Consider the following 136,728-nt stretch of genomic DNA (forward strand, 5'->3'; position numbering starts at 1 on the left):
ACCAGGGCCCTATTCCCTATATATAGTCCACTACCTTACCAGGGCCCTATTCCCTATATAGTCCACTACCTTACCAGGGCCCTATTCCCTATAGTCCACTACCTTACCAGGGCCCTATTCCCTATATATAGTCCACTACCTTACCAGGGCCCTATTCCCCACTATATATAGTCCACTACCTTACCAGGGCCCTATTCCCTATAGTCCACTACCTTACCAGGGCCCTATATAGTCCACTACCTTACCAGGGCCCTATAGTATAGTCCACTACCTTACCAGGGCCCTATTCCTACCTATATATAGTCCACTACCTTACCAGGGCCCTATTCCCTATATATAGTCCACTACCTTACCAGGGCCCTATTCCCTATATAGTCCACTACCTTACCAGGGCCCTATTCCCTATATATAGTCCACTACCTTACCAGGGCCCTATTCCCTATATATAGTCCACTAGGGCCCTATATATAGTCCTACCTACCAGGGCCCTATTCCCTATATATAGTCCACTACCTTACCAGGGCCCTATTCCCTATATATAGTCCACTACCTTACCAGGGCCCTATTCCCTATATAGTCCACTACCTTACCAGGGCCCTATTCCCTATATATAGTGCACTACCTTACCAGGGCCCTATTCCCTATATATAGTCCACTACCTTACCAGGGCCCTATGTAGTCCACCACCTTTCCAGGGCCCTATATAGTCCACTACCTTACCAGGGCCCTATTCCCTATATATAGTCCACTACCTTACCAGGGCCCTATTCCCTATATATAGTCCACTACCTTACCAGGGCCCTATTCCACTACCTTACCAGGGCCCTATTCCCTATATAGTCCACTACCTTACCAGGGCCCTATTCCCTATATATAGTCCACTACCTTACCAGGGCCCTATATATAGTCCACTACCTTACCAGGGCCCTATATAGTCCACTAGGGCCCTATTCCCTATATATAGTCCACTACCTTACCAGGGCCCTATTCCCTATATATAGTCCACTACCTTACCAGGGCCCTATTCCCTATATATAGTCCACTACCTTACCAGGGCCCTATTCCCTATATATAGTCCACTACCTTACCAGGGCCCTATTCCCTATATATAGTCCTACCTTACCAGGGCCCTATATATAGTCCACTACCTTACCAGGGCCCTATTCCCTATATTCCACTATATATATAGTCCACTACCTTACCAGGGCCCTATTCCCTATATATAGTCCACTACCTTACCAGGGCCCTATTCCCTATATATAGTCCACTACCTTACCAGGGCCCTATATAGTCCACTACCTTACCAGGGCCCTATTCCCTATATATAGTCCACTACCTTACCAGGGCCCTATATAGTCCACTACCTTACCAGGGCCCTATATAGTCCACTACCTTACCAGGGCCCTATATAGTCCACTACCTTACCAGGGCCCTATTCCCTATATATAGTCCACTACCTATAGTCCACAGGGCCCTATTCCCTATATATAGTCCACTACCTTACCAGGGCCCTATTCCCTATATAGTGCACTACCTTACCAGGGCCCTATTCCATACCTTACCAGGGCCCTATTCCCTATATAGTCCACTACCTTACCAGGGCCCTATTCCCTATATATAGTCCACTACCTTATTCCAGGGGCCCTATTCCCTATATATAGTCCACTACCTTACCAGGGCCCTATTCCCTATATATAGTCCACTACCTTACCAGGGCCCTATTCCCTATATATAGTCCACTACCTTACCAGGGCCCTATTCCCTATATATAGTCCACTACCTTACCAGGGCCCTATTCCCTATATATAGTCCACTACCTTACCAGGGCCCCCTATATATAGTCCACTACCTTACCAGGGCCCTATATATAGTCCACTACCTTACCAGGGCCCTATTCCCTATATATAGTCCACTACCTTACCAGGGCCCTATTCCCTATATATAGTCCACTACCTTACCAGGGCCCTATTCCCTATATATAGTCCACTACCTTACCAGGGCCCTATTCCCTATATATAGTCCACTACCTTACCAGGGCCCTATATAGTCCACTACCTATAGTCCACTACCTTACCAGGGCCCTATTCCCTATATATAGTCCACTACCTTACCAGGGCCCTATTCCCTATATATAGTCCACTACCTTACCAGGGCCCCCTATATATAGTCCACTACCTTACCATATATATAGTCCACTACCTTACCAGGGCCCTATTCCCTATATATAGTCCACTACCTTACCAGGGCCCTATTCCCTATATATAGTCCACTACCTTACCAGGGCCCTATTCCCTATATAGTCCACTACCTTACCAGGGCCCTATTCCTATATAGTCCACTACCTTACCAGGGCCCTATTCCCTATATATAGTCCACTACCTTACCAGGGCCCTATTCCCTATATATAGTCCACTACCTTACCAGGGCCCTTCCCTATATAGTCCACTACCTTACCAGGGCCCTATTCCACTACCTATATAGTCCACTACCTTACCAGGGCCCTATTCCCTATATACTACCTTACCAGTCCACTACCTTACCAGGGCCCTATTCCTATATATAGTCCACTACCTTACCAGGGCCCTATTCCCTATATAGTCCACTACCTTACCAGGGCCCTATTCCCTATATATAGTCCACTACCTTACCAGGGCCCTATATAGTCCACTACCTTACCAGGGCCCTATTCCCTATATATAGTCCACTACCTTACCAGGGCCCTATTCCACTATATATAGGCCACTACCTTACCAGGGCCCCCTATTCACTACCTTACCAGGGCCCTATATAGTCCACTACCTTACCAGGGCCCTATTCCCTATATATAGTCCACTACCTTACCAGGGCCCTATTCCCCCTATATATAGTCCACTACCTTACCAGGGCCCTATTCCCTATATATAGTCCACTACCTTACCAGGGCCCTATTCCCTATATATAGTCCACTACCTTACCAGGGCCCCCTATATTCCTATAGTCCACTACCTTACCAGGGCCCTATTCCCTATATATAGTCCACTACCTTACCAGGGCCCTATTCCCTATATAGTCCACTACCTTACCAGGGCCCTATTCCCTATATATAGTCCACTACCTTACCAGGGCCCTATTCCCTATATATAGTCCACTACCTTACCAGGGCCCTATATAGTCCACTACCTTACCAGGGCCCTATTCCCTATATATAGTCCACTACCTTACCAGGGCCCTATTCCCTATATATAGTCCACTACCTTACCAGGGCCCTATTCCCTATATATAGTCCACTACCTTACCAGGGCCCTATTCCCTATATATAGTCCACTACCTTACCAGGGCCCTATTCCCTTACCATATATAGTCCACTACCTTAGTCCAGGGCCCTATTCCCTATATATAGTCCACTACCTTACCAGGGCCCTATTCCCTATATATAGTCCACTACCTTACCAGGGCCCTATTCCCTATATAGTCCACTACCTTACCAGGGCCCTATTCCCTATATATAGTCCACTACCTTACCAGGGCCCTATTCCCTATATATAGTCCACTACCTTACCAGGGCCCTATATAGTCCACTACCTTACCAGGGCCCTATATAGTCCACTACCTTACCAGGGCCCTATTCCCTATATATAGTCCACTACCTTACCAGGGCCCTATATAGTCCACTACCTTACCAGGGCCCTATTCCCTATATATAGTCCACTACCTTACCAGGGCCCTATATAGTCCACTACCTTACCAGGGCCCTATATAGTCCACTACCTTACCAGGGCCCTATTCCCTATATATAGTCCACTACCTTACCAGGGCCCTATTCCCTATATATAGTCCACTACCTTACCAGGGCCCTATTCCCTATATATAGTCCACTACCTTACCAGGGCCCTATATAGTCCACTACCTTACCAGGGCCCTATATAGTCCACTACCTTACCAGGGCCCTATATAGTCCACTACCTTACCAGGGCCCTATTCCCTATATATAGTCCACTACCTTACCAGGGCCCTATTCCCTATATATAGTCCACTACCTTACCAGGGCCCTATTCCCTATATATAGTCCACTACCTTACCAGGGCCCTATTCCCTATATATAGTCCACTACCTTACCAGGGCCCTATTCCCTATATATAGTCCACTACCTTACCAGGGCCCTATTCCCTATATATAGTTCACTACCTTACCAGGGCCCTATTCCCTATATATAGTCCACTACCTTACCAGGGCCCTATTCCCTATATATAGTCCACTACCTTACCAGGGCCCTATTCCCTTCCCTACCTTATATATAGTCCACTACCTTACCAGGGCCCTATTCCCTATATATAGTCCACTACCTTACCAGGGCCCTATTCCCCTATATATAGTCCACTACCTTACCAGGGCCCTATTCCCTATATATAGTCCACTACCTTACCAGGGACCCTATTCCCTATATATAGTCCACTACCTTACCAGGGCCCTATTCCCTATATATAGTCCACTACCTTACCAGGGCCCTATTCCCTATATATAGTCCACTACCTTACCAGGGCCCTATTCCCTATATATAGTCCACTACCTTACCAGGGCCCTATTCTATATATAGTCCACTACCTATTCCCTATATATAGTCCACTACCTTACCAGGGCCCTATATATAGTCCACTACCTTACCAGGGCCCTATTCCCTATATATAGTCCACTACCTTACCAGGGCCCTATTCCCTATATATAGTCCACTACCTTACCAGGGCCCCACTACCTTACCAGGCCATTCCTATATATAGTCCACTACCTTACCAGGGCCCTATTCCTATATATAGTCCACTACCTTACCAGGGCCCTATTCCCTATATATAGTCCACTACCTTACCAGGGCCCTATTCCCTATATATAGTCCACTACCTTACCAGGGCCCCCTATATATAGTCCACTACCTTACCAGGGCCCTATTCCCTATATATAGTCCACTACCTTACCAGGGCCCTATTCCCCTTATATATAGTCCACTACCTTACCAGGGCCCTATTAGTCCACTACCTTACCAGGGCCCCTATATAGTCCACTACCTTACCAGGGCCCTATTCCCTATATATAGTCCACTACCTTACCCACTACCTACCAGGGCCCTATTCCCTATATATAGTCCACTACCTTACCAGGGCCCTATTCCCCTATATATAGTCCACTACCTTACCAGGGCCCTATTCCCTATATATAGTCCACTACCTTACCAGGGCCCTATTCCCTATATATAGTCCACTACCTTACCAGGGCCCTATTCCCTATATATAGTCCACTACCTTACCAGGGCCCTATTCCCTATATATAGTCCACTACCTTACCAGGGCCCTATTCCCTATATATAGTCCACTACCTTACCAGGGCCCTATTCCCTATATATAGTCCACTACCTTACCAGGGCCCTATATAGTCCACTACCTTACCAGGGCCCTATTCCCTATATATAGTCCACTACCTTACCAGGGCCCTATTCCCTATATATAGTCCATTACCTTTCCAGGGCCCTAATCCCTATATATAGTCCATTACCTTTCCAGGGCCCTAATCCCTATATATAGTCCACTACCTTACCAGGGCCCTATATAGTCCACTACCTTACCAGGGCCCTATTCCTATAGTCCACTACCTTACCAGGGCCCTATTCCCTATATATAGTCCACTACCTTACCAGGGCCCTATTCCTATATAGTCCACTACCTATAGGCCCTCCACCACCTTACCAGGGCCCTATTCCCTAGTCCACTACCTTACCAGGGCCCTATATAGTCCACTACCTTACCAGGGCCCTATTCCCTATATATAGTCCACTACCTTACCAGGGCCCTATTCCCTATATATAGTCCACTACCTTACCAGGGCCCTATTCCCTATATATAGTCCACTACCTTACCAGGGCCCTATTCCCTATATATAGTCCACTACCTTACCAGGGCCTATTCCCTATATAGTCCACTACCTTACCAGGGCCTATATTCCTATATATAGTCCACTACCTTACCAGGGCCCTATTCCCTATATATAGTCCACTACCTTACCAGGGCCCTATTCCCTATATATAGTCCACTACCTTACCAGGGCCCTATATAGTCCACTACCTTACCAGGGCCCTATTCCCTATATATAGTCCACTACCTTACCAGGGCCCTATTCCCTATATATAGTCCACTACCTTACCAGGGCCCTATTCCCTATATATAGTCCACTACCTTACCAGGGCCCTATTCCCTATCAAAATGATCAAACGTAACAAAATAAAATAAATTTATCGTCAAATGTGATTTTATTTGTTTTTTTTTCCTGCAGAAAATTAGTTTCATTCGAGTCCATTTTGTAGAAGACAACAGGTTTCAAATCAAATAATGTTAAACAACCTCAGCATATTCAAATGGTGTGTGTGTGTGTGGGGCAGTTCAAGTGTGTGTGTGCGTGTGTGTGGCAGTTCAAGTGTGTGTGTGGCAGTTCAAGTGTGTGTGTGTGTGTGTGTGTGTGGCAGTTCAAGTGTGTGTGTGTGTGTGTGTGTGTGTGGCAGTTCAAGTGTGTGTGTGTGTGTGTCAGTTCAAGTGTGTGTGTGTGTGTGTGTGTGGCAGTTCAAGTGTGTGTGTGTGTGTGTGTGGCAGTTCAAGTGTGTGTGTGTGTGTGTGGCAGTTCAAGTGTGTGTGTGTGTGTGTGGCAGTTCAAGTGTGTGTGTGTGTGGGGCAGTTCAAGTGTGTGTGTGTGTGTGGGGCAGTTCATGTAATAGTGTGTGTGTCCAGGTGATCAGTCAGTGCTGTATACCGTGTTAGTGTACAGGCCCCTCCTGATCACGCCTGGTCGATACAGGCCCTTCCTGATCACGCCTGGTCGATACAGGCCCCTCCTGATCACGCCTGGTCGATACAGGCCCCTCCTGATCACGCCTGGTCGATACAGGCCCCTCCTGATCACGCCTGGTCGATACAGGCCCCTCCTGATCACGCCTGGTCGATACAGGCCCCTCCTGATCACGCCTGGTCGATACAGGCCCCTCCTGATCACGCCTGGTCGATACAGGCCCCTCCTGATCACGCCTGGCCGATACAGGCCCCTCTTGATCACGCCTGGCCGATTCAGGCCCCTCCTGATCATGCCTGGCCGATACAGGACTGGCCGATACAGATGACCCAGTGCTAGAAGGTAAGCGGGGGTTTTCTACCGATATAGAGCCAGCTATGGGTGATGATAAAGGACTGTTAGAATGGTGGACAATGGGTGATACTGCACTAGAGTTGTGATGTACAGGACTGGCAGAGTGACCTATAGGATCAGCAAAGTGACCTATAAGAACAGCAGAGTGACCTATACGAACAGCAGAGTGACCTACAGGACCAGCAGAGTGACCTATAGGACCAGCAGAGTAACCTATAGGAGATATAGGACTGTCAGAGTGACCGAGAGGAGATCTAGGACTAGCAGGGTGACTTACAGGAGATATAGGACTAGCAGGGTGACCTACAGGAGATATAGGACTAGCAGAGTGACTTACAGGAGATATAGGACTAGTAGGGTGACCTACAGGAGATATAGAACTAGCAGGGTGACCTATAGGAGATATAGGACTAGCAGGGTGACCTACAGGAGATATAGGACTAGCAGAGTGACTTACAGGAGATATAGGACTAGTAGGGTGACCTACAGGAGATATAGGACTAGCAGGGTGACCTATAGAAGATATAGGACTAGCAGGGTGACCTACAGGAGATATAGGACTAGCAGAGTGACTTACAGGAGATATAGGACTAGCAGGGTGACCTATAGGAGATATAGGACTAGTAGGGTGAACTACAGGAGATATAGGACTAGCAGAGTAACTTAGAGGAGATATAGGACTAGCAGAGTGACTTACAGGAGATATAGGACTAGCAGGGTGACCTACAGGAGATATAGGACTAGTAGGGTGACCTACAGGAGATATAGGACTAGCAGGGTGACCTACAGGAGATATAGGACTAGCAGGGTGACCTACAGGAGATATAGGACTAGCAGAGTGACTTACAGGAGATATAGGACTAGCAGGGTGACCTACAGGAGATATAGGACTAGCAGGGTAACCTACAGGAGATATAGGACTAGCAGGGTGACCTACAGGAGATATAGGACTAGCAGGTTGACCTACAGGAGATAAAGGACTAGCAGAGTGGTTGTCTGTGAATGATTCAGAACTCGGAGAGTGATTGGCTGAAGGTGAAACAGGGCTGTTGAAGTTAGTCTCTCCCTCAGAGGACCAGGGAGTCGGTGCGTTCTCCCTGGCGTTCTCTCTGGCGTTCTCCCTGGCCGGCCAGGCGTTCTCTCTGGCCGTCCAGGCGTTCTCCCTGGCATCCTCTCTGGCCGGCCAGGTGTTCTCCCTGGCGTTCTTCCTGGCATTCTCTCTGGCGTTCTCCCTGGCCGGCCAGGCGTTCTCCCTGGCGTTCTCTCTGGCGTTCTCCCTGGCGTTCTCTCTGTGGTCCGGTGTGGTTGAATTACGGCTGTGGTTAGGGTCTGGGTTCAGGTTCGGGAGTGTGATGTGTTCTAGGTCCTTTAGGATGGTCGCTAGGAGATGAGAGTCAGAGGTCGCGACCCCAGGGTCACAGGTAAGATTGACCTGGGGGAGAACATAACCGTCTGCGTCCTGGGGACGGTCGACCGCATTTGCATTAGTGTTTGTGTTCAGAACGCGGTCCTTGACGTTGACAGAAACGTCAACCACACAGTCGTCATCGAGCTCCGTTTTATGGTCGATTCCGTCATTGTGGTCAATGTCCGAGTTATGGTCCGAAACGCTCAGAGAACGGCCGAGAACATCGACCGCGAAATCACTGATATCAACCCCCACGTCCAGGTTGTGGCCGCCTAGTGGAAGACCAGGCAGTTTCAAAGAACGGTCAGAGAAATCCAGAGCGCGGTCGTCTACCAGACTGGTCGTTTGGACCGCGTGTTTGTTGTCACTGTCGCTGTCTATAGTGATGACCATGGGAGAGCGTTGGAGGGTGCGGTCGTGACGTTGTTTTCTCCGGTGTTTGCCGTCGCGTTTGTGGTTGTGTTTGGGTCGTAAGGGGCTAGCAGTGGTCACGGTCATGCCTTCATAGATGATTTCGACACTGGGGCTGCGGGACTGACGTCTCCTCTTCTTCACACTGGGGACGGACGGACACAGAGTCAGAGATAACCTACCTAGTGAGAACACACTACAGGAGACATTTGTTAGGAATACAAATCAACAGTGGCCAAGTACCAAATAACAAATAAAATAATAATAATAACAATAAACCTTTTGGACCGCCAAGCCAGTTCCATTTTACAATTAAATATCACATTTATTCATTGTTCCCCTCTAAATCAGGGACTGACCGCAATTAAATATCACATTTATTCATTGTTCCCCTCTAAATCAGGGACTGATCGCAATTAAATATCAGGTAGAACAGAAAACCAGCAGGCTCTGGACCTCGTGGGGTCCACGAGGCACACTACCCATAGGGCTCTGGTCTAAAGTAGCACACTACCCATAGGGCTTTGGTCTAAAGTAGTACACTACCCATAGGGCTCTGGTCTAAAGTAGTACACTACCCACAGGGCTCTGGTCTAAAGTAGCAGACTACCCACAGGGCTCTGGTCTAAAGTAGCACACTACCCACAGGGCTCTGGTCTAAAGTAGTGCCCTAGGTAGTGCCTTCAGAAAGACATCTTGACTTTTTTTCACATTGTTAGTTTACAGCCTTATTCTAAAATGGATTAAAACCATTTTTCCCCTCAAAGCAAAAACAGGTTTTTCAAAATTGTTAATTTATAAAAAATAATATCTGAAATATCACATTTACATAAGTATTCAGACCCTTTACTCAGTACTTTGTTGAAGCACCTTTGGCAGCGATTACAGCCTCCAGTCTTCTTGGGTATGACGCTACCAGCTTGGCACATCTGTATTTGGGGAGTTTCTCCCATTCTTCTCTGCAGATCCTCTCAAGCTCTGTCAGGTTGGATGGGGAGCGTCGCTGCACAGCTATTTTCAGGTCTCTCCAGAGATGTTCGATCGGGTTCAAGTCCGGGCTCTGACTGGGCCACTCAAGGACATTCAGAGACTTGTCCCGAAGCCACTCCTGCGTTGTCTTGGCTGTGTGCTTAGGGTCGTTGTCCTGTTGGAAGGTGAACCTTCGCCCCAGTCTGAGGTCCTGAGCGCTCTGGAGCAGGTTTTCATAAAGGATCTCTCTGTACTTTGTTCTGTTCATCTTTCCCTCGATCCTGACTAGTCTCCCAGTCCCTGCCGCTGAAAAACTTCCCCACAGCATGACGCTGCCACCACCATGCTTCACCATAGGGATGGTGCCAGGTTTCCTCCAGACATGATGCTGCCACCACCATGCTTCACCGTAGGGATCGTGCCATGTTTCCTCCAGATGTGAAGCTTGGCATTCAAGCCAAAGAGTTCAATATTGGTTTCATCAGACCAGAGTCTTGCTTCTCATGGTCTGAGTCCTTCAGGTGACTTTTGGCAAACTCCAAGCGGGCTGTCATGTGCCTTTTACTGAATAGTGGCTTCCGTCTGGCCACTCTACCAGAAAGGTCTGATTGGTGGAGTGCTGCAGAGATGGGAGAACCTTCCAGAAGGACACCCATGTTCACAGAAACTCTGAAGCTCTGTCAGAGTAAGCATCAGGTTCTTGGTCACCTACCTGACCAAGGACCTTCTCCCCTGATTCCTCATTTTGGCCGGGCGGCCAGCTCTAGGAAGAGTCTTGGTGGTTCCAAATTTCTTCCATTTAAGAATGATGGAGGCCATTGTGTTCTTGGGGACCTTCAATGCTGCAGAAATGTTTTGGTACCCTTCCCCAGATCTGTGTCTCAACACAATCCTGTCTCTGAGCTCTACGGACAATTCCTTCAACCTCATGTCTTGGTTTTTGCTCTGACATGCACTGTCACCCGTGGGACCTTATATAGACAGGTGTGTGCAATCATGTCCAATCAATTGAATTTACCACAGGTGGACTCCAATCTGGTAGTAGAAAAATCTCAAGGATGATCAATGGAAACAAGATGCACCTGAGCTCAATTTAGAGTCTCATAGCAAAGGGTCTGAATACTTGCGGAAATAAGGTATTTTAATGTTGTATTTTAATGCTGTTTCCGCTTTGTGATGAGGTATTGTGATGTCATTATGGGGTATTGTGATGTCATTATGGGGTATTGTGATGTCATTATGGGGTATTTTCTGTAGATTGATGAGGATGTTTTATTTAATCCATTTTAGAATAAGGCTGTAACGTAACAAAATGTGGAAAAAGTCAAGGGGTCTGAATACTTTCTGAATATAAGGAATAAGGTAACATTTCTCCAGTATGTTATGGTATAGACTAGACCCTCTCCAAGACCCAGTCCTCCTCACCTCTCTTCCAGACTGCCTCTGCTCTTCCGGGGGCTAGCGGTGGCCTCTGTCCCGCCTCGCCCCCTCTCTCGCTCACCCCCTCGCCCCCTCTCTCGCTCACCCCCTCGCCCCCTCTCTCTCCGTGCAGAGCTGGATGGCTCCCAGGAAGGGTCTTCCAGACTGCCTCTGCTCTTCCGGGGGCTAGCGGTGGCCTCTGTCCCCCCTCGCCCCCTCTCTCGCTCACCCCCTCGCCCCCTCTCTCTCCGTGCAGAGCTGGATGGCTCCCAGGAAGGGTCTTCCAGACTGCCTCTGCTCTTCCGGGGGCTAGCGGTGGCCTCTGTCCCCCCTCGCCCCCTCTCTCGCTCCCCCCCTCGCCCCCTCTCTCTCCGTGCAGAGCCGGATGGCTCCCAGGAAGGGTCTTCCAGATGCCGTGTCTTATATTTCCTCTTCCCTCCCGGCTTGTCGGAGCGTGGGGAATGTCGGGAATGCTGTCTGTGTGCAGAGAGATGGGACAGGGAGCTGGAGGAAGAGAGGCTGTCAGAGGACCGGGAATGCCGGTGTTCCCCAGGAGATTCTGGTCCTCGCTGGCTACTCCGGGATAAGGACGGGGAATGGGATAGGACGCTGTTTTCCGGACTAAAGAATATTCCTGTGTTAGAATATTGGGACCTGGCTGGTTCATATGGAATCCTTTCTCTTTCTCTACCTCTGCTCCTCTCACTTCCTCCACTGGTCTCTCTCCTGTGCCCTCTGCTGTGTTGTCTATGGGAGCCTCTGTCGTGGGAGCCTCTGTCGTGGGAGCCTCTGTCGTGGGAGCCTCTGTCGTGGGAGCCTCTGTCGTGGGAGCCTCTGTCGTGGGAGCCTCTGTCGTGGGAGCCTCTGTCGTGGGAGCCTCTTCCTTTCTCCTGTCTCCTTTTCTCCCGCTCTCTCGCCCGTCTCTTCCGGCGCCGTTCCTGGCTGTCGTCGCTCCGTACAGACACGGGGCTCCGTGCTGACCAGCTCCGTTCAGAACTCCTGGACTGACCGGACCGCGACCAAACGCTCGCTGACCGATGTCTGCTTCTGGACCGCGATCCTGAACACGACCGCTCTCGGTGTCTGCCCTCCCTTCTCTCCCCTAGAGGGCAATAGAGGAGTCTCTCTTCTACCTGCTCTCTCTCTCTGTCTAGATGTCTTACTCCCAGTCCTCTTTCCCCCCCTCCTCCCTGTCTCTCCCCCCCTCCTCCCTGTCTCTCTGTGCTGGTGTTTTTAAACAGAGACATGGGGGGAACTGGAATGGAGAGGGGAGGGACAACGAGAGAGAGAGGGGTTAACGCCGTTTGGGGAACAGTCTCTTTCGTCTCCTGTTTCTCCCCCTCTTCGTCTGAGGGGTCAGAGGAGAGTTGGACCAGTTCAGGAGTTCTCTCAGCCATGGCTTTAACAAACCCTACTATCATACATTGTTCCCCCTCCTCTTCCTCTCCTCCCTCCTCAACCCTCTCTCCATTCCCTGCCGCTGTCATGTCCAGAGCAGGATTCTGATTAGCTCCCGCTGGACCAGAGTCCCTCCCCCCTGGGCTGATCGACAGCGGCATGGGGGATTGGGACGGCTCAGCTGTAGAGTAGGAGGGTCCTGGTGTTTCATCGTCCCAAGCGGATTGGCTCAGAGCGCTACTTCCTGCTACCGACACCGGCCGTCTCTCTCGTTCTCCCTCCGACCCTCCTTCCTCTTCCTAGATAGACAGACAAACATATTCCTGAGGGGAAATATCATCCTTCCTCTTCCTAGACAGACATATTCCTGAGGGAAATATCATCCTTCCTCTTCCTAGACAGACATATTCCTGAGGGGAAATATCATCCTTCCTCTTCCTAGACAGACATATTCCTGAGGGAAATATCATCCTTCCTCTTCCTAGACAGACATATTCCTGAGGGAAATATCATCCTTCCTCTTCCTAGACAGACATATTCCTGAGGGGAAATATCATCCTTCCTCTTCCTAGACAGACATATTCCTGAGGGGAAATATCATCCTTCCTCTTCCTAGACAAACATATTCCTGAGGGGAAATATCTTCCTAGATAGACATATTCCTGAGGGGAAATATCATCCTTCCTCTTCCTAGATAGACATATTCCTGAGGGGAAATATCATCCTTCCTCTTCCTAGATAGACATATTCCTGAGGGGAAATATCATCCTAGATAGACATATTCCTGAGGGGATATATCTTCCTAGACAGACATATTCCTGAGGGGAAATATCATCCTTCCTCTTCCTAGACAGACATATTCCTGAGGGGAAATACCATCCTTCCTCTTCCTAGATAGACATATTCCCGAGGGGAAATACCATCCTTCCTCTTCCTATACAGACATATTCCTGAGGGGAAATATCATCCTAGATAGACATATTCCTGAGGGGAAATATCATCCTAGACAGACATATTCCTGAGGGGAAATATCATCCTAGATAGACATATTCCTGAGGGGAAATATCATCCTTCCTCTTCCTAGATAGACATATTCCCGAGGGGAAATACCATCCTTCCTCTTCCTAGACAGACATATTCCTGAGGGGAAATATCATCCTTCCTCTTCCTATACAGACATATTCCTGAGGGGAAATATCATCCTAGATAGACATATTCCTGAGGGGAAATATCATCCTAGACAGACATATTCCTGAGGGGAAATATCATCCTAGATAGACATATTCCTGAGGGGAAATATCATCCTTCCTCTTCCTAGACAGACATATTCCCGAGGGGAAATACCATCCTTCCTCTTCCTAGACAGACATATTCCCGAGGGGAAATACCATCCTTCCTCTTCCTAGATAGACATATTCCCGAGGGGAAATACCATCCTTCCTCTTCCTAGACAGACATATTCCCGAGGGGAAATACCTACCTTTTCCTCCTCAAATCGAAAGGATACAGCGTATTGTCCACAGTACAGTGACATTACTTACTCACCAACTCTTCTCTCAAGGGGTGAAAACAACTATTTAAAAACAAGTAATAAAAAAAAAACCTCTTCATCCGAAATGGCGATGACAGAGTCGTCAGTGTCGCTAGATGATGATGTCATCCTGTCCTCGTAGGACGGCGCTGGAGGGTCGTAGATGGACAGCTGGTCGTACACTTCCATACTGAGAGGGGAACGTGCAAAACTGATCTGGGGGGGTGAGACACACAAAGGTTAGTGAGGGTGTGAGTGAGTGTGTGTGATTGGTTTAGGGAGAGAGTGTGTGTGTGTGTGTGTGTGTGTGTGTGTGTGTGTGTGCGCTCACAAGCTCGTGAAGGAAGTGATCAGTCCTCGCCAGCAGGAAGGGACGGAGTTCGTCCTGGATGGCCCCACCCCCTCCCTCCATGTCGTGACGTGCGATTCGCGAGGTGATGATGCGTTGGACGATGTTGACCAACGAGCCGTGGGCGCCGTACAGCACCGTCAGCTCCCGCTGTAACCAGGGGTCAAGGGTTAAAGGTCAAGGGTTAAAGGTCGAAGTTTCAATTAATCAAATATGCAGACTCAAAACATGTTTAGTTTGCTGAAAAATAAACGCATTTGACAGTGAGGACGTTTTTCTTTGCTGAGTTTATAAGTATTCATCTACTATATCCTACTATGGTACTATATCCTACTATGGTACTATATCCTACTATGGTACTATATCCTACTATGGTACTATATCCTGCTATGGTACTATATCCTGTTATGGTACTATATCCTACTATGGTACTATATCCTGCTATGGTACTATATCCTGTTATGGTACTATATCCTACTATGGTACTATATCCTGCTATGGTACTATATCCTGTTATGGTACTATATCCTACTATGGTACTATATCTTACTATAGTACTATATCCTACTATGGTACTATATCCTACTATGGTACTATATCCTGTTATGGTACTACATCCTGTTATGGTACTATATCCTACTATGGTACTATATCCTATTATGGTACTATATCCTGTTATGGTACTATATCTTACTATGGTACTATATCCTACTATGGTACTATATCCTGTTATGGTACTATATCCTACTATGGTACTATATCCTGTTATGGTACTATATCCTAATATGGTACTATATCCTAATATGGTACTATATCCTACTATGGTACTATATCCTATGGTACTATATCCTACTATGGTACTATATCCTGCTATGGTACTATATCCTACTATGGTACTATATCCTGCTATGGTACTATATCCTGTTAAGGTACTATATCCTGTTATGGTACTATATCCTACTATGGTACTATATCCTGTTATGGTACTATATCCTACTATGGTACTATATCCTTCTATGGTACTATATCCTGTTATGGTACTATATCCTACTATGGTACTATATCCTTTGGTACTATATCCTGCTATGGTACTATATCCTGCTATGGTACTATATCCTACTATGGTACTATATCCTGTTATGGTACTATATCCTACTATGGTACTATATCCTGTTATAGTACTATATCCTACTATGGTACTATATCCTGTTATGGTACTATATCCTGTTATGGTACTATATCCTACTATGGTACTATATCCTATGGTACTATATCCTACTATGGTACTATATCCTGTTATGGTACTATATCCTGTTATGGTACTATATTCTGTTATGGTACTATATCCTGTTATGGTACTATATCCTACTATGGTACTATATCCTGTTATGGTACTATATCCTGTTATGGTACTATATCCTACTATGGTACTATATCCTGTTATGGTACTATATCCTACTATGGTACTATATCCTGTTATGGTACTATATCCTGTTATGGTACTATATCCTACTATGGTACTATATCCTACTATGGTACTATATCCTGTTATGGTACTATATCCTGTTATGGTACTATATCCTGTTATGGTACTATATCCTGTTATGGTACTATATCCTGTTATGGTACTATATCCTGTTATGGTACTATATCCTGTTATGGTACTATATCCTGTTATGGTACTATATCCTACTATGGTACTATATCCTACTATGGTACTATATCCTGTTATGGTACTATATCCTGTTATGGTACTATATCCTACTATGGTACTATATCCTGTTATGGTACTATATCCTACTATGGTACTATATACTATGGTACTATATCCTACTATGGTACTATATCCTGTTATGGTACTATATCCTACTATGGTACTATATCCTACTATGGTACTATATCCTACTATGGTACTATATCCTACTATGGTACTATATCCTGTTATGGTACTATATCCTGTTATGGTACTATATCCTAATATGGTACTATATCCTACTATGGTACTATATCCTATGGTACTATATCCTACTATGGTACTATATCCGGCTATGGTACTATATCCTGCTATGATATCCTGCTATGGTACTATATCCTACTATGGTACTATATCCTACTATGGTACTATATCCTACTATGGTACTATATCCTGCTATGGTACTATATTCTGTTATGGTACTATATCCTGTTATGGTACTATATCCTACTATGGTACTATATCCTGTTATGGTACTATATCCTACTATGGTACTATATCCTGTTATGGTACTATATCCTGTTATGGTACTATATCCTACTATGGTACTATATCCTACTATGGTACTATATCCTGTTATGGTACTATATCCTGTTATGGTACTATATCCTGTTATGGTACTATATCCTGTTATGGTACTATATCCTACTATGGTACTATATCCTGTTATGGTACTATATCCTGTTATGGTACTATATCCTACTATGGTACTATATACTATGGTACTATATCCTACTATGGTACTATATCCTGTTATGGTACTATATCCTACTATGGTACTATATCCTACTATGGTACTATATCCTACTATGGTACTATATCCTAATATGGTACTATATCCTACTATGGTACTATATCCTATGGTACTATATCCTACTATGGTACTATATCCGGCTATGGTACTATATCCTGCTATGATATCCTGCTATGGTACTATATCCTACTATGGTACTATATCCTACTATGGTACTATATCCTACTATGGTACTATATCCTGCTATGTACTATATCCTGTTATGGCACTATATCCTGCTATGGTACTATATCCTGCTATGGTACTATATCCTACTATGGTACTATATCCTACTATGGTACTATATCCTGTTATGGTACTATATCCTGTTATGGTACTATATCCTACTATGGTACTATATCCTAATATGGTACTATATCCTACTATGGTACTATATCCTATGGTACTATATCCTACTATGGTACTATATCCGGCTATGGTACTATATCCTGCTATGATATCCTGCTATGGTACTATATCCTACTATGGTACTATATCCTACTATGGTACTATATCCTGCTATGGTACTATATCCTGCTATGGTACTATATCCTGTTATGGCACTATATCCTGCTATGGTACTATATCCTGCTATGGTACTATATCCTGCTATGGTACTATATCCTACTATGGTACTATATCCTACTATGGTACTATATCCTGTTATGGTACTATATCCTACTATGTTACTATATCCTGTTATGGTACTATATCCTGTTATGGTACTATATCCTACTATGGTACTATATCCTACTATGGTACTATATCCTACTATGGTACTATATCCTACTACGGTACAGAGTCAATGTGGAGGCTATATACAGGGTGTACCGGTACAGAGTCAATGTGGAGCCTATATACAGGGTGTTATGGTACAGAGTCAATGTGGAGGCTATATACAATTGCTCAACACCCTGTGTGGAGCGTCACAACACTGTTGTAATTGACATCACTATTATGGGCCTTTACACGCCTCCTCTACTAAAAAATATTAATGTTGATACTGTATTATAGGAATGAATAATAACATGATATAGTCTAGGACTACTGTTGATACTGTATTATAGGAATGAACAATAACATGATATAGTCTAGGACTCCATCTCCTATTCCATCTACATGGAGGGGGTTTCATCTCCCAGTCCATCTCCATGGAGGGGTTTCATCTCCCAGTCCATCTCTATGGAGGGGTTTCATCTCCCAGTCCATCTCCATGGAGGGGTTTCATCTCCCAGTCCATCTCTATGGAGGGGTTTCATCTCCCAGTCCATCTCTATGGAGGGGTTTCATCTCCCAGTCCATCTCCATGGAGGGGTTTCATCTCTCAGTCCATCTCTATGGAGGGGTTTCATCTCCCAGTCCATCTCTATGGAGGGGTTTCATCTCCCAGTCCATCTCTATGGAGGGGTTTCATCTCCCAGTCCATCTCTATGGAGGGGTTTCATCTCCCAGTCCATCTACATGGAGGGGTTTCATCTCCCAGTCCATCTACATGGAGGGGTTTCATCTCCCAGTCCATCTCTATGGAGGGGTTTCATCTCCCAGTCCATCTCTATGGAGGGGTTTCATCTCCCAGTCCATCTACATGGAGGGGTTTCATCTCCTAGTCCATCTACATGGAGGGGTTTCATCTCCCAGTCCATCTACATGGAGGGGTTTCATCTCCCAGTCCATCTCTATGGAGGGGTTTCATCTCATCTCTATGGAGGGGTTTCATCTCCCAGTCCATCTCTATGGAGGGGTTTCATCTCCCAGTCCATCTACATGGAGGGGTTTCATCTCCCAGTCCATCTACATGGAGGGGTTTCATCTCCCAGTCCATCTCTATGGAGGGGTTTCATCTCCCAGTCCATCTCTATGGAGGGGTTTCATCTCCCAGTCCATCTCTATGGAGGGGTTTCATCTCCCAGTCCATCTCCCAGTCCATCTACATGGAGGGGTTTCATCTCCTAGTCCATCTACATGGAGGGGTTTCATCTCCCAGTCCATCTACATGGAGGGGTTTCATCTCCCAGTCCATCTCTATGGAGGGGTTTCATCTCCCAGTCCATCTCTATGGAGGGGTTTCATCTCATCTCTATGGAGGGGTTTCATCTCCCAGTCCATCTCTATGGAGGGGTTTCATCTCCCAGTCCATCTCTATGGAGGGGTGTCATCTCCCAGTCCATCTCTATGGAGGGGTGTCATCTCCCAGTCCATCTCTATGGAGGGGTTTCATCTCCCAGTCCATCTCTATGGAGGGGTTTCCTCCTATCCATCTACATGGAGGGTTTCATCTCCCAGTCCATCTCTATGGAGGGGTGTCATCTCCCAGTCCATCTCTATGGTCTACATGGAGGGGTTTCATCTCCCAGGGAGGGGTCTCCCAGTCCATCTCTATGGAGGGGTTTCATCTCCCAGTCCATCTCTATGGAGGGGTTTCATCTCCCCATCTCCATCTCTAGTCCATCTACATGGAGGGGTTTCATCTCCCAGTCCATCTACATGGAGGGGTTTCATCTCCCAGTCCATCTCTATGGAGGGTTTCATCTCATCTCTATGGAGGGTTTCCTCCCATCCATCTCTATGGAGGGGTTCATCTCCCATCCATCTACATGGAGGGGTTTCATCTCCCAGTCCATCTACATGGAGGGGTTTCATCTCCCAGTCCATCTCTATGGAGGGGTTTCATCTCCCAGTCCATCTCTATGGAGGGGTTTCATCTCCCAGTCCATCTCTATGGAGGGGTTTCATCTCCCAGTCCATCTCCCAGTCCATCTACATGGAGGGGTTTCATCTCCTAGTCCATCTACATGGAGGGGTTTCATCTCCCAGTCCATCTACATGGAGGGGTTTCATCTCCCAGTCCATCTCTATGGAGGGGTTTCATCTCCCAGTCCATCTCTATGGAGGGGTTTCATCTCATCTCTATGGAGGGGTTTCATCTCCCAGTCCATCTCTATGGAGGGGTTTCATCTCCCAGTCCATCTCTATGGAGGGGTGTCATCTCCCAGTCCATCTCTATGGAGGGGTGTCATCTCCCAGTCCATCTCTATGGAGGGGTTTCATCTCCCAGTCCATCTCTATGGAGGGGTTTCATCTCCTAGTCCATCTACATGGAGGGGTTTCATCTCCCAGTCCATCTCTATGGAGGGGTGTCATCTCCCAGTCCATCTCTATGGTCTACATGGAGGGGTTTCATCTCCCAGTCCATCTCTATGGAGGGGTGTCATCTCCCAGTCCATCTCTATGGAGGGGTGTCATCTCCCAGTCCATCTCTATGGAGGGGTTTCATCGCCCAGTCCATCTACATGGAGGGGTTTCATCTCCCAGTCCATCTTCCAGTCCATCTCCCAGTCCATCTCCCAGTCCATCTCTATTGAGGGGTTTCATCTCTATGGAGGGGTTTCATCTCCCAGTCCATCTCTATGGAGGGGTTTCATCTCCCAGTCCATCTCTATGGAGGGGTTTCATCTCCCAGTCCATCTCCATGGAGGGGTGTCATCTCCCAGTCCATCTCTATGGAGGGGTTTCATCTCCCAGTCCATCTCTATGGAGGGGTGTCATCTCCCAGTCCATCTCTATGGAGGGGTTTCATCTCCCAGTCCATCTCCATGGAGGGGTGTCATCTCCCAGTCCATCTCTATGGAGGGGTTTCATCTCCCAGTCCATCTCTATGGTCTACATGGAGGGGTTTCATCTCTATGGAGGGGTGTCATCTCCCAGTCCATCTCTATGGAGGGGTTTCATCTCCCAGTCCATCTCTATGGAGGGGTTTCATCTCCCAGTCCATCTCTATGGAGGGGTTTCATCTCCCAGTCCATCTCTATGCAGGGGTTTCATCTCCCAGTCCATCTCTATGGAGGGGTTTCATCTCCTAGTCCATCTCTATGCAGGGGTTTCATCTCCCAGTCCATCTCTATGGAGGGGTGTCATCTCCCAGTCCATCTCCATGGAGGGGTGTCATCTCCTAGTCCATCTCTATGCAGGGGTTTCATCTCCCAGTCCATCTCTATGGAGGGGTTTCATCTCCTAGTCCATCTCTATGCAGGGGTTTCATCTCCCAGTCCATCTCTATGGAGGGGTTTCATCTCCCAGTCCATCTCTATGGAGGGGTTTCATCTCTCAGTCCATCTCTATGGAGGGGTTTCATCTCCCAGTCCATCTACATGGAGGGGTTTCATCTCCCAGTCCATCTCTATGGAGGGGTGTCATCTCCTAGTCCATCTCTATGGAGGGGTTTCATCTCCCAGTCCATCTCTATGGAGGGGTGTCATCTCCTAGTCCATCTCTATGGAGGGGTTTCATCTCCCAGTCCATCTCTATGGAGTGGTGTCATCTCCCAGTCCATCTCTATGGAGGGGTTTCATCTCTATGGAGTGGTGTCATCTCCCAATACATCTCTATGGAGTGGTGTCATCTCCCAGTCCATCTCTATGGAGGGGTGTCATCTCCCAGTCCATCTACATGGAGGGGTTTCATCTCCCAGTCCATCTACATGGAGGGGTTTCATCTCCCAGTCCATCTACATGGAGGGGTTTCATCTCCTAGTCCATCTACATGGAGGGGTTTCATCTCCCAGTCAATCTACATGGAGGGGTTTCATCTCCCAGTCCATCTCTATGGAGGGGTTTCATCTCCCAGTCCATCTCTATGGAGGGGTTTCATCTCATCTCTATGGAGGGGTTTCATCTCCCAGTCCATCTCTATGGAGGGGTTTCATCTCCCAGTCCATCTCTATGGAGGGGTGTCATCTCCCAGCCCATCTCTATGGAGGGGTTTCATCTCCCAGTCCATCTCTATGGAGGGGTTTCATCTCCTAGTCCATCTACATGGAGGGGTTTCATCTCCCAGTCCATCTCTATGGAGGGGTGTCATCTCCCAGTCCATCTCTATGGAGGGGTTTCATCTCCCAGTCCATCTCTATGGAGGGGTGTCATCTCCCAGTCCATCTCTATGGAGGGGTGTCATCTCCCAGTCCATCTCTATGGAGGGGTTTCATCGCCGAGTCCATCTACATGGAGGGGTTTCATCTCCCAGTCCATCTTCCAGTCCATCTCCCAGTCCATCTCTATTGAGGGGTTTCATCTCTATGGAGGGGTTTCATCTCCCAGTCCATCTCTATGGAGGGGTTTCATCTCCCAGTCCATCTCTATGGAGGGGTTTCATCTCTATGGAGGGGTTTCATCTCCCAGTCCATCTCCATGGAGGGGTGTCATCTCCCAGTCCATCTCTATGGAGGGGTTTCATCTCCCAGTCCATCTCTATGGAGGGGTGTCATCTCCCAGTCCATCTCTATGGAGGGGTTTCATCTCCCAGTCCATCTCCATGAAGGGGTGTCATCTCCCAGTCCATCTCTATGGAGGGGTTTCATCTCCCAGTCCATCTCTATGGTCTACATGGAGGGGTTTCATCTCTATGGAGGGGTGTCATCTCCCAGTCCATCTCTATGGAGGGGTTTCATCTCTATGGAGGGGTTTCATCTCCCAGTCCATCTCTATGGAGGGGTTTCATCTCCTAGTCCATCTCTATGCAGGGGTTTCATCTCACAGTCCATCTCTATGGAGGGGTTTCATCTCCCAGTCCATCTCCATGGAGGGGTGTCATATCCTAGTCCATCTCTATGCAGGGGTTTCATCTCCCAGTCCATCTCTATGGAGGGGTTTCATCTCCTAGTCCATCTCTATGCAGGGGTTTCATCTCCCAGTCCATCTCTATGGAGGGGTTTCATCTCCCAGTCCATCTACATGGAGGGGTTTCATCTCTATGGAGTGGTGTCATCTCCCAGTCCATCTCTATGGAGGGGTTTCATCTCCCAGTCCATCTCCATGGAGGGGTGTCATCTCCCAGTCCATCTCTATGGAGGGGTTTCATCTCCCAGTCCATCTCTATGGAGGGGTGTCATCTCCCAGTCCATCTCTATGGAGGGGTGTCATCTCCCAGTCCATCTCCATGGAGGGGTGTCATCTCCCAGTCCATCTCCATGGAGGGGTTTCATCTCCTAGTCCATCTCTATGCAGGGGTTTCATCTCCCAGTCCATCTCTATGGAGGGGTTTCATCTCCCAGTCCATCTCTATGGAGGGGTTTCATCTCCCAGTCCATCTCTATGGAGGGGTTTCATCTCTATGGAGGGGTTTCATCTCCCAGTCCATCTCTATGGAGGGGTTTCATCTCCCAGTCCATCTCTATGGTCTACATGGAGGGGTGTCATCTCCCAGTCCATCTACATGGAGGGGTGTCATCTCCCAGTCCATCTACATGGAGGGGTGTCATCTCCCAGTCCATCTACATGGAGGGGTGTCATCTCCCAGTCCATCTCCATGGAGGGGTTTCATCTCCTAGTCCATCTCCATGGAGGGGTGTCATCTCATCTCTATGCAGGGGTTTCATCTCCCAGTCCATCTCTATGGAGGGGTGTCATCTCCCAGTCCATCTCTATGGAGGGGTGTCATCTCCCAGTCCATTTCCATGGAGGGGTGTCATCTCCCAGTCCATCTCCATGGAGGGGTTTCATCTCCTAGTCCATCTCTATGCAGGGGTTTCATCTCCCAGTCCATCTCTATGGAGGGGTTTCATCTCCCAGTCCATCTCTATGGAGGGGTTTCATCTCCTAGTCCATCTCTATGGAGGGGTTTCATCTCCCAGTCCATCTACATGGAGGGGTTTCATCTCTATGGAGTGGTGTCATCTCCCAGTCCATCTCTATGGAGGGGTTTCATCTCTATGGAGGGGTTTCATCTCCCAGTCCATCTCTATGGAGGGGTTTCATCTCCTAGTCCATCTCTATGCAGGGGTTTCATCTCACAGTCCATCTCTATGGAGGGGTTTCATCTCCCAGTCCATCTCCATGGAGGGGTGTCATCTCCTAGTCCATCTCTATGCAGGGGTTTCATCTCCCAGTCCATCTCTATGGAGGGGTTTCATCTCCTAGTCCATCTCTATGCAGGGGTTTCATCTCCCAGTCCATCTCTATGGAGGGGTTTCATCTCCCAGTCCATCTACATGGAGGGGTTTCATCTCCCAGTCCATCTCTATGGAGGGGTTTCATCTCCCAGTCCATCTCTATGGAGGGGTTTCATCTCCCAGTCCATCTCTATGGAGGGGTTTCATCTCCTAGTCCATCTCTATGGAGGGGTTTCATCTCCCAGTCCATCTACATGGAGGGGTTTCATCTCTATGGAGTGGTGTCATCTCCCAGTCCATCTCTATGGAGGGGTTTCATCTCCCAGTCCATCTCCATGGAGGGGTGTCATCTCCCAGTCCATCTCTATGGAGGGGTTTCATCTCCCAGTCCATCTCTATGGAGGGGTGTCATCTCCCAGTCCATCTCTATGGAGGGGTGTCATCTCCCAGTCCATCTCCATGGAGGGGTGTCATCTCCCAGTCCATCTCCATGGAGGGGTTTCATCTCCTAGTCCATCTCTATGCAGGGGTTTCATCTCATCTCTATGGAGGGGTTTCATCTCCCAGTCCATCTACATGGAGGGGTTTCATCTCTATGGAGTGGTGTCATCTCCTAGTCCATCTCCATGGAGGGGTGTCATCTCATCTCTATGGAGGGGTTTCATCTCCCAGTCCATCTACATGGAGGGGTTTCATCTCTATGGAGTGGTGTCATCTCCCAGTCCATCTCTATGGAGGGGTTTCATCTCCCAGTCCATCTCCATGGAGGGGTGTCATCTCCCAGTCCATCTCTATGGAGGGGTTTCATCTCCCAGTCCATCTCTATGGAGGGGTGTCATCTCCCAGTCCATCTCTATGGAGGGGTGTCATCTCCCAGTCCATCTCTATGGAGGGGTGTCATCTCCCAGTCCATCTCCATGGAGGGGTGTCATCTCCCAGTCCATCTCCATGGAGGGGTTTCATCTCCTAGTCCATCTCTATGCAGGGGTTTCATCTCCCAGTCCATCTCTATGGAGGGGTTTCATCTCCCAGTCCATCTCTATGGAGGGGTTTCATCTCCTAGTCCATCTCTATGGAGGGGTTTCATCTCCCAGTCCATCTACATGGAGGGGTTTCATCTCTATGGAGTGGTGTCATCTCCCAGTCCATCTCTATGGAGGGGTTTCATCTCCCAGTCCATCTCCATGGAGGGGTGTCATCTCCCAGTCCATCTCTATGGAGGGGTTTCATCTCCCAGTCCATCTCTATGGAGGGGTGTCATCTCCCAGTCCATCTCCATGGAGGGGTGTCATCTCCCAGTCCATCTCCATGGAGGGGTTTCATCTCCTAGTCCATCTCTATGCAGGGGTTTCATCTCCCAGTCCATCTCTATGGAGGGGTTTCATCTCCCAGTCCATCTCTATGGAGGGGTTTCATCTCTATGGAGGGGTTTCATCTCCCAGTCCATCTCTATGGAGGGGTTTCATCTCCCAGTCCATCTCTATGGTCTACATGGAGGGGTGTCATCTCCCAGTCCATCTACATGGAGGGGTGTCATCTCCCAGTCCATCTACATGGAGGGGTGTCATCTCCCAGTCCATCTACATGGAGGGGTGTCATCTCCCAGTCCATCTCCATGGAGGGGTTTCATCTCCTAGTCCATCTCCATGGAGGGGTGTCATCTCATCTCTATGGAGGGGTGTCATCTCCCAGTTCATCTCTATGGAGGGGTGTCATCTCCCAGTCCATCTCTATGGAGGGGTTTCATCTCCCAGTCCATCTACATGGAGGGGTTTCATCTCCCAGTCCATCTCTATGGAGGGGTTTCATCTCCCAGTCCATCTCTATGGAGGGGTGTCATCTCCCAGTCCATCTCTATGGAGGGGTTTCATCTCCCAGTCCATCTCCATGGAGGGGTGCCATCTCCCAGTCCATCTACATGGAGGGGTTTCATCTCCTAGTCCATCTCCATGGAGGGGTGTCATCTCATCTCTATGGAGGGGTTTCATCTCCCAGTTCATCTCTATGGAGGGGTGTCATCTCCCAGTCCATCTCTATGGAGGGGTTTCATCTCCCAGTCCATCTCCATGGAGGGGTTTCATCTCCCAGTCCATCTCCATGGAGGGGTTTCATCTCCCAGTCCATCTCCATGGAGGGGTTTCATCTCCCAGTCCATCTCTATTGAGGGGTTTCATCTCCCAGTCCATCTCTATGGAGGGGTTTCATCTCCCAGTCCATCTACATGGAGGGGTTTCATCTCCCAGTCCATCTACATGGACCTAAATGCCAAGCTTCACGTCTAGAGGAAACCTGGTACCACCCCTATGGTGAAGCAGGGTGGTGGCAGCATCATGCTGTGGGGATGTATTTCAGCGGCATGGACTGGGAGACAGGATCGAGGGAAAGATGAACAGAGCAAAGTACAGCGAGATCCTTGATGAAAACCTGCTCCTCAGACTGGGGTGAATGTTCACCTTCCAACAGGACAATGACCCTAAGCACACAACCAAAACAACACAGGAGTAGCTTTGGGACAAGTCTCTGAATGTCCATCTCCATGGAGGGGTTTCATCTCTCAGTCCATCTCTATGGAGGGGTTTCATCTCCCAGTCCATCTCTATGGAGGGGTTTCATCTCCCAGTCCATCTCTATGGAGGGGTTTCATCTCCTAGTCCATCTCCATGGAGGGGTTTCATCTCCCAGTCCATCTACATGGAGGGGTTTTGGCTTCGGGACAAGTCTCTGAATGTCCTTGAGTGGCCCAGTCAGAGCCCGGACTTGAACCCGATCGAACATCTCTGGAGAGACCTGAAAATAGCTGTGCAGCGATGCTCCCCATCCAACCTGACAGAACTTGAGAGGATCTGCAGAGAAGAATGGGAGAAACTCCCCAAATACATATGTACCAAGCATGTAGTCATACCCAAGACTCGAGGCTGTAATCGCTGCCAAAAGTCCTTCAACAAAGTACTGAGTAAAGGGTATGAATACTTATGTAAATGTGATATTTCAGTTATTTAAAAAAAACGTTTTTTGAGGGGGAAATACAGTTTAATCCATTTTAGAATAAGGCTGTAAACTAACATGCGAAAAAAAGTCAAGATGTCTGAATTCTTTCTGAAGGCACTACCTACTGCACTACTTTAGACCAGAGCCCTGTGGCTAGTGTACTACTTTAGACCAGAGCCCTATGGGTAGTGTACTACTTTAGACCAGAGCCCTATGGGTAGTGCACTACTTTAGACCAGAGCCCTATGGGTAGTGTACTACTTTAGACCAGAGCCCTGTGGGTAGTGTACTACTTTAGACCAGAGCCCTATGGGTAGTGCACTACTTTAGACCAGAGCCCTATGGGTAGTGTACTACTTTAGACCAGAGCTCTATGGGTAGTGTACTACTTTAGACCAGAGCTCTATGGGTAGTGTACTACTTTAGACCAGAGCCCTATGGGTAGTGTACTACTTTAGACCAAAGCCCTATGGGTAGTGTGCTACTTTAGACCAGAGCCCTATGGGTAGTGCACTACTTTAGACCAGAGCGCTATGGGTAGTGTGCTACTATTTAATTGCAATCAGTCCCTGATTTAGAGGGAACAATGAATAAATGTGATATTTAATTGCGATCAGTCCCTGATTTAGAGGGGAACAATGAATAAATGTGATATTTAATTGCGATCAGTCCCTGATTTAGAGGGGAACAATGAATAAATGGAACTGGCTTGGCGGTCCAAAGGGTTTATTATTATTATTTTATTTGTTATATATTTGTAGTGTGTTCTCACTAGGTAGGTTATCTCTGACTCTGTGTCCGTCCGTCCCCAGTGTGAAGAAGAGGAGACGTCAGTCCCGCAGCCCCAGTGTCGAAATCATCTATGAAGGCATGACCGTGACCACTGCTAGCCCCTTACGACCCAAACACAACCACAAACGCGACGGCAAACACCGGAGAAAACAACGTCACGACCGCACCCTCCAACGCTCTCCCATGTTCATCACTATAGACAGCGACAGTGACAACAAACACGCGGTCCAAACGACCAGTCTGGTAGATGACCGCGCTCTGGATTTCTCTGACCGTTCTTTGACCGTGCCTGGTCTTCCACTAGGCGGCCACAACCTGGACGTGGGGGTTGATATCAGTGATTTTTGCGGTCTATGTTCTCGGCCGTTCTCTGAGAGTTTCGGACCATAACTCGGACATTGACCACAATGACGGAATCGACCATAAAACGGAGCTCGATGACGACTGTGTGGTTGACGTTTCTGTCAACGTCAAGGACCGCGTTCTGAACACAAACACTAATGCAAATGCGGTCGACCGTCCCCAGGACGCAGACGGTTATGTTCTCCCCCAGGTCAATCTTACCTGTGACCCTGGGGTCGCGACCTCTGACTCTCATCTCCTAGCGACCATCCTAAAGGACCTAGAGCACATCACACTCCCTAACCTGAACCCAGACCCTAACCACAGCCGTAATTCAACCACACCGGACCACAGGGAGAACGCCAGGGAGAACGCCAGGGAGAACGCCAGGGAGAACGCCAGGGAGAACGCCAGAGAGAACGCCTGGCCGGCCAGAGAGAACGCCTGGCCGGCCAGAGAGAACGCCTGGCCGGCCAGAGAGAACGCCAGGGAGAACGCCTGGACGGCCAGAGAGAACGCCAGGGAGAACGCACCGACTCCCTGGTCCTCTGAGGGAGAGACTAACTTCAACAGCCCTGTTTCACCTCCAGCCAATCACTCTCCGAGTTCTGAATCATTCACAGACAACCACTCTGCTAGTCCTTTATCTCCTGTAGGTCACCCTGCTAGTCCTATATCTCCTATAGGTCACCCTGCTAGTCCTATATCTCCTGTAGGTCACCCTGCTAGTCCTATATCTCCTGTAGGTCACCCTGCTAGTCCTATATCTCCTACAGGTCACCCTGCTAGTCCTATATCTCCTACAGGTCACCCTGCTAGTCCTATATCTCCTACAGGTCACCCTGCTAGTCCTATATCTCCTGTAGGTCACCCTGCTAGTCCTATATCTCCTGTAGGTCACACTGCTAGTCCTATATCTCCTGTAGGTCACCCTGCTAGTCCTATATCTCCTATAGGTCACTCTGCTAGTCCTATAGGTCACTCTGCTAGTCCTATATCTCCTGTAGGTCACCCTGCTAGTCCTATATCTCCTGTAGGTCACCCTGCTAGTCCTATATCTCCTGTAGGTCACCCTGCTAGTCCTTTATCTCCTGTAGGTCACCCTGCTAGTCCTACATCTCCTGTAGGTCACCCTGCTAGTCCTACATCTCCTGTAGGTCACCCTGCTAGTCCTACATCTCCTGTAGGTCACCCTGCTAGTCCTACATCTCCTGTAGGTCACCCTGCTAGTCCTATATCTCCTGTAGGTCACCCTGCTCCCTATATCTCCTGTAGGTCACCCTGCTAGTCCTATATCTCCTGTAGGTCACCTGTAGGTCACCCTGCTAGTCATCTCCTGCTAGGTCACCCTGCTAGTCCTACATCTCCTATATCACCCTGCTAGTCTCCTCCTGTAGGTCACCCTGCTAGTCCTACATCTCCTGTAGGTCACCCTGCTAGTCCTACATCTCCTGTAGGTCACCCTGCTAGTCCTATATCTCCTGTAGGTCACCCTGCTAGTCCTATATCTCCTGTAGGTCACCCTGCTAGTCCTATATCTCCTGTAGGTCACCCTGCTAGTCCTATATCTCCTGTAGGTCACCCTGCTAGTCCTATATCTCCTGTAGGTCACCCTGCTAGTCCTATATCTCCTGTAGGTCACCCTGCTAGTCCTATATCTCCTATAGGTCACCCTGCTAGTCCTATATCTCCTGTAGGTCACCCTACTAGTCCTATATCTCCTGTAGGTCACCCTACTAGTCCTATATCTCCTGTAGGTCACCCTGCTAGTCCTATATCTCCTGTAGGTCACCCTGCTAGTCCTATATCTCCTGTAGGTCACCCTGCTAGTCCTATATCTCCTGTAAGTCACCCTGCTAGTCCTATATCTCCTGTAGGTCACCCTGTTAGTCCTATATCTTCTGTAGGTCACCCTGCTAGTCCTATATCTCCTGTAGGTCACCCTGCTAGTCCTATATCTCCTATAGGTCACCCTGCTAGTCCTATATCTCCTGTAGGTCACCCTGCTAGTCCTATATCTCCTATGGGTCACCCTGCTAGTCCTATATGTCCTATGGGTCACCCTGCTAGTCCTATATCTCCTATAGGTCACCCTGCTAGTCCTATATCTCCTATAGGTCACCCTGCTAGTCCTATATCTCCTGTAGGTCACCCTGCTAGTCCTATATCTCCTATAGGTCACCCTGCTAGTCCTATATCTCCTGTAGGTCACTCTGCTAGTCCTATATCTCCTGTAGGTCACTCTGCTAGTCCTATATCTCCTGTAGGTCACCCTGCTAGTCCTATATCTCCTATAGGTCACCCTGCTAGTCCTATATCTCCTGTAGGTCACCCTGCTAGTCCTATATCTCCTGTAGGTCACCCTGCAAGTCCTATATCTCCTGTAGGTCACCCTGCTAGTCCTATATCTCCTGTAGGTCACCCTGCTAGTCCTATATCTCCTGTAGGTCACCCTGCTAGTCCTATATCTCCTGTAGGTCACCCTGCTAGTCCTATATCTCCTGTAGGTCACCCTGCTAGTCCTTTATCTCCTGTAGGTCACCCTGCTAGTCCTATATCTCCTGTAGGTCACCCTGCTAGTCCTATATCTCCTGTAGGTCACCCTGCTAGTCCTATATCTCCTATAGGTCACTCTGCTAGTCCTATATCTCCTGTAGGTCACCCTGCTAGTCCTATATCTCCTGTAGGTCACCCTGCTAGTCCTATATCTCCTGTAGGTCACCCTGCTAGTCCTATATCTCCTGTAGGTCACCCTGCTAGTCCTATATCTCCTGTAGGTCACCCTGCTAGTCCTATATCTCCTGTAAGTTACTCTGCTAGTCCTATTGTGATGTCATTATTGGGTATTGTGTAGAATGATGAAGGGAAAAAACAATTTAATCCATTTAGAATAAGGCTGAAACGTGACAAAATGTGTAAAAGGTCAAGGGGTCTGAATAATTTCTGAATGCCCAGTAAGTGGAAACAGCATCTGTAACCACACACACACACACCTGTAACCAGGGGAGGAGTCTATGGAGAGCAACCGGGTTCCGCTGGTAAAACGCAGCAGTGATGTCACGGGGCCTCTCGCAGCCCCCGCGGGCGTTCCTGACACGTACGCCACTGCGGTAGAGCGCCCGGCGGAAGGAAAGCATCTCCCGTGGTCGGAGCAGTCTTACGGAGCGCCCTTCTCTCTGGGACCGTCGCCTAGCAGCCAGACGCACCATGAGACGCTGCACCCCTCGATCGTGAGGTGGGGGGGCGGACACGCCAGTCAGCCCATCAAAGATGACCCCCGGGTCCTCTCCATCCATCTCTCCTGAGAGGAAGGGGGAGGGAAGAGGGACAGTGAGAGAGAGAAAAAAAAGCTTTTGACTCAATGTGGCATGAGGGTCTGCTATACAAATTGATGGAAAGTGGTGTTGGGGAAAAAAAATACATTATAAAATCCATGAACACAAACAACAAGTGTGCGGTTAAAATTGGCCAAAAAATACAAACATTTCTTTCCACAGGGCCATGGGGTGAGACAGGGATGCTGCTTAAGCCCCACCCTCTTCAACATATATATCAACGAATTGGCGCGGGCACTAGAACAGTCTGCAGCACCCGGCCTCACCCTTCTAGAATCTGAAGTCAAATGTCTGCTGTTTGCTGATGATCTGGTGCTTCTGTCACCAACCAAGGAGGGCCTACAGCAGCACTGAGATCTTATGCACAGATTCTGTCAGACCTGGGCCCTGACAGTAAATCTCAGTAAGACCAAAATAATGGTGTTCCAAAAAAGGTCCAGCTGCCAGAACCACAAATACAAATTCCATCTAGACACCATTGCCCTAGAGCACACAAAAAACTATACATACCTCGGCCTGAATATCAGGTACTGTATGTCCTACAGGCTGAAGTACCCACACTGGGGTGGTGTATAACTCCTACAGGCTGAGGTACCCACACTGGGGTGGTGTATAACTCCTACAGGCTGAGGTACCCACACTGGGGTGGTGTATAACTCCTACAGGCTGAGGTACCCACACTGGGGTGGTGTATAACTCCTACAGGCTGAGGTACCCACACTGGGGTGGTGTATAACTCCTACAGGCTGAGGTACCCACACTGGGGTGGTGTATAACTCCTACAGGCTGAGGTACCCACACTGGGGTGGTGTATAACTCCTACAGGCTGAGGTACCCACACTGGGGTGGTGTATAACTCCTACAGATGACAATACCCTCTAGTCTAGACCAACCTAAGGCACTGATTTTAATTTATTTGGGTAAAAAAACAAGAAACAAAGAGCACTTTCAATGAAAATCCATCCAATCCAAAGTGGCCTTGAAAATGTAACAACAAACCACGCATAAGGATTAAAAGACAAAGTTACCTCTCATTCCTCCATCCTCGGGCCTGGGTAGAAGAGGGGGATGAAGAGGAGGGAGAGGAGGAGCAGAAGAGAGGCCCCTCCCTCTCCACAGTCGTCCTGACTGTCTCCTCTCTCTCCCTCCTCTCCCCTGCCCCCCTCCTCTTCTCCTCGTCCTCCTTCGTTCTCCATGACTACCACCGACCCTGGCGGTCACCAGGGCAGCGGCGGCTGCTTCGGCAGCTGCGATCATTGCGGTCCCGTTCTCCCCTGGAACAGGAGGTGGCCTGAGAGTAAACTCTTTAAAGTTGTCCTGGGCCTTGATGGAGTGAAGGATGGAGGAGAAGGGCTGTTTACACAGAGGACATTCCACCTGGAGATCAGAAATAACAGAAATTATTTATTAATCCTAGAGGGGAAATCGGTTTGTCCATCATTTCAGTAATCAAGACCAATGATATTATAAAAACACACAAAAGTCTAGCTTAGTACTTGTTCTGTGCACTACATAGGGAATAGGGTGCTGTTTGGGACGTATTGGGTCTGATCAAAGGTAGTGCACTACATAGGGAATAGGGTGCTGTTTGGGACGTATTGGGTCTGATCAAAAGTAGTGCACTACATAGGGAATAGGGTGCTGTTTGGGACGTATTGGGTCTGATCAAAGGTAGTGCACTACATAGGGAATAGGGTGCTGTTTGGGACGTATTGGGTCTGATCAAAAGTAGTGCACTACATAGGGAATAGGGTGCTGTTTGGGACGTATTGGGTCTGATCAAAAGTAGTGCACTACATAGGGAATAGAATGCTGTTTGGGACGCATTGACTCTGGACATAGGTAGTGCACTACATAGGGAATAGGGTGCTGTTTGGGACGCATTGGCTCTGGACATAGGTAGTGCACTACATAGGGAATAGGGTGCTGTTTGGGAGACTCCTACCTTATTGTTGCTCCACTCCTGTATGCACTGGAAGCAGAAGCGATGGAGACACCTGTTCAGGTAAGGAAGAAACAGGTGAAACACCTTAAACCTGACAACACTGGTGCTGGGCTAAAATAACATACTACAAAAAATAGACACATTTTGAATTCACACATGTCTTCGTCAGGTGACGGCTGCTGAAGTCAGAACTTAGATTTGGGTAAAGCACCTTGGGAGCAGCAATATGCCGGGCCTCTCATTCCTTTACCCAGAGGCCCTAGTTTTGGTGCACCAGGACTACTGTTCAGTTGTGTGTTCATGTAACCGATGTGAAATGGCTAGCTAGTCAGCGGTGGTGCGCGCTAATAGCGTTTCAATCGGTGACGTCACTCGCTCTGAGACCTTGAAATAGTCGTTTCCCCTTTGCTCTGCAAAGGGCCGCGGCTTTTTTGTGGAGCGATGGGTAACGATGCTTCGAAGGTGGCTGTTGTCTATGTGTGCAGAGGGTCCCTAGTTCGAGCCCAGGTCGGGGCGAGGGACGGAAGAGGGAGGGAGGGGGAGGGGAGAGGGACAGAGAGAGGGAGGGAGGGGCGAGGAGAGGGACAGAAGAGAGGGAGGGAGGGGCGAGGGACAGAAGAGAGGGAGGGAGGGGCGAGGAGAGGGACAGAAGAGAGGGAGGGGCGAGGGAGGGACGGAGGAGAGGGAGGGGCGAGGAGAGGGACAGAAGAGGGAGGGAGGGGACGGAGGAGAGGGGAGGGAGGGGCGGGGAGAAGAGAGGGAGGGAGGGGCGAGGGACAGAAGAGAGGGAGGGAGGGGCGAGGACAGAAGAGAGGGAGGGAGGGGCGAGGAGAGGGACAGAAGAGAGGGAGGGAGGGGCGAGGAGAGGGACAGAAGAGAGGGAGGGAGGGGCGAGGAGAGGGAGGGGCGAGGAGAGGGACAGAAGAGGGAGGGAGGGGCGAGGAGAGGGACGGAGGAGAGGGAGGGAGGGGCGAGGGACAGAAGAGAGGGAGGGAGGGGCGAGGGACAGAAGAGAGGGAGGGAGGGGCGAGGAGAGGGACAGAAGAGAGGGAGGGGAGGGGCGAGGAGAGGGACAGAAGAGAGGGAGGGAGGGGCGAGGAGAGGGACAGAAGAGAGGGAGGGAGGGGGCGAGGAGAGGGAAGGAAGAGAGGGAGGGGCGAGGAGAGGGAAGGAAGAGAGGGAGGGGCGAGGAGAGGGAAGGAAGAGAGGGAGGGACGAGGAGAGGGAAGGAAGAGAGGGAGGGGCGAGGAGAGGGAAGGAAGAGAGGAAGGGGCGAGGAGAGGGAAGGAAGAGAGGGAGGGGCGAGGAGAGGGAAGGAAGAGAGGGAGGGGCGAGGAGAGGGAAGGAAGAGAGGGAGGGGCGAGGAGAGGGGAAGGAAGAGAGGGAGGGGCGAGGAGAGCGAAGGAAGAGAGGGAGGGGCGAGGAGAGCGAAGGAAGAGAGGGAGGGGCGAGGAGAGGGACGGAAGAGAGGGAGGGAGGATAAGAGGAGAGGGAAGGAAGAGAGGGAGGGAGGATAAGAGGAGAGGGAAGGAAGAGAGGGAGGGGCGAGGAGAGGGAAGGAAGAGAGGGAGGGAGGATAGAGGAGAGGGAAGGAAGAGAGGGAGGGGCGAGGAGAGGGAAGGGAAGGAAGAGAGGGGCGAGGAGAGGGAAGGGAAGGAAGAGAGGGAGGGGCGAGGGAGAGGGGAAGGGAAGGAAGAGAGGGAGGGGCGAGGAGAGGGAAGGAAGAGAGGGAGGGGCGAGGAGAGGGACGGAAGAGAGGGAGGATAGAGGAGAGGGAAGGAAGAGAGGGAGGATAGAGGAGAGGGAAGGAAGAGAGGGAGGATAGAGGAGAGGGAAGGAAGAGAGGGAGGATAGAGGAGGGAAGGAAGAGAGGGACGGAAGAGAGGGAGGATAGAGGAGAGGGAAGGAAGAGAGGGAGGATAGAGGAGAGGGAAGGAAGAGAGGGAGGGGGCGAGGAGAGGGACGGAAGAGAGGGAGGGGCGAGGAGAGGGAAGGAAGAGAGGGAGGGGCGAGGAGAGGGAAGGAAGAGAGGGAAGCAAGAGAGGGAGGGGCGAGGAGAGGGAAGGAAGAGAGGGAGGGGCGAGGAGAGGGACGGAAGAGAGGGAGGGAGGGGAGGGGCGAGGAGAGGGACAGAAGAGAGGGAGGGAGGGGCGAGGAGAGGGACAGAAGAGAGGGAGGGAGGGGCGAGGAGAGGGACAGAAGAGAGGGAGGGAGGGGCGAGGAGAGGGACAGAAGAGAGGGAGGGAGGGGCGAGGAGAGGGACAGAAGAGAGGGAGGGAGGGGCGAGGAGAGGGACGGAAGAGAGGGAGGGAGGGGCGAGGAGAGGGACGGAAGAGAGGGAGGATAGAGGAGAGGGAAGGAAGAGAGGGAGGATAGAGGAGAGGGAAGGAAGAGAGGGAGGATAGAGGAGGGAAGGAAGAGAGGGACGGAAGAGAGGGAGGATAGAGGAGAGGGAAGGAAGAGAGGGAGGATAGAGGAGAGGGAAGGAAGAGAGGGAGGGGCGAGGAGAGGGACAGAAGAGAGGGAGGGAGGGGCGAGGAGAGGGACAGAAGAGAGGGAGGGAGGGGCGAGGAGAGGGACAGAAGAGAGGGAGGGAGGGGCGAGGAGAGGGACAGAAGAGAGGGAGGGAGGGGCGAGGAGAGGGACGGAAGAGAGGGAGGGAGGGGCGAGGAGAGGGACAGAAGAGAGTGAGGGGCGAGGAGAGGGACAGAAGAGAGGGAGGGAGGGGCGAGGAGAGGGACAGAAGAGAGGGAGGGAGGGAGGGCGAGGAGAGGGACGGAAGAGAGGGAGGGGCGAGGAGAGGGACAGAAGAGAGGGAGGGAGGGGCGAGGAGAGGGACAGAAGAGAGGGAGGGAGGGGCGAGGAGAGGGACGGAAGAGAGGGAGGGAGGGGCGAGGAGAGGGAAGGAAGCAGCACTGGTACATTCAGGTGCGGCACAGAAGGACTTACGCAAATTGCAGTTGGTCCTAAACTTAGAAGCACTTAGATGTGCAGGGAGGACAAACGTCAATGACATGTCAATCTCTCCTGGTTCAAAGTTCAGGAGAGATTGAGTGCATCACAATTGGTCTATATGTGAGGTATTGATGTGTTGAGGTGTTGATGTGTTGAAGGTACTGAACTGTCTGCTCAAGCAGTTGGTAACACAGTTCAGACACTCATCTGTACAACACAAGACATGCAACCAGAGGTCTCTTCACAGTTCAGACTCATCTGTACAACACAAGACATGCAACCAGAGGTCTCTTCACAGTTCAGACACTCATCTGTACAACACAAGACATGCAACCAGAGGTCTCTTCACAGTTCAGACACTCATCTGTACAACACAAGACATGCAACCAGAGGTCTCTTCACAGTTCAGACACTCATCTGTACAACACAAGACATGCAACCAGAGGTCTCTTCCCAGGTCCAGAACAGAGAGAAAAACACACAGTATTAAAGGCATTTTGCATTGTATGTGATATGTGGGTGTCTCTCTACACTAGCTGTGGGAATGGCTAAATTGCAATGTAAACGTAGTGATATGTATATTATGCATTTTATTTATGGTTTCCTGTTTGGACCCCCAGGAAGAGTAGCCTCGGCAGCAGCTAACGGGGATCCTAATACCTGTCCAGGTAAGACATGTTGTTGAAACGGTCCAGACAGATTGGGCATTTAGAGTCAGGAGACGCCTCGGCCGACACCGACTGAGAGGAGGTCTTAGAGGTTTCTTCCTGTTCCTGACCACCCCCTCCGCTCTCCCGCCGCCGGACACGCAGTTTCATCTTGGTAGGGGCCATCTTCTAGAGAGGGGGGAGAAGGTGTCAAGTCAGTCGACACCGGACAAATCAATTGGAAACATTTTGCTACAGCGCATGTATGAGAATAATTTAGATTAGCCTACTATGGGAATGTGAGTCCACAAACATGTTGCCAGTGGCTAGTCTAGTGCCTAAGCCTTCACTACGACTCTCTGTTCCATTACATTACACATATAAGAGTCATTGGACGAAGGCTGCATCGCTTGGGTCTGAACATTAACAGGCATCGCTTGGGTCTGAACATTAACAGGCATCGCTTGGGTCTGAACATTAACAGGCATCGCTTGGGTCTGAACATTAACAGGCATCGCTTGGGTCTGAACATTAACAGGCATCGCTTGGGGTTTTGGAAACATAAGGCCCTTATCTGCGAAAATAAATGTTTGTTTTTTTTAAGTTTAAATTGATAAACACTTGTATAGGGTTCCCTCACGGGCATATCTCCACGTTACAGAACAACTGTGTGTAAATGGATGACAGACGCCAAACGTGTCGTCACTGGAAAAACACTGTTGGCAGCAACTGTGTTAAAACGGTGAAAACACTGTACAGTAAAACGCGCTGCATTTCCGGTGATACGGCCCCTGCAGAACTCAGGGTATTCATACTTAATGCGCTTCTTGAGAAGGAAGTTGTCAAGATATCAAGTTCACTTACCGTCAACCTAACCATGTCAACGCGTATAGTGGCGCACGGCGATGCGGTTCAGAGGTCAAGTTGGTCTATGCCTGCCACACCACCCATTCCCCCGACACACATTTTCAGATCAAGCATAAATGGTTTCTTATTGTGGGTTTTTAGCGACCAGATCTAGCACATATATATTCTTCACAGCTGGCTTTGGTAACGACGTGCTGCTTCCACTTCCGCCCAGCTAACGAGCTAACTAGCTAAACCTGAATGCTAACCATCCGTGCCCTGGTTCATCGCTCACCAATCGCAGTCACTCACTAGTTACCTATAAAGATAGCTAGGTAGCTACTTCACTAGCACTAATGATCATAATCAAACGAAACAACAACAAAAAAAATGGATAACTATCTCGTCAGCTGACAGGCTAGCCGAGTAACGTTAGCCAGCTAACATGGTTAGCTAACGTCATTTTTCCTACCTGACGACTCGAATCCCTGCAGAGATCTCCGGTTCACGGTCAAAACATCACCTAACGTTACCAACGAATCCGTTAGTGTCGCTCATCGGCTAACTATCTGACGACATTACGGTGAATGCAGACATAAAGAAAGGTTATAAATTGTCAAATGTATGGTAGGATGTCGACAAAACTTGGTGTTGTGAATCAGAAAGCAGAGCGCAAATCGGTAACAAAGAGGATTGTGGGATACCGGAGGACTTTCCCTTCGCGCAGCCGCACGCGTTACTAATGTCCAGGGAGGATTAGAGGTTGTGGTTGATTGATTGTGTCCACATATGTTGATGTTGGTAGAACCTATTTCATCTTCACTTCTTATTTTGAAAGAGGAAGTCAAGTACTTTAAGCATATGTTTTAATTTCAGTCTCCTCCATCTCCACTAAGTATTACACGTCCACTTCCCGTCTATAAATGAGCAAATTGTCATGTACTTGTTAGATTTCAGACCTGGTGCCCAGTTCTCCGACAGTGATGGAATGTTTTAACGATGTCACTGACAACCGTTCGCCCAAAACACCACGCAGTGCACTCGTTTCAAAGTGTCGTTACAGGAGCTGTCCTGCGCTGAAAATGATTCCAGAATATAGGCTAAAGAGCTTGCCGTAGCTCGTAAACGATTTATGGCTATTTCAAGTATTTTGTATTTAATTTTTTTACACAATACAGTTTTCCCACTAAGAGAAGAAATGTTCCGTATGCTATTATGAGGTGTTTGTATCACGTTTGACAAGTTCTTTATCGCCCTATTTTGTTTGATCATGTCAACACTGCATTTTCTTCAGTTTGTCTAAACGGAGCAAGAATCAATAACGCCAAAGTCGCTCGTTCCACCATTCAATATAGAAAATATCAATTTGACTTAAAAAAAAAAAAATAGGATGACTACACATATATGAAAGTGAATATTTAGCCTAATAATCTAGCTATTATTCAATGCAGTTATCTTGGGTTTATTATATTATCTTTGCTTCGCTTTATTCATATTCAACATTCTCGGTGGTCGCAGACAAATAAACATATACCTTTAATGTTTAGCAGAGAGTTTCTGTGTGTAAAATGATGACTGGAGGGCAAACGATGATCGAAAGAGGCACTTAGCTCTTCTACGAGTGGTCTTAATGCGTGTATAGCCGATCAGTTGTGTTGTGACAAGGACAGCAGAGGTAGGGGTGGTACACAGAAGAGAGGAGAAGAGGACAGCAGGGAGGAGAAGAGGACAGCAGAGAGGAGAAGAGGACAGCAGAGGCAGAGAGGAGAAGAGGACCTCAGAGAGGAGAAGAGAACAGCAGAGAGGCAGGGAGGAGAAGAGGACAGCAGAGAGGCAGGGAGGAGAAGAGGACAGCAGAGAGGCAGGGAAGAGAAGAGGACAGCAGAGAGGCAGGGGAGAGGTGGAGAGGGGAGAGGTGGAGAGATGGAGAGGTGGAGAAGGGAGAGGCAGAGAGGCGGGCTCAGTGCCTTGTCAAATAGCTAGAGCAGGAATTCACTGAGTTAAATAAAGGTTAAATAAAATCTCTATATTTTTAAAGAGCTACGGAGGAGAAGCACTGAACTGGATCGACTCTTACAGCTGTCACACACGGATAAACATCTCCACCGTATACAGCCCTTCCCATTCCTCTGCAGCATCCCCAGATACCCAGGTTAGGACAAGAGGGTTCTACTATCCCATAAGTCTATGCATACACGCAGAAGAATTCTAAACAAAGGGACCAGTGATGCTAGTTATCAACAGCATGAATCTGTGTATTTTATCCTGATTTCCTCCCAGTTTGGACTTTTTGTTGTTGTGGTATTGTGTAGAACGACTTTCATATTTGAATTTCTGAAAATGTATTTATTCTGTGTTGTTGTTTTATTTAACTTCAACATTAAACCTATATGACCAGGACTGTTTTCTTAGTAAGAGATCATATAACTTCAACATTAAACCTATATGACCAGGACTGTTTTCTTAGTAAGAGATCATATAACTTCAACATTAAACCTATATGACCAGGACTGTTTTCTTAGTAAGATATCATATAACTTCAACATTAAACCTATATGACCAGGACTGTTTTCTTAGTAAGAGATCATATAACTTCAACATTAAACCTATATGACCAGGACTGTTTTCTTAGTAAGAGATCATATAACTTCAACATTAAACCTTCCTTCTCTTGAGATTAAAGTCTTAGTAACAGTTTTACTCCAATATAAGAATTGCCACAATAATGTTTGTTCAAATGATCACTAACATAGAGAGGCTGGTGCCAACATACATGTAATACAGGGACTTAATAAAGCTACCACTAGTCACTTTAAATAACACCACTTAAAGAAATGGATCACTAGTCACTTTAAATAACACCACTTAAAGAAATGGATCACTAGTCACTTTAAATAACACCACTTAAAGAAATGGATCACTACTCACTTTAAATAACACCACTTAAAGAAATGGATCACTAGTCACTTTAAATAACACCACTTAAAGAAATGGATCACTAGTCACTTTAAATAACACCACTTAAAGAAATGGATCACTAGTCACATTAAATAACACCACTTAAAGAAATGGATCACTAGTCACATTAAATAACACCACTTAAAGAAATGGATCACTAGTCACATTAAATAACACCACTTAAAGAAATGGATCACTAGTCACATTAAATAACACCACTTAAAGAAATGGATCACTAGTCACTTTAAATAACACCACTTAAAGAAATGGATCACTAGTCACTTTAAATAACACCACTTAAAGAAATGGATCACTAGTCACATTAAATAACACCACTTAAAGAAATGGATCACTAGTCACATTAAATAACACCACTTAAAGAAATGGATCACTAGTCACTTTAAATAACACCACTTAAAGAAATGGATCACTAGTCACTTTAAATAACACCACTTAAAGAAATGGATCACTAGTCACTTTAAATAACACCACTTAAAGAAATGGATCACTAGTCACTTTAAATAACACCACTTAAAGAAATGGATCACTAGTCACATTAAATAACACCACTTAAAGAAATGGATCACTAGTCACATTAAATAACACCACTTAAAGAAATGGATCACTAGTCACTTTAAATAACACCACTTAAAGAAATGGATCACTAGTCACATTAAATAACACCACTTAAAGAAATGGATCACTAGTCACATTAAATAACACCACTTAAAGAAATGGATCACTAGTCACTTTAAATAACACCACTTAAAGAAATGGATCACTAGTCACTTTAAATAACACCACTTAAAGAAATGGATCACTAGTCACTTTAAATAACACCACTTAAAGAAATGGATCACTAGTCACTTTAAATAACACCACTTAAAGAAATGGATCACTAGTCACATTAAATAACACCACTTAAAGAAATGGATCACTAGTCACATTAAATAACACCACTTAAAGAAATGGATCACTAGTCACATTAAATAACACCACTTAAAGAAATGGATCACTAGTCACATTAAATAACACCACTTAAAGAAATGGATCACTAGTCACTTTAAATAACACCACTTAAAGAAATGGATCACTAGTCACTTTAAATAACACCACTTAAAGAAATGGATCACTAGTCACATTAAATAACACCACTTAAAGAAATGGATCACTAGTCACTTTAAATAACACCACTTAAAGAAATGGATCACTAGTCACTTTAAATAACACCACTTAAAGAAATGGATCACTAGTCACTTTAAATAACACCACTTAAAGAAATGGATCACTAGTCACTTTAAATAACACCACTTAAAGAAATGGATCACTAGCCACATTAAATAACACCACTTAAAGAAATGGATCACTAGTCACATTAAATAACACCACTTAAAGAAATGGATCACTAGTCACTTTAAATAACACCACTTAAAGAAATGGATCACTAGTCACTTTAAATAACACCACTTAAAGAAATGGATCACTAGTCACTTTAAATAACACCACTTAAAGAAATGGATCACTAGTCACATTAAATAACACCACTTAAAGAAATGGATCACTAGTCACATTAAATAACACCACTTAAAGAAATGGATCACTAGTCACATTAAATAACACCACTTAAAGAAATGGATCACTAGTCACATTAAATAACACCACTTAAAGAAATGGATCACTAGTCACATTAAATAACACCACTTAAAGAAATGGATCACTAGTCACTTTAAATAACACCACTTAAAGAAATGGATCACTAGTCACTTTAAATAACACCACTTAAAGAAATGGATCACTAGCCACATTAAATAACACCACTTAAAGAAATGGATCACTAGTCACATTAAATAACACCACTTAAAGAAATGGATCACTAGTCACATTAAATAACACCACTTAAAGAAATGGATCACTAGTCACATTAAATAACACCACTTAAAGAAATGGATCACTAGTCACATTAAATAACACCACTTAAAGAAATGGATCACTAGTCACATTAAATAACACCACTTAAAGAAATGGATCACTAGTCACTTTAAATAACACCACTTAAAGAAATGGATCACTAGTCACTTTAAATAACACCACTTAAAGAAATGGATCACTAGTCACTTTAAATAACACCACTTAAAGAAATGGATCACTAGTCACTTTAAATAACACCACTTAAAGAAATGGATCACTAGTCACATTAAATAACACCACTTAAAGAAATGGATCACTAGTCACTTTAAATAACACCACTTAAAGAAATGGATCACTAGTCACATTAAATAACACCACTTAAAGAAATGGATCACTAGTCACATTAAATAACACCACTTAAAGAAATGGATCACTAGTCACTTTAAATAACACCACTTAAAGAAATGGATCACTAGTCACTTTAAATAACACCACTTAAAGAAATGGATCACTAGTCACATTAAATAACACCACTTAAAGAAATGGATCACTAGTCACTTTAAATAACACCACTTAAAGAAATGGATCACTAGTCACTTTAAATAACACCACTTAAAGAAATGGATCACTAGTCACATTAAATAACACCACTTAAAGAAATGGATCACTAGTCACATTAAATAACACCACTTAAAGAAATGGATCACTAGTCACTTTAAATAACACCACTTAAAGAAATGGATCACTAGTCACTTTAAATAACACCACTTAAAGAAATGGATCACTAGTCACTTTAAATAACACCACTTAAAGAAATGGATCACTAGTCACTTTAAATAACACCACTTAAAGAAATGGATCACTAGTCACATTAAATAACACCACTTAAAGAAATGGATCACTAGTCACTTTAAATAACACCACTTAAAGAAATGGATCACTAGTCACATTAAATAACACCACTTAAAGAAATGGATCACTAGTCACATTAAATAACACCACTTAAAGAAATGGATCACTAGTCACTTTAAATAACACCACTTAAAGAAATGGATCACTAGTCACTTTAAATAACACCACTTAAAGAAATGGATCACTAGTCACATTAAATAACACCACTTAAAGAAATGGATCACTAGTCACTTAAATAACACCACTTAAAGAAATGGATCACTAGTCACTTTAAATAACACCACTTAAAGAAATGGATCACTAGTCACTTTAAATAACACCACTTAAAGAAATGGATCACTAGTCACTTTAAATAAAACCACTTTAATAATGTTCACATGTCCTACATTACTCATCTCATATGTGTATATACTGTATTTTATACCATCTACAGCATCTTGCCTATGCCGCTCGGCCATCGCTCATCCATATATTTATATATACAGTTGAAGTCTGAAGTTTACATACACTGAGGTTGGAGTCATTAAAACTCGTTTTTCAACCACTCCACACATTTCTTGTTAGAGGCAGAGTCAACTTAGTGAATGTCAACTTCTGACCCACTGGAATTGTGATACAGTGAAATATAAGTGGAATAATATGTCTGTAAACAATTGTTAGAAAAATGACTTGTGTCATGTACAAATTAGATGTCCTAACCGACTTGCCAAAACTATAGTTTGTTAAACAGCTTGGAAAATTCCAGAAAATGATGTCATGACTTTAGAAGCTTCTGATAGGCTAATTAACATAATTTGAGTGAATTGGAGGTGTACCTGTGGATGTATTTAAAGGCCTACCTTCAAACTCACTGCCTCTTTGCTTGACATCATGGGAAAATGAAAAGAAATCATCCAGAAAAAGTATTGTAGACCTCCACAAGTCTGTTTCATCCTTGGGAGCAATTTCCAAACACCTGAAAGTACCACGTTCATCTGTACAAACAATAGTACACAAGTATAAACACCATGGGACCACGCAGCCATCATACCTCTCAGGAAGGAGATGAGTTCTGTCTCCTAGAGATGAATGTACTTTGGTGCGAAAAGTGCAAATCAATCCCAGAACAACAGCAAAGGACCTTGTGAAGATGCTGGAGGAAACAGGTACAAAAGTATCTATATCCACAGTAAAACGAGTCCTATATCAACATAACCTGAAAGGCTGCTCAGCAAGGAAGAAGCCACTGCTCCAAAACCACCATAAAAAAGCCAGACTACGGTTTGCAACTGCACATGTGGACAAAGATTGCACTTTTTGGAGAAATGTCCTCCGGTCTGATGAAACAAAAATAGAACTGTTTGGCCATAATGACCATCGTTATGTTTGGAGGAAAAAGGGGGAGGCTTGCAAGCTGAAGAACACCATCCCAACTGTGAAGCATGGGGGTGTCATGTTGTGGGGTGCTTTGCTGCAGGAGGGACTGGTGCACTTCACAAAATAGATGGTGAATCTTGAGGAAAGAAAATGACGTGAATATATTGAAGCAACATCTCAAGACATCAGTCAGGAAGTTAAAGCTTGGTCGCAAATGGGTCTTCCAAATGGACAATGACCCCAAGCATACTTTCAAAGTTGTGGCAAATTCCTTAAGGACAACAAAGTCAAGGTATTGGAGTGGCCATCACAAAGCCCTGACCTCAATCCCACAGAAAATTTGTGGCCAGAACTGAAAAAGTGTGTACGAGCAAGGAGGCCTATAAACCAGACTCAGTTACACCAACTCTTTCAGGAGGAATGGGCCAACATTCACCCAACTTATTGTGGGAAGCTTGTGGAAGGCTACCCAAAACGTTTGACCCAAGTTAAAAAATTTAAAGGCAATGCTACCAAATACTAATTGAGTGTATGTAAACTTCTGACCCACTGGGAATGTGATGAAAGAAATAAAAGCTGAAATAATCATTCTCTCTACTATTATTCTGACATTTCACATTCTTAAAATAAAGTGGTGATCCTAACTGACCTAAAACAGGGAATTATTGTGAACAACTGAGTTTAATTGTATTTGGCTAAGGTGTATGTAAACTTCTTGACTTCAATTGTAAATACAGTATAGAGTGAACTAAGACAGGGAATTTTAACTAGGATTAAATGTCAAGAATTGTGAAACTGAGTTCAATAGTATTTGGCTAAGGTGTATGTAAACTTCCGACTACAACTGTACATATTCTCATTCATCCCTTTACATTTGTGTGTATTGGGTTGTTGTTAGATTACTTGTTAGATATTACTGCACTGTCAAAACTAGATCACAAGCATTAACATCCGCTAACCATGTGTATGTGACCATTACATGTTGATTTGATTTGATTTTTGTAAACACAAGGTCACAGTCTTTGAACTAGTGGGTCAAAGGTCAAGGTCTTTGAATCTGTAGTCACTACATGACATTTTGAGCCCATATAGAAAAACATTCGAAACATCCAATGAGCCAATCAGCTTAATCATATAGACTATTCAATTCCTTATGGATTGACAGACACCAGTTGTACGAATTGCAAATCGTAACATATCATACATAATGGATGATGGACATCCACAAATGAATACATACCATACGAAACGTGACATACATTATTCTGCCCTTGAGTTGCGTTGCCATGCAAAACTAGACAGATAGCTAACAACTAAGTCTTCAATAAAACTCCCAAGGCGTGACTTTTCTTGAATGAATATATTGAAAAACGTTTATGTTGTGAAACTGCAAAATACAGAAAAGAATATACTTTAGTGTTCAATTCACACCGACATACTGTAGCTGTACATTAAACATTTGAAGTTGCATAAATACAAAAGCACGCGCTAAAGGTACCATGCATCTGGCATGATGCCAAACCATATAGCTAATTGTTAACCATATGGTAATTGGCTCCTTTCATTACTCTAATAATGTATAACCATCTATGTAGAATAACAAAGCATATTACACTAGAAACAGTAACAAAACTACAGTATTGTATATTTTACAATTCGTTTGCATGACGCATGAGCAAAGTAATACAGCTAACGACATACATTAAAGGCATTGCAATTTGTGAGTAAATGCAACCAACATTGATATGTAAGAAACTCTATCAATAACAAGATTATCATCATTAGCTAAATGCTTGAATCGAACTTACAAACAAATATTTTTCCAAGGCTGAAGCGTGACAAGAAATAACTACATTGAAAGACCTGCACCGTAGCGTTGTTTGTAGCTGCTTCTATGCGTGCAAAACAAATTCTGTACTTCCTGTTTGCGTCGTCTTTCTAAGTACCAGAAAGCGCCACTAGGGGGCAAATAACACCATTGAACACAATGAAAATCCAATTTAACCATTGTAATAAAATGATCTTTTACCTTCTAACAGGATGGCAGCACATACATATTAAATGGAGGGAAGACTCGTGTACGTTTACTATGTTACGTCTACCCTTGAGTCCAGGTTGCCTAAACGAGCAACTTGTCTGAGTTTACTGCCACGGCAAGCCTGATTGGCTGAACCGCTGTTACCCTCGGCCAATCAGAGTTGAATGCGTTCAGTGCGAGTAAAATAAATCGTTTGATATTCATTTACATCGCAACATGAAATACACATTTTATTTGTTGTTTTTGTGTGATTCGATGTACCGTTTTTCTATGTGGGCGGTTGTTGTTTTTCTACCGGGGGCTGTCGTTCCGTGCGGGGAATGAGAAGAGTATCCTACCGATGCGGACTTTGGGGGAGAAGTATCGTTAACGGAACGGTACCGGGTGGCAATGGCGGCCAGTCTGCCGGAGAGAGAGAGAGAGAGAGTGATGATGGAGACTTCTACCGGAGAGCAGCTGATCGGTTCTAGATGCTCTACCAACCTGAGTGGTGCCGTGGCCTTGTGCCTCGCAGTTAGACAATGAACCGGTGGGTGAATCGTTCAAAAGTACATTTTATAACCTTGGTTGGTTGGTATTATATAAAATGTTGAATCTCTGGTTTGCAGGACTAGTCGGCTGGATATACCTCTAGCTATGTGAATGAGCTTTACGGTATAGGCGCCATACTACAGCGGACTCTAGGCTGAAACCTTATGGTACCGAAATGCTTCTGTTTGTTTATGAGCTTATAATTATGGACACTATCTGAGATGGTTGTTTCCTATTTCTGCATGAACAAATCTCTTGCTCTCTCTTTCTCTCTCTCTCTCTCTCTCTCTCTGTGTGTGTGTGTGTGTGTGTGTGTGTGTGTGTGTGTGCAGCCAGCCAGTATAGTGTGAAATTGTGGCAATGCAGCAAATATGATTGGATCTTTATCTCTCCAACTATTCCATGGTGTTTTTTATACTGTATATACAAGGAGCACATCCCATTACTGTGGATGTGGAGGCGTGTTTTGTGTGTGTGTGGAGGCTTGTTTTGTGTGTGTGTGGATGCGTGTTTTGTGTGTGTATTGATGCCTGTTTTGTGTGTGTGTTGATGCCTGTTTTGTGTGTGTGTGGAGGCTTGTTTTGTGTGTGTGTGGATGCGTGTTTTGTGTGTGTATTGATGCCTGTTTTGTGTGTGTGTTGATGCCTGTTTTGTGTGTGTGTTGATGCCTGTTTTGTGTGTGTGTTGATGCCTGTTTTGTGTGTGTGTTGATGCCTGTTTTGTGTGTGTGTTGATGCGTGTTTTGTGTGTGTGTTGATGCCTGTTTTGTGTGTGTGTTGATGCCTGTTTTGTGTGTGTGTTGATGCCTGTTTTGTGTGTGTGTTGATGCCTGTTTTGTGTGTGTGTTGATGCCTGTTTTGTGTGTGTGTTGATGCCTGTTTTGTGTGTGTGTTGATGCGTGTTTTGTGTGTGTGTTGATGCCTGTTTTGTGTGTGTGTTGATGCCTGTTTTGTGTGTGTGTTGATGCCTGTTTTGTGTGTGTGTTGATGCCTGTTTTGTGTGTGTATTGATGCCTGTTTTGTGTGTGTGTTGATGCGTGTTTTGTGTGTGTGTTGATGCGTGTTTTGTGTGTGTGTTGATGCCTGTTGTGTGTGTGTGTTGATGCGTGTTTTGTGTGTGTGTTGATGCCTGTTTTGTGTGTGTGTTGATGCCTGTTGTGTGTGTGTGTTGATGCCTGTTTTGTGTGTGTGTTGATGCCTGTTGTGTGTGTGTGTTGATGCGTGTTTTGTGTGTGTGTTGATGCGTGTTTTGTGTGTGTGTTGATGCCTGTTGTGTGTGTGTGTTGATGCGTGTTTTGTGTGTGTGTTGATGCCTGTTTTGTGTGTGTGTTGATGCCTGTTGTGTGTGTGTGTTGATGCCTGTTTTGTGTGTGTGTTGATGCGTGTTTTGGGTCTTTAGAAGTTGTAGTAGGCTAAAGGAAACAGTGAAACCCTCCCAGATGGCACCGTGTGTGTGTGTGTGTGTGTGTGTGTGTGTGTGTGTGTGTGTGTGTGTGTGTGTGTGTGTGTGTGTGTGTGTCAAGTAGAAGCATTGTGTTATAGTGTCAGCCAGTGAGTGATGTTGGTTGGTTCCTCAATGCGTCCTAAATGGAATCCCTATTCCCTATATAGTGCACTACTTTTGACCAGAGCCTTATGGTCAGCCCTATGGGTCCTGGTCTAAAGTAGTGCACTAAAGAGGGAATAGGGAGACCCATAGGGCCCTAGTCTAAAGTAGTGCACTATGTGGGGATTAGGGTTCTATAGGGCTCTGGTCTAAAGTAGTGCACTATGTAGGGATTAGGGTTCCGTTTGGGATGTATCCTCTGTCAGTAAATAAACAAAGCTCTCCTTTGACTCTGTCCCCGTCCAGATTCCCCCGATCTGCCAGATGACCGCGACCGCTCTCTCTGACACTACCAGACCGCTGCAGTCGACTGGGCCGCTGACCGTGTTGCCTGACTGGACCGCTGACCGTGTTGCCTGACCGGGGTTGTGTTGGGGTGATGGAGTACCATAGTAGTGGTAGCCTGCCCCTGCTGGGCCGACCCAGGTACTGTCCTGGGGCCAGCTCCAACGGAGGTTACCTCTGTGAGACAGGACACTGCTGTGGGGAGACAGGCTGCTGCACCTATTACTATGAACTCTGGTGTGAGTACTACTACGATACTACTACAACACTACTACGATACTACTACAACACTACTACGATACTACTACAACACTACTACAACACTACTACAACACTACTACGATACTACTACAACACTACTACAACACTACTACAACACTACTACGATACTACTACAACACTACTACGATACTACTACAACACTACTACGATACTACTACAACACTACTACGATACTACTACAACACTACTACGATACTACTACAACACTACTACGATACTACTACACCACTATTGCTGTACTACCACAATACTACCACAACACTACCACAACACTACTACAACACTACTACAACACTACTACAATACTACTACGATACTACTACAACACTACTACAACACTACTACAACACTATTGCAACACTATTGCTGTACTACCACAATACTACTACGATACTACTACGACACTACTACAACACTACCACAACACTACTACACTACCATTACACTACAACTACAACACTACTACAACACTACTACAACACTACTACGATACTACTACAACACTACTACGATACTACTACAACACTACTACGATACTACTACAACACTACTACGATACTACTACAACACTACTACGATACTACTACAACACTACTACGATACTACTACACCACTATTGCTGTACTACCACAATACTACCACAACACTACCACAACACTACTACAACACTACTACAACACTACTACAATACTACTACGATACTACTACAACACTACTACAACACTACTACAACACTATTGCAACACTATTGCTGTACTACCACAATACTACTACGATACTACTACGACACTACTACAACACTACCACAACACTACTACAACACTATTGCTGTACTACCACAATACTACCACAACACTATCACAATACTACTACAACACTACTACAATACTACTACAACACTACTACAATACTACTACACCACTACTACACCACTACTGCTGTACTACCACAATACTACCACAACACTACCACAACACTACTACAACACTACTACAATACTACTACACCACTACTACACCACTACTGCTGTACTACCACAATACTACTACAACACTACTACAACACTGCTACTACAACACTACTACAACACTACTACAACACTACTACAATACTACTACACCACTACTACACCACTACTGCTGTATTACCACAATACTACTACAATACTACTACAACACTACTACAACAGTACTACTACAACACTACTACAATAGTACTACAATACTGCTAGAATACTACTACAATACTACTCTGTACTGCTACAATACTACTACAATGCTACTACAGTACTACTACAATACTACTACAGTACTACAGTTCTACAGTATAAGTTCTACAGTATATGTGATGATTGATGCATTAGGATGATCTGGTTCATTTAGCCTACTGAAGGCCTACAATACTACACTACTACAATACTACTACTGCACTACTACAATACTACTACTGTACTGGTAACATACTACGACACTACTATACACTCTGGTGTGAGAACTACATCTTCTGCTACATTACAATACTACTGTTACTGATACTGTACTGCTAATTTACTACTTACTACTACACTAGGGTTCTGTGTGATGTTCTAACAGGTTCTCTGTATTCTTTACGGTTCTGTATGTTCTAACAGGTCCTCTGTATTCTTCATGGTTCTTTCTGTGTGATGTTCTAACAGGTTATCTGTATTCTTCAGGGTTCTGTATGTTCTAACAGGTTCTCTCTGTATTCTTCAGGGTTCTGTGTGATGTTCTAACAGGTTCTCTCTGTATTCTTCAGGGTTCTGTGTGATGTTCTAACAGGTTCTCTCTGTATTCTTCAGGGTTCTGTGTGATGTTCTAACAGGTTCTCTCTGTATTCTTCAGGGTTCTTTGTGATGTTCTAACAGGTTCTCTCTGTATTCTTCAGCGTTCTGTGTGATGTTCTAACAGGTTCTCTCTGTATTCGTCAGGGTTCTGTGTGATGTTCTAACAGGTTCTCTCTGTATTCTTCAGGGTTCTGTATGTTCTAACAGGTTCTCTTTGTATTCTTCAGGGTTCTGTGTGATGTTCTAACATGTTCTCTCTGTATTCTTCAGGGTTCTGTGTGATGTTCTAACAGGTTCTCTCTGTATTCGTCAGGGTTCTGTGTGATGTTCTAACAGGTTCTCTCTGTATTCTTCAGGGTTCTGTATGTTCTAACAGGTTCTCTCTGTATTCTTCAGGGTTCTGTATGTTCTAACAGGTTCTCTCTGTATTCTTCAGGGTTCTCTGTATTCTTCAGGGTTCTGTATGTTCTAACAGGTTCTCTCTTTATTCTTCAGGGTTCTGGCTGCTGTGGACCGTTCTGATCCTGTTCAGTTGTTGCTGTGCTTACCGACACCGCCGGGCTAAACTCAGAGTCCAACAGCAGCAGAGACAGAGAGAGATCAACCTACTGGCCTACCATGGAGCTACATCCTACCCCTCCTCCATGTTAGACCTCAGTGAGTAGCCTACTGGCCTAACCCTAACCTACTGGCCTATCATGGATCTATATCCTACTGGCCTAACCCTAACCTACTGGCCTATCATGGATCTATATCCTACTGGCCTAACCCTAACCTACTGGCCTATCATGGATCTATATCCTACTGGCCTAACCCTAACCTACTGGCCTATAATGGATCTACATCCTACTGGCCTAACCCTAACCTACTGGCCTAACCGTAACCTACTGGCCTAACCCTAACCTACTGGCCTATCATGGATCTACATCCTACTGGCCTAACCCTAACCTACTGGCCTATCCCTAACCCACTGGCCTATCATGGATCTATATCCTACTGGCCTAACCCTAACCTACTGGCCTAACCCTAACCTACTGGCCTATCATGGATCTATATCCTACTGGCCTAACCCTAACCTACTGGCCTAACCCTAACCTACTGGCCTATCATGGATCTATATCCTACTGGCCTAACCCTAACCTACTGGCCTAACCCTAACCTACTGGCCTATCATGGATCTATATCCTACTGGCCTAACCCTAACCTACTGGCCTATCATGGATCTATATCCTACTGGCCTAACCCTAACCTACTGGCCTATCATGGATCTATATCCTACTGGCCTAACACTAACCTACTGGCCTAACCCTAACCTACTGGCCTAACCTACTGGCCTATCCCTAACCTACTGGCCTATCATAGATCTATATCCTACTGGCCTAACCCTAACCTACTGGCCTATCATGGATCTATATCCTACTGGCCTAACACTAACCTACTGGCCTATCATGGATCTATATCCTACTGGCCTAACACTAACCTACTGGCCTAACCCTAACCTACTGGCCTATCATGGATCTATATCCTACTGGCCTAACACTAACCTACTGTTCTAACCCTAACCTACTGGCCTAACCCTAACCTACTGGCCTATCATGAATCTATATCCTACTGGCCTACCATGGATCTATATCCTACTGGCCTAACCCTAACCTACTGGCCTATCATGGATCTATATCCTACTGGCCTACCATGGATCTATAACCTACTGGCCTATCATGGATCTACATCCTACTGGCCTAACCCTAACCTACTGGCCTATCATGGATCTACATCCTACTGGCCTAACCCTAACCCTAACTTACTGGCCTAACCCTAACCTACTGGCCTAACCCTAACCTACTGGCCTACCATGGATCTATATCCTACTGGCCTACCATGGATCTATATCCTACTGGCCTACCATGGAGCTAAATCCTACTGGCCTAACCCTAATCTACTGTCCTAACCCTAACCTACTGGCCTAACCCTAACCTACTGGCATAACCCTAACCTACTGGCCTATCGTAGATCTACATCCTACTGGCCTACAATGGATCTATATCCTACCCCTCCACCATGTTAGACCACAGTGAGTAGCCTACCGGCCTAACCCTAACCTACTGGCCTATCATGGAACTATATCCTACTGGCCTACCATGGAGCTACTTCCTACTGGTCTAAACCTAATCTACTGGCCTATCATGGATCTACATTCTACTGGCCTACCATGGAGCTACATCCTACTGGTCTAACCCTAATCTACTGGCCTATCATGGATCTACATCCTACTGGTCTAACCCTAATCTACTGGCCTATCATGGATCTACATCCTACTGGTCTAAACCTAATCTACTGGCCTATCATGGATCTACATCCTACTGGCCTAACCCTAATCTACTGGCCTATCATGGATCTACATCCTACTGGTCTAAACCTAATCTACTGGCCTATCATGGATCTACATCCTACTGGCCTAACCCTAATCTACTGGCCTAACCCTAATCTACTGACCTACCATGGATCTACATTCTACTGGCCTACCATGGATCTACATCCTACTGGTCTAAACCTAATCTACTGGCCTAACCCTAATCTACTGACCTACCATGGATCTACATTCTACTGGCCTACCATGTATCTACATCCTACTGGTCTAAACCTAATCTACTGGCCTAACCCTAATCTACTGGCCTATCATGGATCTACATCCTACTGGCCTAACCCTAATCTACTGGCCTATCATGGATCTACATCCTACTGGTCTAAACCTAATCTACTGGCCTATCATGGATCTACATCCTACTGGTCTAACCCTAACCTACTGGCCTAACCCTAATCTACTGGCCTATCATGGATCTACATCCTACTGACCTAACCCTAATCTACTGGCCTATCATGGATCTACATCCTACTGGCCTAACCTTAATCTACTGGCCTATCATGGATCTACATCCTACTGACCTAACCCTAATCTACTGGCCTATCATGGATCTACATCCTACTGACCTAACCCTAATCTACTGGCCTATCATGGATCTACATCCTACTGGTCTAAACCTAATCTACTAACCCTCTTCCATGTTAGACCTCAACAAGACTCCTCTCCTCTCCTCTCCTCTCCTCTCCTCTCCTCTCCTCTCCTCTCCTCTCCTCTCCTCTCCTCTCCTAGACCTGATAAATCACCACTAATAACTCTCTCTCTCTCTCTCTCCTCTCCTCTCCTCTCCTCTCCTCTCCTCTCCTCTCCTCTCCTCTCCTCTCCTCTCCTCTCCTAGACCTGATAAATCACCACTAATAACTCTCTCTCTCTCTCTCTCCTCTCCTCTCCTCTCCTCTCCTCTCCTCTCCTCTCCTCTCCTCTCCTAGACCTGATAAATCACCACTAATAACTCTCTCTCTCCTCTCCTCTCCTCTCCTCTCCTCTCCTCTCCTAGACCTGATAAATCACCACTAATAACTTTCTCTCTCTCTCTCTAGGTTTCCTGGCGTCTCTGAAGCTACCGTCCTATGAAGAGGTAGCAGCTCAGCCCTCCACTCCCCCACCTCCCTACAGCACTGTGTTCGCTGCCCAGGGGGGCGCCGCTCGCTACCCCCAGCCACCCCACCATCCCCCGGGATCACACCCCCACCCCGGCACCAGCGCCAGCGCTGCACCCTCCTCTTTCAGCTCTGACAACAGGTGGGGACACTGATTGGCTGGCTGACTGAGTGATTGATTGTCTGGTTGAATTTATTGATATAAAACACACTTGACAATGTAAAGAAGCCACTTTGAGTTTGAGATGAGAAAGGGTGGATGACACACTTTGCTGTGGTAATGATATTTGTGGTAGAAGCTGTAATAAAGATGACACTGTGGTTCTGACCTCTGACCCTGCAGCTCCAGCTGTTCCTGTGACTCTTGCTGTCCGTCATCTCCCTGTAGCACCTACGAGACCGACACAAGCCGTGCTTCCACGCCCACAACACTGTCCCAATACGCTGCAGAGAACACTGCTGCTGTTGTCTTGGAGACAGTTGCCACGGTAACATCCTCGGAGATGATTGTCTCTGTATCTTCAGAGACCGATGTGGATGTTGCCGGTGGCAACAGGATGGGTGTTGTTGCTGATGCGTTTACTGTTGTTATAACCTCAGAGGCCGACACCAACTTAAGCGAACAATCTACAGAACCTGCACAGGTGCACTACTTTCCTGGTGCTACCATGGAAACTGTTACTATGGAGACGGATGTTTGTAATGTAGCTCGTCTCTCTTCTCGTACCTCACCCACGTCTACAGAACACCCTCTAGTTGCTACAACAACAGAACACCCTCTAGCTGGGACTGCTCGTCCTTTAACCAATCCAGGCCACGACAGACCATCCTGTCCCCACAGTCCCTCCCCCACACCCACCTCTGCTGTCCCCTCCCCTACCACACCCACCTCTGCTGTCCCCTCCCCTACCACACCCACCTCTGCTGTCCCCTCCCCTACCACCACCTCTTGTACCCCTACCCCCTCTGCGCTCTCCCCAGCCCAAGCTCCTACCCTAATCCTAGCCTCCCCAGTCCTTTCAACTCCAGCCCCTACTCCCTCTGCCCTCTCCCCAGCCCAAGCTCCTACCCTAGCCTCTCCATCTCCTACCTCCTCTGCCCTCTCCCCAGCTCCTACCCCCTCTGCCCTCTCCCCAGCCCCTACCCTAACCCTAGCCTCCCCAGCTCCTACCCCCTCTGCCCTCTCCCCAACTCCTACCCTAACCCTAGCCTCCCAGCCCCTACCCTAACCCTACCCTCCCCAGCTCCTACCCCCTCTGCCCTCTCCCCAGCCCCTACCCTAACCCTAGCCTCCCCAGCCCCTACCCTAACCCTAGCCTCCCCAGCTCCTACCCCCTCTGCCCTCTCCCCAGCCCCTACCCTAACCCTAGCCTCCCCAGCCCCTAGCCTAACCCTAGCCTCCCCAGCTCCTACCCCCTCTGCCCTCTCCCCAACTCCTACCCTAACCCTAGCCTCCCAGCCCCTACCCCCTCTGCCCTCTCCCCAGCCCCTACCCTAACTCTAGCCTCCCCAGCCCCTGGCATAACCCTAGCCTCCCCAGCTCCTACCCCCTCTGCCCTCTCCCCAGCCCCTACCCTAACCCTAGCCTCCCCAGCCCCTACCCTAACCCTAGCCTCCCCAGCCCCTACCCTAACCCTAGCCTCCCCAGCCCCTACCTCCTCTGCCCTCTCCCCAACTCCTACCCTAACCCTAGCCTCCCCAGCCCCTACCCTAACCCTAGCCTCCCCAGCTCCTACCCCCTCTGCCCTCTCCCCAGCCCCTACCCTAACCCTAGCCTCCCCAGCCCCTAGCCTAACCCTAGCCTCCCCAGCTCCTACCCCCTCTGCCCTCTCCCCAACTCCTACCCTAACCCTAGCCTCCCCAGCCCCTACCCCTCTGCCCTCTCCCCAGCCCCTACCCTAACTCTAGCCTCCCCAGCCCCTGGCATAACCCTAGCCTCCCCAGCTCCTACCCCCTCTGCCCTCTCCCCAGCCCCTACCCTAACCCTAGCCTCCCCAGCCCCTACCCTAACCCTAGCCTCCCCAGCCCCTACCCCCTCTGCCCTCTCCCCAGCCCCTACCCTAACCCTAGCCTCCCCAGCCCCTACCCTAACCCTAGCCTCCCCAGCCCCTACCTCCTCTGCCCTCTCCCCAACTCCTACCCTAACCCTAGCCTCCCCAGCCCCTACCCTAACCCTAGCCTCCCCAGCTCCTACCCTAACCCTAGCCTCCCCAGCTCCTACCCCCTCTGCCCTCTCCCCAGCCCCTACCCTAACCCTAGCCTCCCCAGCCCCTACCCTAACCCTAGCCTCCCCAGCCCCTACCCTAACCCTAGCCTCCCCAGCTCCTACCCCCTCTGCCCTCTCCCCAACTCCTACCCTAACCCTAGCCTCCCCAGCCCCTACCCTAACCCTAGCCTCCCCAGCTCCTACCCCCTCTGCCCTCTCCCCAACTCCTACCCTAACCCTAGCCTCCCCAGCCCCTACCTCCTCTGCCCTCTCCCTAACTCCTACCCTAACCCTAGCCTCCCCAGCTCCTACCCCCTCTGCCCTCTCCCCAGCCCCTACCCTAACCCTAGCCTCCCCAGCCCCTACCTCCTCTGCCCTCTCCCCAACTCCTACCCTAACCCTAGCCTCCCCAGCTCCTACCCTAACCCTAGCCTCCCCAGCCCCTACCTCCTCTGCCCTCTCCCCAGCCCCTACCCTAACCCTAGCCTCCCCAGCCCCTACCTCCTCTGCCCTCTCCCTAACTCCTACCCTAACCCTAGCCTCCCCAGCCCCTACCTCCTCTGCCCTCTCCCTAACTCCTACCCTAACCCTAGCCTCCCCAGCCCCTACCTCCTCTGTCCCAGTCTCTTCTCCTGTAGCCTCAGACCCAAAGGCTCAGGCCTTTTTTGATCCTCTTGGAGCTCTTGCAGTGGAACGGACAGAGACTGTCTCTCCCTCCTGCTCTCCTCCCCCTGTCTTCCCCTTGTCCTCTCCTCCCCCCTTCTCTCCCTCCTCTCCTCCCCCTGTCTCCCCAGGCCCACCCAGTCTCCCCCCAAGCAGACCCTGTTCTCCCCCTGTGTGGACGTGTACCAGCTTGTCCCCCACACCTACAGGAGCGAGGGAGAGGAGGAGGAGGAAGAGCAGGAGGAAGTTGGGGCCGATGAGAGTCAGTACCGCCACCGCCGTCTGACCGGGGACTCAGGCATCGAGGTGTGTCGCTGTCAGGTTGAGGAAGACGAGGAGGAGGAGGAGGAAGAGGAGGAGGGAGTGGAGGAAGCAGGGGATGAAGGAGAGGAGGGGGTGAGCGAGCTCCATGACAGCCTGGACTGTCCGGTTAGAGGTCAGGGGTCAGGGGAGGGACTAACCCTGTGTAGCCCTGCCCCAGGAGACACCCCATTGGCTGAGGAGGTGGTGATTGTCATGGAGAGCGTGTGATGGACAGCTGAGCGGAGTCAGTGGACTAAACCATTTTCATCCTAAACGGGGGGGATGCAAGTGAACGGAAAAAACCCCACAACAACAACTTTGCAAAACTGTTTATTAGGTAATGTTCCATAACACTGGGGATCCTGAACATAGCTCTGATGTGTGGATCAGACCCAGGAGGGCCCAACATGAAGCTCCTGTCCTGAGCTACAGGAGATACAGTCAAGATGGTTCACTGGTTCTGTGGATGGGTTTGGCACAGAGGCAGATTATTTTGTGTCTGACCCAAATGGTACTCTATGCCCTACGTAAGTGCACTACTTTTGGCCAGGTCCCACATGGAGCTGTGGAAAAGGGTTCCATTTGAGACTGTGTGTGCGTGGTCGTAGTGTTGTTAATCTAACCTGGCCGTGGTGTTGTCAATATAACCTGGTTGTAGTGTTGTTAATCTAACCTGGTCGTAGTGTTGTTAATCTAACCTGGTCGTTAATCTGACCTGGTCGTAGTGTTGTTAATCTAACCTGGTCGTAGTGTTGTCAATATAACCTGGCCGTGGTGTTGTTAATCTAACCTGGTCGGAGTGTTGTTAATCTAACCTGGTCGTAGTGTTGTTAATCTAACCTGGTTGTAGTGTTGTTAATATAACCTGGCCGTGGTGTTGTTAATCTAACCTGGTCGTAGTGTTGTTAATCTAACCTGGTCGGAGTGTTGTTAATATAACCTGGTCGTAGTGTTGTTAATCTAACCTGGTCGTAGTGTTGTTAATCTAACCTGGCCGTGGTGTTGTCAATATAACCTGGTCGTAGTGTTGTTAATCTAACCTGGTCGTAGTGTTGTCAATATAACCTGGCCGTGGTGTTGTCAATATAACGTGGCCATGGTGTTGTCAATATAACCTGGTCGTAGTGTTGTTAATCTAACCTGGTCGTTAATCTGACCTGGTCATAGTGTTGTTAATCTAACCTGGTCGTAGTGTTGTTAATCTAACCTGGTCGTAGTGTTGTTAATCTAACCTGGTCGTAGTGTTGTTAATCTAACCTGGCCGTGGTGTTGTTAATATAACCTGGCCGTGGTGTTGTTAATCTAACCTGGTCGTAGTGTTGTTAATATAACCTGGTCGTAGTGTTGTTAATCTAACCTCGTCGTAGTGTTGTTAATCTAACCAGGTCGTAGTGTTGTCAATATAACCTGGTCGTAATGTTGTTAATATAACCTGGTCGTTAATCTGACCTGGTCGTAGTGTTGTCAATATAACCTGGTCGTTAATCTGACCTGGTCGTAGTGTTGTCAATATAACCTGGTCGTAGTGTTGTCAATATAACCTGGCCATGGTGTTGTTAATCTAACCTGGTCGTTAATCTGACCTGGTCGTAGTGTTGTCAATATAACCTGGTCGTTAATCTGACCTGGTCGTAGTGTTGTCAATATAACCTGGTCGTAGTGTTGTCAATATAACCTGGCCGTGGTGTTGTTAATCTAACCTGGTCGTTAATCTGACCTGGTCGTAGTATTGTTAATATAACCTGGTTGTAGTGTTGTTCATTTTTCAGTTATCGTAGACACGTATCTCTAGACACTACAACCTGGTCTAGAGAGAGAGACACTACAACCTGGTTTAGAGAGACACTACAGAGACACTACAACCTGGTTTAGAGAGACACTACAGAGACACTACAACCTGGTTTAGAGAGACACTACAGAGACACTACAACCTGGTCTAGAGAGACACTACAGAGACACTACAACCTGGTTTAGAGAGACACTACAGACACTACAACCTGGTTTAGAGAGACACTACAGAGACACTACAACCTGGTTTAGAGAGACACTACAGAGACACTACAACCTGGTCTAGAGAGACACTACAACCTGGTCTAGAGAGACACTACAGAGACACTACAACCTGGTCTAGAGAGACACTACAACCTGGTCTAGAGAGACACTACAACCTGGTCTAGAGAGACACTACAGAGACACTACAACCTGGTTTAGAGAGACACTACAACCTGGTCTAGAGAGACACTACAGAGACACTACAACCTGGTCTAGAGAGACACTACAACCTGGTCTAGAGACACTACAACCTGGTCTAGAGAGACACTACAGAGACACTACAACCTGGTCTAGAGAGACACTACAGAGACACTACAACCTGGTCTAGAGAGACACTACAGAGACACTACAACCTGGTCTAGAGAGACACTACAACCTGGTCTAGAGAGACACTACAACCTGGTCTAGAGAGACACTACAGAGACACTACAACCTGGTTTAGAGAGACACTACAGAGACACTACGACCTGGTCTAGAGAGACACTACAACCTGGTCTAGAGAGACACTACAGAGACACTACAACCTGGTTTAGAGAGACACTACAGAGACACTACAACCTGGTCTAGAGAGACACTACAGAGACACTACAACCTGGTCTAGAGAGACACTACAGAGACACTACAACCTGGTCTAGAGAGACACTACAACCTGGTCTAGAGAGACACTACAACCTGGTCTAGAGAGACACTACAGAGACACTACAACCTGGTTTAGAGAGACACTACAGAGACACTACAACCTGGTCTAGAGAGACACTACAACCTGGTCTAGAGAGACACTACAGAGACACTACAACCTGGTCTAGAGAGACACTACAACCTGGTCTAGAGACACTACAACCTGGTCTAGAGAGACACTACAGAGACACTACAACCTGGTCTAGAGAGACACTACAGAGACACTACAACCTGGTCTAGAGAGACACTACAGAGACACTACAACCTGGTCTAGAGAGACACTACAACCTGGTCTAGAGAGACACTACAACCTGGTCTAGAGAGACACTACAGAGACACTACAACCTGGTTTAGAGAGACACTACAGAGACACTACGACCTGGTCTAGAGAGACACTACAACCTGGTCTAGAGAGACACTACAGAGACACTACAACCTGGTTTAGAGAGACACTACAGAGACACTACAACCTGGTCTAGAGAGACACTACAGAGACACTACAACCTGGTCTAGAGAGACACTACAACCTGGTCTAGAGAGACACTACAATCTGGTCTATAGAGACACTACAGAGACACTATAACCTGGTCTAGAGACACTACAACCTGATCTATAGAGACACTACAACCTGGTCTAGAGATACACTACAACCTGGTCTAGAGAGACACTACAGAGACACTACAACCTGGTCTAGAGAGACACTACAACCTGGTCTAGAGACGCTACAACCTGGTCTAGAGACACTACAACCTGGTCTATAGAGAAACTACAACCTGGTCTATAGAGACTACAACCTGGTCTAGAGACACTACAACCTGGTCTAGAGACACTACAACCTGGTCTATAGAGACACTACAACCTGGTCTAGAGAGACACTACAACCTGGTCTAGAGAGACACTACAACCTGGTCTAGAGACACTACAACCTGGTCTAGAGAGACACTACAGAGACACTACAACCTGGTCTAGAGAGACACTACAACCTGGTCTAGAGAGTCACTACAACCTGGTCTAGAGAGACACTACAACCTGGTCTAGAGAGACACTACAACCTGGTCTAGAGAGACACTACAGAGACACTACAACCTGGTCTAGAGAGACACTACAACCTGGTCTAGAGACACTACAACCTGGTCTATAGAGACACTACAGAGACACTACAACCTGGTCTAGAGACACTACAGAGACACTACAACCTGGTCTAGAGAGACACTACAGAGACACTACAACCTGGTCTAGAGAGACACTACACCCTGGTCTAGAGAGACACTACAACCTGGTCTAGAGACACTACAACCTGGTCTATAGAGACACTACAACCGGTTCTATAGAGACACTACAACCTGGTCTATAGAGACACTACAACCTGGTCTAGAGAGACACTACAACCTGGTCTATAGAGACACTACAACCTGGTCTATAGAGACACCACAACCTGGTCTATAGAGACACTACAACCTGGTCTATAGAGACACTACAACCTTGTCTAAAGAGACACTACAACCTGGTCTAGAGAGACACTACAGAGACACTACAACCTGGTCTAGAGAGACACTACAACCTGGTCTAGAGAGACACTACAACCTGGTCTAGAGAGACACTACAGAGACACTACAACCTGGTCTAGAGAGACACTACAGAGACACTACAACCTGGTCTAGAGACACTACAACCTGGTCTAGAGACACTACAACCTGGTCTAGAGAGACACTACAACCTGGTCCAGAGACACTACAAGCTGGTCTAGAGAGACACTACAACCTGGTCTAGAGAGACACCACAGAGACACTACAACCTGGTCTAGAGAGACACTACAACCTGGTCTAGAGAGACACCACAGATACACTACAACCTGGTCTAGAGAGACACTACAACACAAAGAGAGGAGAGAACCCAACCCCTCTCTCTCTCTCTCTCGTCAGAACAGAACAATGTATGTTGTGTGGCCTGTGTTTGAACTCAGTGTCACAATGGTCACCTCAGTCTCCCCGGACATACACACCAACCATTTCACAGGCCTACTGTAGTTCTGTTAACATCACTAGCTCTGTCTCTCTTATAGTAACCATAGTAACAGTGTATAACACCAGCCAATAGCAAGGCAATAACATGACTACCATGTGACTAAACCTGCTGTGGAACTCTGGGTAGTGTAGTGTGACAGTGTGACCAGACCGGGATACTGTCAGTGTATCTATCTGACTGTTGTCGTGTTCATGTTCTAGAACTGACAGGATCAACCGGAATGTTCTAGAACTGACAGGGTCAACAGGAATGTTCTAGAACTGACAGGGTCAACCGGAATGTTCTAGAACTGACAGGGTCAACAGGAATGTTCTAGAACTCTGTTGATTACTAGAATATACATGACTGATTCTAGTCCAGTGTTCTGCAGGACCAGAATAAATGTTTATATCCGGAGTGTTTCAGAGCACCTCGCCCTCGCCAGTTTGACCTTCAGATGCTGCAGTTCACCAGAGAAGAACTCCGAACCAACGTGTCTGTGTTCAACTACAGCTCATATTGCCCTCAAGCCATGGATACACTACAAGACATTTACAATCCTAACGCCGGAAAAACTCACATTTAAGGATCACCGTTCATTATGTCTTGAGTCTTGTTTCCTAACAGTGTGCTGTGCTCATTTAACAACATGGCTAACACAAGGGATCGCACGTCAAGGTTCTGTGATCTTCTAGCTAGTGTCCGTCCGTCTGCCTCTAGAAGCTCTGGACAGAAGGAGAGTTTTGTATTTCTAACATGGAGGAACAGAGGGAGTTTTACTGAAGAGAACACCCATGACGTCACTAGGTCAGCCAGTCAGTCAACCAGTTAGCCAGCCAGCCTGTCAATTAGCCAGTCAATCAGTAAACCAGGCAGCCAGCCAGTCAGTCTGTCACCTAGTCAGTCAGTAAACCAGTTAGCCTGCCAGCCAGTCAGTCAGTAAACCAGTCAGCCAGTCAGTCAGTAAACCAGCCAGCCAGTCAGTAAACCAGTTAGCCAGCCAGTCAGTCAGTAAACCAGCCAGTCAGTAAACCAGTCAGCCAATCAGTTAGCCAGTCAGTAAAAAAACAGTAAACCAGTCAGTCAGTAAACCAGCCAGTCAGTCAGTAAACCAGTCAGTCAGTAAACCAGCCAGTCAGTAAACCAGTCTGCCAGCCAGTCAGTCAGTAAACCAGTCTGTCAGTAAATGAGTCTACCAGCCAGTCAGTAAGCCAGTCAGTCAGTAAACCAGCCAGTCAATCAGTAAACTAGTCTGCCAGCCGGTCAGTCAGTAAACTAGTCTGCCAGCCGGTCAGTCAGTAAACTAGTCTGCCAGCCGGTCAGTCAGTAAACTAGCCTACCAGCCAGTCAGTCAGTAAACTAATCTGCCAGCCGGTCAGTCAGTAAACTAGTCTGCCAGCCAGTCAGTCAGTAAACCAGTCTACCAGTCAGTCAGTAAACTAGTCTGCCAGCCAGTCAGTCAGTAAACCAGTCTGCCAGCCGGTCAGTCAGTAAACTAATCTGCCAGCCAGTCAGTCAGTAAACTAGTCTGCCAGCCAGTCAGTCAGTAAACTAGTCTGCCAGCCGGTCAGTCAGTAAACCAGCCAGTCAGTCAGTAAACTAGTCTGCCAGCCGGTCAGTCAGTAAACCAGCCAGTCAGTCAGTAAGCCAGTCAGTCAGTAAACCAGCCAGTCAGTCAGTAAACTAGTCTGCCAGCCGGTCAGTCAGTAAACTAGTCTGCAGTCAGTCAGTAAACCAGTCTGCAGTCAGTCAGTAAAGCAGCCAGTCAGTCAGTAAACCAGTCTACCAGCCGGTCAGTCAGTCAACTAGTCTGCAGTCAGTCAGTAAAGCAGCCAGTCAGTCAGTAAACCAGTCTGCGGTCAGTCAGTAAACTAGTCTGCCAGCCAGTCAGTCAGTATTCGGCCAACATGTTCCAGTTACTCCCTACTCACATACAGTATATACAGTAGGTATGCATCCCAAATGGCACTCTATTCCCTTCATAGTGCACTACTTTAGGCTCTTAGGGCCTCTGGTCAGAAGTAGTGCACTATGGGGATTCGGTTTCCATTCGGGCCATTCCTCTACAGTTTAAACCCAGAGACATGCCGAGGCATACAGACACACTGTAGTTCTAGGAGAGAGTGTAGCAGTGTTCGTTTAGGAACTACAGATCCCAGCATGTCCTCTGTGACCAGACTGTGGGAATGTGAGTCGATGACAGCGGATCATGAGGAACACTGAGACTTTATGAATATCATATGGTGTTCTGATTTTGTTGTTATTATTGTTGTTATTGTTGTTTACAACATATGATGTTGTTCCCCAGGAGTTCACAGTATCATATCTCCATGGAAACTGTCCTTGTGGTTTTTACGGAGCCTGCCTCATCCTAGTCTGGTCCCAGATCTATTGAACACAAACAGTTAGCTAGACACACAACCGGTCTAGAACCAGGATCATCCAGCTAGTTCAGTCGGGCCCACATTTCCCTCTCAGAGTCACTTAAAGGACCGGTCTCTGATTTAAAGGGCCCACCTGGAATTCAAAGGGCCAGTCTGTGATTTAAAGGACCAGTCTGGAATTTAAAGGGCCAGTCTGGGATTTAAAGGGCCAGTCTGAAATTTAAAGAGCCGGTCTGGGATTTAAAGGGCCAGTCTGAAATTTAAAGAGCCGGTCTGGGATTTAAAGGGCCAGTCTGAAATTTAAAGAGCCGGTCTGGGATTTAAAGGGCCAGTCTGAAATTTAAAGAGCCGGTCTGGGATTTAAAGGGCCAGTCTGGAATTTAAAGAGCCAGTCTGGGATTTAAAGGGCCAGTCTGAAATTTAAAGAGCCGGTCTGTGATTTAAAGGGCCAGTCTGTGATTTAAAGGGCCAGTCTGAAATTTAAAGAGCCAGTCTGTGATTTAAAGGGCCAGTCTGAAATTTAAAGTGCCGGTCTGTGATTTAAAGAGCCGGTCTGTGATTTAAAGGGCCAGTCTGGAATTTAAAGAGCCGGTCTGTGATTTAAAGGGCCCATCTGGGATTCAAAGGGCCAGTCTGGGATTTAATGGGCCAGTCTGGGATTTAATGGGCCAGTCTGGGATTTAATGGGCCAGTCTGAGATTTAATGGGCCAGTCTGGGATTTGACGGGCCGGTCTGTGATTCAAAGGGCCCATCTGGGATTCAAAGGGCCAATATGGGACTAAAATGACCACTCCTGTGGTATGGTTTGTCTAACAGAGGTGTTGTTACTACAGTCTGCTCCCAGACCAGTTGTTACTATAGATCTCTGTTGATTAGGGAGTAACCCTCTGTGTCTGTCTGTGTCCTAAATCAGCCTGTCTATATACTGTACGTCTGCCTGATAATAAATATCTAAACTATATAACTCCCATCAGTACTCTCTGTGATGGTTAAATGGAACCATATAGATATATGTCATTAGGTTAGATCGATCTTCATTTATTGATTTGATTATGGACATGTACATTTAAAACATTGAATTAAAACATTGAATTACCAAGAGTCAGATGCATTGCATGCTCCCCTCCCTCTCCCCCTCAGTCCCTCCCCCTCAGTCTCTCCCCCTCTCCCCCTCCTCCTCTCCCCTCTCACCCTCAGTCCCCCTCTCAGTACCTCACCCCCTCAGTCCCTCCCCCTCAGTCTCTCTCTCCCTCAGTCCCCCTCAGTCTCCCTCTCCCTCTCCCCTCTCACCCTCAGTCCCCCTCTCAGTACCTCACCCCCTCAGTCCCTCCCCCTCAGTCTCTCCCTCCCTCCCCCTCTCCCCCTCAGTCTTCCCCTCTCCCCTCTCACCCTCAGTCCCCCCTCTCAGTACCTCACCCCCTCAGTCCCTCCCCTCAGTCTCTCCCTCCCTCCCCCTCTCCCCCTCAGTCTTCCCTCTCCTCTCTCACCCTCAGTCCCCCCTCTCAGTATCTCACCCCCTCAGTCCCTCCCTCTCAGTATCTCACCCCCTCCCCTCAGTCCCTCCCCCTCAGTCCCTCTCCCCTCCCCTCGGCCCCTCAGTATCTCACCCTCCCCTCTCATGGACTCCCCCAGTCTTTCCCCCTCAATCCATCCAACACTCCCCTTAACCCCCATCCTCAGTATCTCCCCCTCAGTCTTTCCCCCTCCCTCTCAGTCTCTCCCCCTCCCCTCAGGATCTCCCCCTCAGTCTCCCCATCTCAGTCTCTCCCCCTCCTCTCAGCCCCCCTCAGTATCTCCCCTCAGTCCCTCCCCCTCAATCTTTTCCCCTTCCCTCTCAATCCTTCCACCACACCCCCTCCCAGCCTGGTCTAGGTGTAACAGTGAGGGTGTATCTGAGTGGCTGTAGCACCACCCCTAGGCGCCCCTCCAGGTCGGGTAGAGGGACCCCAGGGGCGGGGCTGAAGCTGAACCTCTGCAGCAGACCACTCACAAACAGGAACAGCTCCAGCCTGGCCAGTGATTCGCCCACGCAGACCCGAGGCCCTGCCCCAAATGGCATGAAACAGGAAGGAGTGAAGCGCTGGCCCTTGTCATCTAGGAAACGCTCTGGGGAGGGAGAAGGGATGGGTGTGTTATTTTCAACTGTGTGTGTGTGCGTGCGTGCGTGTGTGAGCGTGTGTGTGTGCGTGTGTGTGAGGATCTATCTCACCTGGTCTGAAGTCCTCTGGCTGGTCCCAGTGTTCCGGGTCGTGGTGTATAGCCCACATGTTCACCAGTACACGGCTTCCCTTACAGATGGAATGACCGCCGATACTGGGGAGGACAGAGAGACTGGCCATGTCCAAAAACCTGTACTTGAACTCTGCATAATAGGCATTTTAGGTATGCGAAAATATACGTTTTATTGTATGTGAAAGTTTGAAAATGTAGTATGCTTTAGATCGCTTTAGTATGCTGTAATATGTTGCAGTGTGCTGTATTGTGCTGTAGTATGCTGTAGTATGCTGTAGTATGCTGTATTGTGCTGTAGTATGCTGTAGTATGCTGTAGTATGCTGTATTGTGCTGTAGTATGCTGTAGTATGCTGTAGTATGCTGTAGTGTGCTGTAGTATGCTGTAGTATGCTGTAGTATGCTGTAGTATGCTGTAGTATGCTGTAGTGTGCTGTAGTGTGCTGTATTGTGCTGTATTGTGCTGTAGTATGCTGTAGTATGCTGTAGTGTGCTGTTGTGTGCTGTAGTATGCTGTAGTATGCTGTAGTATGCTGTAGTGTGCTGTTGTGTGCTGTAGTATGCTGTAGTGTGCTGTAGTGTGCTGTAGTATGCTGTAGTATGCTGTAGTGTGCTGTTGTGTGCTGTAGTATGCTGTAGTATGCTGTAGTATGCTGTAGTATGCTGTAGTGTGCTGTAGTGTGCTGTAGTATGCTGTAGTATGCTGTAGTATGCTGTAGTGTGCTGTAGTGTGCTGTAGTATGCTGTAGTATGCTGTAGTGTGTTGTAGTATGCTGTAGTATGCTGTAGTATGCTGTAGTGTGCTGTAGTATGCTGTAGTATGCTGTAGTATGCTGTAGTGTGCTGTTGTGTGCTGTAGTATGCTGTAGTATGCTGTAGTATGCTGTAGTGTGCTGTAGTACGCTGTAGTATGCTGTAGTATGCTGTAGTATGCTGTTGTGTGCTGTAGTGTGCTGTAGTATGCTGTAGTATGCTGTAGTATGCTGTAGTGTGCTGTTGTGTGCTGTAGTGTGCTGTAGTATGCTGTAGTATGCTGTAGTATGCTGTAGTGTGCTGTAGTACGCTGTAGTATGCTGTAGTATGCTGTAGTATGCTGTAGTGTGCTGTAGTGTGCTGTAGTATGCTGTAGTATGCTGTAGTGTGCTGTAGTGTGCTGTAGTATGCTGTAGTGTGCTGTAGTATGCTGTAGTATGCTGTAGTGTGCTGTAGTGTGCTGTAGTGTGCTGTAGTATGCTGTAGTATGCTGTAGTGTGCTGTAGTACGCTGTAGTATGCTGTAGTGTGCTGTAGTATGCTGTAGTGTGCTGTAGTATGCTGTAGTGTGCTGTAGTGTGCTGTAGTATGCTGTAGTGTGCTGTAGTATGCTGTAGTATGCTGTAGTATGCTGTAGTATGCTGTAGTACGCTGTAGTATGCTGTAGTGTGCTGTAGTATGCTGTAGTATGCTGTAGTACGCTGTAGTGTGCTGTAGTATGCTGTAGTATGCTGTTGTGTGCTGTAGTATGCTGTAGTGTGCTGTAGTATGCTGTAGTGTGCTGTATTATGCTGTAGGGTTAGGGTTAGGTGTGTTAGTTACCTGCTGTGAGTCAGGGCGGTGTGAGGGATGGGACTATAACAGGTGAGGTATGTCAGGTGTATTAGTTACCTGCTGTGAGTCAGGGCGGTGTGAGGGATGCGACTATAACAGGTGAGGTAGGTCAGGTGTGTTAGTTCCCTGCTGTGAGTCAGAAGGGATGGGACTATAACAGGTGAGGTAGGTCAGGTGTGTTAGTTACCTGCTGTGAGTCAGGGCGGTGTGAGGGATGGGACTATAACAGGTGAGGTAGGTCAGGTGTGTTAGTTACCTGCTGTGAGTCAGGGCGGTGTGAGGGATGGGACTATAACAGGTGAGGTAGGTCAGGTGTGTTAGTTACCTGCTGTGAGTCAGGGCGGTGTAAGGGATGCGACTATAACAGGTGAGGTAGGTCAGGTGTGTTAGTTACCTGCTGTGAGTCAGGGCAGTGTGAGGGATGCGACTATAACAGGTGAGGTAGGTCAGGTGTGTTAGTTACCTGCTGTGAGTTAGAAGGGATGGGACTATAACAGGTGAGGTAGGTCAGGTGTGTTAGTTACCTGCTGTGAGTCAGGGCGGTGTGAGGGATGGGACTATAACAGGTGAGGTATGTCAGGTGTGTTAGTTACCTGCTGTGATTCAGAAGGAATTGGGTCTATAACAGGTGAGGTAGGTCAGGTGTGTTAGTTACCTGCTGTGATTCAGAAGGGATGGGACTATAACAGGTGAGGCAGGTCAGGTGTGTTAGTTACCTGCTGAGAGTCAGGGCAGTGTGAGGGATGGGACTATAACAGGTGAGGTAGGTCAGGTGTGTTAGTTACCTGCTGTGAGTCAGAATGGTTGGGACTATAACAGGTGAGGTAGGTCAGGTGTGTTAGTTACCTGCTGTGAGTCAGGGCGGTGTGAGGGATGGGACTATAACAGGTGAGGTAGGTCAGGTGTGTTAGTTACCTGCTGTGAGTCAGGGCGATGTGAGGGATGGGACTATAACAGGTGAGGTAGGTCAGGTGTGGTAGTTACCTGCTGTGATTCAGAAGGGATGGGGACTATAACAGGTGAGGTAGGTCAGGTGTGTTAGTTCCCTGCTGTGAGTCAGAAGGGATGGGACTATAACAGGTGAGGTAGGTCAGGTGTGTTACTTACCTGCTGTGAGTTAGGGCAGTGTGAGGGATGGGACTATAACAGGTGAGGTAGGTCAGGTGTGTTAGTTACCTGCTGTGAGTCAGGGCGGTGTGAGGGATGGGACTATAACAGGTGAGGTATGTCAGGTGTGTTAGTTACCTGCTGTGATTCAGAAGGGATGGGACTATAACAGGTGAGGTAGGTCAGGTGTGTTAGTTACCTGCTGTGAGTTAGGGCAGTGTGAGGGATGCGACTATAACAGGTGAGGTAGGTCAGGTGTGTTAGTTACCTGCTGTGAGTCAGGGCGGTGTGAGGGATGGGACTATAACAGGTGAGGTAGGTCAGGTGTGTTAGTTACCTGCTGTGAGTTAGAAGGGATGGGACTATAACAGGTGAGGTAGGTCAGGTGTGTTAGTTACCTGCTGTGAGTCAGGGCGGTGTGAGGGATGGGACTATAACAGGTGAGGTATGTCAGGTGTGTTAGTTACCTGCTGTGAGTCAGGGCGGTGTGAGGGATGGGACTATAACAGGTGAGGTAGGTCAGGTGTGTTAGTTACCTGCTGTGAGTCAGGGCAGTGTAAGGGATGCGACTATAACAGGTGAGGTAAGTCAGGTGTGTTAGTTACCTGCTGTGAGTCAGGGCAGTGTGAGGGATGCGACTATAGCAGGTGAGGTAGGTCAGGTGTGTTAGTTACCTGCTGTGAGTCAGGGCGGTGTGAGGGATGCGACTATAACAGGTGAGGTAGGTCAGGTGTGTTAGTTACCTGCTGTGATTCAGAAGGAATTGGGTCTATAACAGGTGAGGTAGGTCAGGTGTGTTAGTTACCTGCTGTGATTCAGAAGGGATGGGACTATAACAGGTGAGGTAGGTCAGGTGTGTTAGTTCCCTGCTGTGAGTCAGAAGGGATGGGACTATAACAGGTGAGGTAGGTCAGGTGTGTTAGTTACCTGCTGTGAGTCAGGGCGGTGTGAGGGATGGGACTATAACAGGTGAGGTAGGTCAGGTGTGTTAGTTACCTGCTGTGAGTCAGAAGGGATGGGACTATAGCCATTGAGGTAGGTCAGGTGTGTTAGTTACCTGCTGTGAGTCAGAAGGGATGGGACTATAGCCATTGAGGTAGGTCAGGTGTGTTAGTTACCTGTGTGAGTCAGGGCGGTCTGAGGGATGGGACTATAACAGGTGAGGTAGGGCAGGTGTGTTAGTTACCTGCTGTGAGTCAGGGCGGTGTGAGGGATGCGACTATAACAGGTGAGGTAGGTCAGGTGTGTTAGTTACCTGCTGTGAGTCAGGGCGGTGTGAGGGATGGGACTATAACAGGTGAGGTAGGTCAGGTGTGTTAGTTACCTGCTGTGAGTTAGAAGGGATGGGACTATAACAGGTGAGGTAGGTCAGGTGTGTTAGTTACCTGCTGTGATTCAGAAGGGATGGGACTATAACAGGTGAGGTAGGTCAGGTGTGTTAGTTACCTGCTGTGATTCCGAAGGGATGGGACTATAACAGGTGAGGTAGGTCAGGTGTGTTTGTTGCCTGCTGTGAGTCAGGGTGATGTGAGGGATGGGACTATAACAGGTGAGGTAGGTCAGGTGTGGTAGTTACCTGCTGTGATTCAGAAGGGATGGGACTATAACAGGTGAGGTAGGTCAGGTGTGTTAGTTACCTGCTGTGAGTCAGGGTGATGTGAGGGATGGGACTATAACAGGTGAGGTAGGTCAGGTGTGTTAGTTACCTGCTGTGAGTCAGAACGGATGGGACTAGAACAGGTGAGGTAGGTCAGGTGTGTTAGTTAACTGCTGTGAGTCAGGGTGATGTGAGGGATGGGACTATAACAGGTGAGGTAGGTCAGGTGTGTTAGTTACCTGCTGTGATTCAGAAGGGATGGGACTATAACAGGTGAGGTAGGTCAGGTGTGTTAGTTACCTGCTGTGATTCAGAAGGGATGGGACTATAACAGGTGAGGTAGGTCAGGTGTGTTACCTGTTACCTATAACTGTGAGGTGTGTTAGTTAACTGCTGTGAGTCAGGGCGGTGTGAGGGATGGGGACTATAACAGGTGAGGTAGGTCAGGTGTGTTAGTTACCTGCTGTGATTCCGAAGGGATGGGACTATAACAGGTGAGGTAGGTCAGGTGTGTTAGTTACCTGCTGTGATTCAGAAGGGATGGGACTATAACAGGTGAGGTAGGTCAGGTGTGTTAGTTGCCTGCTGTGAGTCAGGGTGATGTGAGGGATGGGACTATAACAGGTGAGGTAGGTCAGGTGTGGTAGTTACCTGCTGTGATTCAGAAGGGATGGGGACTATAACAGGTGAGGTAGGTCAGGTGTGTTAGTTACCTGCTGTGAGTCAGAAGGGATGGGACTATAACATGTGAGGTAGGTCAGGTGTGTTAGTTACCTACTGTGAGTCAGGGCGGTGTGAGGGATGGGACTACAACAGGTGAGGTAGGTCAGGTGTGTTAGTTACCTGCTGTGAGTCAGAACGGATGGGACTAGAACAGGTGAGGTAGGTAAGGTGTGTTAGTTACCTGCTGTGAGTCAGAAGGGATGGGACTATAACAGGTGAGGTAGGTCAGGTGTGTTAGTTACCTGCTGTGAGTCAGGGCGGTGTGAGGGATGGGGACTATAACAGGTGAGGTAGGTCAGGTGTGTTAGTTACCTGCTGTGATTCAGAAGGGATGGGACTATAACAGGTGAGGTAGGTCAGGTGTGTTAGTTACCTGCTGTGAGTCAGGGCGGTGTGAGGGATGGGGACTATAACAGGTGAGGTAGGTCAGGTGTGTTAGTTACCTGCTGTGAGTCAGAAGGGATGGGACTATAACAGGTGAGGTAGGTCAGGTGTGTTAGTTACCTACTGTGAGTCAGGGCGGTGTGAGGGATGGGACTATAACAGGTGAGGTAGGTCAGGTGTGTTAGTTACCTGCTGTGATTCAGAAGGGATGGGACTATAAAAGGTGAGGTAGGTCAGGTGTGTTACTTACCTGCTGTGAGTCAGGGCGGTGTGAGGGATGGGGACTATAACAGGTGAGGTAGGTCAGGTGTGTTAGTTACCTGCTGTGATTCAGAAGGGATGGGACTATAACAGGTGAGGTAGGTCAGGTGTGTTAGTTACCTGCTGCGAGTCAGGGCGGTGTGAGGGATGGGGACTATAACAGGTGAGGTAGGTCAGGTGTGTTAGTTACCTGCTGTGATTCAGAAGGGATGGGACTATAACAGGTGAGGTAGGTCAGGTGTGTTAGTTACCTGCTGTGAGTCAGGGCGGTGTGAGGGATGGGGACTATAACAGGTGAGGTAGGTCAGGTGTGTTAGTTACCTGCTGTGAGTCAGGGCGGTGTGAGGGATGGGGACTATAACAGGTGAGGTAGGTCAGGTGTGTTAGTTACCTGCTGTGAGTCAGAAGGGATGGGTCTATAACAGGTGAGGTAGGTCAGGTGTGTTAGTTACCTGCTGTGAGTCAGGGCGGTGTGAGGGATGAGGATGGGGCTGACAGGGCGTATCCTCATGACCTCATTGATGACAGAGTCCAGATAGGGCAGGTGAGTGCGGTCTGACACATCTGGACTCCTCCCACAACCCACCACCTCATCCAGCTCCTTCTGCACACGCTCCTGAACCTGGGTTGGGGGGTTAGGGGGATGAACGAGACTGTTCAGTTGAGAGCAGATTTGAATATAACTTCTGTGGTTCCTATAACTTCTCAGTTGGTTTTCTCCGTCCTCCCCCAGTCCCCACCTCCCCTTGTTCCTCCTCCTACCTGTGGGTGGTGCAGCAGGAAGGCCAGGACCCAGAGTAATGTCGTCGAGGTGGTCTCTACTCCGGCGCCGAATGCTTCAGCCGCAGTCATCAAGACGTGGTCATCACTGATCCCCTCCTCTTCCTGCTCCGCTCCTAACCCCTGACCTCTGACCCCTGACCCCTGGTTATGTTTGATCCTCGTCTGACCCTGCAGCAGAGCGTCCAGCAGGTCACGTGGCTCCCCGCTGATCAGCGACACCTGCAGAGGATCAGATGTCAAGGCTGTGTCTCAATACTGTGGGATGGCTTCCTTTCCCTGTCCACTTTCCCTCTCTGTGTGTGTGTATGTGTGTGTGTGTGTGTGTGTGTGTGTGTGTATGCGTGTATGTGTATGTGTGTGTGTGTGTGTGTGTGTGTGTGTGTGTGTGTGTGTGTGTGTGTATGTGTGTGTGTCAGTGGAAGCTGCCATGGAAACCAGGTGTCTGATACCGTTCCACTGATTCCACTCCAGCCAATACCATGAGCCCCTCCTCCTCAATTAAGGTGCCACCAACCTCCTGTGGAGTGTGTGTGTGCGTGTGTGTGTGTGTGTGTTCACCTTGTGTTCCTCTAGCTTCTTGCTGAGCAGCTGATCCCTGATGGCGATACACTCTGTCAGCGTGGTCAGAGTCTGGTTGGGGAGAAACTACAGCAGAGACAGGAGAGAGTTGAAAGACTCAGCGAGATGCACAACAATATATCAGCACGATTTTCACCACAACTAAGAGTACGAAGCACGAGGCTAAAGTTCTCCGGTGTTTTGGTTCCGCAACTATCGTGTTGTGGCAGACTGACGCGCAGCTGTGCACACGACTAGATCAGAGGAGGCTGGTGAGGGGAGGACGGCTCATATTAACGGCTGGAATGGAATGAATGAAATGGTGTTTATTCCGTTCAAGCCGTCCTCCCCTCACCAGCCTCCACTGGCGCAGATATTCTGTGACTCTTGTAAGTGTGTTGTTATGCAACATCTGTGTGTGTGTGTGTGTGTGTGTATGCCATCCAGGACCTACAGGTATGTGAATCCTTTGGACTTACCTGGATTTCTACATAAATTGGTCATAAATTGGTCATCGTCTAAGTCACAACAACAGACAAAAACAGTCTGCTTAAACTAATAACACTCAAACAATTATACGTTTTCATCTCTTTATTGAACACACAGTGTTAACATTCACAGTGTCATCAAGGCAAAGGATGGCTACTTTGAAGAATATAACATTTAAAATCAATTTTGATTTGTTAACTTTTTGGTTACTACTTGATTCAATATAATAATAATAATAATAATAATAATAATAATAATAACAACAACAATAATAATAATAATAATAATAATAATAATAATAATAATAATAATAATAATAATAATAATAATAATAATAATAATAATAATAATAATAATAACAATAATAACAACAATAATAATAATAACAATAATAATAATAATAATAATAATAATAATAATAATAATAATAATAATAATAATAATAATAATAATATAATAATAATAATAATATAATAATAATAATAATATAATAATAACAATAATATAATAATAATAATAATATAATAATAATAATAATAATAATAATAATAATAATAATAATAATAATAATAATAATAATAATAATAATAATAATAATAATAATAATAATAATAATAATAATAGTAATAATAATAATAATAATAATAATAATAATAATAATAATAATAATAATAATAATAATAGTAATAATAATAATTACAATAATGATCAATGTCTGTTGGGTGGTGGGGTCAGTAGGTTGGTGGGGGAAGGTTACATGCCTGTTGGTGGGGGCAGGGTAATGTCTAATGGTGGGGGGGGGGCAGGGTAATGTCTAATGTTTGGGGGGGGGCATAATGTCTGTTGGTGGGGGGCAGGGTAGATGTCTGTCTGTTTGGTGGGGGCAATGATCAATGTCTGTTGGGTGGTGGGGGCAGGGTAGTCTGTTGGTGGGGGCAGGTTAGATGTCTGTTGGTGGGGGCAGGGTAGATGTCTGTTGGTGGGGGGCAGGGTAGATGTCTGTTGGTGGGGGCAGGGTAGATGTCTGTTGGTGGGGGGCAGGGTAGATGTCTGTTGGTGGGGGGCAGGGTAGATGTCTGTTGGTGGGGGGCAGGGTAGATGTCTGTTGGTGGGGGCAGGGTAGATGTCTGTTGTGGGGGGTAGATGTCTGTGGGGGCAGGGTAGATGTCTGTTGGTGGGGGCAGGGTAGATGTCTGTTGGGGGCAGGGTTGGGGGGTGGGGGCAGGGTAGATGTCTGTTGGTGGGGGGCAGGGTAGATGTCTGTTGGTGGGGGGCAGGGTAGATGTCTGTTGGTGGGGGCAGGGTAGATGTCTGTTGGTGGGGGCAGGGTAGATGTCTGTTGGTGGGGGCAGGGTAGATGTCTGTCTGTTGGGGGCAGGGTAGATGTCTGTCTGTTTGGGGGCAGGGTAGATGTCTGTCTGTTGGGGGCAGGGGGTCAGATGTCTGTCTGTTTGGGGGCAGGGTAGATGTCTGTTGGTTGGGGGCAGGGTAGATGTCTGTCTGTTTGGGGGCAGGGTAGATGTCTGTTGTTTGGGGGCAGGGTAGATGTCTGTTGGTGGGGGCAGGGTAGATGTCTGTTGGTGGGGGGGATGTCTGGTAGATGTCTGTTGTTTGGGGGCAGGGTAGATGTCTGTCTGGTGGGGGCAGGGTAGATGTCTGTTGGTGGGGGCAGGGTAGATGTCTGTTGTGTGGGGGCAGGGTTGGTAGATGTCTCTGTTGTTGGTGGGGGCAGGGGGTAGATGTCTGTCTGTGGGGGCAGGGTGATGTCTGTTGGTGGGGGGCAGGGTAGATGTCTGTTGGTGGGGGCAGGCAGGGGTAGATGTCTGTTGGTGGGGGCAGGGTAGATGTCTGTTGGTGGGGGCAGGGTAGATGTCTGTTGGTGGGGGGGGGATGTAGATGTCTGTTGGTGGGGGCAGGGTAGATGTCTGTTGGTGGGGGCAGGGTAGATGTCTGTTGGTGGGGGCAGGGTAGATGTCTGTTGGTGGGGGCAGGGTAGATGTCTGTTGGTGGGGGCAGGGTAGATGTCTGTTGGTGGGGGGGTAGATGTCTGTTGGTGGGGGCAGGGTAGATGTCTGTTGGTGGGGGCAGGGTAGATGTCTGTTGGTTGGTGGGGGCAGGGTAGATGATGTCTGTTTGGGGGCAGGGTAGATGTCTGTTGTAGATGTCTGTTGGTGGGGGCAGGGTAGATGTCTGTTGGTTGGTGGGGGCAGGGTAGATGTCTGTTGGTGGGGGGCAGGGTAGATGTCTGTTGGTGGGGTCAGGGTAGATGTCTGTTGGTGGGGGCAGGGTAGATGTCTGTTGGTGGGGGCAGGGTAGATGTCTGTTGGTGGGGGCAGGGTAGATGTCTGTTGGTGGGGGCAGGGTAGATGTCTGTCTTGGTGGGGGCAGGGTAGATGTCTGTTGGTGGGGGCAGGGTAGATGTCTGTTGGTGGGGGCAGGGTAGATGTCTGTTGTCTGATGTCTGTTGGTGGGGGGTAGATGTCTGTAGATGTCTGTTGGTGGGGGCAGGGTAGATGTCTGTTGGTGGGGGGGGGGCAGGGTAGATGTCTGTTGGTGGGGGCAGGGTAGATGTCTGTTGGTGGGGGCAGGGTAGATGTCTGTTGGTGGGGGCAGGGTAGATGTCTGTTGGTGGGGGCAGGGTAGATGTCTGTTGGTGGGGGGCAGGCAGGTCTGTTGGTGGGGATGTCTGTCTGTTTGGGGGTCTGTTGGGGTGGTCTGTTGGGGGGGGGCAGGGTAGATGTCTGTTGGTGGGGGCAGGGTAGATGTCTGTTGTTGGGGGCAGGGTAGATGTCTGTTGGTGGGGGCAGGGTAGATGTCTGTTGGTGGGGGCAGGGTAGATGTCTGTTGTTTGGGGGCAGGGTAGATGTCTGTTGGTGGGGGCAGGATGTCTGTTGGTGGGGGCAGGGTAGATGTCTGTTGGTGGGGGCAGGGTAGATGTCTGTTGGTGGGGGGGGGTAGATGTCTGTTGGTGGGGGCAGGGATGTCTGATGTCTGTGTCTGTTGGGGGCAGGGTAGATGTCTGTTGGTGGGGGCAGGGTAGATGTCTGTTGGTGGGGGCAGGGTAGATGTCTGGGTGGGGGCAGATGTCTGTCTGTTTGGGGGCAGGGTAGATGTCTGTTGGTGGGGGCAGGGTAGATGTCTGTTGGTGGGGGCAGGGTAGATGTCTGTTGGTGGGGGCAGGGTAGATGTCTGTTGGTGGGGGCAGGGTAGATGTCTGTCTGTTTGGGGGCAGGGTAGATGTCTGTTGGTGGGGGGCAGGGTAGATGTCTGTTGGTGGGGGCAGGGTAGATGTCTGTCTGTTTGGGGGCAGGGTAGATGTCTGTCTGTTTGGGGGCAGGGTAGATGTCTGTTGGTGGGGGCAGGGTAGATGTCTGTTGGTGGGGGCAGGGTAGATGTCTGTCTGTTTGGGGGGCAGGGTAGATGTCTGTTGGGGGGGCAGGGTAGATGTCTGTTGGTGGGGGCAGGGTAGATGTCTGTTGGTGGGGGCAGGGTAGATGTCTGTTGGTGGGGGGCAGGGTAGATGTCTGTTGGTGGGGGGGGTAGATGTCTGTTGGTGGGGGCAGGGTAGATGTCTGTTGGTGGGGGCAGGGTAGATGTCTGTTGGTGGGGGCAGGGTAGATGTCTGTTGGTGGGGGCAGGGTAGATGTCTGTTGGGGGGCAGGGTAGATGTCTGTCTGGGGGGGCAGGGTAGATGTCTGTTGGTGGGGGCAGGGTAGATGTCTGTTGGTGGGGGGCAGGGTAGATGTCTGTTGTTTGTGGGGGCAGGGTAGATGTCTGTTGGTGGGGGCAGGGTAGATGTCTGTTGGTGGGGGCAGGGTAGATGTCTGTGTTTGGGGGCAGGGTAGAGGTAGATGTCTGTTGGTGGGGGCAGGGTAGATGTCTGTTGGTGGGGGTGGGGGCAGGGTAGATGTCTGTTGGTGGGGGCAGGGTAGATGTCTGTTGGTGGGGGCAGGGTAGATGTCTGTTGGTGGGGGCAGGGTAGATGTCTGTTGGTGGGGGCAGGGTAGATGTCTGTTGGTGGGGGCAGGGTAGATGTCTGTTGGTGGGGGCAGGGTAGATGTCTGTTGGTGGGGATGTCTGGGTGATGTCTGTCTGTTGGTGGGGGCAGGGTAGATGTCTGTTGGTGGGGCAGGGTAGATGTCTGTTGGTTGGGGGCAGGGTAGATGTCTGTTGGGGGGCAGGGTAGATGTCTGTTGGTGGGGGCAGGGTAGATGTCTGTGGTGGGGGCAGGGTAGATGTCTGTTGGTGGGGGCAGGGTAGATGTCTGTTGGTGGGGGCAGGGTAGATGTCTGTTGGTGGGGGCAGGGTAGATGTCTGTTGGTGGGGGCAGGGTAGATGTCTGTTGTGGGGGCAGGGTAGATGTCTGTTGGTGGGGGGCAGGGTAGATGTCTGTTGGTGATGTCTGTTGGTGGGGGCAGGGTAGATGTCTGTTGGTGGGGGCAGGGTAGATGTCTGTTGGTTGGGGGCAGGGTAGATGTCTGTTGGTGGGGGCAGGGTAGATGTCTGTTGGTGGGGGCAGGGTAGATGTCTGTTGGTGGGGGCTGTTGGTGGGGGGGTAGATGTCTGTTGGTGGGGGCAGGGTAGATGTCTGTTGGTGGGGGCAGGGTAGATGTCTGTTGGTGGGGGCAGGGTAGATGTCTGTCTGTTTGGGGGTCTGTTGGTGGGGCAGGGTAGATGTCTGTTGGTGGGGGCAGGGTAGATGTCTGTCTGTTTGGGGGCAGGGATGTCTGATGTCTGTCTGTCTGTTGGTGGGGGCAGGGTAGATGTCTGTCTGTTTGGGGGCAGGGTAGATGTCTGTCTGTTTGGGGGCAGGGTAGATGTCTGTCTGTTTGGGGGTTGGGGGGGGTAGATGTCTGTTGGTGGGGGGCAGGGTAGATGTCTGTTGGTGGGGGATGATGTCTGTTGGTGGGGGCAGGGTAGATGTCTGTTGGTGGGGGCAGGGTAGATGTCTGTTGGTGGGGGCAGGGTAGATGTCTGTTGGTGGGGGCAGGGTAGATGTCTGTTGGTGGGGGCAGGGTAGATGTCTGTTGGTGGGGGCAGGATGTCTGTTGGTGGGGGCAGGGTAGATGTCTGTTGGTGGGGGCAGGGTAGATGTCTGTTGGTGGGGGCAGGGTAGATGTCTGTTGGTTTGGGGGGCAGGGTAGATGTCTGTTGGTGGGGGTTGGTGGGGGCAGGGTAGATGTCTGTTGGTGGGGGCAGGGTAGATGTCTGTTGGTGGGGGCAGGGTAGATGTCTGTTGGTGGGGGCAGGGTAGATGTCTGTTGGTGGGGGCAGGGTAGATGTCTGTTGGTGGGGGCAGGGTAGATGTCTGTTGGTGGGGGCAGGGTAGATGTCTGTTGGTGGGGGCAGGGTAGATGTCTGTTGGTGGGGGCAGGGTAGATGTCTGTTGGTGGGGGGGCAGGGTAGATGTCTGTTGGTGGGGGCAGGGTAGATGTCTGTTGGTGGGGGCAGGGTAGATGTCTGTTGGTGGGGGCAGGGTAGATGTCTGTTGTGGGGGGCAGGGGTCTGTTGGTGGGGGCAGGGTAGATGTCTGTTGGTGGGGGCAGGGTAGATGTCTGTTGGGGGCAGGGGATGTCTGTTGGTGGGGGCAGATGTCTGTTGGTGGGGGCAGGGTAGATGTCTGTTGGTGGGGGCAGGGTAGATGTCTGTTGGTGGGGGCAGGGTAGATGTCTGTTGGTGGGGGCAGGGTAGATGTCTGTTGGTGGGGATGTCTGTTGGTGGGGGCAGAGATGTCTGTTGGTGGGGGCAGGGTAGATGTCTGTTGGTGGGGGCAGGGTAGATGTCTGTTGGTGGGGGGTAGATGTCTGTTGTTGGGGGGCAGGGTAGATGTCTGTTGGTGGGGGCAGGGTAGATGTCTGTTGGTGGGGGCAGGGTAGATGTCTGTTGGTGGGGGCAGGGTAGATGTCTGTTGGTGGGGGGCAGGGTAGATGTCTGTTGGTGGGGGTCTGGGGGGGCAGGGTAGATGTCTGTTGTTGGGGGCAGGGTAGATGTCTGTTGGTGGGGGGCAGGGTAGATGTCTGTTGGTGGGGGCAGGGTAGATGTCTGTTGGTGGGGGCAGGGTAGATGTCTGTTGGTGGGGGCAGGGTAGATGTCTGTTGGTGGGGATGTCAGGGGGGCAGATGTCTGTTGTTTGGGGGCAGGGTAGATGTCTGTTGGTGGGGGCAGGGTAGATGTCTGTTGGTGGGGGCAGGGTAGATGTCTGTTGGTGGGGGCAGGGTAGATGTCTGTTGGTGGGGGCAGGGTAGATGTCTGTTGTTGGGGGCAGGGTAGAGATGTCTGTTGGTGGGGGCAGGGTAGATGTCTGTTGGTGGGGGCAGGGTAGATGTCTGTTGTTGGGGGGCAGGGTAGATGTCTGTTGGTGGGGGCAGGGTAGATGTCTGTCTGTTGGGGGGGCAGGGTAGATGTCTGTTGGTGGGGGGTGGGGCAGGGTAGATGTCTGTTGGTGGGGGTGGGGGTAGATGTCTGTTGGTGGGGGCAGGGTAGATGTCTGTTGGTGGGGGCAGGGTAGATGTCTGTTGGTGGGGGCAGGGTAGATGTCTGTTGGTGGGGGCAGGGTAGATGTCTGTTGGTGATGGGGGGGGCAGGGTAGATGTCTGTTGGTGGGGGGGCAGGGTAGATGTCTGTTGGTGGGGGGGCAGGGTAGATGTCTGTTGGTGGGGGCAGGGTAGATGTCTGTTGGTGGGGGCAGGGTAGATGTCTGTTGGTGGGGGGGGCAGGGTAGATGTCTGTTGGTGGGGGCAGGGTAGATGTCTGTTGGTGGGGGCAGGGTAGATGTCTGTTGGGGGGGGTAGATGTCTGTTGGTGGGGGCAGGGTAGATCTGTCTGTTGTCTGTTGGTGGGGGCAGGGTAGATGTCTGTTGGTGGGGGCAGGGTAGATGTCTGTTGGTGGGGGCAGGGTAGATGTCTGTTGGTGGGGGCAGGGTAGATGTCTGTTGGTGGGGGCAGGGTAGATGTCTGTTGGTGGGGGCAGGGTAGATGTCTGTTGGTGGGGGCAGGGGATGTCTGCAGGGTAGATGTCTGTTGGTGGGGGCAGGGTAGATGTCTGTTGGTGGGGGCAGGTAGATGTCTGTTGGTGGGGGATGTCTGTTGGGTAGATGTCTGTTGGTGGGGGCAGGGTAGATGTCTGTTGGTGGGGGCAGGGTAGATGTCTGTCTGGTGGGGGCAGGGTAGATGTCTGTTGGTGGGGGCAGGGTAGATGTCTGTTGGTGGGGGCAGGGTAGATGTCTGTTGGTGGGGGCAGGGTAGATGTCTGTTGGTGGGGGCAGGGTAGATGTCTGTTGGTGGGGGCAGGGTAGATGTCTGTTGGTGGGGGCAGGGTAGATGTCTGTTGGTGGGGGCAGGGGTAGATGTCTGTTGTTGGGGGCAGGGTAGATGTCTGTTGGTGGGGGCAGGGTAGATGGGGGGGCAGGGTAGATGTCTGTTGGTGGGGGCAGGGTAGATGTCTGTTGGTGGGGGCAGGGTAGATGTCTGTTGGTGGGGGCAGGGTAGATGTCTGTTGGTGGGGGCAGGGTAGATGTCTGTTGGTGGGGGCAGGGTAGATGTCTGTTGGTGGGGGCAGGGTAGATGTCTGTTGGTGTCTGGGTGGGGCAGGGTAGATGTCTGTTGGTGGGGGCAGGGTAGATGTCTGTTGGTGGGGGCAGGGTAGATGTCTGTTGGTGGGGTAGATGTCTGGGTGGGGGTAGATGTCTGTTGGTGGGGGCAGGGTAGATGTCTGTTGGTGGGGGCAGGGTAGATGTCTGTTGGTGGGGGCAGGGTCTGTAGATGTCTGTTGGTGGGGGCAGGGTAGATGTCTGTTGGTGGGGGCAGGGTAGATGTCTGTTGTCTGTGGGGGGGCAGGGTAGATGTCTGTTGGTGGGGGCAGGGTAGATGTCTGTTGGTGGGGGGGCAGGGTAGATGTCTGTTGGTGGGGGCAGGGATGTCTGTTGGTTTGGGGCAGATGTCTGTTGGTGGGGGCAGGGTAGATGTCTGTTTGGGGGGCAGGGTGATGTCTGTTGGGGGGGCAGGGTAGATGTCTGTTGGTGGGGGCAGGGTAGATGTCTGTTGGTGGGGGCAGGGTAGATGTCTGTTGGTTGGGGGCAGGGTAGATGTCTGTTGGTGGGGGCAGGGTAGATGTCTGTTGTTTGGGGGCAGGGTAGATGTCTGTTGGTGGGGGCAGGGTAGATGTCTGTCTGTTTGGGGGCAGGGTAGATGTCTGTCTGGTGGGGGCAGGGTAGATGTCTGTTGGTGGGGGCAGGGTAGATGTCTGTTGGTGGGGGCAGGGTAGATGTCTGTTGGTGGGGGCAGGGTAGATGTCTGTTGGTGGGGGGGTAGGGTCTGTTTGGATGTCTGTTGGTGGGGGCAGGGTAGATGTCTGTTGGTGGGGGCAGGGTAGATGTCTGTTGGTGGGGGCAGGGTAGATGTCTGTTGGTGGGGGCAGGGTAGATGTCTGTTGGTGGGGGCAGGGTAGATGTCTGTTGGTGGGGGCAGATGTCTGTTGGTGGGGGATGTCTGTTGGTGGGGGCAGGGTAGATGTCTGTTGGTGGGGGCAGGGTAGATGTCTGTTGGTGGGGGCAGGGTAGATGTCTGTTGGTGGGGGCAGGGTAGATGTCTGTTGGTGGGGGCAGGGTAGATGTCTGTCTGTTTGGGGGCAGGGTAGATGTCTGTTGGTGGGGGCAGGGTAGATGTCTGGTGGGGGCAGGGTAGATGTCTGTGGGGGGGGCAGGGTAGATGTCTGTTGGTGGGGGCAGGGTAGATGTCTGGGGGGGGCAGGGTAGATGTCTGTTGGTGGGGGCAGGGTAGATAGATGTCTGTTGGTGGGGGCAGGGTAGATGTCTGTTGGTGGGGGCAGGGTAGATGTCTGTTGGTGGGGGCAGGGTAGATGTCTGTTGGTGGGGGGGCAGGGTAGATGTCTGTTGGTGGGGGCAGGGTAGATGTCTGTTGGTGGGGGCAGGGTAGATGTCTGTTGGTGGGGGCAGGGTAGATGTCTGTTGGTGGGGGCAGGGTAGATGTCTGTTGGTGGGGGCAGGGTAGATGTCTGTTGGTGGGGGCAGGGTAGATGTCTGTTGGTGGGGGCAGGGTAGATGTCTGTGTCTGTAGATGTCTGTTGGTGGGGGGCAGGGTAGATGTCTGTTGGTGGGGGGGGCAGGTCTGTTGGTGGGGGATGTCTGTTGGGGGCATGTCTGTCTGTTGGTGGGGGCAGGGTAGATGTCTGTCTGTTGGGGGCAGGGTAGATGTCTGTTGGTGGGGGCAGGGTAGATGTCTGTTGGTGGGGGCAGGGTAGATGTCTGTTGGTGGGGTTGCAGGGTAGATGTCTGTCTGTTTGGGGGCAGGGTAGATGTCTGTCTGTTGGGGGGGGGGCAGGGTAGATGTCTGTTGTTTGGGGGCAGGGTAGATGTCTGTTGGTGGGGGCAGGGTAGATGTCTGTTGGTGGGGGCAGGGTAGATGTCTGTTGGTGTTTGGGGGCAGGGTAGATGTCTGTTGGTGGGGGGTAGATGTCTGTTGGTGGGGGCAGGGTGATGTCTGTTGGTGGGGGCAGGGTAGATGTCTGTTGGTGGGGGTCAGGGGGTAGATGTCTGTTGGTGGGGGCAGGGTAGATGTCTGTTGTTGGGGGCAGGGTAGATGTCTGTTGGTGGGGGCAGGTCTGTTGGTGGAGATGTCTGTCTGTTCTGTTGTGGGGGCAGGGTAGATGTCTGTTGGTGGGGGCAGGGTAGATGTCTGTTGGTGGGGGCAGGGTAGATGTCTGTTGGTGGGGGCAGGGTAGATGTCTGTTGGTGGGGGCAGGGTAGATGTCTGTTGGTGGGGGCAGGGTAGATGTCTGTTGGTGGGGGCAGGGTAGATGTCTGTTGGTGGGGGGCAGGGTAGATGTCTGTTGGTGGGGGGCAGGGTAGATGTCTGTTGGTGGGGGCAGGGTAGATGTCTGTTGGTGGGGGCAGGGTAGATGTCTGTTGGTGGGGGCAGGGTAGATGTCTGTTGGTGGGGGCAGGGTAGATGTCTGTTGGTGGGGGCAGGGTAGATGTCTGTTGGTGGGGGCAGGGTAGATGTCTGTTGGTGGGGGCAGGGTAGATGTCTGTTGGTGGGGGCAGGGTAGATGTCTGTTGGTGGGGGCAGGGTAGATGTCTGTTGGTGGGGATGTCTGTTGGTGGGGGCAGGGTAGATGTCTGTTGGTGGGGGCAGGGTAGATGTCTGTTGGTGGGGGCAGGGTAGATGTCTGTTTGGTGGGGCAGGGTAGATGTCTGTTGGTGGGATGTCTGTTGGTTTGGGGCAGGGTAGATGTCTGTTGGGGTGGGGGCAGGGTAGATGTCTGTTGGTGGGGGCAGGGTAGATGTCTGTTGGTGGGGGCAGGGTAGATGTCTGTTGGTGGGGGCAGGGTAGATGTCTGTTGTTTGGGGGCAGGGTAGATGTCTGTTGGTGGGGGCAGGGTAGATGTCTGTTGGTGGGGGCAGGGTAGATGTCTGTTGGGGGGCAGGGTGTCTGGGGGGGCAGGGTAGATGTCTGTTGGTGGGGGCAGGGTAGATGTCTGTTGGTGGGGGCAGGGTAGATGTCTGTTGGTGGGGGCAGGGTAGATGTCTGTTGGTGGGGGCAGGGTAGATGTCTGTTGGTGGGGGCAGGGTAGATGTCTGTTGGTGGGGGCAGGGTAGATGTCTGTTGGATGTCTGTTGGGGGGCAGGGTAGATGTCTGTTGGTGGGGGCAGGGTAGATGTCTGTTGGTGGGGGCAGGGTAGATGTCTGTTGGTGGGGGCAGGGTAGATGTCTGTTGGTGGGGGGGGGCAGGGTAGATGTCTGTTGGTGGGGGCAGGATGTAGATGTCTGTTGGTGGGGGGGGTGGATGTCAGGGTAGATGTCTGTTGGTGGGGGCAGGGTAGATGTCTGTTGGTGGGGGCAGGGTAGATGTCTGTTGGTGGGGGCAGGGTAGATGTCTGTTGGTGGGGGCAGGGTAGATGTCTGTTGGTGGGGGCAGGGATGTCTGTCTGTTTGGGGATGATGTCTGTTGGTGGGGGCAGGGTAGATGTCTGTTGGTGGGGGCAGGGTAGATGTCTGTTGTTGGGGGGCAGGGTAGATGTCTGTTGTTGGGGGCAGGATGTCTGTAGATGTCTGTTGGTGGGGGCAGGGTAGATGTCTGTTGTTGTGTTGTCTGTTGGGGGGGCAGGGTAGATGTCTGTTGGTGGGGGGGGGGTAGATGTCTGTTGGTGGGGGGCAGGGTAGATGTCTGTTGGTGGGGGCAGGGTAGATGTCTGTTGGTGGGGGCAGGGTAGATGTCTGTTGGTGGGGGCAGGGTAGATGTCTGTTGGTGGGGGCAGGGTAGATGTCTGTTGGTGGGGGCAGGGTAGATGTCTGTTGGTGGGGGCAGGGTAGATGTCTGTTGGTGGGGGGGTAGATGTCTGTTGGGGGGCAGATGTCTGTTGGTGGGGGCAGGGTAGATGTCTGTTGTTGGGGCAGGGTAGATGTCTGTTGGTGGGGGCAGGGTAGATGTCTGTTGGTGGGGGCAGGGTAGATGTCTGTTGGTGGGGGGCAGGGTAGATGTCTGTTGGTGGGGCAGGGTAGATGTCTGTTGGGGGGGGTAGATGTCTGTTGGTGGGGGATGTCAGGGTAGATGTCTGTTGGTGGGGGCAGGGTAGATGTCTGTCTGTTTGGGGGCAGGGTAGATGTCTGTTGGTGGGGGCAGGGTAGATGTCTGTTGGTGGGGGCAGGGTAGATGTCTGTTGGTGGGGGCAGGGTAGATGTCTGTCTGGTGGGGGCAGGGTAGATGTCTGTTGGTGGGGGGGCAGGGTAGATGTCTGTTGTTGGGGGCAGGGTAGATGTCTGTCTGTTGGGGGCAGGGTAGATGTCTGTTGGTGGGGGCAGGGTAGATGTCTGTTGTTGGGGGCAGGGTAGATGTCTGTTGGTGGGGGCAGATGTCTGTTGGTGGGGGCAGGGTATGTCTGTTGTTTGGGGGGCAGGGGATGTCTGTTGGTAGATGTCTGTTGGTGGGGGCAGGGTAGATGTCTGTTGGTGGGGGCAGGGGGGGCAGATGTCTGTTGTTGGGGGCAGGGTAGATGTCTGTTGTTGGGGGCAGGGTAGATGTCTGTTGGTGGGGGCAGGGTAGATGTCTGTTGGTGGGGGCAGGGTAGATGTCTGTTGGTGGGGGGGGCAGGGTAGATGTCTGTTGGTGGGGGCAGGGTAGATGTCTGTTGGTTGGTGGGGGCAGGGTAGATGTCTGTTGTGGGGCAGGGTAGATGTCTGTTGGTGGGGGCAGGGTAGATGTCTGTTGTTGGGGGGGTAGATGTCTGTTGGTGGGGGGGTAGATGTCTGTTGGTGGGGGCAGGGTAGATGTCTGTTGGTGGGGGCAGGGTAGATGTCTGTTGGTGGGGGCAGGGTAGATGTCTGTTGTTGGGGGGGCAGGGTAGATGTCTGTTGGTGGGGGCAGGGTAGATGTCTGTTGGTGGGGGCAGGGTAGATGTCTGTTGGGGGCAGGGTGTCTGGGGCAGGGTAGATGTCTGTTGGTGGGGGCAGGGTAGATGTCTGTTGTTGGGGGCAGATGTCTGTTGGTTGGATGTGTCTGTTGGTTGGGGGCAGGGTAGATGTCTGTTGGTGTTGGGGGGGGGTAGATGTCTGTCTGTTGGGGGGGCAGGGTAGATGTCTGTTGGTGGGGGGCAGGGTAGATGTCTGTTGGTGGGGGGGCAGGGTAGATGTCTGTTGGTGGGGGCAGGGTAGATGTCTGTTGGTGGGGGCAGGGTAGATGTCTGTTGGTGGGGGCAGGGTAGATGTCTGTTGGTGGGGGCAGGGTAGATGTCTGTTGGTGGGGGCAGGGTAGATGTCTGTTGGTGGGGGCAGGGTAGATGTCTGTCTGTTGGGGGGCAGGGTAGATGTCTGTTGGTGGGGCAGGGTAGATGTCTGTTGGTGGGGGCAGGGTAGATGTCTGTTGGTGGGGGGGCAGGGTAGATGTCTGTTGGTGGGGGCAGGGTAGATGTCTGTTGGTGGGGGCAGGGTAGATGTCTGTTGTTTGGGGGCAGGGTAGATGTCTGTTTGGGGGCAGGGTAGATGTCTGTTGGTGGGGGCAGGGTAGATGTCTGTCTGTTGGTGGGGGCAGGGTAGATGTCTGTTGGTGGGGGCAGGGTAGATGTCTGTTGGTGGGGGCAGGGTAGATGTCTGTTGGTGGGGGCAGGGTAGATGTCTGTTGTTGGTGGGGTCTGCAGGGTAGATGTCTGTTGTTGGGGGGCAGGGTAGATGTCTGTTGGTGGGGGCAGGGTAGATGTCTGTTGGTGGGGGCAGGGTAGATGTCTGTAGATGTCTGTTGTGGGGGCAGGGTAGATGTCTGTTGGTGGGGGCAGGGTAGATGTCTGTTTGGTGGGGGTCAGGGTAGATGTCTGTCTGTTGGGGGCAGGGTAGATGTCTGTTGGTGGGGGCAGGGTAGGCAGGGTAGATGTCTGTCTGGTGGGGGGGCAGGGTAGATGTCTGTTGGTGGGGGGGGGCAGGGTAGATGTCTGTTGGTGGGGGCAGGGTAGATGTCTGTTGGTGGGGGCAGGGTAGATGTCTGTTGGTGGGGGCAGGGTAGATGTCTGTTGGTGGGGGCAGGGTAGATGTCTGTTGGGGGCAGGGGGGGGCAGGGTAGATGTCTGTTGGTGGGGGCAGGGTAGATGTCTGTTGGTGGGGGCAGGGTAGATGTCTGTTGGTGGGGGCAGGGTAGATGTCTGTTGGTGGGGGCAGGGTAGATGTCTGTTGGTGGGGGGGCAGGGTAGATGTCTGTTGGTGGGGGCAGGGTAGATGTCTGTTGGTGGGGGCAGGGTAGATGTCTGTTGGTGGGGGCAGGGTAGATGTCTGTTGGTGGGGGCAGGGTAGATGTCTGTTGGTGGGGGCAGGGTAGATGTCTGTTGGTGGGGGCAGGGTAGATGTCTGTTGGTGGGGGGGTAGGGTAGATGTCTGGGGGCAGGGTAGATGTCTGTTGGTGGGGGGGGGTAGGGTAGATGTCTGTTGGTGGGGGCAGGGTAGATGTCTGTTGGTGGGGGCAGGGTAGATGTCTGTTGGGGGGGCAGATGGTAGATGTCTGTTGGTGGGGGCAGGGTAGATGTCTGTTGGTGGGGGCAGGGTAGATGTCTGTTGGTGGGGGCAGGGTAGATGTCTGTTGGTGGGGGCAGGGTAGATGTCTGTTGGTGGGGGCAGGGTAGATGTCTGTTGGTGGGGGCAGGGTAGATGTCTGTTGGTGGGGGCAGGGTAGATGTCTGTGTTGGTGGGGGCAGGGTAGATGTCTGTTGGTGGGGGCAGGGTAGATGTCTGTTGGTGGGGGCAGGGTAGATGTCTGTCTGTGGTGGGGGCAGGGTAGATGTCTGTTGGTGGGGGCAGGGTAGATGTCTGTTGGTGGGGGCAGGGTAGATGTCTGTGTCTGTTGTGGGGGCAGGGTAGATGTCTGTTGGTGGGGGCAGGGTAGATGTCTGTTGGTGGGGGCAGGGTAGATGTCTGTTGGTGGGGGCAGGGTAGATGTCTGTTGGTGGGGGCAGGGTAGATGTCTGTTGGTGGGGGCAGGGTAGATGTCTGTTGGTGGGGGGCAGGGTAGATGTCTGTTGGTGGGGGCAGGGTAGATGTCTGTTGGTGGGGGCAGGGTAGATGTCTGTTGGTGGGGGCAGGGTAGATGTCTGTTGGTGGGGGCAGGGTAGATGTCTGTTGGTGGGGGCAGGGTAGATGTCTGTTGGTGGGGGCAGGGTAGATGTCTGTTGGTGGGGGCAGGGTAGATGTCTGTTGGTGGGGGCAGGGTAGATGTCTGTTGGTGGGGGTAGATGTCTGTTGGTGGGGGCAGATGTCTGTTGGTGGGGGCAGGGTAGATGTCTGTGGTGGGGGCAGGGTGATGTCTGGGGGCAGGGTAGATGTCTGTTGGTGGGGGGGCAGGGTAGATGTCTGTTGGTGGGGGCAGGGTAGATGTCTGTTGGTGGGGGCAGGGTAGATGTCTGTTGGTGGGGGCAGGGTAGGTCTGTTGGTGGGGCAGGGTAGATGTCTGTTGGTCTGATGTCTGTGGGGGCAGGGTAGATGTCTGTTGGTGGGGGCAGGGTAGATGTCTGTTGGTGGGGGCAGGGTAGATGTCTGTTGGTGGGGGCAGGGTAGATGTCTGTTGGTGGGGGCAGGGTAGATGTCTGTTGGTGGGGGCAGGGTAGATGTCTGTTGGTGGGGGCAGGGTAGATGTCTGTTGGTGGGGGCAGGGTAGATGTCTGTTGGTGGGGGGCAGGGTAGATGTCTGTTGGTGGGGGCAGGGTAGATGTCTGTTGGTGGGGGCAGGGTAGATGTCTGTTGGTGGGGGGTAGATGTCAGGGTAGATGTCTGTCTGTTGGGGGCAGGGTAGATGTCTGTTGGTGGGGGCAGGGTAGTCTGTCTGTTGTTGGGGGCAGGGTAGATGTCTGTTGGTGGGGGCAGGGTAGATGTCTGTTGGTGGGGGCAGGGTAGATGTCTGTCTGTTTGGGGGGCAGGGTAGATGTCTGTTGGTGGGGGCAGGGTAGATGTCTGTTGTTGGGGGCAGGGTGATGTCTGGGGGGGGCAGGGTAGATGTCTGTTGGTGGGGGCAGGGCAGATGTCTGTTGGTGGGGGGGTAGATGTCAGGGTAGATGTCTGTTGGTGGGGGCAGGGTAGATGTCTGTTGGTGGGGGCAGGGTAGATGTCTGTTGGTGGGGGCAGGGTAGATGTCTGTTGGTGGGGGGCAGGGTAGATGTCTGTTGGTGGGGGCAGGGTAGATGTCTGTTGGTGGGGGCAGGGTAGATGTCTGTTGGTGGGGGCAGGGTAGATGTCTGTTGGTTGGTGGGGGGTGGGGGTAGATGTCTGTTGGGGGCAGGGGGTCTGTTGGTGGGGGCAGGGTAGATGTCTGTTGGTGGGGGCAGGGTAGATGTCTGTTGGTGGGGGCAGGGTAGATGTCTGTTGGTGGGGGGTGGGGGCAGGGTAGATGTCTGTTGGTGGGGTGGGGGGTAGATGTCTGTTGGTGGGGGCAGGGTAGATGTCTGTTGGTGGGGGCAGGGTAGATGTCTGTTGGTGGGGGCAGGGTAGATGTCTGTTGTTGGGGGCAGGGTAGATGTCTGTTGGTGGGGGCAGGGTAGATGTCTGTTGGTGGGGGCAGGGTAGATGTCTGTTGGTGGGGGCAGGGTAGATGTCTGTTGGTGGGGGCAGGGTAGATGTCTGTTGTTGGGGGGCAGGGTAGATGTCTGTTGGTGGGGGCAGGGTAGATGTCTGTTGGGGGGGGAGGGTAGATGTCTGTTGGTGGGGGAAGGGTAGATGTCTGTTGGTGGGGGCAGGGTAGATGTCTGTTGGTGGGGGCAGGGTAGATGTCTGTTGTTGGGGCAGGGTAGATGTCTGTTGTTGGGGCAGGGTAGATGTCTGTTGGTGGGGGCAGGGTAGATGTCTGTTTGGGGGGGTATGGACCGGGTTGTTGTCTGTTGGTGGGGGCAGGGTAGATGTCTGTTTGGGGGGGTACGGCCAGCAGCCTGATGGTCTGGGGGTAGAAACAGCTGACTAGTGGTGTCTATTCAGCAGCCTGATGGTCTGGGGGTAGAAACAGCTGACTAGTGGTGTCTATTCAGCATCCTGATGGTCTGATGGTAGAAACAGCTGACTAGTGGTGTCTATTCAGCAGCCTGATGGTAGAAACAGCTGACTAGTGGTGTCTATTCAGCAGCCTGATGGTCTGGAGATAGAAACAGCTGACTAGTGGTGTCTATTCAGCAGCCTGATGGTCTGATGGTAGAAACAGCTGACTAGTGGTGTCTATTCAGCAGCCTGATGGTAGAAACAGCTGACTAGTGGTGTCTATTCAGCAGCCTGATGGTAGAAACAGCTGACTAGTGGTGTCTATTCAGCAGTCTGATGGTAGAAACAGCTGACTACTGGTGTCTATTCAGCAGCCTGATGGTCTGGGGGTAGAAACAGCTGACTATTGGTGTCTATTCAGTAGCCTGATGGTCTGGGGACAGAAACAGCTGACTAGTGGTGTCTATTCAGCAGTCTGATGGTAGAAACAGCTGACTAGTGGTGTCTATTCAACAGCCTGATGGTCTGGAGATAGAAACAGCTGACTAGTGGTGTCTATTCAGCAGCCTGATGGTCTGGGGACAGAAACAGCTGACTAGTGGTGTCTATTCAGCAGTCTGATGGTAGAAACAGCTGACTAGTGGTGTCTATTCAGCAGTCTGATGGTATAAACAGCTGACTAGTGGTGTCTATTCAACAGCCTGATGGTCTGGAGATAGAAACAGCTGACTAGTGGTGTCTATTCAGCAGCCTGATGGTCTGGGCGTAGAAACAGCTGACTAGTGGTGTCCATTCAGCAGCCTGATGGTAGAAACAGCTGACTAGTGGTGTCTATTCAGCAGCCTGATGGTCTGGAGATAGAAACAGCTGACTAGTGGTGTCTATTCAGCAGCCTGATGGTCTGATGGTAGAAACAGCTGACTAGTGGTGTCTATTCAGCAGCCTGATGGTAGAAACAGCTGACTAGTGGTGTCTATTCAGCAGTCTGATGGTAGAAACAGCTGACTAGTGGTGTCTATTCAGCAGCCTGATGGTCTGATGGTAGAAACAGCTGACTAGTGGTGTCTATTCAGCAGCCTGATGGTAGAAACAGCTGACTAGTGGTGTCTATTCAGCAGTCTGAATGTAGAAACAGCTGACTAGTGGTGTCTATTCAGCAGCCTGATGGTCTGGGGGTAGAAACAGCTGACTATTGGTGTCTATTCAGTAGCCTGATGGTCTGGGGACAGAAACAGCTGACTAGTGGTGTCTATTCAGCAGTCTGATGGTAGAAACAGCTGACTAGTGGTGTCTATTCAACAGCCTGATGGTCTGGAGATAGAAACAGCTGACTAGTGGTGTCTATTCAGCAGCCTGATGGTCTGGGGACAGAAACAGCTGACTAGTGGTGTCTATTCAGCAGTCTGATGGTAGAAACAGCTGACTAGTGGTGTCTATTCAACAGCCTGATGGTCTGGAGATAGAAACAGCTGACTAGTGGTGTCTATTCAACAGCCTGATGGTCTTCCAGTTATCTCCCTGATGCTCCGGTATTGCCCGTGTCTGAGTGATGTTAGCGGCGAGAACAAGCCGTGGCTGGGGTCCCCCGGTGGCTGGGGTTTCCAGCTGGCTGGGGTTCCCAGGTGGCTGGGGTTCCCAGGTGCATGGGGTTCCCCGGTGGCTGGGGTTCCCCGGTGGCTGGGGTTCTCAGCTGGCTGGGGTTTCCAGCTGGCTGGGGTTCCCAGGTGGCTGGGGTTCCCAGGTGCATGGGGTTCCCCGGTGGCTGGGGTTCCCAGCTGGCTGGGGTTCCCAGCTGGCTGGGGTCCCCCGGTGGCTGGGGTCCCCCGGTGGCTGGGGTTCTCAGCTGGCTGGGGTTCCCAGGTGGCTGGGGTTCCCAGCTGGCTGGGGTCCCCCGGTGGCTGGGGTCCCCTGGTGGCTGGGGTTCCCAGGTGGCTGGGGTCCCCCGGTGGCTGGGATTCCCAGGTGGCTGGGGTCCCCCGGTGGCTGGGATTCCCAGGTGGCTGGGGTCCCCCGGCTCTCGATGGTGGTCCTGTAGAACACTGTGATGGCCCTCTGTTACAAGCCGCATTTCTTCAGCATCCCGGTTTGACTATTTCAGCTTCTCGGAGACGTCGAGGAACTTGAAGTCTTTTACCGTCCCTCATTGATGAGGAGGTGCCCAGCGTGGTCCATCTTGGAATCCACAATCAGCTCCTTTGCTTTGCTGGTGTTGAGGGAGAGGTTGTTTACGCCGTCAGAGTGTGTGAGGCTATGCAGTTGTGGGTATACAGGAGCAGACTGAGGACTCAGCCATGTTGAGAATCAGTGTCAAGGAGATAACGTTGCCTACCTTCACCACCTGGGGGCGGCCCTCCAGGAAGTCCAGGACCAAGCTGCATAGAGGAGTTCAGTCCCAGTGCTGTGAATTGACTGGGCTAGGGATGTCGTCTAGGCCGCGAGGGTTAACATGTTTCAATGACTTATATACGTCCTCCGTGGAGACCTCGGCGTCCTCTGGGGCTCTCCTCGACAGCTCAGAGTCATCGTGTGCGAGCAAAAAGGTGTTTAGCTCGTCCAGTAGGGCAGCGTTGTCCGTCACGTGACTGGCTTTCTCTTTGTAAATAGTGATCATTAGATAATACAGTATGCCTCACGTCAGACCCGCTAAATTGCTCCTCCACTTTGTTGTCCCTATACTTGTGTTTCGCTGTCTTGATCGATCTGCGTAGGTCATATTTGTTTAAAACCTCTTAGTGATCCCTTCGCGCGCCAGTCCCGTTATAACGGCATTGATTTGACAACACCCAGTGAAATAGCAGCGCGCCAAATTCAAAAACAGAAGTAGTCATAATAATAATTCATAAATCATACAAGTGTTATACACCGGTTTAAAGACTAACTTCTTGTTAATTTCAGGCTCCTCCCTCTCAGGGCTGGGCGTCTCAGGCTCCACCCTCTCAGGGCTGGGCGTCTCAGGCTCCACCCTCTCAGGGCTGGGCGTCTCAGGCTCCTCCCTCTCAGGGCTGGGCGTCTCAGGCTCCTCCCTCTCAGGGCTGGGCGTCTCAGGCTCCTCCCTCTCAGGGCTGGGCGTCTCAGGCTCCTCCCTCTCTGGGCTGTGCGTCTCAGGCTCCACCCTCTCAGGGCTGGGCGTCTCAGGCTCCACCCTCTCAGGGCTGGGCGTCTCAGGCTCCACCCTCTCAGGGCTGGGCGTTTCAGGCTCCTCCCTCTCAGGGCTGGGCGTCTCAGGCTCCTCCCTCTCTGGGCTGTGCGTCTCAGGCTCCACCCTCTCAGGGCTGGGCGTCTCAGGCTCCACCCTCTCAGGGCTGGGCGTCTCAGGCTCCACCCTCTCAGGGCTGGGCGTTTCAGGCTCCTCCCTCTCAGGGCTGGGCGTCTCAGGCTCCTCCTTCTCAGGGCTGGGCGTCTCAGGCTCCACCCTCTCAGAGCTGGGCGTCTCAGGCTCCACCCTCTCAGAGCTGGGCGTCTCAGGCTCCACCCTCTCAGAGCTGGGCGTCTCAGGCTCCACCCTCTCAGAGCTGGGCGTCTCAGGCTCCACCCTCTCAGAGCAGGGCGTCTCAGGCTCCTCCCTCTCAGGGCTGGGCGTCTCAGGCTCCTCCCTCTCAGGGCTGGGCGTCTCAGGCTCCACCCTCTGAGGGCTGGGCGTTTCAGGCTCCTCCCTCTCAGGGCTGGGCGTCTCAGGCTCCTCCCTCTCAGGGCTGGGCGTCTCAGGCTCCACCCTCTCAGAGCTGGGCGTCTCAGGCTCCACCCTCTCAGAGCTGGGCGTCTCAGGCTCCACCCTCTCAGAGCTGGGCGTCTCAGGCTCCACCCTCTCAGAGCTGGGAGTCTCAGGCTCCTCCCTCTCAGGGCTGGGCGTGTCAGGATCCACCCTCTCAGGGCTGGGCGTCTCAGGCTCCACCCTCTCAGGGCTGGGCGTCTCAGGCTCCACCCTCTCAGGGCTGGGCGTCTCAGGCTCCACCGTCTCAGGCTCCACCCTCTCAGGGCTGGGCGTCTCAGGCTCCACCCTCTCAGGGCTGGGCGTCTCAGGCTCCACCCTCTCAGGGCTGGGCGTTTCAGGCTCCACCCTCTCAGGGCTGCGCGTCTCAGGCTTTACCCTCTCTGGGCTGGGCGTGTCAGGCTCCACCCTCTCAGGGCTGGGCGTCTCAGGCTCTACCCTCTCAGGGCTGGGCGTCTCAGGCTCCACCCTCTCAGGGCTGGGCGTCTCAGGCTCCACCGTCTCAGGGCTGGGCGTCCCAGGCTCCACCCTCTCAGGGCTGGGCGTATCAGGCTCCACCCTCTCAGGGCTGGGCGTCTCAGGCTCCACCCTCTCAGGGCTGGGCGTCTCAGGCTCCACCCTCTCAGGGCTGGGCGTCTCAGGCTCCACCCTCTCAGGGCTGGGCGTCTCAGGCTCCACTGTCTCAGGCTCCACCCTCTCAGGGCTGGGCGTCTCAGGCTCCACCCTCTCAGGGCTGGGCGTCTCAGGCTCCACCGTCTCAGGCTCCACCCTCTCAGGGCTGGGCGTCTCCAGGCTCCACCGTCTCAGGGCTGGGCGTCTCAGGCTCCACCCTCTCAGGGCTGGGCGTCTCAGGCTCCACCCTCTCAGGGCTGGGCGTCTCAGGCTCCACCCTCTCAGGGCTGGGCGTCTCAGGCTCCACCCTCTCAGGGCTGGGCGTCTCAGGCTCCACCGTCTCAGGGCTGGGCGTCTCAGGCTCCACCGTCTCAGGCTCCACCCTCTCAGGGCTGGGCATCTCAGGCTCCACCGTCTCAGGCTCCACCCTCTCAGGGCTGGGCGTCTCAGGCTCCACCGTCTCAGGCTCCACCCTCTCAGGGCTGGGCGTCTCAGGCTCCACCCTCTCAGGGCTGGGCGTCTCAGGCTCCACCCTCTCAGGGCTGGGCGTCTCAGGCTCTACCCTCTCAGGGCTGGGCGTCTCAGGCTCCACCCTCTCAGGGCTGGGCGTCTCAGGCTCCACCGTCTCAGGGCTGGGCGTCCCAGGCTCCACCCTCTCAGGGCTGGGCGTATCAGGCTCCACCCTCTCAGGGCTGGGCGTCTCAGGCTCCACCCTCTCAGGGCTGGGCGTCTCAGGCTCCACCCTCTCAGGGCTGGGCGTCTCAGGCTCCACCGTCTCAGGGCTGGGCGTCTCAGGCTCCACTGTCTCAGGCTCCACCCTCTCAGGGCTGGGCGTCTCAGGCTCCACCCTCTCAGGGCTGGGCGTCTCAGGCTCCACCGTCTCAGGCTCCACCCTCTCAGGGCTGGGCGTCTCAGGCTCCACCGTCTCAGGGCTGGGCGTCTCAGGCTCCACCCTCTCAGGGCTGGGCGTCTCAGGCTCCACCCTCTCAGGGCTGGGCGTCTCAGGCTCCACCCTCTCAGGGCTGGGCGTCTCAGGCTCCACCCTCTCAGGGCTGGGCGTCTCAGGCTCCACCGTCTCAGGGCTGGGCGTCTCAGGCTCCACCGTCTCAGGCTCCACCCTCTCAGGGCTGGGCATCTCAGGCTCCACCGTCTCAGGCTCCACCCTCTCAGGGCTGGGCGTCTCAGGCTCCACCGTCTCAGGCTCCACCCTCTCAGGGCTGGGCGTCTCAGGCTCCACCCTCTCAGGGCTGGGCGTCTCAGGCTCCACCCTCTCAGGGCTGGGCGTTTCAGGCTCCACCCTCTCAGGGCTGCGCGTCTCAGGCTTCACCCTCTCTGGGCTGGGCGTTTCAGGCTCCACCCTCTCAGGGCTGGGCGTCTCAGGCTCCACCCTCTCAGGGCTGGGCGTCTCAGGATCCACCGTCTCAGGCTCCACCCTCTCAGGGCTGGGCGTCTCAGGCTCCACCCTCTCAGGGCTGGGCGTCTCAGGCTCCACCCTCTCAGGGCTGGGCGTCTCAGGCTCCACCCTCTCAGGGCTGGGCGTCTCAGGCTCCACCCTCTCAGGGCTGGGCGTCTCAGGCTCCACCGTCTCAGGGCTGGGCGTCTCAGGCTCCACTGTCTCAGGCTCCACCCTCTCAGGGCTGGGCGTCTCAGGCTCCACCCTCTCAGGGCTGGGCGTCTCAGGCTCCACCGTCTCAGGGCTGGGCGTCTCAGGCTCCACCCTCTCAGGGCTGGGCGTCTCAGGCTCCACTGTCTCAGGCTCCACCCTCTCAGGGCTGGGCGTCTCAGGCTCCACCCTCTCAGGGCTGGGCGTCTCAGGCTCCACCCTCTCAGGGCTGGGCGTCTCAGGCTCCACCCTCTCAGGGCTGCGCGTCTCAGGCTTTACCCTCTCTGGGCTGGGCGTTTCAGGCTCCACCCTCTCAGGGCTGGGCGTCTCAGGCTCCACCCTCTCAGGGCTGGGCGTCTCAGGCTCCACCCTCTCAGGGCTGGGCGTCTCAGGCTCCACCGTCTCAGGGCTGGGCGTCTCAGGCTCCACCCTCTCAGGGCTGGGCGTCTCAGGCTCCACCCTCTCAGGGCTGGGCGTCTCAGGCTCCACCCTCTCAGGGCTGGGCGTCTCAGGCTCCACCGTCTCAGGGCTGGGCGTCTCAGGCTCCACTGTCTCAGGCTCCACCCTCTCAGGGCTGGGCGTCTCAGGCTCCACCCTCTCAGGGCTGGGCGTCTCAGGCTCCACCGTCTCAGGGCTGGGCGTCTCAGGCTCCACCCTCTCAGGGCTGGGCGTCTCAGGCTCCACTGTCTCAGGCTCCACCCTCTCAGGGCTGGGCGTCTCAGGCTCCACCCTCTCAGGGCTGGGCGTCTCAGGCTCCACTGTCTCAGGCTCCACCCTCTCAGGGCTGGGCGTCTCAGGCTCCACCCTCTCAGGGCTGGGCGTCTCAGGCTCCACCGTCTCAGGGCTGGGCGTCTCAGGCTCCACCCTCTCAGGGCTGGGCGTCTCAGGCTCCACCCTCTCAGGGCTGGGCGTCTCAGGCTCCACCCTCTCAGGGCTGGGCGTCTCAGGCTCCACCCTCTCAGGGCTGGGCGTCTCAGGCTCCACCGTCTCAGGGCTGGGCGTCTCAGGCTCCACCGTCTCAGGCTCCACCCTCTCAGGGCTGGGCGTCTCAGGCTCCACCGTCTCAGGCTCCACCGTCTCAGGCTCCACCCTCTCAGGGCTGGGCGTCTCAGGCTCCACCCTCTCAGGGCTGGGCGTCTCAGGCTCCACCCTCTCAGGGCTGGGCGTCTCAGGCTCCACCGTCTCAGGGCTGGGCGTCTCAGGCTCCACTGTCTCAGGCTCCACCCTCTCAGGGCTGGGCGTCTCAGGCTCCACCCTCTCAGGGCTGGGCGTCTCAGGCTCCACCGTCTCAGGGCTGGGCGTCTCAGGCTCCACCCTCTCAGGGCTGGGCGTCTCAGGCTCCACTGTCTCAGGCTCCACCCTCTCAGGGCTGGGCGTCTCAGGCTCCACCCTCTCAGGGCTGGGCGTCTCAGGCTCCACTGTCTCAGGCTCCACCCTCTCAGGGCTGGGCGTCTCAGGCTCCACCCTCTCAGGGCTGGGCGTCTCAGGCTCCACCGTCTCAGGGCTGGGCGTCTCAGGCTCCACCCTCTCAGGGCTGGGCGTCTCAGGCTCCACCCTCTCAGGGCTGGGCGTCTCAGGCTCCACCCTCTCAGGGCTGGGCGTCTCAGGCTCCACCCTCTCAGGGCTGGGCGTCTCAGGCTCCACCGTCTCAGGGCTGGGCGTCTCAGGCTCCACCGTCTCAGGCTCCACCCTCTCAGGGCTGGGCGTCTCAGGCTCCACCGTCTCAGGCTCCACCGTCTCAGGCTCCACCCTCTCAGGGCTGGGCGTCTCAGGCTCCACCGTCTCAGGCTCCACCCTCTCAGGGCTGGGCGTCTCAGGCTCCACCCTCTCAGGGCTGGGCGTCTCAGGCCACAGTGTCAGATTTCAGAAAGACTTTACGACGAAAGCAAACCATGCGATTATCTGAGGACCCAGCACCAACACATGGAGATCATATTGCAACCCACCAGGCGCGACACAAACGTCAGAAATAAGGATATAATTCATGCCTTTACCTTTGAAGATCCTCTTCTGTTGGCACTCCAAAACATAAACATCACAAATGGTCCTTTTGATCGATCAATTCTGTCGTTAGATCCCCAAAATGTCCATTTATTTCGCATGTTTTATTCAGAAAAACACCGGTTCCAACTCGCCCAACATGACGACAAAATATCTAATAAGTTACCTGTAAACTTGGTCCAAACATTTCAAACAACTAATCCAACTTTAGGTATTTTTTAAGGCGAATAATCGATGACATTTAAGTCGGGATAAACTGAGTTCAATAGCGGATAAAAACAATGTGGAGCTTTCAGGACACGCGCCCCAACCCCAACAGTACACTTGGCTGTCCACACAGAATGGAAATGGCTACTTCTTCATTTCTCAAAGGAAAAACACCAACCAATTGCATCCAGTGGATTGGCAGGCAAAACCCTGGAACTGCAGGCAAGATCCACATAGAAAACCCATTAACAACACTGTAACCTCAACAACAAAACCCAGGAACTGCAGGCAAGATCCACATAGAAAACCCATTAACAACACTGTAACCTCAACAACAAAACCCTGGAACTGCAGGCAAGATCCACATAGAAAACCCATTAAAAACACTGTCACCTCAACAACAAAACCCTGGAACTGCAGGCAAGATCCACATAGAAAACCCATTAAAAACACTGTCACCTCAACAACAAAACCCTGGAACTGCAGGCAAGATCCACATAGAAAACCCATTAAAAACACTGTAACCTCAACAACAAAACCCTGGAACTGCAGGCAAGATCCACATAGAAAACCCATTAAAAACACTGTCACCTCAACAACAAAACCCTGGAACTGCAGGCAAGATCCACATAGAAAACCCATTGAAAACACTGTCACCTCAACAACCAAAAACCTGGATGGTTTGTCCTCGGGGTTATTGCCTGCCAAATAGGTTCTGTTATACTCACATACATAATTGTAACAGTTTTAGAAACATAAGTCATTGTTTCCTATCCAAATCTACCAATTATATGCATATCCTCGATTCTGGGCCTGAGTAGCAGGCAGTATACTTTGGGTACGCTTTTCATCCGGACGTGAAATACCGCCCCCTAGCCCGAAGAGGTTTTATTTGTAAGCTGTTAGTGTCTTAAAATAAATCTAAACCTTTTACAATGAAGATCTGTGAAGTTATTTGGATGTTTTACCGACGATCTTTGAAAGACAGGGTCCTGAAAAAGGGACGTTTCTTTTTCTTTGCAGGTAACAAATTAATGTTGATGCTTTTGATTATCTCGTGATCTCAACATAACCACTTTTGTTATATGGTGATCGTGAGATAAGTCGTGACATCAGCAAACCAACAGTGGTCTGAAATTAACCTGTTGCTTCTACTCGGGACGCTTGCGTCCCAACTAGAGCTCTGGAAATGCAAATGCGTTACGCTAAATGCTAATAGTATTAGTTAAAACTCAAAAGTTCATTAAAATACACATGCAGGGTATCGAATTAAAGCTACACTCGTTGTGAATCCAGGCAACAAGTCAGATTTTTAAAATGCTTTTCGGCGAAAGCATGAGAAGCTATTATCTGATAGCATGCAACACCCCAAAAGACCCACAGGGGACGTAAACAAAATAATTAGCATTTCGGCGTTACACAAACCGCACAATAAAATAGAAAACATTCATTACCTTTCACCATCTTCTTTGTTGGCACTCCTAGATGTCCCATAAACACTATTTGGGTCTTTATTTCGATTAAATCGGTCCATATAAAGCCTAGATATCGTTATATGTAGACTGTGTGATAAACGAAAAAAACATCGTTTCAAAACGTAACATAATTTTTTAAAATTCAAAAAGTCGACGATAAACTTTCACAAAACACTTCGAAATACGTTTGTAATGCAACTTTAGGTATTAGTAAACGTTAATAAGCGATAAAATTCATCAGGAGGCGATGTAAAGATCATTAGCTGTCCGTCTGGAAAAATGTCCGGCTAGAAACTCAACGAAAATATCCGGTCCTAGACCGGATTAGATACGGTGTCCTGTATGTGTTTGACCAAGAAAAAACTCGAAGGGAAATGACAAGACTCTAGACACCCTGTGGAAGCTGTAGGTACTGCAACCTCAGTCAATTAATTGTGGTTCACGTTTATCAATGGGTTCAAGTAGCATGGATATATTTTCCCCATTTTCAGTGATCAGTTTTTCCTGTGCTTTTCGATGTAAATGCCGTTCTGGTAAAGCCACAGCAGTGATTAAACCAGTTTTTTAAACGTCTGAGTGTTTTCTATCCACACAGACTAAGCAAATGCATATACTATATTCCTGGCATGAGTAGCAGGGCGCCCGAAATGTTGCGCGATTTTTAACAGAATGTTCAAAAAAGTAGAGGGTCGACTGAAGAGGTTAAACAACTTAATTCAAATTAAATTAAATTAAACACAAACTACTGACATAGGGTGACAACTAGAAACACACAGTGGAAAAGTATTTTCCTGATTTCTGATTTTTTTGCACATTTGTCACACTTTCAGATCATCAAGCACATTTAAATATGACACAAGGATAACTCAAGTAAACACAAAATGAAGTTTTTAAGTGATCATTTTATTTAATAAGGGAAAAAGCTATCCGAACCTTCATGGCCCTATTTGACAAAGTAATTCCCTTGTTAAATCATGAATTTACTGTGGTTAATAAACATTTCTGGAAAGCTGAGTTCAATTTCACTAGCCACACCCAGACCTGATTACACCCAGACCTGATTACACCCAGACCTGATTACACCCAGACCTGATTACACCCAGACCTGATTACACCCAGACCTGATTACACCCAGACCTGATTACACCCAGACCCGATTACACCCAGACCTGATTACACCCAGACCTGATTACACCCAGACCTGATTACACCCAGACCTGATTACACCCAGACCTGATTACACTCAGACCTGATTACACCCAGACCTGATTACTGCCAGGCCTGATTTACTGCCAGGCCTGATTACTGCCAGGCCTGATTACTGCCAGACCTGATTACTGCCAGGCCTGATTACTGACAGACCTGATTACTGCCAGGCCTGATTACTGCCAGGCCTGATTACTGACAGGCCTGATTACTGACAGACCTGATTACTGCCAGACCTGATTACTGACAGACCTGATTACTGCCAGACCTGATTACTGACAGGCCTTATTACTGACAGACCTGATTACTGAGAGACCTGATTACACCCAGACCTGATTACACCCAGGCCTGATTACTGCCAGGCCTGATTACTGCCAGGCCTGATTACTGCCAGGCCTGATTACTGCCAGACCTGATTACTGCCAGGCCTGATTACTGCCAGGCCTGATTACTGCCAGACCTGATTACTGCCAGACCTGATTACTGCCAGACCTGATTAATGCCAGGCCTTATTACTGACAGACCTGATTACTGACAGACCTGATTACACCCAGGCCTGATTACTGCCAGGATTGGTTACTGCAAAGCCTGATTACTGCCAGACCTGATTACTGCTAGACCTGATTACTGCCAGACCTGATTACTGCCAGACCTGATTACTGACAGACCTGATTACTGACAGACCTGATTACTGCCAGACCTGATTACTGCCAGACCTGATTACTGCCAGACCTTATTATGACCTCCAGCTGAAGCGTGAGTTCTGCTCTCTACCAAGAAACCCTGAAGGAGAATGTCCGGCCATCAGTTCATGACCTCCAGCTGAAGCGCGCTTGGGTTCTGCAGCAGGACACGATCCAAAACACACCAGCAAGTCCCCCTCTGAATGGTTAAAAAAAAATGAAGGTTTTGGAGTGGCCTAGTCAAAGTCCAGACTTGAATCCGATTGAGATGCTGTGGCGTGACCTTAAAAAGACGGTTCATGCTCGAAAACCCTCCAATGTGGCTGAATTAAAACAATTCTGCAAAGAAGAGTGGGCCAGAATTCCTCCACAGCGATGTGAAAGACTCATTGCCGGTTATCACAAACGCTGGATTGCAGTTGTTGCTGCTGAGGGTGGCACAACCAGTTATTAGGTTTAGGTGGCGATTACTTTGTCACATTGGGCCATGATGGTTCGGATAGCTTTTTTCCTTTAATAAATCAAATCATCACTTAAAAACTGCATTGTGTGTTTTCTTGGGTTATCTTTGTGTCATATTTAAATTAGTTTCATGATCTGAAACATTTAATTGTGACAAAAGTGCAAAAAAAAAAAATCAGAAACCAGGAAGTACTTTTCCACAGCACTGTACGTCTCAACAACCTGTTCACCTATTGGTATCAGTTGTGTGTGAGTCTCCTACCCGTAGCCAGGGGAAGATGTCAACTAGACCCCCTCTAGCGATGGTCTGGACGATACCGTCGTTGTATTCCATCACAGTGGTCAGCTCAGGGTCACCAGATTGGTAGGTGGAGCTGAACACCAGGGTACACACCTAACGGTCAAGGATCAAAGGTCAGACATGTTTATTCATATGGTGGTGATATACTTAGACTTTTATTATCTAGCAAGTCAGAAGACCTCTGTTACAAGGGAGACCTGGCCAAGAGGGAGACCTGGCTAAGAGGGAGACCTGGCCAAGAGAAAGACCTGGCCAAGAGGGAGACCTGGCCAAGAGGGAGACCTGGCCAAGAGAAAGACCTTGCCAAGAGGGAGACCTGGCCAAGAGGGAGACCTGGCCAAGAGGGAGACCTGGCCAAGAGGGAGATCTGACTAAGAGGGAGACCTGGCTAAGAGGGAGACCTGACTAAGAGGGAGACCTGACTAAGAGGGAGACCTGACTAAGAGGGAGACCTGACTAAGAGGGAGACCTGGCTAAGAGGGAGACCTGACTAAGAGGGAGACCTGGCTAAGAGGGAGACCTGACTAAGAGGGAGACCTGACTAAGAGGGAGACCTGACTAAGAGGGAGACCTGGCTAAGAGGGAGACCTGGCTAAGAGGGAGACCTGACCAAGAGATAGACCTGGCCAGGAAGGAGACCTGGCCAAGAGGGAGACCTGACTAAGAGGGAGACCTGACTAAGAGGGAGACCTGACTAAGAGGGAGACCTGACTAAGAGGGAGACCTGACTAAGAGATAGAACTGACTAAGAGGGAGACCTGACTAAGAGGGAGACCTGGCTAAGAGGGAGACCTGGCTAAGAGGGAGACCTGACCAAGAGATAGACCTGGCCAGGAAGGAGACCTGGCCAAGAGGGAGACCTGACTAAGAGGGAGACCTGACTAAGAGGGAGACCTGGCTAAGAGGGAGACCTGACTAAGAGGGAGACCTGACTAAGAGGGAGACCTGGCTAAGAGATAGAACTGACGAAGAGGGAGACCTGGCTAAGAGGGAGACCTGACTAAGAGATAGAACTGACTAAGAGGGAGACCTGACTAAGAGGGAGACCTGACTAAGAGGGAGACCTGGCTAAGAGGGAGACCTGACTAAGAGGGAGACCTGACTAAGAGGGAGACCTGGCTAAGAGGGAGACCTGACTAAGAGATAGAACTGACTAAGGAGGGAGACCTGGCTAAGAGGGAGACCTGACTAAGAGATAGAACTGACTAAGAGGGAGACCTGTCTAAGAGGGAGACCTGACTAAGAGATAGAACTGACTAAGGAGGGAGACCTGACTAAGAGGGAGACCTGACTAAGAGGGAGACCTGACTAAGAGGGAGACCTGACTAAGAGGGAGACCTGACTAGGAGGGAGACCTGACTAAGAGGGAGACCTGACTAAGAGGGAGACCTGACTAAGAGATAGAACTGACTAAGAGGGAGACCTGACTAAGAGGGAGACCTGACTAAGAGGGAGACCTGACTAAGAGGGAGACCTGACTAAGAGGGAGACCTGACTAAGAGGGAGACCTGGCTAAGAGGGAGACCTGACTAAGAGGGAGACCTGACTAAGAGGGAGACCTGACTAAGAGGGAGACCTGACTAGGAGGGAGACCTGACTAGGAGGGAGACCTGGCTAAGAGGGAGACCTGGCTAAGAGGGAGACCTGGCTAAGAGGGAGACCTGACTAAGAGGGAGACCTGGCTAGGAGGGAGACCTGGCTAAGGAGGGAGACCTGGCTAAGAGGGAGACCTGACTAAGAGGGAGACCTGGCTAAGAGGGAGACCTGACTAAGAGGGGCAGCTAAAAACCCACTACAGTGCTTACAGCCAACACATAGATATCAATAACAATAAGTACCACATTGGTGACAGCTCTCATCAGAGGAGGATCAGGATCAATAGCCTGCCCCCTGCTGGCCTGGAGGTCACAGCACAGCGCCTCCACTGCCTCTAGTACTGGACACACACACACACACACACACACACACACACAGAAATGCAGAAGACAAACAGATACAGTATTTGAACACACACACATGCGTGCACACACACACACACACACCTTGGCCTCACCGATGCTCTGAAGTTTGGTGGTCCCCTCTCCGAACAGGGTAAAGGAGTTGTGTACTAGTCTGCGGTGGGTCTTCCATAGAGGAGAGTAGTCAGAGAACGCTATGTCCTTCCCCCCCCTGGTCAACAACTCTGTAGTCAACTGGAGAGGAGAAGAGAAGAGGAGAGGAGAGGAGTCAGAGAACGCTATGTCCGTCCCTCCTTGGGTCAACAACTCTGTAGTCAACTGGGGAGGAGGGAGAGGAGAGGAAAGGAGAGGAGAGGGAGGAGAGGGAGGGGAGTCAGAGAACGCTATGTCCCCCCCCCCCCTCCCGGGTCAACAACTCTGTAGTCAACTGGGGAGGAGGGAGAGGAGAGGGAGGGAGGGATAGGAGAGGAGTCAGATAACGCTATGTCCCCCCCCCGGGTCAACAGCTCTGTAGTCAACTAGAGAAGAGAAGAGGAGAGGAGAGGAGAGGAGAGGAGAGGAGAGGAGAGGAGAGGAGAGGAGAGGAGAGGAGAGGAGAGGAGAGGAGAGGAGAGGAGAGGAGTCAGAGAACGCTATGTCCTCTGGTCTGGGCAGACAGAGGGATGCTGTATGTCTGGTCTGGTCAGACAGAGGGATGCTGTATGTTTGGTCTGAGCAGACAGAGGGATGATGTATGTCTGGTCAGACAGAGGGATGCTGTATGTCTGGTCAGACAGAGGGATGCTGTATGTCTGGTCTGGGCAGACAGAGGGATGCTGTATGTTTGGTCTGGGCAGACAGAGGGATGCTGTATGTTTGGTCTGGGCAGACAGAGGGATGCTGTATGTTTGGTCTGGGCAGACAGAGGGATGCTGTATGTTTGGTCTGGGCAGACAGAGGGATGCTGTATGTTTGGTCTGGGCAGACAGAGGGATGCTGTATGTTTGGTCTGGGCAGACAGAGTGATGCTGTATGTTTGGTCTGGGCAGACAGAGGGATGCTGTATGTTTGGTCTGAGCAGACAGAGGGATGCTGTATGTCTGGGCTGGTCAGACAGAGGGATGCTGTATGTTTGGTCTGAGCAGACAGAGGGATGCTGTATGTTTGGTCTGAGCAGACAGAGGGATGCTGTATGTTTGGTCTGGGCAGACAGAGGGATGCTGTATGTTTGGTCTGGGCAGACAGAGGGATGCTGTATGTCTGGGCAGACAGAGGGATGCTGTATGTTTGGTCTGGGCAGACAGAGGGATGCTGTATGTTTGGTCTGGGCAGACAGAGGGATGCTGTATGTTTGGTCTGGGCAGACAGAGGGATGCTGTATGTTTGGTCTGGGCAGACAGAGGGATGCTGTATGTTTGGTCTGGGCAGACAGAGTGATGCTGTATGTTTGGTCTGGGCAGACAGAGGGATGCTGTATGTTTGGTCTGAGCAGACAGAGGGATGCTGTATGTCTGGTCTGGGCAGACAGAGGGATGCTGTATGTCTGGTCTGGTCAGACAGAGGGATGCTGTATGTCTGGGCTGGTCAGACAGAGGGATGCTGTATGTTTGGTCTGAGCAGACAGAGGGATGCTGTATGTTTGGTCTGAGCAGACAGAGGGATGCTGTATGTTTGGTCTGGGCAGACAGAGGGATGCTGTATGTTTGGTCTGGGCAGACAGAGGGATGCTGTATGTCTGGGCAGACAGAGGGATGCTGTATGTTTGGTCTGGGCAGACAGAGGGATGCTGTATGTTTGGTCTGGGCAGACAGAGGGATGCTGTATGTTTGGTCTGGGCAGACAGAGGGATGCTGTATGTTTGGTCTGGGCAGACAGAGGGATGCTGTATGTTTGGTCTGGGCAGACAGAGGGATGCTGTATGTTTGGTCTGGGCAGACAGAGTGATGCTGTATGTTTGGTCTGGGCAGACAGAGGGATGCTGTATGTTTGGTCTGAGCAGACAGAGGGATGCTGTATGTCTGGTCTGGGCAGACAGAGGGATGCTGTATGTCTGGTCTGGTCAGACAGAGGGATGCTGTATGTCTGGGCTGGTCAGACAGAGGGATGCTGTATGTTTGGTCTGAGCAGACAGAGGGATGCTGTATGTTTGGTCTGAGCAGACAGAGGGATGCTGTATGTTTGGTCTGGGCAGACAGAGGGATGCTGTATGTTTGGTCTGGGCAGACAGAGGGATGCTGTATGTCTGGGCAGACAGAGGGATGCTGTATGTTTGGTCTGGGCAGACAGAGGGATGCTGTATGTTTGGTCTGGGCAGACAGAGGGATGCTGTATGTTTGGTCTGGGCAGACAGAGGGATGCTCTATGTTTGGTCTGGGCAGACAGAGGGATGCTGTATGTTTGGTCTGGGCAGACAGAGGGATGCTGTATGTTTGGTCTGGGCAGACAGAGTGATGCTGTATGTTTGGTCTGGGCAGACAGAGGGATGCTGTATGTTTGGTCTGAGCAGACAGAGGGATGCTGTATGTCTGGTCTGGGCAGATAGAGGGATGCTGTATGTCTGGTCTGGTCAGACAGAGGGATGCTGTATGTCTGGGCTGGTCAGACAGAGGGATGCTGTATGTTTGGTCTGAGCAGACAGAGGGATGCTGTATGTTTGGTCTGAGCAGACAGAGGGATGCTGTATGTTTGGTCTGGGCAGACAGAGGGATGCTGTATGTTTGGTCTGGGCAGACAGAGGGATGCTGTATGTTTGGTCTGAGCAGACAGAGGGATGCTGTATGTTTGGTCTGGGCAGACAGAGGGATGCTGTATGTTTGGTCTGGGCAGACAGAGGGATGCTGTATGTTTGGTCTGGGCAGACAGAGGGATGCTGTATGTTTGGTCTGAGCAGACAGAGGGATGCTGTATGTTTGGTCTGGGCAGACAGAGGGATGCTGTATGTTTGGTCTGAGCAGACAGAGGGATGCTGTATGTCTGGTCTGGGCAGACAGAGGGATGCTGTATGTCTGGTCTGGTCAGACAGAGGGATGCTGTATGTCTGGGCTGGTCAGACAGAGGGATGCTGCATGTCTGGTCTGGGCAGACAGAGGGATGCTGTATGTCTGGTCAGACAGAGGGATGCTGTATGTCTGGTCTGAGCAGACAGAGGGATGCTGTATGTTTGGTCTGAGCAGACAGAGGGATGCTGTATGTCTGGGCAGACAGAGGGATGCTGTATGTCTGGTCAGACAGCGGGATGCTGTATGTCTGGTCTGGGCAGACAGAGGGATGCTGTATGTCTGGGTAGACAGAGGGATGCTGTATGTCTGGTCTGGGCAGACAGAGGGATGCTGTATGTCTGGTCTGGGCAGACAGAGGGATGCTGTATGTTTGGTCTGGGCAGACAGAGGGATGCTGTATGTCTGGTCTGGGCAGACAGGGGATGCTGTATGTCTGGTCAGACAGAGGGATGCTGTATGTCTGGTCAGACAGAGTGATGCTGTATGTTTGGTCTGGGCAGACAGAGGGATGCTGTATGTCTGGGCAGACAGCGGGATGCTGTATGTCTGGTCTGGGCAGACAGAGGGATGCTGTATGTCTGGTCTGGTCAGACAGAGGGATGCTGTATGTCTGGTCTGGGCAGACAGAGGGATGCTGTATGTCTGGTCAGACAGAGGGATATATGTTTGATTTGAGGAAAGCCTGAAACAGCTAATATCCTGTCCTTTAAATTCAGCAGTAATACAACTCAGACTATCTGATCTGCCTCTGGGTTGTGGTTCACCATCTTGGGTCTCCCAGCGAAGTCCTTCCCTCTCTGCAGTAGCACCTCTCTGGCATGCTGGTAGGTGTTCACGACCACTGTGTAATGAGGGCCCAGGTACAGGGCATACAGTGGCCCATACCTTACACACACACACACACACACACACACACACACACACACACACACACACACACACACACACACACACACACACACACACACACACACACACACACACACACACACACACACACTAAATGAGGTCATTTAGTCACTTTGTTAACCAACGTCTACAACTAAAATAGAAGCATACTGAGAGACAGAACAGACAGTAGGTTCTGACACCAGGAGACAGAACAGACAGTAGGTTCTGACACCAGGAGACAGAACAGACAGTAGGTTCTGACACCAGGAGACAGAACAGACAGTAGGTTCTGACACCAGGAGACAGAACAGACAGTAGGTTCTGACACCAGGAGACAGAACAGACAGTAGGTTCTGACACCAGGAGACAGAACAGACAGTAGGTTCTGACACCAGGAGACAGAACAGACAGTAGGTTCTGACACCAGGAGACAGAACAGACAGTAGGTTCTGACACCAGGAGACAGAACAGACAGTAGGTTCTGACACCAGGAGACAGAACAGACAGTAGGTTCTGACACCAGGAGACAGAACAGACAGTAGGTTCTGACACCAGGAGACAGAACAGACAGTAGGTTCTGACACCAGGAGACAGAACAGACAGTAGGTTCTGACACCAGGAGACAGAACAGACAGTAGGTTCTGACACCAGGAGACAGAACAGACAGTAGGTTCTGACACCAGGAGACAGAACAGACAGTAGGTTCTGACACCAGGAGACAGAACAGACAGTAGGTTCTGACACCAGGAGACAGAACAGACAGTAGGTTCTGACACCAGGAGACAGAACAGACAGTAGGTTCTGACACCAGGAGACAGAACAGACAGTAGGTTCTGACACCAGGAGACAGAACAGACAGTAGGTTCTGACACCAGGAGACAGAACAGACAGTAGGTTCTGACACCAGGAGACAGAACAGACAGTAGGTTCTGACACCAGGAGACAGAACAGACAGTAGGTTCTGTCTGACACCAGGAGACAGAACAGACAGTAGGTTCTGACACCAGGAGACAGAACAGACAGTAGGTTCTGTCTGACACCAGGAGACAGAACAGACAGTAGGTTCTGACACCAGGAGACAGAACAGACAGTAGGTTCTGTCTGACACCAGGAGACAGAACAGACAGTAGGTTCTGTCTGACACCAGGAGACAGAACAGACAGTAGGTTCTGTCTGACACCAGGAGACAGAACAGACAGTAGGTTCTGTCTGACACCAGGAGACAGAACAGACAGTAGGTTCTGTCTGACACCAGGAGACAGAACAGACAGTAGGTTCTGACACCAGGAGACAGAACAGACAGTAGGTTCTGTCTGACACCAGGAGACAGAACAGACAGTAGGTTCTGTCTGACACCAGGAGACAGAACAGACAGTAGGTTCTGTCTGACACCAGGAGACAGAACAGACAGTAGGTTCTGTCTGACACCAGGAGACAGAACAGACAGTAGGTTCTGTCTGACACCAGGAGACAGAACAGACAGTAGGTTCTGACACCAGGAGACAGAACAGACAGTAGGTTCTGTCTGACACCAGGAGACAGAACAGACAGTAGGTTCTGTCTGACACCAGGAGACAGAACAGACAGTAGGTTCTGTCTGACACCAGGAGACAGAACAGACAGTAGGTTCTGTTTGACACCAGGAGACAGAACAGACAGTAGGTTCTGACACCAGGAGACAGAACAGACAGTAGGTTCTGACACCAGGGGACAGAACAGACAGTAGGTTCTGACACCAGGAGACAGAACAGACAGTAGGTTCTGACACCAGGAGACAGAACAGACAGTAGGTTCTGTCTGACACCAGGAGACAGAACAGACAGTAGGTTCTGTCTGACACCAGGAGACAGAACAGACAGTAGGTTCTGACACCAGGAGACAGAACAGACAGTAGGTTCTGTCTGACACCAGGAGACAGAACAGACAGTAGGTTCTGTCTGACACCAGGAGACAGAACAGACAGTAGGTTCTGTCTGACACCAGGAGACAGAACAGACAGTAGGTTCTGTCTGACACCAGGAGACAGAACAGACAGTAGGTTCTGACACCAGGAGACAGAACAGACAGTAGGTTCTGACACCAGGAGACAGAACAGACAGTAGGTTCTGTCTGACACCAGGAGACAGAACAGACAGTAGGTTCTGTCTGACACCAGGAGACAGAACAGACAGTAGGTTCTGACACCAGGAGACAGAACAGACAGTAGGTTCTGTCTGACACCAGGAGACAGAACAGACAGTAGGTTCTGTCTGACACCAGGAGACAGAACAGACAGTAGGTTCTGTCTGACACCAGGAGACAGAACAGACAGTAGGTTCTGACACCAGGAGACAGAACAGACAGTAGGTTCTGTCTGACACCAGGAGACAGAACAGACAGTAGGTTCTGACACCAGGAGACAGAACAGACAGTAGGTTCTGTCTGACACCAGGGGACAGAACAGACAGTAGGTTCTGACACCAGGAGACAGAACAGACAGTAGGTTCTGTCTGACACCAGGAGACAGAACAGACAGTAGGTTCTGACACCAGGAGACAGAACAGACAGTAGGTTCTGTCTGACACCAGGAGTCAGAACAGACAGTAGGTTCTGTCTGACACCAGGGGACAGAACAGACAGTAGGTTCTGACACCAGGAGACAGAACAGACAGTAGGTTCTGTCTGACACCAGGAGACAGAACAGACAGTAGGTTCTGTCTGACACCAGGAGACAGAACAGACAGTAGGTTCTGACACCAGGAGACAGAACAGACAGTAGGTTCTGTCTGACACCAGGAGACAGAACAGACAGTAGGTTCTGACACCAGGAGACAGAACAGACAGTAGGTTCTGTCTGACACCAGGAGTCAGAACAGACAGTAGGTTCTGTCTGACACCAGGAGACAGAACAGACAGTAGGTTCTGACACCAGGAGTCAGAACAGACAGTAGGTTCTGTCTGACACCAGGAGACAGAACAGACAGTAGGTTCTGTCTGACACCAGGAGACAGAACAGACAGTAGGTTCTGACACCAGGAGACAGAACAGACAGTAGGTTCTGTCTGACACCAGGAGACAGAACAGACAGTAGGTTCTGTCTGACACCAGGGGACAGAACAGACAGTAGGTTCTGTCTGACACCAGGAGACAGAACAGACAGTAGGTTCTGTCTGACACCAGGAGACAGAACAGACAGTAGGTTCTGTCTGACACCAGGAGACAGAACAGACAGTAGGTTCTGTCTGACACCAGGAGTCAGAACAACATCATCCTACCTGTGTCCCAGCTCTGTGAAACGGAGATGAGGGGGCTGGTCTCCCATCAGACTCAGGAGACTCCCCAGGAGAGGGAGGGAGGGGAGGCAGGGTAATGGGGGGTAACTAGGGGGGTGAGAGTCTCCCCCTCCCAACCTCATCACCCCTTTGAGCAGGAGACAGGCCGTAGCTCCAGCTAGGACCCACAGCAACAGAGTGGTAGGACAGACTGATAGAACAGACACCACTAGTCCTCCGGATGCCATCATGTAGCCACAGAGCGATGGAGGTTCCAAATGTCCTTTTGTTCCTTCGTAGTTTGATCTTTGTTCCTGTGTAAATATGAATGTGAGAGAGCAGCAATCCCGAAGGAACTGACTAATTGACTGTTCTGGTACAACTGACTAGCTATCTGAATCCTGGACCTAGAAGGGATTCTCTCTCTCTCTCAGTGTCCTTCCATCCCTCCGCCCCCTCCACCCTCTTAGCCAGGGGGACGTCACTGAGCCTTGAGGGGTTACGGGTCAGGGATGTGGTTTATTTTTTTATTTAACTAGGCAATGAAGGTCACGCTGCACCACCCTGGTCTGGTTGTGTTTATCCTCGGATGGGGCCACAGTGTCTCCTGACCCCTCCTGTCTCAGCCTCCAGTATTTATGCTGCAGTAGTTTATGTGTCGGGGGGCTAGGGTCAGTTTGTTATATCTGGAGTACTTCTCCTGTCCTATTCGGTGTCCTGTGTGAATCTAAGTGTGCGTTCTCTAATTCTCTCCTTATCTCTTTCTTTCTCTCTCTCGGAGGACCTGAGCCCTAGGACCATGCCCCAGGACTACCTGACATGATGACTCCTTGCTGTCCACAGTCTACCTGGCCATGCTGCTGCTCCAGTTTCAACTGACCTGAGCCCTAGGACCGTGCCCCAGGACTACCTGACATGATGACTCCTTGCTGTCCCCAGTCCACCTGACTGTGCTGCTGCTCCAGTTTCAACTGTTCTGCCTTATTATTATTCGACCATGCTGGTCATTTATGAACATTTGAGCATCTTGGCCATGTTCTGTTATAATCTCCACCCGGCACAGCCAGAAGAGGACTGGCCACCCCACATAGCCTGGTTCCTCTCTAGGTTTCTTCCTAGGTTTTGGCCTTTCTAGGGAGTTTTTCCTAGCCACCGTGCTTCTACACCTGCATTGCTTGCTGTTTGGGGTTTTAGGCTGGGTTTCTGTACAGTACTTTGAGATATCAGCTGATGTACGAAGGGCTATATAAATAAATTTGATTTGATTTGATTTTGATTTATCTCCCACAATCCCCTTGACTTTCCCCCGTGTAGATATGGGAGTTTTTCAAAATTGGGTTTGTTTTGGAATTCTTTGTGGATCTGTGTAATCTGAGGGAAATATGTCTCTCTAATATGGTCATACATTGGGCAGGAGGTTAGGAAGTGCAGCTCAGTTTCCACCTCATTTTGTGGGCAGTGAGGACATAGCCTGTCTTCTCTTGAGAGCCATGCCATGTTTGTTATGGAAGGTTTGGGAATCGCTTCCTTTTAGGTGGTTGTAGAATTTAACGGCTCTTTTCTAGATTTTGATAATTAGTGGGTATCGGCCTAATTCTGCTCTGCATTATTTGGTGTTCTACATTGTACACAGAGGATATTTTTGCAGAATTCTGCATGCTGAGTCTCAATTTGGTATTTGTCCCATTTTGTGAATTCTTGGTTGGTGAGCGGACCCCAGACCTCACAAACATAAAGGGCAATGGGCTCTATGACTGATTCAAGTATTTTTAGCCAAATCCTAATTGGTATGTTGAAATGTTATGTTCCTTTTGATGGCATAGAAGGCCCTTCTTGCCTTGTCTCTCAGATCGTTCACAGGAAGTTACCTGTGGCGCTGAATTCCCGCGGTTGCTGTTGACGCATGTCCCACGGTAGTTGTTGGGGTCAAATTTGTCTCTATTTTTGTGGACTGGGTGAATCAGTCCTCGGTTCCAAATATTGGGGAAGATGCCAGAGCTGAGGATGATGTTAAAGAGTTTTAGTATAGCCATTTGGAATTTGGGTTGGAGGGTTTGTATTTTGTCCTGTAGTTCATTTAATGTAATTGGAGAATCCAGTGGGTTCTGATCGTCTTTCAGTTCATCTCTCTCTCTCTCTCTCTCTCTCTCTCTCTCTCTCTCTCTCTCTCTCTCTCTCTCTCTCTCTCTCTCGTTATCAGTATACCAGCCTTGTGTATCCCTAACCCACCAGTCAGTCAAGGTTGCCCAGCTAAGCAAAGCAAACCTAGTTAGCCTCTCTCTGTCTCCTTGGAACCACAGCAACAGTGGAGGAAAGACAACAACCATAACAGATGGAAGTGGTGAGAGGGAAGCACTGCCCTAGGGAGAGGAGAGGAGAGGAGAGGAGGAGGGAGAGGAGAGGAGAGGAGAGCAGAGGAGAGGAGAGGAGAGGAGGAGGAGGAGAGGAGAGGAGAGGAGAGGAGAGGAGAGGAGAGGAGAGGAGAGGGAGAGGGATACAGAGTGTGTGAGTTTCCCTAGGGGGAGAGAAGAAGAGAGAGAGAGAGAGAGAGAGAGAGAGAGAGAGTGTGTGTCCCTAGGGGGAGAGAAGAGGAGAGAGAAGAGGAGAGAGAGACAGAGTGTGTGTCCCTAGGGGGAGAGAAGAGGAGAGGAGAGAGAGTGTGTGTGTGTGAGGAGCTGAGGAGAGGTGAGGAGAGGAGAGGTGAGGAGATGAGAAGAGAAGAGAGGTGAGGAGAAGAGACGAGAGATGAGGAGAGGAGACAAAGTGAGAGGAGAGGAGAGGAGAGGAGAGGAGACGGAAGAATGTAAGCTTACTATTAGGTGTGTGTCCATCCATCATAGCAGTCAAGGCCTCAGTCAGCCGGGGAATAGACAGTCATTGAATGAACAGACAGCCTGTATAGCTGCTAGAGACCAGAGAGATACAAGGACATGGCTCTCACATACACTCTGCATTTAACGCAATGTGTGTTTTGATAGCCTCCATGTTTTTAGGAGGAACATAGCCTACCAGTAGCACCATGGTTTCAGAGTAGTTCCCACCCCTCCTCCTCCACATTGAGAGTGTCACAGCTCCTCGCTCACCAATAGAACAACTCCCCGATAGTTCTGGTTCTAGAATTCCCCTTTCTGAAAGAATCCAAACACTTCACAATGAATATAATAATATAATATATAGTATATAGTAATATAATAGCAATGAGTGAAGTCTATTTTATTATTATTTCGTTATCACGTTATAACGGGAAACATGTCGTTATTATGAAATAATCTGGTTGCAGGTTATTTTTTAGAAATAGACTTTATTATGCTAAAACGTTAGCATAGAGGCTACTTGGCTGTCCGGGGTGGCTGGTCTCAGACGAGGTGGAGGTCCTGGGCTGGCGTAGTTACACGTGGTCTGCGGGATGTGAGGCCTGTTGGACGTACTGCCAAATTCTCTAAGACGACGTTTGAGGCGGCTTATGGTAGAGAGATGAACATTCAAGTCTCCGGTTGTAGTTCTGGTGGACATTCCTGCAGTCAGCATGCCAATTGCACGCTCCCTCAAAACTGGAGACATCTGTGGCATTGTGTTGTGTGAGACAACTGCAACAATTTTTAAGTGTCCTTTTGTTGTCCCCAGCACAAGGTGCTCCTGTGAAATGATCATGCTGTTTATTAATCAGCACTTGTGATTAAATGGGCGCTTATTGACATTTTGATTGGCATTGAGTAGCAGTGGAACGCTTGATCAGTTGGACATGCTTCAAATCAAATCAAATCAAAGTTTATTTGTCACGTGCGCCGAATACAACAGGTGTGGTAGACCTCACAGTGAAATGCTTACTTACAGGCTCTAACCAATAGTGCGGAGAAAAAAAGGTATGTATGTGTGTGTGTGTGTGTGTGTGTGTGTGTGTGTGTGTGTATTTATGTTTATGTGTGTGTGTGTGTGTGTGTGTGTGTGTGTGTGTGTGTGTGTGTGTGTGTGTGTGTGTGTGTGTGTGTGTGTGTGTGTGTAGGTAAGTAAAGAAATAAAACAACAGCAGAAAGACATTTGAAAAAAGAGTAGCAAAGCTCCATACAGACACCGGTTAGTCAGGCTTATTGAGGTAGTATGTAGGTATCATTAATGCAAATAGTCCAGGTAACCATTGGTTACCTGTTCAGGAGTCTTATGGCTTGGGCGTAAAAACTATTGAGAAACCTTTTTGTCCTAGACTTGGCACTCCGGTACCGCTTGCCATGTGGTAGTAGAGAGAACAGTCTATGACTGGGGTGGCTGGGCTCTTTGACAATTTTTAGGGTCTGACACCGCCTGGCGTAGAGGTCCTGGTTGGCAGGCAGCTTAGCCCCAGTGATGTACTGGGCCGTACATACTACCCTCTGTAGCGCCTTGCAGTCGGATGCCGAGCAGTTGCCATACCAGGCAGTGATGCAACCGGTCAGGATGCTCTCGATGTTGCAGCTGTAGAACCTTTTGAGGATCTACGGACCCATGCCAAATCTTTTTAGTTTCCTGAGGGGGAATAGGCTTTGTCATGCCCTCTTAACGACTGTCTTCACAATTTATTGTTGATGTGGACACCAAGGGATTTGAAGCTCTCAACCTGCTCCACTACAGCCCCGTCAATGAGAATGGGGACGTGCTTGGTGCTCCTTTTCCTGTAGTTCACAATCATCTCCTTAGTCTTGGTTACGTTGAGGGATAGGTTGTTATTCTGGCACCACCCGGCCAGGTCTCTGACTCCCTCCCTATAGGCTGTCTCGTCATTGTCGGTGATCAGGCCTACCACTGTTGTGTCATCAGCAAACTCAATGATGGTGTTGGAGTCATGCCTGGCCATGCAGTCATGAGAGAACAGGGAGTACAGGAGAGGACAGAGCACGCACCCCTGGGGATCTCCAGTGTTGAGGATCAGCGTGGCAGATGTGTTGCAACCTACCCTCACCACCTGGGGGCGGCCTGTCAGGAAGTCCAGGATCCAGTTGCAGAGGAAGGTGTTTAGTCCCAGGATTCTTAGCTTGGTGATGAGCTTTGAGGGTACTATGGTGTTGAACGCTGAGCTGTAGTCAATGAACAGCATTCTCACATAGGTGTTCCTTTTGTTCAGGTGGGAAAGGGCAGTGTGGAGTGCAATAGAGATTGCATCATCTATGGATCTGTTTTGGGCGGTATGAAAATTGGAGTGGATCTTGGGTTTCTGGGATAATGGTGCTGATGTGAGCCATTACCAGCCTTTCAAAGCACTTCATGGCTACGGACGTGAGTGCTACGGGTCTGTAGTCATTTAGGCAGGTTGCCTTTGTGTTCTTGGGCACAAAGGCAACCTCAGGGAATCGCCCGCAGCAAGAGCAACATCATTGATATATACAGAGAGAAGAGTCGGCCCGAGAATTGAACCCTGTGGCACCCCCATAGAGACTGCCAGAGGACCGGACAGCATGCCCTCCGATTTGACACACTGAACTCTGTCTGCAAAGTAATTGGTGAACCAGGCAAGGCAGTCATCCGAAAAACCGAGGCTACTGAGTCTGCCGATAAGAATATGGTGATTGAAAGCCGAAAGTCGAAAGCCTTGGCAAGGTCGATGAAGACGGCTGCACAGTACTGTCTTTTATCGATGGCGGTTATGATATCGTTTAGTACCTTGAGCGTGGCTGAGGTGCACCGGTGACCGGCTCGGAAACCAGATTGCACAGCGGAGAAGGTACGGTGGGATTCGAGATGGTCAGTGACCTGTTTGTTGACTTGGCTTTCGAAGACCTTAGAAAGGCAGGGCAGGATAGATATAGGTCTGTAACAGTTTGGGTCCAGGGTGTCTCCCCCTTTGAAGAGGGGGATGACTGCGTCAGCTTTCCAATCCTTGGAGATCTCAGACAATATGAAAGAGAGGTTGAACAGGCTGGTAATAGGGGTTGCGACAATGGCGGCGGATAGTTTCAGAAATAGAGGGTCCAGATTGTCAAGCCCAGCTGATTTGTACGGGTCCAGGTTTTGCAGCTCTTTCAGAACATCTGCTATCTGGATTTGGGTAAAGGAGAACCTGGAGAGGCTTGGGCGAGTAGCTGCGGGGGGGGCGGAGCTGTTGGCCGAGGTTGGAGTAGCCAGGCGGAAGGCATGGCCAGCCGTTGAGAAATGCTTGTTGAAGTTTTCGATAATCATGGATTTATTGGTGGTGACCGTGTTACCTAGCCTCAGTGCAGTGGGCAGCAGGGAGGAGGTGCTCTTGTTCTCCATGGACTTCACAGTGTCCCAGAACTTTTTGGAGTTGGAGCTACAGGATGCAAACTTCTGCCTGAAGAAGCTGGCCTTAGCTTTCCTGACTAAACCAAGATAATTAACAGATCACCATTTACAGAGTTAGGGTTGTACCTGGTGGGTTCCTTGATGATTTGTGTGAGATTGAGGGCATCTAGCTTAGATTGTAGGACTGCCGGGGTGTTAAGCATATCCCAGTTTAGGTCACCTAACAGAACAAACTCTGAAGCTAGATGGGGGGCGATCAATTCACAAATGGTGTCCAGGGCACAGCAGCAGTTGTAAATGACTATTACTGTAGCTGGAAATGGCAGATTTTTTTTATCAGCAACCTGTATTCCAATGGCACGTTGTGTTAGCTAATCCAAGTTTATAAATTTAAAAGGCTAATTGATCATTAGAAAACTTTTTTGCAATTATGTTAGCACAGCTGAAAACTGTGGTCCTGATTAAAGAAGGAATAAAACTGTCCTTCTTTAGACTAGTTGAGTATCTGGAGCATCAGCATTTGAGGGTTCGATTACAGGTCACGGAGAGAGAGCATATGTCCCTGTGGTTTGCGTCCTATGGCTGGAGCCAAACGTCCCGGGGCGGGGGTACATGACGGCCAGGATCGTCATCATGGTTGGCGTCCGTCACTCCGGGTGCTTGTTTATGGTTCACACACGCATTTGCACATTCACCTGGTCTCCATGATTACATGATTCCCTTCGTGTTTCTGTTGCTGTTTCATGCCGGTTTGTGTTTATTGTTTTGTTGTTATGTTCACTCCATGAACTTGTTTTGTATTTCAAGTGTTCAGTTTTATGTCTTTAAATAAACATTATGGACACTTACCACGTTGCGCATTGGTCCTCCGATCCTTCTCGCTACTCCTCAGAAGAATGCCGTTACAGTATCAGAAGTGGCTCTAAAACCACACGCGGTTTCCTACTCCTAGTCACAACACTGATCAACTTGTTGTTAGCTGGCTAGCTAGCATCACTACCTACCTCGATGACTGAAGGCAAAGAGATCTCCCATTCTATCGCTATGGCATCGAACATTCCGCCACCAAATCCCATGGTTCTCACAGGGGACTGGAATACTAATTGGGACAACTTCAGGGATGAATTCGAGGACTGTGCGCTGGCGACCGGTCTACATGAGAAACCCAACGAGGTACAAGCGGCAACTCTGAGGAGTTTAATGGGCAGCGAATGCAGGCACAATCTCACCCTCACAGCACGACAACAGCATGATGCAAAGGCTATATTGGATGCATTGGAGAATTACTTCAAACCCGCCAGGAACGTCATTTACGAGCGGTTCAGTTTTGGAAGCTGCAAACAGGAAGAGGGTGAGTCAGTGCACAAATCAGTTTTGTAACCCGTTTGAGAGAACGATCCGTTACTTGTGAATATCTGAAAGAGAATTTGATTCGTGACAAAATAGGAATTGCAAATAAGGATACACGCCGGCGTCGACTGAGAGAGAGAGGCTTTACATTAGTAACTGCCATTGAAATGTGGCGCACTGCCGAAGTCACTGACATGAGAATGAGAGCAATGGAAATTGAAACCCTCCGACGTGTACACGCTGTTGCCAGGCATTTAGACAAAACCAATCGAGGCAGAGTAATTCACCACGAACGGTGAACACAGAGAGCCCCGTAGTGAAAACTGTGGAAATACACACACGAGGCTAAGAGCACTACCCTGCCTACGGAAACCCATGCAGAGCTTGTGAAACTAATAATCGCTTTGCAAAAGTGTGTCTCAAAAGCAAAAGAAGGGTGAGTTTCACTGTGTTGATGATGTCACTCAATGTTCAGAGCTGAACAGTGAAAGTGACATTTACATGCATGAATCCATTGGGGCTGTACACTCAAGAGGGAAGTAATGGTTTGTGACACTACGATTACACAACAAGCAACAACAATATCAACTGGATTCCGGTGCTACATGCAACGTAATGAGCTACAAAGACAAAATCAATCTGGCACCTGACACACATCTATTGCCCAGTGATACTAGTCTAAAGCTGTACTCAGGAGAGCTAATGAGCTATATGGGCACCTTTGAGACCAAATGTGTTATTCGAGGACGCAAACACAAGCTGGAGTTTGAGATTGTGAAAACCAGTCAACATCCTCTCCTATCAAGCTCTACATGTGAACACCTGGTACTGATGCAGTTCACTGTACCAAATGACCTGCACATTGTGGATCATGTCCAGCATGGACCCCTACCCCTACTCAGCAGATATGACGACGTATTCCGTTGAATCAGTGCCTGGGGAGGTACACTTTGAAGTGGATGAGAGCATCACTCCAGTCCAGTGTGCTCCTCACAATGTGCCCTGCACAATGAAAGTGGCTATGAAGGCCCAGCTGAACCAAGCACTGAAACGATCCCACTACATCATGTCGACGCTAGCGGATGTCCTCTATAAGCTTCCCAAGGCTGCATTCCTTCAATGGAAGCTGGACGAAGAAAGCAGCTTCATGACTACCTTCTGGACCCCCTGGGGTCGGAAACGCTGGCTCAAGCTCCCGTTTGGTGTCTCAGTGGCGTCTGAGATATACCAACGCAAGCAGCAGTTACTGGCTGGGCTCAAGGGCATTGAACCCATCGCCGATGATGTCCTGATCGTAGGCTGTGGTGACACAGACGAAGAAGCAGAACGCGACCATGATGTGAAGCTCCTGGCACTGATGGAGCGCTGCCGATCAGTTAAGCTTCGTCTTGGCCTGAAGAAGCTGCAGTTCAAGAAGAAAGACGGCCACATTCTCTTGGCCAAAGACCTGAAGCCGAACCCAGACAAAGTCAGAGCGATTCTCGACATGCCAATCCTGTCGGATGCAAAAGGTGTACAGCGTCTCATCTAGCGTCGCAAACTATCTTGCAAAGTTCATGCCACACCTATCAGCAGTCTGTGAGCCTCTGTGCCGGTTGCCGGACAAAGACACACCATGGCACTGGCTACCCAAACACGAGGCTACAGTGCAGGAGATGAAATCTCTGGCTTCATCCATGCCAGTGTTGCGCTACTACGACGTCATGAAGCCTGTCACAATCCAGAACGACTCCAGCCAAAGGGGACTTGGATGCTGCCTTATGCAGGAAGGCCAGCCCGTTGCGTTTGCCTCGAGAGCGCTCACCCCCACCAAACAAAATTATCCACAGCATTGTCTTCTCCTGCCAGCACTTCCATCGCTACTTATATGGTCGAGAGCTGGTCACCGCTGAAACTGACCACAAACCACTCATTGCCATATTCAGTAAACCTCTCCTCAATACGCCCAAGAGGCTTCAAAGCTCCTGACTCTACCCAAAAGCAAATGACTTGGCAGAGTCAGCTGTCAAGATTGCAAAAAAATCTCTTAAGCAGGGCCTTGCGTGACAGCAACGACCCATGGTAAGCGATCTTACAGTGGAGGAACACACCCATCGAAAACATGGACAGCAGCCCAGCAAAGTGGAGGAAAACACCTGAAAACATTGACAACAGCCCAGCACAACGCCTTCTGTCCAGATGTCTGAAGACTACCATCCCCGTAGCTAACAAGCTACTTGAGTCCTGCGTCATGGTTGGCGTCACGGACAAACTGCGCCACAGAAAGCAGCTCGCTAAGTGCTTCTACGACCGGACTGCTCGAGACCTACCAGAGCTGGAGGTGGGTGAAACGATAAGGATGAAACCGCTGCCGGGAGACCACACAGGACTTTGGAGGCTGGGCACATGCCTACAGAGAGTTGCACCACGTTCTTACCTGGTGGATGTTGGTGGCTCCCTCTATCGTCGCAATCGGGTGGATCTGCGCGTAGCAGAGCAGACAAACCAGAACACGCCATACACTCACCTAGATGAGCTGGATCACAGTCCAGGCCTAAGGGTAAGGGGCGCAGAATTGAGACATGGGCCAACTGAAGGTGAGGCTTCTACCCCACCAAGCTCTCCTGCTCGTGGCCCTAACCCCTGTCAGAGCTTACTCACGGGTGGGTCGGCTGTGCAAGTCACCGGACAGGCTTACTCTGTAAGCAAGAGACTGTTAACTTCTTGCGTCGAGCCATCCCGGATCCGGTATCGTGACTACAGCCTCAAGCTCATTAGCATAACACAACGTTAACTATTCATGAAAATCGCAAATGAAATGAAATGAATCTATTTGCTCTCAAGCTTATTAGCCTTTTGTCAACAACACTGTCATCTCAGATTTTCAAAATATGCTTTTGAACCATAGCTAAACAAGCATTTGTGTAACAGTATTGATAGCCTAGCATAGGATTATGCCTCTCTTTCAGCATGCAACATTTTCACAAAAACCAGAAAAGAATTCAAATAAAATCATTTACCTTTGAAGAACTTCAGATGTTTTCAATGAGGAGACTCTGTTAGATAGCAAATGTTCCGTTTTTACAAAAAATATTATTTGTGTCGACTAATCGCTCCGTTTTGTTCATCACGTTTGGGTAAGGAAAAAATAAATAAATTATATTAAGTCATTAAAACGCGAACTTTTTTCCAAATTAACTCCATAATATCGACAGAAACATGGCAAACCGATGTTTAGAATCAATCCTCAAGGTGTTTTTCACATATCTATCGAAGATAAAATCCTTCGTGGCAGTTTACTTTCTCTTCTGAAGAAATGGAACGCGCATGGACCTACAGATTACGCAATAATTACGCACACAGGACACCGGGCGGGACACCAGGTAAATGTGTCTCTTATGGTCAATCTTCCAATGTTATGACTTGACTGTTAAGAACATAATGTCATTATGTTTACACTATCTATTGTAAAGGATGATGTTACGGAGTCTAGTTGATAGGTAATCGACTAGCCGGACTGTTCTCTCTCAACACACACACACCCCTCCGGTCCTCCCCACCACCCACTCAGCAACAGCCTGCCTCACTGCCTGACAGTCAGCATCCCTGGACTCCGTGTGTAGGGATCTGTGCAATGCTTGAACAAGACTATTGAACTTGACATTGGTGTCTGTCTTTATTCCTTTATCCAACATATCGTACTGAAGCTCTCTCAACACACACACACCCCTCCGGTCCTCCCCACCACCCACTCAGCAACAGCCTGCCTCACTGCCTGACAGTCAGCAACAGGTCACAGTGAAATATATATTCTTTAAGAGAAATGCCATGGCGGCTCAGGGGCAACTTAGAAATACAGATAAACAGATAAAGCCTTCTTGGTCTTCTTTGAGCCTTCTTGGATGGGTACTTCTAATGTAAATCTATGGCAGAAATAAAAGCTGACAGTCTGCACTTCAACCCTCATTGTCATTGTATCCTTTCAAACTCAAAGTGCTAGAGTACAGAACCAAAATAACAAAACAATGGTCACTGTCCAATGAATTATGGTGCTCACTGTATATATGTTTTGGCAAACAGTGTAAATGGACAGAAAATCTCTACGAGAGTTAGTGGATTTCATCACCTCTGTGAGTGGAGAGCTGTCTGCCTGCCTGCCTGCCTGCCTGTCTGTCTGTCTGTCTGTCTGTCTGTCTGTCTGTCTGTCTGTCTGTCTGTCTGTCTGTCTGTCTGTCTGTCTGTCTGTCCTGTCTGTCTGTCTGTCCGCCGGCCTGTATGTCCGCCTGCCTGCCTGCCTGCCTGCCCGCCTGCCTGTCTGTCTGTCTGTCTGTCTGTCTGTCTGTCTGTCTGTCTGTCTGTCCGTCTGGCCGTCTGTCCGTCTGTCCGTCTGTCTGTCCGCCTGTCCGCCTGCCCGCCTGCCTGTCTGTCCGTCTGTCCGTCTGTCCGTCTGTCCGCCTGCCCGCCTGCCTGCCTGTCTGTCCGTCTGTCCGTCTGTCCGTCTGTCCGTCTGTCCGTCCAAACCACACCCTCATACCTCACCATGTCCTCCTGTCTGTCTGTCTGTCTGTCTGTCTGTCTGTCTGGGAACAAACCACACCCTCATACCTCACCATGTCCTCCTGTCTGTCTGTCTGTCTGTCTGTCTGTCTGTCTGTCTGTCTGTCTGTCTGTCTGTCTGTCTGTCTGTCCGTCTGTCCGCCCGCCCGCCCGCCCGCCCGCCCGCCCGCCCGCCCGCCCGCCCGCCCGCCCGTCCGCCCGTCCGTCCCGTCCGCCCGTCCGTCCCCGTCCGTCCGTCCGTCCGTCCGTCCGTCCGTCCGTCCGTCCGTCTGTCTGTCTGTCTGTCTGTCTGTCCGTCCGCCTGTCAGTCTGTCCGTCTGTCCGTCTGTCCGTCTGTCTGTCTGTCTGTCTGTCTGATTGTCTGTCTGTCTATCTGTCTGTCTGTCTGTCTGTCTGTCTGTCTGTCTGTCTGTCTGTCTGTCTGTCTGTCTGTCTGTCTATACTGTCTGTCTGTCTGTCTGTCTGTCTGTCTGTCTGTCTGTCTGTCTGTCTGTCTGTCTGTCTGTCCGTCTGCCCGTCTGTCTGTCTGCCTGCCTGTTTGTCTGTCTGCCTGTCTGTCTAAAACACACTGCATTCATAAGACCTGTTTTGTTACTTGCCAGTTCTGATTGTGAACTAGTAGTTTTGAGATGTTTTATGCATGATGAAGTTTTATATTGATCCAGATTTGATGTATATTTTATTATACTGTTGGAGTAACTTTTCTAAAGCCTTGATGTTTACATGATATATTTAATCTTTCTAAATATATATTTGAAATCAAAACAAAACCCCAAAATAAATATATTCTATTCTCTCAATTGTATGTTTGTATCGGTTTACATTTCTATTTCAACGTCCTCTTTCCTGTGATTAAAATACTGTATATTCTTGGAACGTCTACTGAATTGGAACGTCTATTAAATTGGAACGTCTATTAAATTGGAACGTCTACTACATTGGAACGTCTACTACATTGGAACGTCTACTACATTGGAACGTCTACTAAATTGGAACGTCTATTAAATTGGAACGTCTACTACATTGGAATGTCTACTACATTGGAACGTCTACTACATTGGAACGTCTACTACATTGGAACGTCTACTACATTGGAACGTCTACTAAATTGGAACGTCTATTAAATTGGAACGTCTACTACATTGGAACGTCTACTACATTGGAACGTCTACTACATAGGAACGTCTACTACATTGGAACGTCTACTACATAGGAACGTCTACTACATAGGAACGTCTACTACATTGGAACGTCTACTACATAGGAACGTCTACTACATAGGAACGTCTACTACATAGGAATGTCTACTACATTGGAACGTCTACTACATAGGAACGTCTACTACATTGGAACGTCTACTACATTGGAATGTCTACTACATAGGAACGTCTACTACATAGGAACGTCTACTACATAGGAACGTCTACTACATAGGAACGTCTACTACATTGGAACGTCTACTACATAGGAATGTCTACTACATAGGAACGTCTACTAAATTGTAATGTCTACTACATTGGAACGTCTACTGAATAAGAACGTCTACTACATTGGAACGTCTACTACATAGGAACGTCTACTAAATTGTAATGTCTACTACATTGGAACGTCTACTACATAGGAATGTCTACTACATTGGAACGTCTACTACATAGTAATGTCTACTACATTGGAACGTCTACTACATAGTAATGTCTACTACATAGGAACGTCTACTGAATAAGAACGTCTACTACATAGGAACGTCTACTGAATAAGAACGTCTACTACATAGGAACGTCTACTACATTGTAATGTCTACTAAATAGGAACGTCTACTACATTGTAATGTCTACTAAATAGGAACGTCTACTACATAGGAACGTCTACTACATAGGAACGTCTACTGAATAAGAACGTCTACTACATAGGAACGTCTACTGAATAGGAATGTCTACTACATTGGAACGTCTACTACATTGGAACGTCTACTACATAGGAACGTCTACTACATTGGAACGTCTACTACATAGGAACGTCTACTAAATTGGAACGTCTACTAAATTGGAACGTCTACTACATAGGAACGTCTACTACATTGGAATGTCTACTACATTGGAACGTCTACTACATAGGAACGTCTACTACATAGGAACGTCTACTACATAGGAACGTCTACTACATTGGAACGTCTACTACATTGGAACATCTACTACATAGGAACGTCTACTAAATAGGAACGTCTACTACATAGGAATGTCTACTACATTGGAACGTCTACTACATAGGAACGTCTACTACATTGGAACGTCTACTAAATAGGAACGTCTACTACATAGGAACGTCTACTACATTGGAACGTCTACTACATTGGAACGTCTACTACATTGGAACGTCTACTACATTGGAACGTCTACTACATAGTAATGTCTACTACATTGGAACGTCTACTACATAGTAATGTCTACTACATAGTAATGTCTACTACATTGGAACGTCTACTACATAGTAATGTCTACTACATAGTAATGTCTACTACATTGGAACGTCTACTACATTGGAACATCTACTACATAGGAATGTCTACTACATAGGAACGTCTACTACATAGGAACGTCTACTACATAGTAACGTCTACTACATTGGAACATCTACTACATAGGAATGTCTACTACATAGGAACGTCTACTACATTGGAACGTCTACTACATAGTAATGTCTACTACATTGGAACGTCTACTACATTGGAACATCTACTACATAGGAACGTCTACTACATTGGAACGTCTACTACATTGGAACATCTACTACATAGGAACGTCTACTACATTGGAACGTCTACTACATTGGAACATCTACTAATAGGAACGTCTACTACATTGGAACGTCTACTACATAGGAACGTCTACTACATAGGAACGTCTACTACATAGGAACGTCTACTACATAGGAATGTCTACTACATTGGAACGTCTACTACATAGGAACGTCTACTACATTGGAATGTCTACTACATTGGAATGTCTACTACATAGGAACGTCTACTACATTGGAATGTCTACTACATTGGAATGTCTACTACATAGGAACGTCTACTACATAGGAACGTCTACTACATAGGAACGTCTACTGAATAAGAACGTCTACTACATAGGAACGTCTACTGAATAAGAACGTCTACTACATAGGAATGTCTACTACATAGGAACGTCTACTGAATAAGAACGTCTACTACATTGGAACGTCTACTACATAGGAACGTCTACTACATAGGAACGTCTACTGAATAAGAACGTCTACTACATAGGAATGTCTACTACATTGGAACGTCTACTACATAGGAATGTCTACTACATTGGAACGTCTACTTCTTGCTTAGGGATGAAAGAAGCTTTCTGTTTCAATGGAAGACAGACACTGTGTTATTTTGTTGCATGGTGGTAATGAATTAAAAACAGAGAAGCTTCTATCACTTATCTACTTTATCCAGTACACACACACACACACACACACACACACACACACACACACACACACACACACACACACACACACACACACACACACACATACACAGTGGAATGGTCCTATAGCGCCCCCAACTGTCTGACAAGTACATAGACTATAGGACTAGACTACCTACACATCATCATGTTACAATATGACTGACCTCAACAGATAGATAGATAGATAGATAGATAGATAGATAGATAGATAGATAGATAGATAGATAGATAGATAGATAGATAGATAGATAGATAGATAGATAGATAGATAGATATCAGACCAGAGAATCTTGTTTCTCATGGTCTGAGAGTCCTTTAGGTGCCTTTTGGCAAACTCCAAGCTGGCTGTCATGTGCTTTTTACTGAGGAGTGGTTTCCGTCTTGCCACTCTACCATAGCGGTCTGATTGGTGGAGTGCTACAGAGATGGTTGTCCTTCTGGAAGGTTCTCCCATCTCCACAGAGAAAATCTGGAGCTCAATCAGTGTCTACCGGGTTCTTGGTCACCTCCCTTCTCCCCCGATTGCTCAATTTGCCCGGGCGGCCAGCTCTAGGAAGAGTCTTGGTGGTTCCAAACTTCTTCCGTTTAAGAATGATGGAGGCCACTGTGTTCTTGGGGACCTTCAATGCTGCAGACATTTTTTGGTACCCTTCCCCAGATCTGTGCCTCGGCACAATCCTGTCTCGGAGCTCTACAGACAATTCCTTCAACCTCAAGGCTTGATTTTTGCTCTGACATGCACTGTCAACCGTGGGACCATCTATATACTGTCACGTTCTGAACTTAGTTCTTTTGTTATGTCTTTGTTTTAGTATGGTCAGGGCGTGAGTTGGGTGGTTTGTCTATGTTCCATTTTCTATGATTTGTGGATTTCTGTGTTTGGCCTGGTATGGTTCTCAATCAGAGGCAGCTGTCAATCATTGTCCCTGATTGAGAACCATACTTAGGCAGCCTGTTTTCACCCTTGAGTTGTGGGTTGATTATTTTCCGTGTCAGTGTTTGTGCCACACAAACGTTTCGTTGGTTTTGGTATTTCACGTTGTTATTTTGTAGTTTAGTGTTCTGGTAATAAAGTAACGTTATGGACACTTACCACGCTGCACATTGGTCCGATCTCTCTTACTCGTCCTCGTCAGAAGAAGAGAAATGTTATGGACACTTACCACGCTGCACATTGGTCCGATCTCTCTTACTCCTCCTCGTCAGAAGAAGAGTAACGTTATGGACACTTACCACGCTGCACATTGGTCCGATCTCTCTTACTCCTCCTCGTCAGAAGAAGAGTAACGTTATGGACACTTACCACGCTGCACATTGGTCCGATCTCTCTCACTCCTCCTCGTCAGAAGAAGAGTAACGTTATGGACACTTACCACGCTGCACATTGGTCCGATCTCTCTCACTCCTCCTCGTCAGAAGAAGAGTAACGTTATGGACACTTACCACGCTGCACATTGGTCCGATCTCTCTCACTCCTCCTCGTCAGAAGAAGAGTAACGTTATGGACACTTACCACGCTGCACATTGGTCCGATCTCTCTTACTCCTCCTCGTCAGAAGAAGAGTAATGTTATGGACACTTACCACGCTGCACATTGGTCCGATCTCTCTTACTCCTCCTCGTCAGAAGAAGAGTAACGTTATGGACACTTACCACGCCGCACATTGGTCCGATATCTCTTACTCCTCCTCGTCAGAAGAAGAGGAGAGGCGTTACAATATTATATAGACAGGTCTGTGCCTTTCCAAATCATGTCCAATCAGTTGAATTTACCACAGGTGGACTCTTTTTAAGTTGTAGAAACATCTCAAGGATGATCAATGTAAACAGAATGCACCTGATCTCAATTTACAGTCTCATAGCAAAGGGTCTGAATACTTATGTAAATAAAGTATTTCTGTCATTTCTGTTTTTGAAACATTTCAGAAAATCTGTTTTCACTTTGTCATTATGGGGTATGTCGATTGATGAGGATTTTTTAAATTGAATCCGTCCTAGAATAATGCTGTAAAGTAACAAAATGTGTAAAAAGTCAAGGGGTCTGAATACTTTCCAAATCCACTGTACATTTAGTACGTCACATATAACCTACATATTGATGGATAGATAGATAGGCTATAGGTCTAACCTACACATCATAATGTTATTGTATGACCACAGCAGCATCAGGATGGCCACCAGGCATGGTAGGACAAAAACAAGTCCCACCTTTCCGGTTATCTTCCCGGTTAACATTGGCCCTCTGGTTGATGACTGGTTAACACTCCCCCTCTCCTCTCGTCTTAGCTGGCGGCGCGCTCCAGCACCCGTCACATGACGTCAGCAGCAGCAGTCGGGGCTCTCGTGTCTCCGGGAGAAAGAGGATTGAATAAAGAGGGGAGGATGCGCAACTGACACTACAGTCGGAGAGAACAGAGAGATCCACTGCACTAGGCCGGTAAAGACCAGTTTAACCATTTCTACAGGAGATAAGCTTAAAATACTGGGACACAGGTTTGGTGGGAATGAGAAAGAGAGAGAGAGAGAGAGAGAGAGAGAGAGAGAGAGAGAGGGAGAGAAGGGAGAGAGAGATCAGAGGAGAACGGAGATTGGAGGTGAGTTGACTTTTCTCTCTATGTGTTAATGAAGCTGATATTTCTACTGTCATATCATCACAACCAACTTATAGTTATTATTATTATTATAATCATTATGAGTGGTTTATATAGAAAAATCCCTCCAACTGTCTATCTTTATATAGATAAATCCCTTCAACTGTCTATCTTTACATAGATAAATCCCTTCAACTGTCTATCTTTACATAAATAAATCCCTCCAACTGTCTATCTTTATATAGATAAATCCCTTCAACTGTCTATCCTTATATAGATAAATCCCTTCAACTGTCTATCTTTATATAGATAAATCCCTCCAACTGTCTATCTTTATATAGATAAATCCCTTCAACTGTCTATCCTTATATAGATAAATCCCTTCAACTGTCTATCTTTATATAGATAAATCCCTTCAACTGTCTATCTTTATATAGATAAATCCCTTCAACTGTCTATCTTTATATAGATAAATCCCTCCAACTGTCTATCTTTATATAGATAAATCCCTCCAACTGTCTATCTTTATATAGATAAATCCCTCCAACTGTCTATCTTTATATAGATAAATTCCTCCAACTGTCTCTCTTTACATAGATAAATCCCTCCAACTGTCTATCTTTACATCGATCCCGTCCCATGTATTGTGTTGGTGATTTCTGTGGATTATGACTGTTGGAATGTCAAGGAGTAGACTATAGGCTATAGAGTGTATCTAGCTAGTATGAGGTGTTTTGCACACACACACACACAGACAGACACACTGAGAGAGAGAGAGAGAGAGAGAGAGAGAGAGAGAGAGAGATGGACAGGGAAAGAGACAGAGAGAGAGAGAGATGGACAGGGAAAGAGACACACAGAGAGAGAGAGAGAGAGAGATGGACAGGGAAAGAGACAGAGAGAGAGAGAGAGGGGGGTGGACAGGGAAAGAGACAGAGAGAGAGAGAGAGATGGACAGGGAAAGAGACAGAGAGAGACGGGGGGGAGGCAAAGCAGTTCTTTCTTTTTGCTCAACCAACCGTGACTAAAGGTTTGGAGGAGATGACATCGGCATCCACATGCTCCCCCCTCACTCCCATCCCCCCTCACTACCCTCATTCTCTCTCCAACCTCATGGGAGAGAGAGAGACAGAGAGAGAGAGAGAGAGAGAGAGAGAGAGAGAGAGAGAGAGAGAGAGAGAGAGAGGCAGAGAGAGAGAGAGGCAGAGAGAGAGAGAGAGAGAGAGAGAGAGAGAGAGAGAGAGAGCAGAGAGAGAGAGAGGAGAGAGAGGAGAGAGAGAGAGAGAGAGAGAGAGAGAGAGAGAGAGAGAGAGAGAGAGAGAGAGAGAGAGAGAGAGAGAGAGAGGAGAGAGAGAGAGAGAGAGAGAGAGAGAGAAAGAGAGAGAGAGGCAGAGAGAGAGAGAGAAAGAGAGAGAGAGACAGAGAGAGAGAGAGAGAGAGAGAGAGAGAGAGAGAGAGAGAGAGGAGAGAGAGAGAGAGAGAGAGAGAGAGAGAGAGAGAGAGAAAGAGAGAGAGAGGCAGAGAGAGAGAGAGGCAGAGAGAGAGAGAGAGAGAGAGAGAGAGAGAGGCAGAGAGAGAGAGAGAGAGAGAGAGGCAGAGCAGAGAGAGAGAGAGCAGAGAGAAAGAGAGGCAGAGACAGAGAGGGAGGGACAGAGAGAGGCCATTACAGGCCATATTGTTTTTAACTACCTTAATCTCCCCCATAGAAACAACAGTAACAGCACCATCAACAAAAACAGAAGGGATCTGTTGCAGCTCTGTAGAAGGCTGGGTCTGTACTCTGTCAATGGTAGGATACGGGGGGACTCTTTGGGGAGATTCACCTACTGCTCACCTCTTGGCCACAGCACAGTAGACTATATGATCTCAGACATTGACCCTTTCTCTCTCAGCTCATTCACTGTCACTGGAAATAACCAGACGTTCACAGCCCAGTCAGCTGTACAACATCAGAAATGCATATATATGGGCCCAAAACAGCACAGAGAAATGCATATATATGGGCCCAAAACAGCACAGAGAAATGCATATATATGGGCCTAAAACAGCACAGAGAAATGCATATATATGGGCCCAAAACAGCACAGAGAAATGCATATATATGGGCCCAAAACAGCACAGAGAAATGCATATATATGGGCCCAAAACAGCACAGAGAAATGCATATATATGGGCCCAAAACAGCACAGAGAAATGCATATATATGGGCCCAAAACAGCACAGAGAAATGCATATATATGGGCACAAAACAGCACAGAGAAATGCATATATATGGGCCCAAAACAGCACAGAGAAATGCATATATATGGGCCCAAAACAGCACAGAGAAATACCAGAAAGCAACCTGGAACCGAAATATCCCAACACACTTGGATAACTTTCTGGACACCAAATTCACTCAGTCAAGAAGGCATCAATCTAGCAGTAAAAAACATCAACTATTCAGGCAAACGGCAAAAGAAGCACGATTGAAATGGATAAAAAACTAAACAAAAAAAGATCACAGATGACAACTGGTTTGATGCAGATTGTAAAATGATAAGGATAAAACCTAGAACACTATGCAACCAAAAGCACAGAGACCCAAATAATGGTGAGACTTTAAAACTCTATAAACGTAACACGCAGAACCAAAAAAAAGCACAGCACAACAGCAAGCAGCTGACACTAATTGAGGTCCATAAACACAAACAACTTCTGGCAAAATTTGAAACATTTTCAGAACAACACCTAATTCATGAGAAGTTGAATGGATTAGAAAGAGCTATAAAGGACCACCAAAATCCACTGGACTCCCCAATTACTGACCAGGAACTCTATAAGAAACTAAACTATTACTGACCAGGAGCTCTATAAGAAACTAAACTATTACTGACCAGGAGCTCTATAAGAAACTAAACTATTACTGACCAGGAGCTCTATAAGAAACTAAACTATTACTGACCAGGAGCTCTATAAGAAACTAAACTATTACTGACCAGGAGCTCTATAAGAAACTAAACTATTACTGACCAGGAGCTCTATGAGAAACTAAACTATTACTGACCAGGAGCTCTATAAGAAACTAAACTATTACTGACCAGGAGCTCTATAAGAAACTAAACTATTACTGACCAGGAGCTCTATAAGAAACTAAACTATTACTGACCAGGAGCTCTATAAGAAACTAAACTATTACTGACCAGGAGCTCTATAAGAAACTAAACTATTACTGACCAGGAGCTCTATAAGAAACTAAACTATTACTGACCAGGAGCTCTATAAGAAACTAAACTATTACTGACCAGGAGCTCTATAAGAAATTAAACTATTACTGACCAGGAGCTCTATAAGAAACTAAACTATTACTGACCAGGAGCTCTATAAGAAACTAAACTATTACTGACCAGGAGCTCTATAAGAAACTAAACTATTACTGACCAGGAGCTCTATAAGAAACTAAACTATTACTGACCAGGAGCTCTATAAGAAACTAAACTATTACTGACCAGGAGCTCTATAAGAAACTAAACTATTACTGACCAGGAGCTCTATAAGAAACTGAACTATTACTGACCAGGAGCTCTATAAGAAACTGAACTATTACTGACCAGGAGCTCTATAAGAAACGAAACTATTACTGACCAGGAGCTCTATAAGAAACTAAACTATTACTGACCAGGAGCTCTATAAGAAACTAAACTATTACTGACCAGGAGCTCTATAAGAAACTAAACTATTACTGACCAGGAGCTCTATAAGAAACTAAACTATTACTGACCAGGAGCTCTATAAGAAACTGAACTATTACTGACCAGGAGCTCTATAAGAAACTGAACTATTACTGACCAGGAGCTCTATAAGAAACTAAACTATTACTGACCAGGAGCTCTATAAGAAACTAAACTATTACTGACCAGGAGCTCTATAAGAAACTAAACTATTACTGACCAGGAGCTCTATAAGAAACTAAACTATTACTGACCAGGAGCTCTATAAGAAACTAAACTATTACTGACCAGGAGCTCTATAAGAAACTAAACTATTACTGACCAAGAGCTCTATAAGAAACTAAACTATTACTGACCAGGAGCTCTATAAGAAACTAAACTATTACTGACCAGGAGCTCTATAACAAACTAAACTATTACTGACCAGGAGCTCTATAAGAAACTAAAATATTACTGACCAGGAGCTCTATAAGAAACTAAACTATTACTGACCAGGAGCTCTATAAGAAACTAAACTATTACTGACCAGGAGCTCTATAAGAAACTAAACTATTACTGACCAGGAGCTCTATAAGAAACTGAACTATTACTGACCAGGAGCTCTATAAGAAACTGAACTATTACTGACCAGGAGCTCTATAAGAAACTAAACTATTACTGACCAGGAGCTCTATAAGAAACTAAACTATTACTGACCAGGAGCTCTATAAGAAACTAAACTATTACTGACCAGGAGCTCTATAAGAAACTAAACTATTACTGACCAGGAGCTCTATAAGAAACTAAACTATTACTGACCAGGAGCTCTATAAGAAACTAAACTATTACTGACCAGGAGCTCTATAAGAAACTAAACTATTACTGACCAGGAGCTCTATAAGAAACTAAACTATTACTGACCAGGAGCTCTATAAGAAACTAAACTATTACTGACCAGGAGCTCTATAACAAACTAAACTATTACTGACCAGGAGCTCTAAGAAACTTCAGGCCCTCAACTTTAAAAAAGCATGTGGACCTGATGGTATCCTAAATGAGATGCTCAAACTCACTAGTGCAAAATTTAAATTGGCTATATTAAAACGGTTTAATTTGATCCTGATTGTAGGCTATTTCCCTGACATCTGGAATCAAGGACTCATAACCCCAATCTTTAAGAACGGAGACAAATTTGACCCTAACAATTACAGAGGCATTTGTGTGAACAGTAACCTGGGGAAGGTTTTCTATAGTATTACAAATGTAAGAGTTCTAAAACTTCCTTAATAAGCACAATGTCTTGAGTAAAAGACAAATTGGATTCATACCAAAACATCGCATGACTGATGATATTTACACCCCCTGATTTATAAACATGTCCACCAAAATAATACCAAAATATACGTTTGCTTTATCGACTTCCAAAAAGCATTTGATTCTATTTGGCATACAGGACTGTTCTACAAAGTTATTGAAAGTGGTGTAGGGGCTAAAACATAACAGATAAGTAAGACATAATTAAATCAATGTATACTGGCGATACGTACAGCATTACAATTACACAATTGGCAAGAAAATAACATAATTCTTTAACCAGGGGTGGGGCTTTCGCCAGGGTTGTAATCTGAGCCCTGCACTCTTCAATATTTACATCAACGAATTGGCCACTATTCTAAAAAAATCCTCAGCTCTTGGTGTTAGTCTCCACAATTCAGAGTTTTAATGCCTACTCTTCGCAGATGACCTATGCCTGCTGTCACTCACAGCACATGGACAACAACAGAGCCTGGACCTGCTAGAGTAGTACTGCCAGACCTGGGCCCTGGCAGTAAAACTAAAATAATGATTTTCTAGAGAAGACCCAGATCTCAGGGAATTAGACCAAAGTTCTCAATCGGTACAAAATATATACACTACAATTACTGAGGTT

General features: G+C 49.2%; 3 protein-coding genes across 7 annotated transcripts; 1 reads left to right on the forward strand and 2 right to left on the reverse strand.

Moving 5' to 3' along the window:
- Positions 1-6,248: 6,248 nt before the first annotated feature.
- LOC115115988 (E3 ubiquitin-protein ligase Topors-like) lies at positions 6,249-38,645 on the reverse strand. 5 transcript variants are annotated; one of them, XM_065022028.1, is made up of 9 exons: positions 38,392-38,645; positions 37,087-37,259; positions 33,472-33,523; positions 32,555-32,903; positions 31,185-31,492; positions 14,623-14,790; positions 14,364-14,507; positions 11,369-13,059; positions 6,249-9,119 (listed from the first exon to the last, which is right to left on the reverse strand). In XM_065022028.1, exons 2-9 carry the CDS (start codon positions 37,257-37,259, stop codon positions 6,770-6,772), a joined length of 5,235 nt encoding a protein of 1,744 aa, XP_064878100.1. In that variant the 5' UTR covers positions 38,392-38,645; the 3' UTR covers positions 6,249-6,769. The 5 variants fall into 5 exon arrangements, with proteins under 5 accessions (XP_064878100.1, XP_064878099.1, XP_064878098.1 ...); XM_065022027.1 differs by having other exon boundaries at positions 37,087-37,262; XM_065022026.1 differs by lacking the exon at positions 38,392-38,645 and adding an exon at positions 37,938-38,161 and having other exon boundaries at positions 31,185-31,489; positions 37,087-37,262.
- A 10,961-nt stretch (positions 38,646-49,606) lies between these two features.
- LOC115125523 (WW domain binding protein 1-like) lies at positions 49,607-58,517 on the forward strand. The gene is made up of 5 exons (XM_065021167.1): positions 49,607-49,691; positions 52,094-52,255; positions 55,058-55,259; positions 55,506-55,694; positions 58,118-58,517. Exons 1-5 carry the CDS (start codon positions 49,607-49,609, stop codon positions 58,515-58,517), a joined length of 1,038 nt encoding a protein of 345 aa, XP_064877239.1.
- An 8,692-nt stretch (positions 58,518-67,209) lies between these two features.
- LOC135572987 (steroid 17-alpha-hydroxylase/17,20 lyase) lies at positions 67,210-113,324 on the reverse strand. Its single transcript, XM_065022030.1, has 10 exons — positions 112,920-113,324; positions 109,539-109,659; positions 105,892-106,030; positions 105,677-105,774; positions 103,800-103,931; positions 74,639-74,725; positions 74,060-74,299; positions 73,750-73,919; positions 67,618-67,721; positions 67,210-67,514 (listed from the first exon to the last, which is right to left on the reverse strand). Exons 1-10 carry the CDS (start codon positions 113,165-113,167, stop codon positions 67,243-67,245), a joined length of 1,611 nt encoding a protein of 536 aa, XP_064878102.1. The 5' UTR covers positions 113,168-113,324; the 3' UTR covers positions 67,210-67,242.
- Between the last annotated feature and the right edge of the window lie 23,404 nt (positions 113,325-136,728).

This window comes from Oncorhynchus nerka, linkage group LG8, assembly GCF_034236695.1.
Source record: "Oncorhynchus nerka isolate Pitt River linkage group LG8, Oner_Uvic_2.0, whole genome shotgun sequence".
Lineage (NCBI taxonomy): Eukaryota > Metazoa > Chordata > Actinopteri > Salmoniformes > Salmonidae > Oncorhynchus > Oncorhynchus nerka.

What these genes read in the sequence shown, in the direction of transcription:
- LOC115115988 (XM_065022025.1), bottom strand. An exon ending in CGAGGATGGAGGAATGAGAG is followed by an intron (nt 31,493 to 32,554) that starts GTAACTTTGTCT and finishes CCTTCCTCTCAG; the next exon opens with GAGAGATGGATGGAGAGGAC. An exon ending in AGAGGCAGTCTGGAAGAGAG is followed by an intron (nt 9,120 to 11,368) that starts GTGAGGAGGACT and finishes GTCCGTCCCCAG; the next exon opens with TGTGAAGAAGAGGAGACGTC.
- LOC135572987 (XM_065022030.1), bottom strand. Translation starts at nt 113,167, where the DNA reads ATGATGGCATCCGGAGGACTAGTGGTGTCTGTTCTATCAGTCTGTCCT. An exon ending in TCGCTGGGAGACCCAAGATG is followed by an intron (nt 106,031 to 109,538) that starts GTGAACCACAAC and finishes TCTCCTCTCCAG; the next exon opens with TTGACTACAGAGTTGTTGAC. An exon ending in GCCAGAGGACTTCAGACCAG is followed by an intron (nt 67,515 to 67,617) that starts GTGAGATAGATC and finishes CTCCCTCCCCAG; the next exon opens with AGCGTTTCCTAGATGACAAG.
- LOC115125523 (XM_065021167.1), top strand. Translation starts at nt 49,607, where the DNA reads ATGGAGTACCATAGTAGTGGTAGCCTGCCCCTGCTGGGCCGACCCAGG. An exon ending in CTCCAACGGAGGTTACCTCT is followed by an intron (nt 49,692 to 52,093) that starts GTGAGACAGGAC and finishes TTTATTCTTCAG; the next exon opens with GGTTCTGGCTGCTGTGGACC. An exon ending in ATGGGTGTTGTTGCTGATGC is followed by an intron (nt 55,695 to 58,117) that starts GTTTACTGTTGT and finishes CTGTCTCCCCAG; the next exon opens with GCCCACCCAGTCTCCCCCCA.